The 144179-nt window shown below is 37.5% G+C and overlaps 2 protein-coding genes across 2 annotated transcripts; both read left to right on the top strand.

The window, feature by feature from the left end:
• Positions 1-16201: 16201 nt before the first annotated feature.
• ADAM28 (ADAM metallopeptidase domain 28) lies at positions 16202-81405 on the top strand (the record flags this gene model as incomplete). Its single annotated transcript, XM_082843710.1, has 23 exons — positions 16202-16253; positions 23446-23549; positions 27825-27901; positions 29403-29481; positions 31294-31370; positions 32998-33190; positions 34941-35012; positions 35913-35984; positions 40656-40825; positions 43391-43475; positions 50616-50746; positions 53830-54007; positions 55195-55284; positions 58012-58207; positions 60915-61017; positions 63046-63205; positions 63915-63995; positions 64317-64395; positions 77444-77552; positions 78474-78552; positions 79311-79367; positions 79842-79904; positions 81385-81405. 23 exons carry the CDS (start codon positions 16202-16204, stop codon positions 81403-81405), a joined length of 2328 nt encoding a protein of 775 aa, XP_082699836.1.
• A 25198-nt stretch (positions 81406-106603) lies between these two features.
• Positions 106604-125837, top strand: ADAMDEC1 (ADAM like decysin 1; the record flags this gene model as incomplete). The annotated part of the gene is made up of 13 exons (XM_082842621.1): positions 106604-106691; positions 106924-107042; positions 107593-107669; positions 115715-115793; positions 117210-117286; positions 118466-118652; positions 118830-118889; positions 119574-119645; positions 120109-120278; positions 120641-120722; positions 121437-121567; positions 122535-122712; positions 125757-125837. The coding sequence occupies 13 exons, from the start codon at positions 106604-106606 to the stop codon at positions 125835-125837; spliced, it is 1401 nt and encodes a 466-aa protein (XP_082698747.1).
• Between the last annotated feature and the right edge of the window lie 18342 nt (positions 125838-144179).

Below are 144179 nucleotides of genomic sequence, written 5' to 3' on the forward strand. Positions count from 1 at the left end.
ATGAAGCTAGAGTGACAGTAAGATCATAGAACCATGGTTAATATGCACGTAGGGCTTTTGGAGAAGACCTGAGAGCTACACCATTTACGCTGGGATCAAGCATTAATGAGATGTGATAAAGAGAAGCAGAAAGTAATCATGACTCACTTTGTCATCTGGTACAAACCACACCCTCTGGTGTGCAAACATGTCCCTCTTTCCCATCCAGAAATGGTGGGAACAGATGGCTTTGGAAAAACTTGTTTTGTAAGATGAACTTCTAAAGGGTCTAGTGTGTTTTTTACATGACCCTTATCTCCAAACACAAGGCCCTCAAATCCTGCATTTTTTCTCACTGTGTATGTAGGGGGCTGGGGGAGGGAATGCACATTCTCTCAGTCCATGCGAATAAATCTCTTGCCCTGGCCCTGGTCCATTTCTGCCTAAATGAACTCATAAGAAATACTATAATTGGAGCCAAGGTTTGCAGCAAAAAAAAAAAAAAAAAAAGAAAAAAAATTTTTTTGACTGAGAGAGAGAACTGACTTTATTTCTTCCTGGGACTTTTTAAAAAGATAACTTAGCCTTGTTGATTCCAGCTTTCTTATCAGGCAAATAAGTAGGTTTGGCTAGAAGGCTCACCTAACTAGTTATTCTGTAACTCAGATCCCTGATACATTCAGCATTTCTGTTGGGGTTAATAATGGTGTATTGTGCAAAGCAAGCTTGATTTTCACAGCTCAGTCTTTCCTTTGCTTGGTTCTGTCTTCTCCCTCTCCTCCAAATTATCTTCTCGCCACGCACATTATCAGTTCACTTTATAGCATACCCGGCCTTCCTGTCCCTTCAGCCTTTCATTAGTTCTAAATTCTAAATGTCCTCTCCTCATTTCCTCACTGGTAACTCTCTCAGCCTTCAATCTTGTACCCAAGTCATGAGCAATCATTACAACTGTTCCCTTTATGTCTTCAGCCTGCTTCTTCCTCTCTAAGTCTTGTTTATTCGTTTTTTTTTAATTGGGGTATAGTTGCTTTACAATATTGTGTTAGTTTATACTGTACAGCGAAGTGAATCAGCTATACATATACATTTATCCCCTCTTTTGTGGATTTCCTTTTCATTTAGGTCACCACAGAGCATTGAGTTTCCCTGTGCTATACAGTAGGTCCTCATTAGTTATCTATTTTATACATAGTATCAATAGTGTATGTATGTCAATCCCAATCTCCCAATTCATCCCACCCCCCCTTCCCCCTTTGTATCCATATATTTGTTCTCTACATCTGTGTCTATTTCTGTTTGTAAATAAGATTGTCTATACCAACTTTTTCAGATTCCACATGTATGTGTTAATATATGATATTTGTTTTGCTGTTTCTGACTTACTTCACCCTGTATGACAGTCTCTAGGTCCATTCATGTCTCTTCTCTACAAATGACCCAATTTTGTTCCTAAGCCTAGTTTATTCTTATAAGAAGTTTTCTTGCCTGGACAGAAAGAATCAATAAAACATGACCAATGAAAATATTGCCTCTCTCCTGCACCTTCTCCCATACATAGTGTGTTATTTAATCATTGATTTTATGATATTCAGGTCGCCGGTTCTTGATGATAAATTCTCAGAGAAGAAAAACGTTCTCTACTTGAGCAGTGGGCATGGGCGAACCAAATCCTCGTGCTTATTTTGTTACTTGCTTTGTGATCTTTGGCAAAGGACTGCTGTATGATGTATGCAGATTCTTGTTAGTACCTGTCGCATGATCTCAGAGTGTCATCATGGTGCAAATGAGTTGCTTTCTTCCCTTGCTCTATTTTTTTCAAAAATGCTCAGATTAGGAGCTTATGTGAGCCTCTTGAAGGTAGTTTCTTTACTGTCTGCTGTGTGTGTGTGTGTGTGTATGAGAGGGAGAGGGAGAGAGAGAGGGAATGTGAGAATATAAAGAAGGTAATGAGTAATCACTTATGGAGTGAATGAATGAGACTGGTTAAAATATATGAAAATCAATGGGGTGTCATTTTCTATTAATAATTAGAACAGAGAAACACATTCACCTACTAATTTATTTATACTTAAGAAAAGCCAAAGTTCTGAAAAATTCAATGAGATTTTTTTTGTAGCTCCCACTTTTCAGATTTATTTCAGAATTTTCCAAACCCCACATCTTCTTAGAAGGTGTATTTAAGGTTTTTAAATGTAAGTAAAATAAATCGTGCTTTCAGGAAAATGTCACCATGCTAAGAATTAGTTGATTTCAAATTTTCAGATGACCATGACTATTAACTCTCAGTTGATAGGGACTTCTACACTCAATAGCGTGAGATCTGCCAACAAAAGGTATATTTTTGTTTCCAGTGAAAGGTGTTGCCTATTTTGGCAAGAGTGGAACCAATTTCTAAATCACTAATTTACGCTGGTGTTGTGTTTATACACACACACACTTACACACATGTATATTTATATATGCATACACTCTCCCAGCAAACAGCCCAGCTATCCAAGACTGCATTCCAATTTGCCAGTGTCAGTAAAATTGGCTACAATACCAAAAGGTGTTCTAATAAAATTGTGTGTCTATCCCCAAATGGTGAGAGTGTTCACATGCTTCTAAATGAGTATTTTCTGTAACGCTGTGACAATGAAATGTTGGAAGCAATCCCAACAGAAGTGCATTAGTTAAATTGTTGTGCGTCCATCCAGTGGAGCACTGAGCAGCAATACAGATGCTTCAGAACTGTACCTATTCATTTAAGAGATTTTCACAATACATTTCTAAATGTAAAAGAAAGCTATAGAACTTAATATCATGGTCTCATTTTGGAGAAAGTAACACACATATAGATGTGTTGAAAATTTTCTAAATGAATATACCCTGGTGAGAACTTGTCTCTGATGTGGAGAAATTAGACCCTTTAAAAGCCTTTTTTTCTTTTTTTGCTTGTTGGTACTTTGTGTTCTTCTGTACTCAACAAGAGTTAATATGATAATAAGGAAAAACACTTTCAAGATGGCTATTTGGCCATATATGTTAAAGCCCAAGAATCATCATCCCCTCAGCATAAGAAAAATTTTACACTTTGGAATAAGACCCAAGAAAATGATTAGAATGTATACAACGTATCCAAAATATTGGACTAATTTCCCCTTCCTTCAGCAGTGATATCCTTGGCAGTATTAAGCACTATCATTTTAAAAATCTGTGCTAATTTGATGGGTGAAAAATCTGTTTATTTATATTTATATTTTATATATTAATCTTTAATTAATGTGGAATTAGTATATCAGACAGGAATTCTAAGTCGATGTTTCTCTTTTCTATATAGTTAATTAGCTAGACTTATTAATTAGTAAACCTACTAATTAATACCATTTATTGAGGACCATAAAGTGGTATGAAAATTTAACCTTATTATACACTAAATTTATAGATATATTATGGTCCATTTCTGTACTATCTAGTCGATCTCATGTGTCTGTCTGTTACTCTGCCTGGACAAGACTTTTATTTTTATTTATTTATTTATTTTTTCTTTTGCGGTACGCGGGCCCCTCACTGCTGTGGCCTCTCCCGTTCGTTGCAGAGCACAGGCTCCGGACGCGCAGGCTCAGCGGCCATGGCTCACGGGCCCAGCCGCTCCGCGGCATGTGGGATCTTCCCGGACCGGGGCAGGAACCCGTGTCCGCTGCATCGGCAGGCGGACTCTCAACCACCGCGCCACCAGGGAAGCCCTGGACAAGACTTTTAAATAGTGTAGCTTCATGATTTAACTCTGGTGAAGATTTGCCCCTTCCTGTCCTCACTTTAATGAAGGGGTGTTTACTGAAATGAATAGAGAATTATTAATCAAGGAACTCAAAAGCATGAACAGGACTGTTTGGGGACCCCTTACAAAATTTTGACAGGTAAACGTGTGATGTATTTCTCTAGGTATCTGGGTCAGAGATATCATTATGACTTGTCTGCACATGTAGACAGTGTTCACCTGCAGATCAGTATTTCTCCTAATCAGCTTTTCTACTATAAATGTTCTAACTCCTTGCCACCCAGCTTCTTTCCTAGGAACAAGAAATAACAATGTAGAAACTTCAGATAACTCCTTGGGTTCTGTGGGTCATGTTTCATTCTGTTCATCCTGACCCCATTCACGAGGTTGTTCCTGATAAATACCTTTCCTCTATATAGTAAGACACGTGCTGAGGTTTGCACCTAACAACTCTGGTAAGTCAAGCAACCCTGGCAGTGATTCATTAGAGAATTGCATACTGGAGACATCTGAGATTGCTTCTGCAACTCTCTGTGATCTATGAAGATAGTTCAAGACAATATTTGTACATGAAGCTCTCATCTCCCATTCTGCATTCTACTTATTCTTCCAAGTATGTTCTCCTAGAGCTGTACCTTTATCTTTTTTTAATTTAATTTTTATTTTATATTGGAGTACAGTTGATTTACAATGTTGTGTTAGTTTCAGGTATACAGCAAAGTGATTCAGTTTTATATATATATATATATCTCCATTCCTTTTCAGATTCTTTTCCCATATGGTTTATTACAGAGTATTGAATAGAGTTCCCTGTGCTATGTATTAGGTCCTTGTTGACTATCGAACTGTTCCTTTTTCTTTCAAGTCCTGCCATTCGTGGTCATCTTCCAGGTGAAAACGACTTTGGTCAGTTTTTTTCTATATTCTTGTCTCGAAATTTCTCTGTGCTTCTTGTGCCACCATGTCACTACACCACTGCTCTCTTTTCAGGCTTTCCATTGTGCCTTCCAGAAGGACTGTGGCATTGTTTACAAAACCTGTGTTACTTTTGACAGCACTTCACTTCATTCATCTCTAGCAAGGATAATGTACATCTGTAGCTTTTTAGTAGACAGTCCTCATTCTGTTACCTCCTAAGTATGCAGGAAGCAGTGTTCAGTTTTCCTAAGTTTCCCAGCTATTGGTATCTTTCCTCTTCTATATGTGTGCAAATCGTTTTTCCTCTGAAGCTGGGCAGCACTCTATATTTGCTTAGCCTCCCAGCTACTTCTGCATATTCATCTACAAGTTAGCACACTTTTCACAGATTTTCCTCTTTCAAACCCTAGTTTCTACCACCATCCAAGTGAGTACAATGTTCATGTAATCTGATAAAAAAAGCTGAGCTTATCGCTCAGTTCCTTGACATTCTGTTGCATTTATCTTCCCCTTATGTCATTCTCAGAAATAGCTTCATCCTCAACCTGTTCATCACTCTAAAATTCTCCAGTTTTGGAACATTAAAAAACGTTTTTGATTTCTAATTTATTATATAAAATTAATAATGTTCACTTTAGAAAAATTTTAAGAGAATTTAAGTATATAAAGAACATACAACTCACCAGTAAGCCCAGGATATTGATAATTTGTAAGTTATATATCAATCTACCTCTATATCGATCGATCTATCCATCTATCCATCCATCCATCCATCCATCCATTTATTGTCTATAATGTGCATGTTATCTAGCTAGCTAGCTAGCTATTTACCTATAATTCTCCCTCTCAAAACCCTCAGCCACACACTAACACACACGTACTAATATATAGGTATACATACATCACTTTTTCTATGTCTGCATGAAGTGGCAATTGAAACTCATTCTGGCCCAAATTGCTAGGCATAAACACGTGCCCTGGAACTAAGGCTGTGTAGGTGAATTCTCAAAGTTGTAATGTTGAGATCCAAGTAGATTTGAGCAAGAAACACACAGTTTCAGCCTTACTGACTCTCAGCGTCTAAACAGAACACCTCTTTAACTGCCTATTGCTCTTGAATAATCATGAATAGTGTGACCAACAGCAGTGCAGCAGCTATACTGCAAGACATCCAAGTTCCATCATGTTCTGTGTATCTCCAGGGGCCTTGTAGTGTCTGGAGCAGAAAGATTAACTCCCTAGGCTCACATGGCCATCTGACACAGGTGTTCTTTTCCATGTTTTTTTCATTACAGGTAGCTCTCTTTGCACATGTAAGTGTTTTTCCTTCTCATGGCTTTCTTCACCTGTTATACAGACATTTAAAATATATATACTTTTCAGGGGGCAACATATGACTCCTAAATTGTTTTATATATCTTTTAAAAAATTATTTTAACAAGCATGCTTTTTTTTTTTTGGTGGAAACTTGAGAGCAATACTTCATTGCCTCATTTCTGCATATATTTTTATAGACTTCAAGTTGGTTATTTTATCTATATTCAATTTGAACGGAAAGACATCATTCTAGTTCTGGTGTTTCCTAATATACACGCTGATGGAAACAGATTTATGAATCCCAATGTCCAGCATGCTCCCCCAGTCCCTCACCTAGCCCCTACCCCTTCCTTTTAACACATGACTCTGCTCTTATTTTATGGAGAAAGTACTTTTCATAGTGTGTATACTTCTTCACCAACCTTCAGTCATATTTTTTAGATGTTCCTTTAACAATTTATAATCCAGAACCTTAGTTTAATCAATTTTTAAACCCTCACATAAATGATCAATTAATATTTGACAAAGGAGCCAAGAGTACTCAGTGGAGAAAAGATAGCCTCTGCGATAAATGGTTTTGAGAAAACTGGATAATAACACACAGAAGAATGCAGTTGGACCCCTATCTTATACCGTACACAAAAAATAACTCAAAATGGATTAAAGACTTAACTATAAGACCTGAAATCACAAAACTCCTAGAATAAAACATAGGAAAGGGCTTCCCTGGTGGTGCAGTGGTTGAGAGTCCGCCTGCCGATGCAGGGGACACGGGTTCGTGCCCCGGTCCGGGAAGATCCCACGTGCCGCCGAGCGGCTGGTCCCGTGAGCCATGGCGCCTGAGCCTGCGCGTCCGGAGCCTGTGCTCCGCAACGGGGGAGGCCACAGCAGTGAGAGGCCCACATACCGCAAAAAAAAAAAAAAAAAAAAAATTCATAGAAGCAGAGAGTAGAATGGTGGTTATCAGGGGCTGGGGGGGAAGGGAAATGGGGAGTTTATGGTTAAAGGGTACAAAGTTTCAGTTTTGTGTGGTAAATAAGTTCTAGAAATCTACTGTACAGAACAGTGCCTAGATCTAACAGTACTGTATTGTATACTCAAAATTTACTAAGAGAGTAGATCTTATGTTAAGTGTTTTTACCACACAAAATAATAGTAGTAATAAACAATAATTTACAAAGGAGGTGGGAGGATACTTCAGGAGGACTTGGATATATCTATGGCCTTGATAGTGGCGATGGCTTCACAGGTGTATACTTATCCCCAGACACATCAACTTCTATACTTTGAATGTGTACAGCCTTTTACATGTCAATTATACCTCAATAAAGTGGTTTAAAAAAGAATCTGCTGATTTAAATGTTAATCTCATCAAAAAAACCTTCATAGAAACATCCAGAATAATATTTGAACAAATATCTGGGTATCATAGCTCAGCCAAGTTGCCACATAATATTAACCGTCACATATTTATAAGTTAAATTCTAAATCTTAATTTCTTCAAACTCTTCTCAGTTCCTTGGCATTCAGTTGCATTTATCTTTTCTCTTCTTAAGCCACTCTCAGAAATGGCTTTACTCTTGACCTATTAAGAAGATCTGTTCAACACAAAATTAATTTAATTTATGAATAATTGGATGGTTTTAATTCATACTTATAGTGCATAAATGATCACAGATTAATAAGTGCATGGGTTAGCAGCTTTGCTTGGTTAAGTCCAGAGAGAAATCAGAAAGGATCACCCAGTCCTATATTCTTATTCTATCAAGCTTACAGAGTACTTCTTCTCAACCCAGAAGCATGTGACACAGAAGGAGAGTTTGTAGAATGACTAAGTTACAAATAAATAAATTGGTTTAATGTGACTCCTGGGACAATGTTCTTCCATACAGTTTGTATAAAAGTAAGGACAATGCCGGCAGCCTCCACTTCCAGGTGTTTAAAGTTCATTTTAATTAACCTGTCACAGCTTTGGGCATTATTACTTGTGTGGCTATCCCTTCCTTTCTCCAGTGGGCCCAAGATTTGTAATACTGAGTTGATCCTCTTTGTCTGGCAAAGAATCTCTTGGAGGGCCCTCTCTGATATGCAAATGTAGGGCTAGCAGGAACACATTTTTCTAGGATTAGAGAATTAGTGTATAACCAGTTCTTTTTTGTCTTTTTTCAATGATGAAATAGCTGCAATGTGGAGTACATCTCTGTGGAGAGAGTGACAAATAAAAAGCCCTGGGCTTTCTGGAAGGAAAGAGTCAAATCCCAATCTGTATGCCTAGTGTATGATTAATTTTCTGTGTTAACTTGGCTAGGCCACAGTACTAAGATATTTGGTCAAACGATATCCTGTTCCTGTGAAGATATCTTTGCAGATGACATTAACATGTAAATCAGTAGACTTCAGCAAAGGAGATTACCCACCTTAATATGTACAGGCCTCATCCAATTACTTGAAGGCTTTAATAGAAAAAAGAATGACCTCCCCTGAGAAAGAGAGCATTCTGCCAGTAGCCGGCCCTCAGACTTGAGCTGCAATCCTAACTCTTCTGGGTTTGCAGCCTGCTAGCATACCCTGCAGATTTTGGACTCGCCAGCCTCCACAATTGTGTGGGGCAACTCAGGGAATACTTCAGGATATGAGGACCAAAGACAGAGACCTCTGAATTAAATAGCATGTGGGAAAAGGGACTTTAAGCTGGAGAACGGACTCTAGACAAGGTTTTAAGTTTGATTGAGAAGAGTTGATTTGAAGCAATATGAAGCTGCCACTTCCTTTAAATCTAGCTATCCTCCCATAACAAGCAATGTGAGCGATAGCTAACCAAGTCAATGTGAACTAAGAACCTTAGTGCCTTATTTGAAGCACCATCACTGTCCAGGGAGGGTTCAGAGCCTGTAAAAATACGTCTATATTATGGACCAGTTTTTCAATCCAGTGACAAAACAGTTGCAATAATAGACCAATCAGAATCCAGTTCTCAGTCTCTGCTTAATATCTTGAAAAGGCATGATGTACTTTCAGCTATGTAAATCTGTAAGAGTTTTGAATGATTTGGGGAATGGAAGGGTGTATACAGAGAAATATAATGGGTTTCCTGTTAAGTGTGTAATGGGGGCTCAAGTGGGTTACTAAAAACTTTTCTAAAGTTAAAATATACATCAGAATTTTATGTTAATAGATAAAAGAATTTTTGCTCCAATTTTTTAATTTAAATTCATCCATTTAAAAAACATTAACGAATATTTATTGAGCATTTTCTAAAACATGCACAGTTCTAAGTGTTAGAGCTAACTTATTGAACCATTACTTGCTTCATGGAATTTACATTCAAGGGGAAGAGAGAAAGGCTTTAAAAATGAATAAACACACAAATACATAATGTAGAGTGTTGGTGTGTAATAAGTGCAATGGAGAAAAATAAAACAGAAAGGGTATGAGTTGTGCTACAGAAAAGAAAAATGGAAATTTCTGATTAAGTTACACCTCATTGAGAAGGCAACCTTTTTTTTTTTTTTTTTTTTTTTTTTTTTTTTTGCGGTACGCGGGCCTCTCCCTGTTGTGGCCTCTCCCGCTGCGGAGCACAGGCTCCGGACACACAGGCTCAGCGGCCATGGCTCACGGGCCCAGCTGCTCCGTGGCGTGTGGGACCTTCCCGGATCGGGGCATGAACCCGCGTCCCCTGCATCGGCAGGCGGACTCTCAACCACTGCGCCACCAAGGAAGCCCGAGAACGCAATCTTTGACCAAGTACTTGAACTAATCATCCAGGTACATATCTGAGGGAAGAGTATTTCAGGCAGAAGGAAGAGTCAAAGCAAACGCTGCGGCAAGCCTGTGCCTGATTATTCAAGGAATATGGAGTCATCCAGTGTGGCTTGATTAGAGTGAGCAAGAAGATGAGCTCAGACCAGAAGGGACTGAGGGGTGAGTGCCGAGTGTCGGAGTACAGGTCCTGTACAGCCTTGAAAGTCATTGTAATGGATGGAGTTGAGTTTACTTAGGATGGTGAAGATTTTTCAGTCAGTCTGGATTTTCATGTGTAGAAAGACCATGAGGGGACGACCATAAGAAAACTTTCTCTACCTTTTTTTTTTTTTTTTTTTTTGCGGTACGCGGGCCTCTCACTGTTGTGGCCTCTCCCGTTGCGGAGCACAGGCTCCGGACGCGCAGACTCAGCGGCCATGGCGCACGGGCCCAGCCGTTCCCTGGCATGTGGGATCCTCCCGGACCGGGGCACGAACCTGTGTCCGCTGCATCGGCAGGCGGACTCTCAACCACTGCGCCACCAGGGAAGCCCTTTCTCTACCTTTGATTGTAAATAAGAGGAATGAGATTTCCCTATGGGAGTTTACATGTGAAATCAACACATAATGAATCCAAACAGATATAAGCAGAATGCCTCCCTTGTCCCTTTGGAAAGGATTACTATTTGACTAGGGGACCTTATCCATAAAAATAGAGTAGGGAGGGAAATTTGTAGTTAGGCCAATCCAGGCTCTCTCTCTTTTTTTTTTTTTTTTTTTGCCATATCAAAGCACACATATTATTGGATCTTAATTTTAGTTTTTATACCAGATGAAGGGTAGGGGAGAGTGTAGGTTAGCAATGGAGCACAGAAAAACTAGAAGAATCACAGATATAAAGATGGACAATGTCTATTCTCATTCCACCTGGAAGACAGAGTGTTCTGACAGCCCTATCTGCTTGTTAAGTACATCAGATTATGCAAATGGTGCATCAGTTTGATTGGACTCAATAAATCTCTGTGATTAGCTACTGCTTTTTAATTTAGATACTGTATGATGAGAGGAAGGGTCACTTCATGTTACAAAGAGCCTAATGCAATGTAGCAAGTCTTAAATAATAGCTAGTAATTCAGGGTGATTCAGGGTGAGAGGAGTTATTGGCTGATTATAACAGTAAAACTTAAGGTAAAATCTTATGTAAATATAGTACCTGAAAGGAGATAACAAAAACCTCTTGGCTTTCGTACATAAAAATGTATTTACAGAGCTTAAAAGCCAATAGCTTTCTTTCTTTGTGTTACACTATCTAGTTACCACAGGTGGGAACATAAGTTAGAAGAGGAAACCTTAAGGCTTTACCTTTGTTCTGGTTTTAAAAGACTAACAGCGCTTTTCTCTTTTTTCTTCTAAGACTCAGCTGCTCGTGGCTTGTAGTTCAGGGGCTCTGCTTGTTTTTTGAGTGATCCTCCTTCAAATCACTAAATCAATGTGCAAACATAGATTCATTAGCTCCTATTTTCTAAGCACTCTGTTGGGGTCTTGAGGGTGCAATGGTGACTAATATGTATCCTCAAGGAGAGCTCAGTTTAGGGGAGAATAGGTCTGTTCTGAAAAAATATTTTGATTTTTGTGTTTACTTTATGTAATTTTTAAATTATAAAAATAATAGTAACCACTACTTAAAAATTAAGAAATACAGGAAGAAAAGAGGTAAAAACATTCATCTTCCCAGCACATACAGAAACACCTCCCTAAATATTTGGGAATTTTTTTGCTTTTTTTTTTTTTTTACTCCAAATAGGTTTTTGAAATTTTTATGTAGTTGTGACCATTTTGTATATAAATTTGTGGCTTCAGTTTTGTTCCAATATTATAATGTTACAATTTCCCATAATATTAAATTTCATTGTAAGTGGTTTAATATTTTATTGAGTAGGTATGTAGTTGACTATATGCCCATCTTTTTATTTTTGGATATTTAGTTTTAGTTTTATTCCTTATAGATAATGTAATTAACATCTTGATGCATAAAACCCATTTTATATTTCAGACAATTTTCTTAGAGTGATTCTCAGTGGTTGAATTACTTGTTTAAAATAGAAAATATTTTAAAATCTTGAATTTGATGACCAGTCTGTCTTCCTTTAAACTCTAAGTTTGTATTTTTGTTTGTTCTGTTATAGGGATGTGATCCAATACATTTTCAACATGTGTACAGTATGTGTATAGAGCAGGCAGAAGGAATGTATTCAGCCGTGTTAACGCCTGAGTTCCTTATGCTCTACAACATATCCTTTAATAGCGTCTCTGGAAGCTATTTAATTTACTCAGTGCCAGCTCTGTGTAGTTCATTTCTGGACACAGGGAAAACAAAGGTGGTGCCTCAGTATTCACTGACCCTGTAGTGCGTCTTTGGGTTGAAGGAACGTTACCTCTCTGTCTGTTCCAGAAGCAATTTGTAAGAGCATAGCAGTGTAGGAATGTTTTAATTAAATAAAAACATATTGAAGAAAGATCCTACACCCAGTGGTCCCAAGATTTGTCACACATGCTCAGAAAAGATCAATACTGGGACTTCTCTGGGGGTCCAGTTGTTAAGACTCCGCACTAATGCTGCAGGGGGCGCAGGTTCGATCCCTGGTCAGGGAAGTAAGATCCCGCAAGCCGAGCGGCCAAAAAAAAAAAAAAAGAAAAGATCAATATCAAGTCTTTGATAATTCAATGACACTTCCTTCTCTAGGTTCTAGGTTGTGGTGAAGATGATTCATGTTAATACAAAGCAACTAGCACATTCTAATCACACAGTAAACATTTGCTCCTTTCTCTCTTCGTGCTAAGAAGACTTTGCATCCCCTTGGTCTGAGTAGAGTCAAGTAGGTGGTGACTGAATAATCCTTTTCTCCCAGTTCCAATACTAACATCATTTGGTCTTTTTTTCTACGTGATGTTCCTTGAACTAATCAGAATGGAAAGCAGAAAGAATAGTGAGAATTCTGGGCTGAAAAGAGATTTTTGTGAAGTTCTTTTGAGGAAAAATACAGTCTTCCATGTGTGCTATTTCTCTTCGCCCTTAGTGAATAGGGACAGAGCTATAATGGTCCTGGGAGGTGAAACAGTGACAGTAAGATCTTCCTGGAGCTTCAGTGAGAACCCATCTTGGGCAGAGTTCAAGACCTGATTTTTCATTCAAATGATTTGATGATTCTAAATAATTACTGTTGAAGAAATTTTGAAAGCCTTGAATGACATAAACATACAGAGAACACAGCAGAACGATTATATTTATTAAATCAGATACAATCTATGAGTCTTAGTAACCTACCCATAATTGGGTCCTTTTTTTCCCATGATCCCACTCTCTGTTTTAGATCCATCTCCTCCTAAGAGGTAAAGATAAGGTGTTTTAAACCTTGAACACCTCCCCTACCCATTTATCTATGTCTGTTTCTCCAGAAGTTTCTTTTTTGAGGTGTGCAGCAGGGAGGAAAACAAGAAGAGAGGGTGTCCTATTGTGGTACAGACACTGCTCCAAGAAACACTTCCCAAAGCATCAATGAAAAGGCAGAGCTCAAGACCAGATCCTCCCTGATACATTACACTGATCCTCATTGCCTATCTCCTGCTTGGTGCTGTGGGGTCCTTTCACTATCAGTCTTTCCCAGCCAGCATCCCTAAAGGATTTTCTTTTTCTGATAATCATCTCCCAGTGGACTGTGGCCCTGAAGGATGGAGTAGGATCTGAGTAACTCCAACGCTACCAAAAAACAATCCTTCATAAGCTACACACTGCTGAAGTCCCTGCAAAAACTCCCTTAATACATCTGGACCTCAGTTTCTGCATATGTAACTTGGAGTTGTTGATACATACATCGAAAAATTTTAATAGGAACTAGCGACACCACATACAATGAACTTCAAATGGCATCAGGCGTATATTAAAGGGAAGGGGCTTTACAAGTGTCTTATACATTACAATGCATAGGAACTACACAATCTGGAATACCAGTTCAAAGTAGTAATGTTCTTACCTGTAACCAGATCAGATTTCATTCCTCACTATTTTTAATCAAATGATTAAAATGGATCATCTTGTTAGAATCCTCTCTTTAGGTGACATTTAACTAAGAGAAATTTGTGTAGAACAGAGGATAAAGTAAACATTTTACAAGCGCTTTTCAAATATATATTATCATTTGATCCTTATAAAGTCCAGTGAAGTAGAATGCTGGAAGTTATTTGCTACATGACTTTGGAACTTAACTTTCTCCATAATCAAGATTTAAGAGAAAGTTATATTCCCAGTGTAATAAAGCAAGTGGCAGAGTAAGAACTTGAACCTGTATTTTCCCACTCAAGTTCCTGTGCTGATATCACAACAACATCTTCCCATTCCCCCAGACACTCTTTGCTCCAAAAACACCAAAACATTACCAGCCATAAACTAATGTGTTTATCCTCCTCACTACTTCTCACAGTTGGTTCTTCATTGATCTCATTGTTCTTGCCTCCAGGAAGCCTTCCTTGCCCTGATAGGATTTCGGCATAGAGGTCACCTCTGACTTCTGACTGCTATGCCTAAATCTATCATAGCACTAAACACAAGGTACTGTGATATACGGACAGTACTCACTTTGCACAACTTCATGGTAACTGTTCTTGCCTATCTGCCTCACCAGACTGTAAGCATCTCAAAGGAAATGATTGTGTTTTCAGCCATGACTTCAGTGTCCTACACGTAAGATATTAATGAATGTGTACAGAATTAATGGAGAAAAACCATGTAATCATTTAAAAGCAGATGTATTCTTTCTGTTCCCTGAAAAAAACAAACCAGTAGAACTTGGATGGAAGAGACAAGACACCTGTGAGATTCCCAGTCCTGATGGCTGAAATGTTCAATAACTAGATTAAAAAATTCCCTTATGCTTGTTGGCCAGAATGTGTATTATCATTTAGAGATCTCCCTTTTCATTGCAATCACTAGTATAAGAATGTACTCAGAATCCATAAAATGGTGCATAATTTTAGTGGACCAGGAATGGGTTTTGTAATAATACTTCAGGGTTTTTTAGTAGGAATTGTATATTTATTTCTCAACAGAAATATAACTGGGTGTATAAATCAGCTGCATAAGTAGGAAGCATTAGAGTCTGTGAGTAGGAGATCAGACAACACCAGGTCCAAATTCCACTCCTACCACTTGCTAGCTAGGTAACTGTGGGCGAGCTGCTTACTCTGTTTATTCTATAAAATGAGGAAAACTGAGTCTTAATCTTCTGAATTTTTTATCTTTTTAAACCCCAGTTTTTTTCATATACAAAATATGGGTAAGATGATATTTATCACACAGGAGTATCATAAGAATCAATATGATAATTAGTATAAAGGACCTGGAACTTGGTAAGCAGCTCTAATTAATATTAGCTATACTGTGTGATATCTGGGCATGCCAGCTTAGACTCACTACCACCTGTGACAACTCCTGAAATTATCCCGGAAATTACATTTTTTGAGTCTTAAAGGCTTCCCCCTACCCCCTTCTCTTGGTTGTTATTGATGATACGAATACCCTTGGAGAGCTGAAAAACCTTGAGCTTACAGAGTCCTACATTCTTATTCCATGAGAGTTCAAGCTCCCTGAGATCGCCATTGTGGAAGAACAGGCTAAGGATACAAAATAATTGGAAAAGAGAGTTTTATATAATAATGGGATTGGATCAGAAATTGCTTCACTGAACCACATGTATATGTGAGAGGATAACCTTCTCAATAAATTTTTGCCAACATAGCAAATACATATACATGTATTTATTTATTTTGCTTTTTTTTAAAATTTTTATTTATTCATTTTTTTATTGAAGTATAGTTGCTTTACAGTGTTGTGTTAGTTTCAGGGATCCGCAAATGATTCAGCTACCTATATATATATACTTTTATATATACATGTATATATGTGTATATATATATTTACAAATATGTATATACTTTTTCAGATTCTTTTCCCTTAGAGGTCATTACAAAACACTGAGTATAGTTCCCTGTGCTATACAGGAGGTCCTTGCTGGTTATCTATTTTATATATAGTACTGTGTACATACACATATATTTATTATACACATAATAAATACACACATTTGTCAAGCTGCATTGAAGCCATTATTGCAGTGGCTTACTGGAATATAGTATTTTACTGGAAATGTACTACTTCTGAGTGGGGAATATGGGGAAGAAAGAAAGAGAAACAATAGCGTAGGATCAAGGGATCTTAGAGCCAGACTGCGGCCAGAACTTCCTCCTGCTGTGCCATTGTCACAGGACCATAGCTCTGAGGTTGTGCAACACCTTTAGTAAACACTTCCTGAAGCAGAGACAAGAATGAACCCTGAGGTTTCATTCTGTCTCGCTTGAGAGGAAGGGACAGACCCAGTGCACGTCTGCTTGAGACAGAAGGACAGACACCAGGCTCCTGGGATCACCCAGCATGTGGCCAGTGCTTCTTTTGACAGCCACTTTCCTCCTTTCTCCACTTCCAGGTAGGTGTTTAACTCCTGTTCAGGTTCTGTTAAATACCCAGGGAACTGCTTGCTTTTCATCTTCTCCCAGTATTTTTTTTTAACCAATTTTACTAACCAGTTGAGCTGGTTTAATTTGTTGTTTTGGGGGGCCCTGACTGATTTAAACACTCAGTGTAAAGGAGAGGCAAGCAGACTTCCTGAATCAATATTTACACGTCTGATCTGAGAACATTTGGAAATCAGAGGGGAAATTTCATTCAGCATCATTTAAACAGTGAATGTGATCTTTGCATCAAAGAATGGAATGCACCCAGATCAACCTTGTCAGTTTTTAGAGCAGTTAAGATGAGGCAGGTTTGACTGGTTATTGTGGTACAGAAGGCTTCAGAAAGTATCTGTTATTATTATTGGGGCCAGTTCGATTCGTCCTATTCCTTTCAATCACATTTTTATATTTAGTCCTTTCATTATTGCTGATGATAAATATGATGAATTAGAAATAAGTAGTGGACCCATTTCATGTTTATAAAGCACTGTGATATTACTCGATCAAAACAATGTTGCCGTTGAACTTACGTTGATTGTTCACTTCCATTTTGCTGGTTAGATCAAACATCTGTCGACTGAAAAAAAAGAAAGCACAATGTGAGAGTTGTGAGTGAAGTTTTATTTGGGGCAAAATGAGGACTGTAGCCTGGGAGACAACTTCTCAGATAACTGTGAGGAACTGTGAGGAAGAAGTAGGGCAGGGAGATCAGTATTATGCGTTTTGGTGAAGGGGGTCCATGGAATCAAGCGTACATTTTGGCAGGAGGTTGCTGCTAGTCACGGTGAGCGGATGTCTCCATTAATAATTTTAGAGCTTTTCTAGATATGAGAAAATGCAAGAAATTGGGTTCATAACATCTTCTCCTAAAAGTATCTAATTATCTGAAGGTCTGTTCTGCCAGTTTTTCCCAGAGTACAGAGTGCCTCATTTCTGATCCTTGCCGGCCCTGAACTCCTGTTTCAGGCTGCGTATTGAAGGTCAACTACTGCAGTGGCTAGTGACTTCATTCTTTTTTTTTTTTTTTTTTTTTTTTCGGCGTACGCGGCTCCGGACGCGCAGGCTCGGTGGCCATGGCTCACGGGCCCAGACGCTCCGCGGCATGTGGGATCTTCCCGGACCGGGGCACGAACCCGTGTCCCCTGCATCGGCAGGCGGACTCCCAACCACTGCGCCACCAGGGAAGCCCCAAGTGACTTCATTCTTGTAGTGCCAGATGGTGAGCAGCAATTTTTAGTTTAAGAATTCAAAAGTAGAGTAATATTCCTTCCTAATAATCAATTATATCTAGCAGATCTCTCCATCTCTGATGAATTCTCCAGTTAGATTTTGGTTAAATTAGATTGGCTAACACATTTCCTTTGTTTATTTCTACTTCGAGAGCTTATTGAAATTCAGCACGTTAGCTTCAGTGCGTGAGACTCCTTCCCTGGTAAACTTTTTCCTGGGCTTTAGAATGTTTGCCGGGACCTAGAAATGGGAACACATTATCAACAAGAAGGATGCGGTTAGGTAGGGAAATATTCTCCTACCCCTTTTGCCCACACAGTACTTTGTCACTAAAAGCGACTTTCCTTTTACACTGGTTTGTGATTTGTTTTTCAGACTTGGGAAAGTTTTAACTTAACATCTTTTGGTATAGAACTGTGCTAGGAATTTAAATTATTGACTTAAAACTCCTATTTTTTGAGTCAAAGTTAATAGAAATCTTCTTTCCCTACATTCTCCAAAAGTAGGATCACTGAACACTCTCTGGGACACTTTGCTTGGTTGAAACATAAGAATTGTTTGTGTACTAGCCTTACCCAACAGCATAAAGATCAAGCGGGATCTGTTAACAGAATAACATAGCTACCAGTGCGGTCCACCCACATTATAGCCTTTTCGGTGAATTTGGGCATACCAATTGATTCTGTTCTCCTGTCTTTGCATTCACATCATTTGCCCCAAGAGACAAAACATTTTTAGAGGTCATGTCTCAAAGTGTGACATCTCTGAATACTTGGTGAGAAGGGGACAGAGGTTTTGAAGTGGCTTTTTTGAGGATGGGGGGATGAACAGAAAGCTGCCTTCCCTTATCTTCCATCTGGAACAGAAAGCTGCCCCCTCTTTTTTATTTTCCATTGTGTATTTTCAAGAATGTCTCCGTGAATCTGCCTGCCAATTCAGGGGACACAGGTTCGAGCCCTGGTCCGGTAGATCCCACATGCCGCAGAGCAACTAAGCCTGTGAGTCACAACTACTGAGCCCACGTGCCACAACTACTGAGCCGGTGTGCCGCTACTGAAGCCCATGAGCCTAGAGCCCATGCCCCACAACAAGAGAAGCCACGGCAATAAGAAGGCCATGCACCACAATGAAGAGTAGCCCCTGCTCACCACAACTAGAGAAAGCCCGTGTACAGCAACCAAGACCCAACACAGCCAAAAAAAAAAAGGAATGTCTCCATGGTCCCTGAAATAACCCTGAAATGAAATACCCACTGAAATGTAAGACGTAAAGCAATTTCCATTTTCCCATCTCCTCCTTTTTTTGTTTCTCTGCCCCCATCATCCAGAGAATAAGTATGTGCCCCTCCAACCATGACTCCTGCCCAGTTCTTACATATGCGAAATTAAAACATGAGGTCAAATCAGGCCAACTGTTTGTAACGAGCTTTACAATCCCCTGAGAAAAATAACTTATAAGATTTCATTGTAGGAAAGGGAAAAATATTTAAAGAATGTGACAGGTGCTTGGGGGTGAAGAAGTAAGGAGAAATTTCTTTACTTCAGCAGAATATCCAGGGGGTACAGTACTTTTTGAAATTATTTTATTTCAAATTGCAATTTCTTCCTATCTTCATAAGTTGACTGGAAGACCCCAAAGAGTATACGTAATTTGATCTTTAGAGCCAAAGTGATAGACATAATTAGGATGTCTTTTTTCCTTTAGTGTCTGTACTCACTTTTACTGCATGAAGTTTAAAATCACCAGATAGTTTGATGGGGTAGCTTGATGGGGTACAGAGAATCCCAGAACTTAAGTCCATGTCATTGTATAAACCCTGATTCAGGGCTTCGCATCATGTGTTTAGTTTGAAAAGACATTGCTTTCAACAGTTTTGAAAAGATTTGAAGAAAAATGGAAATATCAGTATTATGTACAAAGGGGCTAAACTCTAAAATGGCTCCAAACACATTAAAAAATAAAGTAGCCATCCAGACTACTGTCTGGTATATTAATCTTGTCAACAAGATTTAACTTTTCTAAAGACAGAGGGAGGGAGGCGGAGAGAGAAAGAGAGATAGAGGAAGGAAGAAAGAGAAAGAAAGAAAGAAAACGGTTGGAAGGAAGGATGAAGGGAGGGTGGAAGGAAGGTGAGAAGTTTCCAGATTAAAAGAGAGTAAAGAGGGCTCCCCTGGTGGCGCAGTGGTTGAGAGTCCGCCTGCCGATGCAGAGGACGCGGGTTCGTGCCCCGGTCCAGGAAGATCCCACATGCCGCGGAGCGGCTGGGCCCGTGAGCCATGGCCGCTGAGCCTGCACGTCCGGAGCCTGTGCTCCACAACGGGAGAGGCCACAAACATGAAATCTAGATAAAATACCTGACCCTAGAGTGGATCCTGCACTGGAATGGGGAAAATGCTATAAAGGATATTATTTGGTCAATTGACAAAACTGGAATACTGATGGTAGATTAGATAAAAGTACTGGCTCAGTGTTAAATTTCTTAAATTTGAGAGCTGTGCTACGGCTGTGTAAGAGAATATTCTTGTACTTAGGAAATACTCAAGTTTGTAGGGGTAAAGAACCATGATGTATGTAGTGTAACAAACTCAAATGGTTAGAAAAAATTGTGTGTATGTATATTTATATACATATGTATGTGTATATACACATATGTATATATGTGAGAGACTGAGAATATTCAAAATCTCAGTGACAACAACCTCAAAATATTGGTGGCTTACAAGAATACTTTGTCATTCATGAACATGTTGGCAAAAGGGTAAATCTGTGAATTAGGTAAATCCGGGTGAAGGATATAAAGACGTTATTTGTACTATTCCTATTCTTGCAATTCTTGTATACATTTGAAATTATTGCCAAATAAAAAGTGTTTAAAAGTACCCCCCCCAAAGATTTCACTTTTCTAAAACTAATAAACAGTGAAAATAATGATCTAACCCAAAGCCAAATAACAGTTTTCTTTTTCTTGATCCGGTTTTGCTCGTCAAAACTAATCCATCCTGTGAGTTCTGTGGGAGAGAGAAAAGCAAGTATTAAAGTGAATTAGTAGAAACATATTGTGTTTCATCTCAGATTTCTGTAATCCCTGGATGATAGTTAGTTGCGTTTGTTCCACAGGCCTCAAAATAATTAGTGTGCTGTTATACAGCGGGGAGGAGACGGCACCATCACACCTTAGGATGATGAGCCAAACAACACTTAGGTCTGTTGCCTCTCTTTAACTGCTGTATAATTTGTTGTATCCCAAATCTCATTCTTTCAGGGCCTTCTTGGTTTCAGAAAAAGAAGGGCCATTAAGGGAAATTCTATCTGTTTTCTTTAGAGAATGTACCCTGTTGTAAGAATGTGAAAAGCTGGAAATCTGTTCACTTCACACTGAAGAAAGTGAGAGGTTGCTGGAGGCGTTTTAAAAAATATCCTGGTTTAGTTTATTCATTGATTTGTTTTGGTTGCCATTTGGAAGTGCTTGGCCATCAAACAAAGAGTTGGAAAGAAATTTCTCCACTGATTTACATGCTTAGACTCCACATTTCATAGTCAGTTGGGAAACATTAGCATTTAGATACTAACTAGAGGCATGGAGACCAATGTGTATATCAGAGAAAACTTGTGTTGGTTGGATTGGCCTGTCCCCTTCTCACCACTTCTGAAGGGGAGCATGTGAGTGTTATCCCTTTCTGCTTTTATAAAAAGAATTAGTTGGGTAGTTATTATTTTATGAACTGAGGGCAGCTTAGACTAATATTTCCCATCAGAATAATGTGTGTTTCATACAGCATTTTTAGAAGAGTTACTCTTGTTGCAATGTTGGTGAATATATGGCTTCATGAGCTCCATATTAATGGGACTAATTGCATTGATTGAACACAGTCCACCAGACAGCATGCGGGTGCCTTATGGTGTACTTAGAGAGTAACAGGAGACTGTACGGAATTGCTACCATCAGTTAATTTCTGGCAAGAGTAATTTTCTTACTCTTGGCATCTTATTATTTTGAAATAATTATGATAATTAGGAAAATTTTCACTCGATGGAAAGAAAATGACTGATTTACTGTTCCTTTAGGCTTTTGAACCTCGCTTATTGTTTTAAAACTAACATTATTATTTTCCTCTACCAAAAATTAATTAAATAGAAATAAAAGATGCCCAGTGATTAGCTCTATAACAGCAAGAAGTAAGTGACTGAGGGAACTTGTGATGTAATTCTTGAAGTGTGACTATGTAATGAGACATTTTATCACAAGGTTCTGATTAGAACATTATTGAAATGACCGTCACCTATTCAAAGAGATCATTGGAGATTCTGTATTTATTTGCATAAAGTTGTAGACTACTTGAACTGTTCTTCAAGATCATTTAATCTGCCCCCTCTTTTCACAATTAAAAAACCCAAACTAAACCCAAAGTTAATGTAGTCTAGTGTTGACGCCACGGCTTTAAGTGTTTCTGAATTATTTTTAACAGTACATCTTGAGCCAGTGAAAGAAATGCCATTTCATCTCTTTAACACTCCATTTTTGACCCAGTGAGCTTTTAGCAAATTTAATCACTTTTTCTATTCTTCAAAGTTAGATATGCAAATGGCTCTTGAATGGTCAGAAGAATGAAAGCCATCCTAAAATGATAAAAGAAAATTGATATCCCTAGGAATTTTGAAAAGTTTCTACTTTAGTTTCTGAAGAAACTTTGAAAAAATAAGCATTTATTCTCTGGAACATCACTGGGATAAGTGTACATTCATGCAAAGTGACTAATGAAAAATACTGTTTTATTTGCTAAAAGATCAACCCCATCACATAAATTTATGTTATCATAGAATTTAGGTTTGCCTATTTTAATGAGCTAGAACTACCCTCTAGTCATTTAAAGCCTTTCCAGTTCTAGTTAGGACACTGCTGGGTTGGGGCCATCCTGTGGACCCCTGTTCCCTTGTACCTACATTCTCTGTGGATCTGCAGCCCCTTAACCTCTAAAGAGCTGGTCTGTTGACATTTCCTCAGGCACTTCTTTATACAGAGCAGGGACTGGACCATGTGGGCAAATAAAATAGAAAATTCAGCATCAGCTTTGGGAAAACTGAATTTCTCTAAAAAAAAATAACTTCTAGAAACAACATTGAAATGAGAATTCAAGATGCCAATAGTAGGTTGAATCTTTCCAATTCTCTTTCAATATAACTGCAGGTTCAGAAGTTTTCCTTCCAGGCCAGTCCTAGTGTTCTAATTGTCTGCTTCTCCAGGTTTCATATGTTTCATGTTTTGTATTCAAAAATGAAGGTATGTCTGTACTGCAAAAGTCAGCCCATTCTATGGAGCTGATATTGGAGCCTTTTCTTACTGATTTCGTTTCTTTCATTACTGTAAACTATTGCTGTTGGAAAACCCAAGAAAAATATATTAGAATCTGAAATGGCATCCATTAGTTATTTCATTTTTATGACACTGTGTGGTTTCAGAGCGCTTCAGTTTGATTATTCTGACACTGATTAGGTTCTTGGAGGATTACTTTGGCTTCTGTTCTCCTGTCCTGGCTTTTGCTTGAACTGTTCGCTACCTTCCCCTAGGGGACACAAAGTGGTAAAGAGAAGCGGGAATATTCTTAGTGAAGAAATATCTTCACTAAGTGTTTTTGAATTATTATCTTTTATCTTAGTGAAGATATTAAATATCTTCACTAAGCTGAGAAACACCGGTAAACTTTCAGTGGGAAGATATCTGAAGATATAGATTAAAGATCTGAGAGGAAGAGTGGGCTTCTGATTTTGTTGATCTTTTCTGGTATCTGCACTTTTATAACTCTCTCACATAACTCAGTTAAAGCCCCTGTGTGTGGCATCATTCATCAGAAATGCAGTCAACATGACCGCTACCGAACAGCATATGTTAGTTCTGCTTAGCTGAATCTTCTCTTTTTTTTTTTTTTTTTTGCTCAGTAAATTCCATAAAAGAACTCCCTGGAGTGAAAAACTATGAAGTGGTTTATCCCAGAAGACTTCATCCACTGCATAAAAGAGAGGTCAAGGATCCAGGTCAACAGGTACAGCTTTTGATTTAATAAAGAATTTTGAATACACGCACACACACACACACACACACATACGCATATATATAACTATATTTAATATGTAGATATATATACATACACACATTTGTGTTTTTTAACCTGTCTTACCTTTATTAATCTTCACGATAACCCAACATTCTATTATTAGCTTTATTTTGATTTTAAAGTTCTGGTAGTTGAGATAAACTAACTGTCCAAGGTCACACAGAGGGTGAACTTTATTTATGGTAATTTATAACTTATTCTGTTACTTCTAAAGAAATTGATGCAACTTCTTTTATCTATCTCTTTATATATCTCTATCTATCTATCATCTATACATACACACATACAAACAAAACCGTGAACACTAAAATTGAAGTAAAAAATAAAATATTGTGGGTGAATAAATGCATATATGTGTAGTAAATTAGGATTAATTCCTGTAATTGAACATAAAATTTACCTCTGTTTTTTCAAGAGTCGGCTATTAAAGTTTGTAGAATTCTTACCACTTGACAAAACACACATTCTCAGTCAGAAGAGGAAAGCTAAAACATGATGATTCATTCCACAGCAATTTTCTAATTACCTACACCTGGAAGTCTTCTGCTGGGAGCCAGGAAAATACAAATAAATGAGACATAAATGACAGCTTCTGCATCTACCTATTGTAAGATGAAACTCACTGGAAGCTCATATTCCCCAACTGGACAAAGTTCCTCACAAATTATTTTTTCTAAAGCAAACACATGTATAGCAACAGAACCCAGAGTAGACTCTGTTTCCCAAAATAATTGTCTCTCAACAAAATGTTTCTGCTAAATTTATATAGGACCCATATGCATTGGATTCCCTGTCAATATGGCTTTCTTCAAATGCTTTCTGGCAGTCTTTTAAAAATGCCAACTACATTTTCCACTGAATATTTTGAGGTGAAAGCCAAGTTGCTAGAAATTAACTTTGTGGTTTCTGTGTTGAGACTCTTGGTCTTCCTTGTGCAAATAATTGATTAGCAATTACTTGAAACATTTAGAATTCAGAGTGCATGGGACAGAGGGGATCCCTGTATCTACATAGATCTCAGTCTGGATTGATCACTTCTCAAGGCAATGAAGAGGAGGACTCTTGTACTTATTATTACACCACTGTGCCCTCTGCTGGACCAGAGAATTAAGGCACCAACATTACCTGTCAGGTATGCCAAGAGCACGGCCCATCTTTCTGACTGCCTCACACCTGGCCACATTACTTAAGATTTGAGCTAGAATGAAGTAATCCTCTGAAACATTTTCTGGAGGAGGCACTAACAGCCAAGACAGAATCTTAAAGATTTGATTCATGATTGTATTCTTGCCTGTATTTTACATACATGGCATAAGGAGACCTGAATAAGCGTTTGTTGAATAAGTGAGCAAATGAGTAAGTAAACAAATAGACAAATGAATGAGTGTAAGTGGAATACATTTCCTATAAACCTGCATAGATGTATAGTCAACACATTCTCAGTCAAGGTCCCTGATGTTGAAACTTACATTCCAAAGGTGGTCACTGTTCTTGCAGTCTTCAGATCACATGCTTCCTTAGAGGCCAAAATTATCATGCTGTTGGTCCATGCCTTAAAACAAAATATCTGGGGCTTCCCTGGTGGCGCAGTGGTTGAGAGTCCGCCTGCCGATGCAGGGGACGCGGGTTTGTGCCCTGGTCTGGGAGGATCCCACATGCCATGGAGTGGCTGGGCCCGTGAGCCATGGCCGTTGGGCCTGCGCGTCCGGAGCCTGTGCTCCGCAACGGGAGAGGCCACAACAGTGAGAGGCCCGCGTACCGCAAAAAAAAAAAAAAAAAATCTGGCATCACAATGCCTCCCCTATTGGGAACAACATCAGGCCTTAGCTAGGTCCACCAAGGCTTTCAGAGGCCTCGGATTACTGTATGTTATCACGATAGTTGGGCTACAGGGTTTCCTTTGTGTATTCACAGGCATCATGTTGACTTTACAGTCCTGTTTCCATCTCAGAACCATACAGGACTCTAACCGTCCCAATCCACCCACTAGACCTTACCCATGGTGTTTCCTGGAGGAAGTTTTTATTTATATGTCCCTGTGCCCAGTTAATCTTACTCAGTGAGCTCCAAATCATTTCCTTCTAGTGGAAGCTCTCCAAATCAAGGTGCCTATTTCCTCTCCCAACCCATAGCTCAGAACCTAGATAGAATACAAATAAGACACACTTCTTATTAGCAGGCATTGTTCTCCACCATGAGCTTCTACTTGAGAAGTACAGTTATAACATTACCCAGTGCACCCTCTTTCGTATAGTCTCTGGTTTTCTCCTTTGCTGTTTTCTTTCATCCGTACCCTCTATGATAGTATTGGCTAAAACTCCCATTACCCAATTATCTTTTCTGAAACAACCTCCAAATAATATTTTATCTGAAAATCTACTAAAATCCGTTGCTGACAGAAAACAGATATCTGGAAGGCTCTTCTGTATGGACGGTCATATCTGGTATCCTCCTAATATTTTCGTTTTATCTGGCCTTTCTTAAGCCTGAACAAGAAGTGGTGACAACAATTCTCCATGACGTTTGTTTTCAACCCTCAGGCTTTTTTCCAGCTCCTGTTATTCATGAAAGTGAACTCAATTAGAGCAGCTTCCCCTCCTCTAGACCCACAGTGTAGGATATTTATAGTCTGAGATTTTTGACACCAGAGACACACTTCAATAACTGAAAATTTAAAGGAAATTTTAGCTGAAATAACTGACCTTGGAGATGGCAAATCCCTGCACAATACTCTGACCAGATGGCTCTAACTTTTTTTTTTTTTTTTTTTTTTTTTTGCGGTACGCGGGCCTCTCACTGTTGTGGCCTCTCCCGTTGCGGAGCACAGGCTCTGGACACGCAGGCTCAGCGGCCGTGGCTCACGGGCCCAGCCGCTCCGCCACATGTGGGATCTTCCCGGACCGGGGCACGAACCCATGTCCCCTGCATCGGCAGGCGGACTCTCAACCACTGCACCACCATGGAAGCCCCTTTCTTTTTTATCAACAATTTTATTTTTAAAAATTTTTATTGGAGTATAGTTGCTTTATAATATTGTGTTTATACTGCGCAGCGAAATGAATCAGCTATATGTATACATACATCCCCTCTTATTTGGATTTCCTTCTCATTTGGCTCTAACTTTCTATTGTCCCTGGATGAGCTCAGGTCCTTTTCTCTCTCCTTCAGGAGAGGGAGGAGACAAGAAAGCTTGACCTTAGGTGTAACACAGCAGTGGAAGCATCACTGAGTCCATAATAACTGGTGCTTTATCACGTTTGCTCTGCCATATTGGATCTCTTTAATAACAACAATGTCCTAGTACTTCCCAGTGAATTGGTAGATATTACCTGTCACCATGGCTAATAACCCTGTTTTATAGGACAAAGTCAGAATTCAGTACCTGGTAACATCTTCTTTAAAATTCTTCTGTATAGACCTCTCTATCTCCTCCTGTATATATAAATCTAAACTTAAAATAGTTCTCCTTTTCCACACAGTTTACTAGAAGTGCCATTTTCTTCTCTTTCCGAACACCCGAGACTATGTTTTCTTCCTGATGACTTCTTCCTGCCTTAGGGTACAGATTCATGTTATTTTGCCCGTATTCTGCCCTCCATGTAGCAGTGAGAAGACCTCTAGACCAAATCATCAGTTGAGAGGCTTGCAGGTCTTTGGGTCTGTGTGCATAGTAGTACTTCTTCTCAAATAACTTCCCCACCCTGTGTCACCTGGCTAATTCATATCTCAGCTGACATGTTCCTTCCTCAGGAAAGTCTTTCCCTGCCCTTAAGACGTTAGACATCCTACCCCGCTTCCAGATTCATACCCCTTATCATATAACTCACTGTCTTTCCACAATATTATTGTCTGTCTTTCCACAATATTATAAGCTTTCTGACAGTCAGTACCAATTTCTCCTGCTCAGAGGCCAGTTTCCAGAACTTAGCAGTGCCTGGCATATAACCCACACTCACATCCTCTTTGTAGAATGTGAGGCTGCCTGGATGGATAGATGGGTTTGTATAAAGGTCTCAGATAATTTGTCTATTCAGTTGGCAGCTTGACTTGTTAAAAGAGGCAGAAGCAGACATTTGGAATTACAGAGACCACTGTTAAAGAAAAGCAGGCACTGCTCTCTAATGATGAGACAGATGGACATAGCCAAGTGAATCTGTGTGTGTATGTTTTTAATCACCAGTAAGTGTTTGTGCATTTTTGCAGGAAAAATTTGAAACTGAATTGAAGTATGAAATGACAGTTAATGGAAAAATCGCCGTGCTTTACTTGAAGAAAAACAAGTAAGAGTCTTTACTTCTGATACTATCCTCACCAACAGCCAGTTAGCATGTGGCAAGTGTGGTAACTGAGTCTGTTACTACTTATGACTCCCACAAACCTTGGCTAATCATCTTTTACTCTCAAGTGACCCAAGGGCTTCCGCGAGTATTTGTTTGTACTGAAGTAGTAGAGACACTGAGTAAGGTAACAGTTTACTAGTGTTCTGCCAGTTGAAGTCATAAAACACAATGAACGAGGTGCGAGCAGACGTATATTTTATCAACTTCTATGAAACAGCACATAGATTTTTAAGTGTCCTCCATGCATCACTGCATTTTGTTATTTTAACACTGAAAGATTAGATATTTAAAAAAATTGCAACTATTTTCATCAGAAAAACAAGACATACATAAGTTAAGTAAACTCTAGGGCCAAAAAACAAGTCAGTGGTAAAAACTGACTCAGGGTCCCCTGATTGCAACGCCAATGCTGTTTCTACCCAGCCAACCACTAACCCTCCATTTTCTCATACATTACATTTTCCTGTATTCCTTCATTCTCTTCATTCAGTTCATTGAAATTCAACATTCTTTTTCAAATTTCACTACCTCAGCTCTCACCCAGATCTTGATCATCCTATATCTAGACTATATCCAAAGTAGTTTCTTCCTAATTCTATGCTTTCAAGTTTTTTTAATCCCTCAATTGTTCAGTATAGGGCAACGAGATTTTTTTTTCCCCCTCAAATAGACTATCACCTTTTGCAAAAAAGCCACAACTGTCGAGAGTTTGGAAACAGTGTGGTACAATGGAAATAGTACAGGCTTTGAATTCAGGCAAATCTGGATAGGATTCTTTGCCACTTGAACTGTTTAATCTCGTCTGAAAAATAAGGAGAGTAATATTTATCTGGTAGGATTGTTGAAATGATTAAATGATATGTGTAATAGGTCTATCCCAGCAGCCAGGATAGAGATGGTATAGAATACATATTAGTTACTTCCTTTTCTCCTTGCCCTGCCTCTTTTAAAAATATATTCAGACTCCTATTTGCTGGTGGATAATTGAAAGAACTTTAGGAAGCTCAGTGAGAATGCTGAAAGAGCCCAAACTACCAAGTGCAAGTCAATTTTCAATACACTTTCCACTGCTGCAACTGTTAACAGTTACTGGTAACTGACAAGAACTGGGTGAAAAAGGCAGTCATCCTTAGCTGTGGGGAAGAACATTGCTCTTTTCAGTCATTTTTATCAACTTTGCCCTACTCAGTTCTATTTCTTCCTCAAATCTCTCCTCAGACAAACAGGCAGAGTCTGATGAGGAAACAGACATTGTTCCACACTACTCAGGAATGTCCCTGCCCTTCCCACTCTCTCCAGTTTAAGCATCCCTTTCACGCTTGGATTTGCCCTGAGGGGCTAAGAGGTAAAACTTTTCTCCACACCCAGGGAAAGCTCTCGCTTTGATCACTGGACTTTGCAATTAGCATGAGTAAACATGACATTTTCCTCCCACCCTCAGGGGTCTCCTTGCACCAGGCTACACGGAAACATATTATAATTCCACTGGAAAGGAGGTCACCACGAGCCCACAGATCATGGTAAGACAGAGTATCCTAAATTCATTGCTAATTGGCGTGTGACCCACACACTCAGAAGCAGTGTCATTGCCAATTAGTGAAAGTGAAATGATGTTATGGCCACGATGTTTTTTTCACAGTAGTAATTTCTTTTCTTTAATTTTTATTTTATATTGGAGTATAGTTGATTTACAATATTGTGTCAGTTTCAGGTGTACAGCAAAGTGATTCAGTTATACATGTATATATATCTGTTGTTTTCCAGATTCTTTTCCCATATAGCTTATTATGGAATACTGAGTAGAGTTCCCTGTGCTATACAGTAGGTCCTTGTTGATTGATTGTCTATTTTATATATAGTAGTGTATATAAGATGTGGTACCTATATACTATGGAATATTACTCAGTCATAAAAAAGAATGAAAAAATCCCATTTGCAGCAACATGGATGGACCTAGAGATTATCATACTAAGTGAAGTAAGTCAGACAGAGAAAGACAAATACCATATGATACCACTTACATGTGGAATCTAAAAAAAAAAAATGATACAAATGAACTTATTTACAAAACAGAAACAGTAGTAATTTCTTAATAGATCCTCTAACATTTTTACAGTTTGACAAGAATAAATGTATTCCTTGACCACCATGGTAACTGTTTCCAGCCTTTAAGGACTCCTTATAGGAGAGTGGGCAGAAAGAGCTTCTTATTTTCATTTGAAAAGTAGAGAATTAAATGTATCTGGTGTTCTTATTCAGTGCCAGTCACCTCTCAGGATCATGTAGTCTCTCAAACTCAAGACTATTTCCTCAATGGTAGAATTGTAGAATTCTGTGTTTTCCCTAAATAATTTCCACTCTGGACTCTTATTCAGAGAAGAAGACAGGATGAAGTGGTATGAGGAGTGTTTTATCCTTGCCATCTATTCTGAGGAAGTTTTTCAAGCATTTTCTTCCATAGCAATGCACAGAGGTTTATGTGGGCCAATACCTCACCTGTTCCAAAGTAGAAAGGTGAATTTGACTGAAGTACATCCATGTGAAAAAGTGCTAAGACTGAGCATTTGGCTTCGAGTGGATACAGGGATGTTAAACTAATCTAGTTAGTCTGGTGGCGCTCTTTGGAAAATCAAGAAATAACAGCACAAACTGAATAATCCATTCATTGGAAAGAGCTCATCAGTGTTAGGAAAATTTACTGAGCAGTTAGCCAAGGAAAAGAACGAGTGTCTGGTGTTTTGGGGGCTCAGGTTTTAAACTTATACCCGTGAGTTGTTTTTTTCCCAGACTGTATTCATCCCTGTTACCTTCTTCGGCAACAACAAAATTTACAACAGTGTTTAGTTAATGCCCCCTAAGCATTGGGGATCATTAGCTAAATAGTAAAGATTTTAACCACAAAAGGCTGCTTAAAAAAAAATTTTTAAGAGACTTCTCCGGTGGTCCAGTGGTAAAGAATCCACCTTCCAATGCAGGGGATGAGGGTTTGATCCCTGGTTGGGGGACTAAGATCCCACATGCCGTGTGGCAACTAAGCCTGCATGCCACAACTACTGAGCTCGCGTGCCTCAACTAGAGAGCCCACACACCACAACTAGAGAGAAGCCAGCACGCCGCAACGAAAGATCCTTCATGCCTCAACGATGATCCTGCGTGCTGCAACTAAGACCCGATGCAGCCAAAAAAGAAATTAAAAATTTTTTTGTTGTTCAGCATAAAATGATTTGAAAATATTATAGATCTTGTTTCAAGATTTCAAATTCAAATTTAGTAGCGGGTCTAAAGTACATGCACACTTTTCCTTTGTCAAACCCCTTTTCCCTTTTCTCTAGGATGACTGTTATTACCAAGGACACATCATTAATGAAAAAGTTTCTGATGCTAGTATCAGCACATGTAGGGGTCTAAGGTAAGGCTTCATAATGGTTTGTTTGTACCTGTGATGATGGGTGTGTGTGTGTGTGTTAATTACCTAAAGAATCTCAAATATAATAAATTATACTATAGTTGAGTATGAATTTTAAGGACTCAAAAAATTTGAAATTTGAAGGAAACATGGCTTTTCTTGGTAGTGGTTTGTAAATTACACCTCTGAATTGCTTGCAGAGTTGTCTTTGTTTGTTTGCTTGTTTTCAAAATATAGGTTTTTGAGTCCCAGTTTTAGAGTCAGAATCTTTAGGGAATGGGAACACCTCTCTTAACTCTAAACTCTCTCTAGTGTGTCCAATCCATGCCTATGACATCCATTTCTTTTGGGATGTTAATGACTTGTCATGTATTTGTCTCCAGTAAGATATCTCTTCTGATGCCCAGACTTCATTATCTCACTTCCTCTTCCATATCTCCATCTCTCTCCATATCTGGATATCTTAAGGAAATCTCAATCTTAATATACTCCAAATCAAACTAATGATATTCTCCCTCATGTGGCATTTTTCCAGTGCTTCCTATCTCAATAAAAGATATAGTCAACCAACCACCTAATACAGAAACCTAGGTTCCTTGATGACTTCTTGCCTTTCAAATACGCATTTTCTATCCATTTAACAAGCCCTATTGATTATATGTTCTAAATATTCCCTGAGACTATTCACTACATTCTCTCTCTACTGCCACATCCTAGTCCAAACTGCCATGATCCTTTAGGCAGACTATTGCAATAAATCACCTAACTTATTTCCCCAATCCACTCTTCTACTTCCAGGTATGCTTAGTCCAGTCTCCCTGCTATATATTCTCAGACTTTTTCTTCCTAGCAGTTATCTGCCATAATTGCATGTAGTACGTATACATCATATAATTGTATATATTTATGGATCAAATGTGATTATTCGATCCACATCCATCTTCCTTATTTGAATATAAGCTCCATGAGATGAGAGACCACGACTCTTTTCCTTTTACCTTCTGCCCTTGCTCCAGTGTCTAATGAATAATGGGTGCTCGCTCCCTAATTCATGGTTAAATGAATCTTAGCTTAGGGCTTTAGCAGAGAGAATCGAGAAGAAATTGATAATATTCATTGATTATGTGCCTTATGTATTATCTCCTTCAATCTTTACGACTATACTATTAGGTAGGTATTATTATTCCCATTTCAGAGGTGGAGAACTAAGGCTATGTGAATTTAAGTCTTTTTCCCATGGTATCATGGATTGTAAGTGATAGACTCAGAATTTTAACTCTATCTATAAGACTTCCAAGTCTCTTTTATTGTCGGTGTATCTTTAGAGCAGACCAGACATGAGAATCAGAAGGACACTTGACTGAGAGTCAGGAATTTTCCATTCTAGCACCAGTTCTGACACAGGTTGGCTATATGACTGCAGTAGTTACTTCTCCCCAACTAGTCCAGTTTCCTCATAGAGAAAATAAGTTTAGCTAATCTCTAAGCGTCTCTTCAGCTATAATGTTATACTATATTTTACTGCCATGAGCTTGGAATGCTTTGGCATTGGTCATTTTTTGAAGTCGACAAGTCTTTAGTGCTCAGAACTGGAATATTTTTAGGAAGCTTAGATTCTTGTGTTTTTCAGGGGTTACTTCAGTCAGGGAGATCAAAAGTACTTCATTGAACCTTTAAGCCCCACAAATCAGGATGAACAGGAACATGCACTCTTCAAGCACGATCCTGATGAACAGAAGACTAACAGCAACTGTGGGATGGATGACATGTTATGGGTACCTGAAATTCATCAGAATGCAGCCCCATCGGCCACCAGTCTTCTTGTATGCCTACTTTTATTTTTTATTTGCGGTACTCTCATGTATCTCATCCTGGCTGCTCTGGTTTCCAGTCTTAGTAGCTCCAACTGACTGAAACTTTACAGTCATTGTTGGAACTAGTAGGTTAAAGAGACATTAAAACCTTACTGTACATTGACGATTTATTTAATGAGTGTGTAAGGATCAACTATTATTAACAACATGTTGTGTGCAAGGGTTAAAAAGATGCATCGATATAATGCTGGCCTCCTAGAAGCAGACAGCTTTCGCGATGCTACAACATACAACAAAGGTGTAAAGTATTATTACTGCTTTGAGATAAAATACCCTGCCTTCTCCATGAATGAATTTATTCAATAAATCTTTCTTAAAGTACCGCCATAGGTGCTGGGGATATAGCAGTGGGCAAAATAAATATCAGATCTTCCCACAGGAACTTAGAATATTCTTTCATACCTGGAATTCAGCTTCTGGTCACAGAAGGAAAATGAATATTGCTTGTGTTTGAAACTATAAAATATATACACAGAAACTTTGTCATTATTACCTTCATTTTCTTTAGGATACGCTTCACATCCAATCATCTCTTCTACTGATACATGTTCTCAGAATGCATAAGCACTGGACAGAATAGGTTTGAATAAAATAGAATCTCTGTTGGATTCAATTTGCTATGGGTTTAAATTCTACCAGCGGTATGATATCTAAGAGTCCAGGAGAATCACTCTGAGCTATGTGTTCCTGTGAACGTTGATCTCCTGGTTTAGCTTGGTACAGGCCTCTAGTCTTTCTGTCTCAATTCCTTGGTAACTGTGTGCAAATAACCTCGCTCTCATGACATCTTATTGTTTGGTTTTGCTACTTCTCAGTTCCTCTCACTGTTATCCCGCCTCTGATGGACCACTAAATATTAGAGGCCTCATGTAACTCAATACTGGGTCCCATTCTTTACTTTATCTACACATTCTTCCTAGGTAATCTCATCCAGTGCTATGTCTTATTTAAATAGGAACTGTTCACTAATTACCATCAAATGTATATCTCCAGCCTTTGCCTGTAGAGGCCAGACCGTTACAAGTAGCTACCTACTTCATGCATCTAACCCTTGTCTGAATTTCTCATCTGGCCTCTTACCAATTTCTACTGATTAAAGAGTTCAAGAACCCAGATCAGTAAAAAATCTACTGTGAAACATGTTTTTTGTTTTTGTTTCATTTTGTGGAGAGAAAGAAACTGAAAATAGGGAGGCTTGGAATGTGGGAAGGAGATCAAGCACTGTCTGAGAAGAAAAGGACAGACTGGGTGCCGCGGTGGCTCTGGACTTTGCACCATTGGTAAAGGAGGGTGTATTCACTGGGATAGGAATAAAAGGCAACCAAAACAAAACAAAACCCTAGGAGGATGCTGAAGTTAACGTGCCTCTATTTCACAGCAGGCTAGTGGAGAAAGTCCACCGTTCAAAAAATATGAAGACTTTGGTTTTATTTTTAGCACTCAGTTGTGTAATTCTTTACACTCTTTGGTAAAAATGAAGGGTCCAGACTAGAATATCACCAACGTCTCTTCTACCTCTGACATTCTGAGCCTTGTCTATAGATGATTCTGGATGGTGAGTTAGAGTCAAAATGGTAATATTGTCTTCCTTCATTCCCAGACCAACCAACTCTTACAAAATTACTCATTTAAAATTTAAGAATGACTCTTGCAGAGAAAGATGTTGTCTTAGTAATCTTCTTTTTTATGTTTATTATAGAAATCCAAAGACCAGAAGGCTTGGGAACAAAATAAATACATAGAATATTTTTTGGTCCTGGATAATGGTGAGGTAAATTATATCAGATAAATGTGTCTTTTAAAATGCTATACTACATAAATTTATTATGCAAGATATTAAATAATGGATAAGTTTTTAAAAATAATGAGTATGAGCTATTCTTTTTTACAAATTGTTTTGAACCTAGGAAATATAACATATAATTAGACTGATATGATCTTACCTTTTAAGGAATGTACACCTAATATGATATGCATAAACTGATTTTTTTGCACTATAATGTGCCTTTCTCATTGTTTTAAGAGCCCCAAACTTATTTTCCAATTAAATTCCTTTGTCACTTTGTCTTCTGTTAAGTAGTTAAATCATTGGTAAATTAAAATTTATGCTCATCAGGGAGTGGTAAATAAAAAAAAAAAAAAAACTAATGGATAGAATTTTCTGAAAAAGATGATTTTTTGGTAATATTCATTGTTAATCTTCTTTTATAAGAATGCATTTTATAGATTGATTGTTCTAAACCTGAAGTCCACATGTGTGCTCTCAAAAGGAAAATTTTTGTGTTATGATAATGTAAGTTAGTTCAGACCCTAAAATTTTGACCTCTCTTATTATACTAAATTCACTTACTGCTCATATTTTTTGAAATAAGTAGACTATTCCTTGCACTAGTGCTCCTCAGCTTAGGAAACTATGGTATTTAACTGAAAATATGTCTGCAATAGCTCCTTAGAGCTTTACACTGAGCTAGTACTTCAGGGGACAAAACATCATCTCTTCTTCCAGACTGCTTTAATTTAGGTAGAGAAATAAGGAAGTGCTTTGTTTTTCATGTTTAAGTGTTAACTTTTATAACTGATCATTAGTTATAATAAGTAAAATAAAGTGAAATTGCTTTTTCTTACCTTCCAATTATATTCATTTCTATCAATGTCTATATTTTGTCTGTAGTTTAAAAAGTACAATCAAGACCAAGAGGAAATAAGAAAGAGGGTGTTTGAGATGGTCAATTACATCAACATGGTATGATATATTTTATTAAGTGTAATTTTAACAATTTGCTAGGTGATGCCATTGGGTGTTTCTATGAATGTTCATGAAGCAGGGAAGAAAAGCCAATAGTCCTAAGACTAATACTGCTTACTGGCTCTTGAAGGGTGACCACAACTTTGGCAACTTAATTGAATATTAATATTACATGATAGAGAAGTATCTCACATACTCACCACACTATTCTCAGGTCCATGAAGGTATAGGAGGTGGTTTTGTTTCATGGTTTTTATTTTTCTAAAACCCAGTAAGAAAATGCTGACACACAAATCCCAATAGAAAACCAATCTAAGGAAGAAAATGGAAAACCAACCCACCAACCAACCAAAAAACAAAATAAGCCAAGCTCTGGTACATAGCAGCTTTCAATACCTAATCTCATTTAATCCTTGAACAACGCTAACATATTATTAAACGTAATTTATAGCTAAGAAATTAGTTTCTAAGATGCAAAATAACTTGCCTAAAATCACAAAGTTAGGAAATGGTAGAGAGAAGATTTCAACTTAGATTGGTTAGATTTCCACGCCTATTTCCATTGTAAAACTGTTGATTTGGTTCTTTAAACGTGATTTTATTATCTAATTTCTAAAAACTTTTAAAAAATGATTTTTATATCATTTCTATTTAAATCTTGTTAGTTTCCTATTAGTTGAACATATGGTTACCTACTTAGTTGAAATGGCTGAGTCACTTGTGGTCCTGCAAATCCTCTGAGGATAGAAATAAAACGAAGGTGGATACAATGACCAAGGTCATATCTCATCTTCTCACCACAAAGAGTATGCTGACTCCTCTTAAAGAGCCCCAAGAACTGGCCATATTTATTGAGCACCTACTTTGTGTCGGTACTTTTCTAGATTACGGAAATAAAATGGGGGACAAAACTGACAAATATCCTTTTTTTCAAGGAGTTATCCTTCCCTTCAGGAAGTTAGCATCCTTGTTCAAGGAGGCGAACAAACAAGTCAAATAAAGAGTATGTAAGATGGTGATAAGTGCTATAAAGAAAAATAAAGCAGAGTTTTTAAAAAGAGAGAAAGGGAGAGAGAGAGAGAGAGAGAAAGAGGAGAAAGATTGAGATATCTCGGGTGCTGTGTTAGACAGGGAAGTCATTTCTAATAGGGTAACATTTGAGTAGAGACTTGAAGGAAGGGAGAGAAGTCTGACCCTAGGCAGAGCTAAGGACCTGAGGGCAGAACCTAGATTGCCTTGTTTGAGGAATAAGGGGAAGGCCATTGTGGCTGGTTGTAATAAGCCAGGGCTAGGGTGGGAGATGACATCTAAAGGTAGCAGTGGCCAGAACCTGAAGGCCCTGTGGGTCTGCGTAAGGACTTTGCTATTCTTTTTTTTATTGAAGTATAGTTGATTTACAATGTTATGTTAATTTATGCTGTACAGCAAAGTGATTCAGTTATACACACACACACACATATATATATATATATATATATATATATATATATATACATTCTTTTTCATATTCTTTTCCATTATGGTTTATCACAGGATACTGAGTGTAATTCCCTGTGCTATAAGTAGGACCTTGTTGTTTATCCATCCTATATATAATAGTTTTCATCTGCTACTCTCAAACTCCAAACCCTTCCCTCTCCCACCCCCCTCTCCTTTGGCAACCACAAGTCTGTTCTCTATGTGTGTGAGTCGGTTTCTGTTTCGTGGATAGGTTCATTTATGTCATATTTTAGATTCCACATAGAAGTGATATCATATGGTATTTAGCACTTTGTTATTCTTAATGAATGAGGAAGACATTGGAAAGCCTGAGCTGAGGTGTGACACGTTCAGATCTGTGTTCTTAAAAGATTTCGTTGGCCATTCTGTTGAAAATAAACTGAAGGAAAGCAAGGGCAGAAACAAGACCAGGTAGGGGAATCGTGTCATAATTCAGGGCAAGAGAAGATGGTGGCTTGAGAAAAGGCAGTGATGGGAGACCTATTGAGAAGATCTGATGTCTGGACAGAGTCAACTGGGTTTACGAGGTGGGTGGAAGACGAGAAGCATAAGAAAAAGAGTGGAGTCAGGTGACACCAAGGGTTTTGACCTGAGCAACTTCAAGAATGGGGAACAATGGTGGGGGATGATGGAAATCTATCAGAGGAAAGATTAGGATTTCCATTTTGGACACAGCAACTTTGAGATATCTCTTTGTATAAAAATTTCTAGGTGGAAATGCTGGAGATACAAGATTGAAGTTCAGGGCAAGAGATGGCAGGTCCAGGTCCATAGATATAAATCTATGGCTTTAGCACATATAGATGGCATAAGACACAGGTTAGCAAACTGTAGCCTGTGGGCGAACTCTGGCCTATTGCCTTTTTATAAAATAAAGTTTTATTCAAACACAGTCATGCCCATTTGTTTACATTGTTTATGGTTGCTTTCCTGCTACAATAACAAAGGTGGTGAGTAATTGCAACCAAGACCACATGGCCTCAAAGCCTAAAATATTTTCTACTTGGACCTTTGCAGAAAATGTTTGTAAAATCACCAAGGGAATGGGTGTAGATAAGTAGGAAGAGGACACAAAGATACATACTCAAAGTACTTCTCTAAGGAGGAGTAAGAGGGGAAGAGGTGAGAGAGGAGGTGAGACCAAGGAGTAGACAGTGAGATAGGAGGAAATCCAGGAGAGGTTGTTATTCTAGAAGCTACTTGAAACAAAAATCTATCAAAGGAAGACATGATCAATGATGTGAAATGTTCTGAGGACCAGGAACTGGCCACTGGATTTAACAAAGTAGAAGTTATTGGTCTCCTGGATGAAGCAAGTTCCTGTGGAGTGTAAAAGCATGATTCCAGGGAGTCCAGGAGACAATGAAAGAAGTGGAATTAGAGACAGCAAATACAGAAATTTTGTTATAAATGGAAGCAGAGAAATGGAGCATAAGTCACTGGAGGAAGAATCATAAAGAGAAATTCCGGTCCCGCCACGATGAGGCATCCTTTATATGCTAATGAGAACCACTGCACAAAAGGCTAAACACTGACAGTGAAAAAAAGATGGAATAATTTTTGGAGGCATCTCTTTGATCTGGGGAGAGATGGCAGGTCCAGCGCATGCATGGAGAAGTTGGCGTTGGGCTCACAGTTCATTCATATAGTGAGGAAGGGGAAGCACAGGTTGTTTGAACAGGTGTAGACCAGTGGGTGGACGGGGTGGGAGCTTGGAGATTCTCTTCTGGTTGCATCTATGCTCTTCGATGAATTTGGCAGCAGGCACATCTGCTCAAAGTGAGGATTTAAAAGAGAGTGGCAGAATTTTTGAGAAAGAAGAGCAAGCATGAAAAAATGTATAGAAGGTTGTGAGAGTGAATGGGTTTCGGAAATGCAGCAGGTTTGCTGGAGGGTGGTTCAGACCACTTGAGGTTAGTGGTCATGGCTTCTAAGTGAAAGCAGCCAACATCATTTGTTTTCCCCTGTCTGTGTTCGGGGCTTGATGGAGGAGAGACAGAAGGGAGAGTTTGTTTTAACCGGGATTGGAGTTTTGTCAGGTGAGTAAGATAAAGAAGAGAGGAATAAGGAAGTTGGAAAAAAATCAAAGGCAAGATTTTAATCTGATTAGATTTTTACTTTGCTTTTGATGATAATTGCATTCATCAACACTTTTCTTGTTTTCTTGTTTTTTTTTTGAAAAATATCTCCTCAGGTTTCTCAGCAGAAAGTTGCCCCAGGAGAAGGCCTGTAACTGTGTAGTTTTTTTCCCCAGCTTTATTGAGATACAATTGGCATATTACATTGGGCAAATTTAAGGTGTTGTGTTGATCTGATATACTTATATATTGCAAAATGATTAGGTTCGCTCACCTAATAGGTTGGCTAACACCTCCATCACGTCACATGATTCCACCATTTCTCTTTTGCGATGAGAACATTAAAGATCTTCTCTTTTAGCAATTTTGAAGCATAGAATACAGTATTATTAACTTTAGTCACCACGTTGTACATTAGATCCCCAGAACTTACTCATCTTATAACTGGAAGCTTGTACTCTTTGACCAACACTGTGCAGTTTTATAAACTATAGTAGTAATTTAAGTTTTCATCTTTAGAGTAAGTGTATTGTCTCATAAGCTTAACTAGTTATTTCTAAAGGTTATTCTGTATGCATTGTAGATTATTTGGTTCAGTCCAGTTTCAAGTATTAGAGGTCCCTTACTTTATTGTAACTCACATATGCAGGACTTTTTCATATAGCCTGTTCCTTTTCTGATGTCCAAATCAGCACCGAGTCAGGTTTGCTAATTCTGAAAAATTATGACTCTGAGGAAGTTACATAGCATTTGAGGAAATATATTTATAGTAAAGTCATAGTCATGAACTACTAGCAGGAAATTATAATATTTTTTGAGGTTGCAAACAGGAAAAGTTTGTTTCAATAGACCCTTTGTCCCAAAAAAGGGAGTTTATAGACCTGAAATATCTAAGGGTGTCTGTCTTGCCTACAAAGGGGGATGCTAGTGTCTGCCAAAAGAGATGGTAACTTCCATTTCACAAGTATGTCTGGAAAGAAGGTTTTTACAGTGCTGTTGTAAATAAGTTTCAAAATCTAAAGTACATTGAAAATATTAAAAGATAACACCATTATGAGTTGTTACTTTGCCATTTATTCTCTTTCAACAGCTTTACAAAAAGCTCAATACTCATGTTGCCTTAATTGGGATGGAAATCTGGAATGACAAGGATAAGATAAAGATGTCCCCCAATGCAAGCCTCACCTTGGAAAATTTTGCTAAATGGAGGGGGGGTGTCCTCCTAAGAAGAAAGCGTCATGATGTTGCTCAGTTAATCACGTATGTAGAGATTTTCCCCTTTGTATGTTCTGTGGTATTTGCCATAGACATTTTTCAAAGCCTTGGCAAAGCAAATGGTATCTCAGGTTACAGGTTTACACATAGAGCGTTAAAAGTTTAAAAAGTGTTCATTTGGATCTTATGTTGTATGTGCTCTTACTCTTGTTCCAACGATTTCTTTTTCTTTTTTTTTAAGAGGGAGGCTAGTAAGTGAGCAATGATTCATAACAAGCTTGTTTGTTTTGATTGTGTATAACAGAAAGGAAAGGGGGGTTTAGATAATGGCAAGAGGGATTTAGATTCAATGTTTTAAAAGAATGGATTAGCTGTACGCACCAATCAGGACAAACTTCTAGGACTGAAGGAAAATTGAACATGATATTCTAATCCCATGCTTCTACCATCCTGACAAAATGACTAATTAGTGACTAATTTAAAAAATAGGGGAAATAAATCCAACAGCTATAAATGACACAAGACTGCTAAGCATATGCCTCAGGACAGTTCTGCCGGATGGTTGCAGCTGGAATCAGATTGCAACAAAGAGTGACTTAAAAATTACTTGAGTTTCACTACCTAAGAAAACAGTGGGTGTCATGGGAAATAAGTGGACTAGGTCCTGTCAGAATTAATTAATATTCTGTGCTGGTTATCTATGACTGCATGATGCATCAGCCCGCAACTTCCAGACTTAAAATAAGTCTTCTTCATTTATATGTCTAGTGCCTTGCCTGGGGTGCCGGTTGGTGATCTCTTTGCATATACAGCTTTTCATGTGGCTAACTTGGACTTCCTCCAATATGGCAGTCTCAGGTTTCTGGATATCTTAACAAGGTGACTAGCTTTCCCCAGAAGAAGCATTCTAAGAGGCCCAGGAGAAAACTTCAAGGCTTGTTATGACTCAGTCTTAGAAATCACACATCACTTCTGGTATATTCTGTTGGTCAAGAACAAGTCATAGACCTATCCAGTTTTAGGGAAGGTGCTACACAGGTTATGAATACCACAAGGCTGGCTCATTGGGTTATCTCTGAAGGCTAGCTGCCACAGTTCCTTAATTTGGAAAGATGAGTTCCAGACTCAGGGGCCCACCACAAGACATAGCTCATTTTGGGGAGTGGTTTGGTGATTTTCCAGGGTCTCGAAGGTAGTGAGTAGTAAGGGAATTCAACTCTTACCAGACTGGTCCCAGGACAAAGCTAAAATGGTAGTTGAATCCAGTATTGTGAAGTAATAGGGTAGAGAAATATAAATTATAGACAAGATGACAGATGTATAGATAAAAAATAGTAATCTAATATCAAGAGTAGATTTCCTGAATAGACCAGAATAAACAAGATAAAAGAACTAAAAAGATAAGGATGGAAGGAAATAATTGCCCTTTCATGTGTAAATTGAAAGCCTTACCATTTACCTGACAAATTAACAAAATATACCTATACCTGGGCATAACCGGGTATGAATCTTAGTGTCCAACTATACTCTATCCACTGAAAAGAGAAACCAAAATAGGTAATCCCATAATGGAGGAAGATTTTATTTTTTATAAATGAGCTAGTAGTAAGAATTAAATCCACAAAAATGTAGACTTAAGTATAAATAATTTCACAATATAATTTTAAAAGAGAATATAAATGCCATAAATCTTTAAAATATCATGTATGATACAAAATATCATTACAGAGTAACAGATATTGAAATCTCCATAGGGAATGGAAAGTGGCAGGAAGTTCTCTAATTTCCTCATTTTTCATGGCAAAATGTGTACTTGCCATTCTTTATGTTGATAAGTGGAAAAATATAGGTTCAACTTTTTATGTAAATGCACCTACTATGGGAATTTTTTAAATGATGCATACTTGCAAATTTCTAGATGCAAACCAGGGTCAGATTCTTAACAGACAATAATAACAATAATAATAACAAAAAAAGCACATGGAATTATTAAAAATTGAAAGAAAAAATGAAACAGAACCAAAATAGAAATTAAAATTACTAAAGACCAAATATATCATCTACGTAAATAAATGCAGGTGGTTCAAATGTCACTCCAATAGGACAAATATTGCAAATGCTTCAATAACACAAATACTTATAGAATGAGCCCAAACTTAAATCAAGCTACAGCTAAAACAGTGCTAAAATAAAAGTAAACATATATAAAAATACATGAGGAGAATATAAATTAAGGTGAAACATGTTTCATCTTAATTTATATATTTATATAAATTTATACATACGTATGTATATTATAAAGCAAAACATTTGTTAGAAAAAAAAATGCCCCTTTATTTCCTGACAAGAAATGAATTCCACAATGAAAAATATAAGAATCATGAATAAGAGATATAAAATATTAAAGTGATTACTCCCAGATACTTGGATTTAGGTGGTATGAAAACCATTGTATTTAAAAAAATGCCTTCTGCAAACTCGCTGAAGGAAATATTTGAGTGATGATTCGCAATGTGAGTTTCTCTGTTAATTAGTAAGGGTTCTGGATGAATTGTCTATAGAATATATACTTAGAGTCATAAGCTTTATCAATTTCTCTCTTTTTCGCAGGGCAAGTGAATTTTCTGGAACAACTGTGGGCCTTGCTTTCATGTCTACAATGTGCTCTCCGTATCATTCTGTTGGCATTGTTCAGGTTTGTTTAAACTGTTGGTTCTACAGCTCAAGCCTGTCAAATGCTGTTCTGCTGCATCTGTTGAGAAGGTCATGTAGTTTTTCTCCTTTGGTCCTTTGGCATGGTAAAAAGCAGTGACTGAATTTCAAATGTTGAATCAATCTTGCATATCCAGTATAAACCCAACATGGTCATAATGTATTATTTGTATATATTGCTGGAGTCAACATGGTAACATATGTTGAGGATTTTTGCATCCATATTCATGAGGGATATTAGTCTGTAGTTATCTTATCCTGTAATGTGTTTTTCAGGTTTTGTTATTAGAGCAAGTATCAGGGTGAAGGATGTGCTCCCAACTCTTTGATTTTCTGGAATATTTGAGTAAAGTTAGTATTATTCCTTCCTGAAATGTTTGGTATAATTCACTAGTAAAACCATATGGGTCTGGCATGTTTTTGTGGAAAAGTTTTAAACTACATTTTCAATTTCCTCAATAGATATTGGACTTCTCAGGTTATTTATCTCTTCTTGAGTGAGCGTTGGTAGTTTGTGTCTTCAAGGAAAGTTGTCCATTTAAGTTGGCATATATTTGTCGATGATATTCCATTACTATCCTTTTAATATCTGTAGAATTTGTAGTGATTTTCCCTCTATCATTCATGATATTAGAAATTTGTAGGGTTTTTTTCCCCCATTATCAGTCTGGCCAAAGGTATATCAATTTTATTGATCTCAAGGAAACAGTTTTTGCTTTACTGAGGCTTTCCTAGTTTCAATTTCATTGATTTCCGCTCTTGTCTTGATTATTGATTTTTTTCTGCATTCTCTGCATTTAAATTTGTTACTCTTTTTCTAGTTACTTAAGGAAGAATTTTAGATTGTGAATTTGAGGGTTTTCTTCTTTTCACATATAATCATTTAATGCTATAAATTTCCCACTATGCACTGCTTTAGCTGCATCCAAGTTTTTTGGATACGTGCGGTTTCATTTTCATTAAGTTAAAAATATTTGCTAATCTTTTTAATAAATTTATTTATTCATTTATTTATTTATTTTTGGCTGCGTTGGGTCTTTGTTGCTGCGTGCAGCCTTTCTGTAGTTGCAGCGAGCAGGGGCTACTCTTCATTGTGGTGCGCAGGCTTCTCATTGCAGTGGCTTATCTTTGTTGTGGAGCACAGGCCCTAGGCTCACGGGCTTCAGTAGTTATGACACTCAGGCTCAGTAGTTGCGGCACACGGGCTTAGTTGCTCCGCCGTATGTGGGATCTTCCTGGACCAGGGATTGAACCCGTGTCCCCTGCATTGGCAGGCGGATTCTTAACCACTGTACCACCAGGGAAGTCCCCTTAATTTCTTTTTGACTCATGTATTATTTAGATGTGTATTGTAATAATTTTCATTATTGACTTTTTAGTTTAATTCTGTTATTCTGTCATGGTCTGTGTATTCATTTGTTAGGGCTGCCATAACAAAATACTATCGCCTGTGTGGTTTAAACAACAGAAATTTATTTTCTCACAGTTCTGGAGGCTGGAAATCCAAGATCAAGGTGTCAGTAGCTTTAGGTGACAAGGTACCTGAGGCCTGTCTCCTTGGCTTGATGATGACCACCTTTTTGCTGTGCCCTCATGTGGCCGTTTTTCTGTGCACACTTATCCCTGGTGTCTCTTCCTCTTCTCATAAGGACATCAGTCTTATTGTATTAGGGCCCCACCCTTATGACCTCATCTAACCTAATTATCCCTTTGACGATTCTATCTCCAAATACAGACATGTTAGGAGTTAGGGCTTCAACATATGAATTAGTGGGCAGGACACAATTTAGTTCATAATAGTCTGGGAATATACTTTGTAGAATTTTGATATTTTAAATTTTTTTGAGGTTTGTTCTTGGTCATTGCCCCATATGAACTTCAAAAAGAATGTGTCCTACTGTTGTTGGAGTGTTCTGTAATTGTCAATTATGTCAGGTTGACTTATAGTGTTCAGTTCTTTTGAATCGTTTATGGAGAGAGTGTTTAAGTATCCAAGCAGAACTGTAGATGTGTCTGTTTCTTCTTTCAGTTCTGTAAGTTTCACTTCATGTATTTTGAAGCTCTGTTGTAAAGTGAATACACAGAGTTGTCATGTCTTGTTGGAGAACTGATCCATTTATCATATTATGTCCCTCTATTTCCCTGAGATATTCCTATTCTGAAGTCTACTTTGTCCAAATTCAGTATAATCACTCCAATACTTTGTGGCTATAGTGTACTTGATACAACCTCTTCCTTACTTTTATTTTTAGCATATGTATTTCTTTACATTTAAAGAAGGTTTCTGCTAGACAGTAGATACATGGATTTTATTTTTTATCTAATCTGACAATCTCTGTCTTTTATTTGGTATGTTTAAATAATTTATATGTAATATCATTATTCATATTGTTGGATTAAAATCTTTCATTTTGCTAGATGTTTCCTATGCCATCTCTTCTATTTTTTTCTGCCTTTTTAGGATTGAGTATATAAAAAAAATTTCATTTATCTCCATTATTAGCTTTTTATTGATTTGTTTCTTTTTAATGGTTACCCTGGGGTTTATTATACATCTCTGCTTGTATGTTTTACCTTGAAATGGTATTAACTGGTTCACATATAGTATAAGGACTTTACAAGGGAACACCTCTAATTACTCCCTTCCATCCTTTGTGCTATTTTTATCAAATGTTTAACTTCGCATATACTATAAATACAATATACATTGTTACTAATTTTTCTTTAAAAGTCATCTTGCTGTGCAATTTAAAATGAGAAAAAATTAGTTTTCCATTTATCTTATCTTTACTGGTGCTTATTTTGGTTACATTCCCAACATTCTTCCTTTCTTTGCAGAGAGAAAATTTCTGTCTGGCATAATATCTTTTTTCTTCCATAAGAATTTTTAAAAAATATTTCTTATAAGACAAGTCTCCTGTCCATGAATTCTTTCCATTTTTTTAAGAAGATGACCTTATCTCTCTTTCATTCTTGTATATATATTTCACTGGTTGACAATTCTGGGTGGGTAGTGTTTTCTTTCAGCACTTTTAGTGATCTCACTGTCTGCTGGAGTTCCTAACGAGAAATCTGCTGTAAACTTTATCCTTGTTCCTCTCTAATGTGTGTGGGTGGGTTTTTTTTTTCTGATTTTAAGATTTTTCCTTTGTCCTTAATTTCTTCAATTTGATTATAATTATAATTATGTTATAACTAAGGGGTTTTTGTGGGGAGAGGTGATTTATCCTACTTAGTGTTCCTTTGTCCTGGGGCTTGGTATTTGTGATTAATTTTGGAAAATTTTAGGCCATTATGTCTTCAAATATTTCTTCTCTTCCATTCTCATCCTTTTTACTTTCTGGGATTTCAGTTACATATAAGTAATTGAACATATATGTATGATCATTCTATATTACCCCACAAAACTTGTATCTCCATGTTTGTTTCATTTTGTTTGGTTTTTCCTTTTTATCATTTTTTTCAATTCGTGTTACCATTTGGGTAATTTCTGTTGAAACATTAAATCCACTGATTCTTTCCTCAGCTATTCCAGATCTACTGTTAAGCCTATGGAAGGCATTATTCATCTCTGTTACTGTCTTTTTCAATTCTAGTGTTTCCATTTGATTCTCTCTTATGGTGTCCAACTCTCTTCTGAAATTTTCCATCCAGTCTTATATGATATTCATCTTTTCCACTGAAGCTTTTAACATATTAATCGTAGTTATTTTAAAGTGCCTCTCCGATAGCACTAATAATCTGAGTCTGGTTCTGTTGATCGGCAAGGTATTGTTTTTTCTTGTTTTTTGGCGGGGGGCGGGGGGGATGCCTTATTACTTTTTGTTGAAAGTTAGGCATCTCGTGAAAGGCAATAGTCTGAGGTAAATAATTTTTTTTTTTGGCCTGGAAATGATCCCTTCTTTCCTTCTTCTAGGACTTCAGTGTGAAGATTTGAATCAATCTAGCAGGAGTTGAGCTGGGTTCGGGATTTTTTGATTGGTATGGACATCCTCAGTGCATCACAGATGTTAAATTCCTTTCACATTATTTTGTGTTTAGAATGAAGGATGGTTTGCCAGAGTTTTTCTCACCGTGTGTTCCACACTCATCTTTAGGGCTTTACTGCACCTCACAGGGAGTCTCTTTAAGCTGTTATCCATCTCCCATCAATAGGTTGTTGTTACTTGTTACTGGATGATTGTTGGACGTTTGGTGGGAGGAGGGCATTTCCTTTTGTTCTCATTAAGCTCAGTCTTAGGCAAGTCCTGCATCTCTGAGTTTCTGGCATGGGTCCTTCTAGTGACTCTGCTCCACTGCCAGATGGTAGAGACCTCTAGTGACGTAAACCCAGCAGGCATTCCTGCCCCTTCTGCCCCTCCCCTCTGGTGGTAGAGGTGTTTTGCTTTTGGGTTTTTTATTTCCCTTTCTTTTTCTTTTTCTTTTTCACAGTTGCACTGAGACTTCACCAGTGCGTTAAGGGTGGCAAGATTTGTTGCCCTTCTCTTAGAAGTTTAAGACCTTAGTTAGGGCTAGGACTAGAGTAAGCCAAGTGAGGCACTTAGCTCACCCTGGTGCTGGTCACGTTTGCTCCATTACAGGGATAAGGGAGAAGGATTGTGAAGGGGTTTCATGCCTTTGCTACTGCTGTTCTGCTCCCCCAGGTCAACACCATGATGGAGGATTTCCCAGAACTCTGACTTAGTGACGTCATGTGGAGAAAAATCTGTGAATAGGTGGGAATTTCTCTAATTTCTGAATTCCTCACATTTTGCATATTCTCTTGCTATTCCACAATCAACATTTATCAGTTTTTTGGGGGTTTTTTTTGGGTGTTTCCACCACACTTTTTTTTAATAGATCTTTATTGGAGTATAACTGCTTCACAATACTGTTTTAGTTTCTGTTGTACATCAAAGTGTACAACAGAATCAGCCACATACATACATATGTCCCCATATCCCCTCCCTCTTGAGCCTCCCTCCCACCCTCCCTATCCCACCCCTCTAGGTCATCGCAAAGCACCGAGCTGATCTCCCTGTGCTCTATGCTGCTGCTTCCCGCTAGGTGACAGTTTTACATTTGGTAGTGTATATATGTCGATGCTACTCTCACTTCACATCAGTTTTTAATGTTTTGTGTGAGTTATTACGGCATCTGGTAGTGTCTGCCCCAGGTAAACAGAAGTTCACGTCCAGCTCTCACACTAGGTGCCAGCCTGTCTTTCCTTAGATTTCAGCTTTGTTGCCTTGTGACCTCAGCTCTAGGATTGGTTCTAGAAAATTGTGAATCTGACTACAGTAAGTTTGGGTGGGATGCTCTGTCCAGCTTTCTATTATCTGGTGATGAGAAACAGGGGTCAGGGAATTCTCATCTGACTTTGTCTAATTTCAGTTTTCATCAGGCCCTGGGTCTCAGCAGCTAGGCTTTCTCAGTGATCCTGCATCCTTTCAATGGCAGCAAAACTCTGCTTTCTGACTTTTGCATATCATTCCTGGAAGAGAGTTTCCTGGCCCTCCTGCACTGGCAGAAAACCTCACTTGATATCAATATAGGATCCTAGGCTCAGGATTTTTGTCTGCCCCTCTCTCAGGAGTAGAGGTTTTTGTAGTTTTGTGTGTGTGTGTGTGTGTGTGTGTGTGTGTGTGTGTTAAACTCATGCCCTATCTGTAACAGGTCGGCAGTTCTGCTATAGGTTGTTGCTACTTCTCCCGTCAGTGAATATGTATATATCTCTCCAATATATCTTATAAGTCTGGCTTCCTATCATAAACGGAGGAAGTAAAATATGTATTTTAAAACTTGAAAGTGCCTACCATAAAATTGGAAGAGAAACTAGCCCACTTAAAGCAATAGTTAATAATATATGATAGTAACATCCATAAGATGTTATGGAAAAAACCTGAACAAACTTTCTGGCCAACCCAACAGACTTAAAACTGCAGTAGGAATCCAGAGGAGAGGATTGCAGATGAAGAGTAATGTGGTCAGGAAAAGTTGCATTAAAATGAACCTCAGAGCTTGGATTGGATTTAAGGGGAAGAGAGGATGGAGGTAATCCCAGTAGAAAATAATTATTTAAAGGAAGGTACCCTAAATTTGAAGGAACCTCAAATAAGGCAATCTGGAAAGTGTCTATTTAAACACATTTCTTTTTTTCTTAAATTGTTTGGTTTGTTTTTGTCCCCACTGAAGACTCTCCATCTTAATAGATAGTAAGGTTACCAGGTTCACCTCAACAGGATGAAACAATATTGTGAGTGGTAGGTCTTAACTTCCTGTCTCACATACGTGTTCCTTGTTTGCCAGCCTTGTACTGTGCCTGATGGACTTCTCTATTTTGTTCTTTGAAATGAAGTACATAAGGGAATCGGTTTTCTGTGGGTGGGTGTTATTGGCATATTCCTGTATCCCTACTGGGAAATTACAACCAGCAATAATTCTTTAGTGTTGTTTTATTGCTTCTGGATAACTTGGATGTCCTGGTCCAACACCTTTAATCAGAAACAATCTGGTAATGAAGTTGGCTACTCGCTGAACTTCATGCAATAAGGGAAGTCTGGAGTTGACTGATGTCTAGTCTTGGCAGTAGTAGATTTGAAAAAGGTACCAGTGGTTCTAAAGTTCTAGGTTCATGAGCACTTCTAGATCCCTATGAACTAAATACATTAAAGACCTCCAATTATTGATAAATTGGAAAGAATTTGAAAAACAATCCAAATGTGAGGGGGGAGGTAAATCAGTTTTTAAAAATTCTAATTTCTTATTATTGTTGAAAAAAAGGTTGTCATTATCCGTCATGGCAGGAAATAACAAAAATTTTCATTATAGGGACCCATTGACAAGAACAGAGAGTAGGCTGTATGCCTTGTGATGGGGATTCAGTACCAAAGGGGTGTGTGTTTTGGGGGGAGAGAGAGCAAGAGATACAGAGACAGAGAGACAAAAGGGCAGAGAAAGTCAGGGTGAGAGACAGGAGAGAAGGGAAGAGAAGGAGAGAGGGGAAGAGATGGGTAAGGTGAGGAAACTGAAGCTAAAATCAGACTCTCTACTCCACTTGACTACAGTGAAAATACTTAATTATGTCCTGAGTGATAATTCAGTTTGCAAACCAGAGTATCTGTCTCCCTATTCTCATCCTCAGGACCACAGTCACAACATGCTTAGTACTGCAGGGACCATGGCCCATGAAATGGGCCATAACTTCGGAATGTTTCATGACACCTATGCTTGCAAGTGCCCTACTACAGTATGTGTGATGGACAGAGCACTAAGGTGAGCCTTTCTGGGAAGATGCTATTTATCTGTGTTTTGGATTCACTCTGGGCTGTCATCTTCAATGACATGTTCAAACTTTCAAATTATTAAATAGCAGTATCAGGACAAAATCATGGATGTGTATCTATACCAAACTACCTTGTACCTCATCTATGTGTAATGTGTTTCATTAACTGAGACATAGTTTAAACATACTATCTCTTTGCTGTTGGGGTGATGTGTCACTTTATCCTCATCTTAGCTACACAAGATCTGGGTTCATAAAATCATTAGCATTTATCACATTTTCAGTGAATTCAGATTGGGTGGTGGTAATGGAGAAGTTTTAGAAGAAAACTGTAATTAAAGAAGAATGGGGCTTCCCTGGTGGCGCAGTGGTTGACAGTCCGCCTGCTGATGCAGGGGACATGGGTTCGTGACCCGGTCTGGGAAGGTCCCACATGCCGTGGAGCGGCTGGGCCCGTGAGCCATGGCCGCTGAGCCTGCGCGTCCGAAGCCTGTGCTCTGCAACGGGAGAGGCCCAACAGTGAGAGGCCCATGTACCGCAAAAAAAAAAAAAAAAAAAAGAAGTAAACTCAAAATGGATTAAAGACCTAAAGGTAAGGCTGGATACTATAAAACTCTGAGAGGAAAACATAGGCAGAACACTCTTTGACATAAACCACAGCAAGATCTTTTTCAATCCTCCTCCTAGAGTAATGAAAAAATAACAAAAATAACAACAAAAAAAAATAATAACAATAATAATGAAAATTTAAAAAAAATAATAACAAAAATAATAACAAATATTATGAAAATAATAACAAAAATAAACAAATGGGACCTAATTAAACTTAAAAGGTTTTGCACAGCAAAGGAAACCATAAACAAAACAAAAAGACAACCCTCAGAATGGGAGAAAATATTTGCAAACAAAGCAACTAACAAGGGATTAATCTCCAAAAATATACAAACAGCTCATGTAGCTCAGTATCAAAAAAACAAACAAACCAATCAAAAAATGAGAAGATCTAAATAGACATTTTTCCAAAGAAGACATACAGATGACTAAAAAGCACATGAGAAGATGCTCAACATCATTAATTATTAGAGAAATGTAAATCAAAACTACAATGAGGTATCAACTCACATGGGTCAGAATGGCCATCATCAAAAAATCTACAAACAATAAATGCTGGAGAGGATGTGGAGAAAAGGGAACCCACCTATACTGTTGGTGGGAATGTAAATTGGTGCAGCCACAATGGAGAACAGTATGGAGGTTCCTTAAAAAACTAAAAATAGAGTTACCATATAATCCCACTCCTGGGCATATATCCAGAGAAAACCGTAATTCGAAAAGATACATGCAACCCCAATGTTTACTGCAGCATTATTTACAATAGCCAGGACATGGAAGCAACCTAAATGTCCATCAACAGAGGAATGGATAAAGAAGATGTGGTACATATATACAAAGGAATATTACTCAGCCATAAGAAAGGATGAAATAATGGCATTTGCAGCAACATGGATGGACCTAGAGATTGTCATACAGAGTGAACTGTCAGACAAAGACAAATATATGATACCACTTATATGTGGAATCTAAAAAAAGGGTACAAATGAACTTAGCTACAAAACAGAAATAGATACAGATGTAGAAAACAAACTAATGGTTACCAGGGTGTAAAGGGGGGGGCAGATAAATTGGGAGACTGGGATTGACATATACACACTACTAGATATAAAATAGATAATAAGGACCTACTGTATCACACAAGGAGCTCTATTAAATACTCTGTAACGGCCTATATGGGAAAATAATCTAAAAAAGAGTGGATTTATGTATATGTATAACTGATTCACTTTGCTGTATATGCGAAACTAATACAACATTGTAAAGCAAATATACTCTAATAAATTTTTTTTTCAAAAAAGAAGAATGTTCTCATAGGAAGATGACGAGAGTCTTTCAAAAGAGATTACACATTCCTGCCACACCTTAGGCAAAACTGCCCTGGAATTTTATTTTTAAGAACCCCACAATCCCTTTTATGTGTTCATTTCCTCTTTTTGTATTTCCCTCTCCCAGCTCATTCAAGCTAGTGTTAGTCTCCCATGCCCTTCCACAAAGTAGCATATGGCTGCATGCCAGTTACATATCTTATGCTATCTCTCACATATATTACTGTAGTTTAAAATTTTTTTTTAATTTTAAGTATAGTTGATTTACAATGTGTTAATTTCTTCTGTACAGCAAAGTGACTCAGATAGGTAGGCATATATATATTCTTTTTCATATTCTTTTCCATTATGGTTTGTCACAGGGTATTGAATATAGTTCCCTGTGCTGTACAGTAGGACCTTGTTGTTTATCCATCTTATGTATAATAGTTTGCCTCTGCTAATCCCAAACTCCCATTCCTTCCCTCCCCCGCAACCCCCTTGGCTACTGCTTTTTTTTTTTTTTTTCTTTACGCGGGCCTCTCACTGTTGTGGCCTCTCCCGTTGCGGAGCACAGGCTCCAGACGCACAGGCTCAGCAGCCATGGCTCACGGGCCCAGCCGCTCCGCGGCATGTGGGATCTTCCCGAACCGGGGCACGAACCCGTGTCCCCTGCATCGGCAGGTGGACTGTCAACCACTGCGCCACCAGGGAAGCCCGGCTACTGCTTTTTTAATTCATTGTTATTTGTGGAATGAAGACAGGCTGTCAATAGAAATCCCTCTGAAGGAAAATGAATTCTTAAACATGTAAATAAATATAATTTTAGTGCCTTTAAGACTTCAAAACCAAGACGACCGAAGGCTGAATTAGATTATCTGGATAAATTAGAACGATTTTTAGTTTATTAAATAGCAGCCTGGATGTTCTAAGATGTGACCATACTTGCTTTGTTCATTAAGCTGGAGGTGTTTATACCTGCCCGGGTGGGCTACTTCAGGAGCAAAAATAAGAGCTCATGATTTAGCAGTTGGTGAGTGTCTTCCCTTTGATCTTTTGGGTCACGTTTTGAGTGTATCACACCCAATGTCTGATATTTCCCCCTATCTGCTCAGCGTGACTGTATTCCATTTTCTTTTTCCTTACCTTTACAGCTTCTATATACCTACAGACTTCAGTTCTTGCAGCCGTGTCAGCTATGAAAAATTCTTGGAAGATAAATTATCCAATTGCCTCTTTAACGTTCCGCTGCCTACAGATATCATATCCACCCCAATCTGTGGGAACCAGTTGTTAGAAATGGGAGAAGACTGTGACTGTGGGACCCCCGAGGTACCACCAAGTTCTTTCTAAAATGATCTACTTTGTTTTTCAATTGCTGAGAGATAAACTATCAACGTGCGGTTCACTAAAAAAATCACACTTCTTGTAATTTTGTAAATGTTTGTTAGTAGACATTTGTTAGGCCAACTTTGGGACTCAGGACATTTTACCATTCGAAGTGCCTGGCTTGGTCCCATCCTCTTGACAGGGCAGCCAGGATTCTGAATGGGACCTTTGCCCCCATCTTATTAATACCTAATGCGAGTACCAGGCCAAGCTCTCAGGGGGTTGGCCTTTCAGTACTTCAAAATAGGATTACACATTTATCCCTTCTGTGAGAAAAAGGAATCTTTCCCAGGTGATGTTTGTTTGAATAAGGGCAAGAGTTTTTTGGGGTTTTTTTGCGGTACGCGGGCCTCTCACTGTTGTGGCCTCTCCCGCTGCGGAGCACAGGCTCCGGACACGCAGGCTCAGCGGCCATGGCTCACGGGCCCAGCCGCTCCGCGGCATGTGGGATCTTCCCGGACCCGGGCACGAACCCGCGTCCCCTGCATTGGCAGGCGGACTCTCAACAACTGCGCCACCAGGGAAGCCCAGGGCAAGAGTTTTAACCCTAAAAATTGGTAACTGTAAATATCTCACTCTGAGGTTCCCAAAGTAGGAGTTTCCCCAAAGCCTTGTGCAGACGCCTAATTTCTCAGAAGCAAGGTGGGGAGAACAAGACAAAGTATACTGCTTTACAGAGAGCTGAATTAAATGCCAAACTTGAATAAAAAACTATATTTTTAGATTTTCAGTACATGCTCTAGAGATTAAGTTTACTGCTGGATAGATACAAAATTGATGAGCTGAACTAATTATGTTCTGTAACAATTTAGAGGAATTTGATTTTCAAAAACTGTCCCTTTCTTTTGTTTTCTCTCCTATTTCACCAAAAATAGACCATGTTCAGTATTACTATGGGAGATTGGGGGAACTAGAAAAGATATTCAAATAAAAAAATGATGTAAGTAGAATTCAGATGAACTCAGTATTTCTAACGTTAAACATTTTTTTTTTTTTTTTAGTTTTCCCCCAAATCATTTTCAGACTGTATCAAAGAAAGGTCTGTGTGATGAATAAATTGTATTATGAATTGTGCCAAAATGAGACCAAAAGGTAATCTTGCATTTGCGTTTGTTTCTGGTATTTCTTAGGAATGTACCAGCGTTTGCTGTGATGCAGAAACATGTAAAATCAAAGCAAATTTTCAGTGTGTGGCAGGGGAATGCTGTGAAAAAGGCCGGGTAAGATTATTATTTTATTCTATCTTAATAATTATGATGACTTTGTTTTTTCTGTACTAAAATCTTAGGGATTACGTTAAATGAAATAGGCAAAGTAATATTTTTCTGTCTATAAAGTAATGTTACCTACCATCTATCAAGTCCTCACTGAGTACTTTGCAAAGATGGGCTCTTTAATCCTCCAACAGCCCTTTGAAGTATATATTACTATTGAATTTTGTTTTCGAGCAGAGTCTCAGAACAGATAATGTACAAAATAATACAGCCACTAAATGGCAAAATCCAAGTATGATCAGTTCCAAAACCAATGCTTTGTTATTCCCACCTGCTATTTCTTCTGATGCCGTGTGACCCTCTTGGACCAAATCCAGTAATTGCTTGCATATCCCTTTTGTTGGCAAAAAATTAATCAGCCGATCTAAGAAAGAAATGGAAAATTTTATTCTAGCCAAATTGAGGATTATAACCGGGGAAGAGCATCTCAGAAAGCTCTGAAAACTGTTGAGCCAGTTAGAAGTCAAAGCACAGTTGTGTAAGTTTTTTGAGACAGAGGGCTGTACATTAAACGGCATATTGATAATTTACACAGTCCATATCTAAGCATCACCATGGCCCCTTACAAGATCAAGAAGGAACGTTATCTTTTAAGGAGTTATCTTGTTGGTGCTGGGAGTATGTTGGTCTTTATGGTTGAACAGGTATTTCTGCTGATGGGGGAGGTCTGGTCAATGCCTAATGCAGATACACAGTGCACGGTATGGGGAGAGAGGTCAGAGGGAGTGACAATTTCTTATGTTTAAATTTTCCTTGTCTTGCCATAAAATATGAATTTTATTTCACACTTTAATATGGTGTAGTGGAAAAGCTTTTAATTTTAATAATATAGGGGCTCCTCTATCTTCAACCTTTGAAGTCACTTCCGGGTGAAATTCTTAGAAAAAAGACATAAGATGAGGATGCCGTGTCATTTTCTCTGTGGGGCTTTTTTGACTTCCTCTTCCAGTTTGAGTTCAGCATGTTACATTCTACTGTTGCAGAGAATTCTCTATTATGATTATTTGTTTATGTGTCTTCTTAGTTAAACTGATTCTTAATGTCTGGAGTCTGATTCATGCTCACCTAACACAAAATTGCGTTCATTTTAAAAGCCCAATAACCATCTGTAAAAGGAATGTGCAGATGGCATGCCAGGTTATAGGCAGTGTTTGAGATAGGTTTTTTTTGTTTCTTTTTTTTTTTTTTAAATGTTGGAGGGAGAGGAAAGAAAGAAAGGAGGCCAAAATGAAGAAAATTTGAGAACTTAAGTAGTATTCAACAAGTATTTATTAAGTCTTGTTTGTTAGAGATTATGAGTGATAAAGAAAACTAGTATTTGACTTCAAAAAACTTGCTATTTCTTTAGGGTGATGACATACATAACTAAAACAGACGAAAATATGATACATGATTAAATGCTCAGATAGATATTATAATGACAGATGGCCATTATATGGGTAATAGTTTCCACATATATTCTCACTTAATGTTCATAATGACCTTAGAAAGTTAATATTGGATCGGGAAACGGATCTTCAGAGAGATTAAATCCATTTGCTAAGGGTACACATCTAGCCACTGGCAGAGCCAAGATTCAAACCTGTATCTTTCAAATCCAAATTCAGGGCTCTTTTCCTACCACATGTAGAAAAGAGGAACAGTGATTTGCATTGAAGAGGTCAGAGGAGATTTTAGATAAATAGAAAGAAAAAATCCAAGTGAGCAGGCAGGGAGAAGGAAGAAAGAAAAGAAGATATAAAGATGGTTTGTGTGACATCTGGTAAGAAAGCTAGTCTGACTGGAGTAGGGGGGGCTTGAATTTGGAGGGTCTCATATGCTCTGATGAAAATTTGAATTCTTTTAAAAATATTTATTTATTTATTTGGCTGTGCCGGATCTTAGTTTTGGCACATTCTGTCACCAGCGTAAAGATATGGAAAGTCTTTTGATGATACGAGAGCATGCCTTCTCACTTCAACTAGAGAAGGGTATGCTTCCAATATCCACACAGGCCTCTTAGATTTGTATGAATGGCAGAATTTCTTTTCCTAAGGTTTCTCTGAGCTCACAAGAGCAAGACTCGCAGTAATAGATTGCAATGGAATTAACACATGAAATGAATATTTGGTTGTTTCCTCCTTCTGATAAATCATTCCATAGAAAGACGTGAGTTGAAAAGAAATATCTGAACATACAATAAAAGGAATTAAGGATTAGGAAACTCTATGCCTGGGGAAGTCTCAGAGCACGCTGATCTGGGTTTATAAACTTATCTTCCTTACTATGGAAGATTTACTTCACCAATAAATCTCTAAAGCTGCAGATTTAAATCTCCTTGAAAAGCTTGTCAAAGATGCATTCAACAAAGGGAGAAATAACTTCCTTCTTTCCATCTAAGATATTGCTCAGTTTTCTCCTGTGTTTTTTCATTGTTATTTCTATAACGTTTGCTCTACAAATTCAGAAACATTGATTGCTTAAAGACTCAGGGCTTGGCCAAAGTCAACAGAAGAGAGATTATAGGAGATGGCTTCAGCGTATACAATGAAAACGTGAACTAAAACAGAACGATGCCTCTAACTACGTTGCCAAAAAAAGGCCACAGGGAAAATGTTATTTGAATCAATTTGAGATATTAGGGTTAAGTCAGGTGGAAAAAAAAGCCTTCTCTCCAATTTTATTTCCCTATAGTTTAAAAAGGCTGGTGAGGTGTGCAGACCAGCAAAAGATGAGTGTGACCTGCCCGAAACGTGTGATGGTAAATCTGGTCTCTGCCCGGATGATCGATTCCAAGTCAATGGCTTCCCTTGCCAAAATGGGAAGGGCTACTGCTTGATGGGGATGTGCCCCACCCTGGAGGAGCAGTGCACCAAGCTATGGGGACCAGGTAGGAGGACAAACCCCAGTGATGCTGGCACTACCTTTGTACATACAAAGGAAAATCGTATCACTCCAAGTGACAGTGTTTAATCATGGCCAAAGTAGCATTCTGTCCCTTTCTTCCATCTTAGAGACTGTGCCACTGCTCAAAATCCTGGATAAGTGGAGAATTTTGGTGTTGCTAGATGTAGCAAATAAAAATAAGGACAGTCCAGTTAAATTTGAATTTCAGATTAACAATTTTTTTTTAAGTGTCAGTATGTCTCATGCAATATTTGGGTGAGACTTAGGCTGAAAAAAAGTCTTTATCTGGAATTTAAATTTAACTGGATGTCCTGTACTTTATCTGGCAGCTCTAACCAAAATCCTTCCCAGTTAAGCAGACCCTTGGAATTGTGTGTGTGTGTGTGTGTGTGTGTGTGTGTGTGTGTGTGTGTGTGTGTGTATGTATAGGGGTGGAATGCAAAGGAGCAGTGAGGAAAATTGAAAGTTTTTAAAATGTTTATTTTGTCCATAATACCGGAATTTTAAAGGTCATATTCTCTGATTACACCATAAAAAAGAAGTTAAAAATAAAAGCATAACTTAAGAATCTTCAAAAACTTTAAACCCAAATTTAAATTATGCTAAATAACTTGATTAGAAGAGCAATTTTTAAAATATCAATTCGTTGGACTTCCTGGATATGATGTATATTGTGTAGATATATTTAATTTTCATACCATTTTCTGCTACATTTCCAGATTCCTACTTAAATGGCTGAAGGACTATTTTTAACAGGGAAAATACATATTCCTAAAAATATTTGAGGAAGGTTATCATATGCTGGAAACTTTCCATAATTCCTGAAAATATACATAAGACAAGATGAAGGAAAGCAACAAAAATCACTGATTGACAATATACCCAGAAAAAAAGACACCTGGGAAATAAATGGACAGGAACCTAGAAAAACCCCTGAATGAAAGCCTCTGTATCAGGCTAGGGTGAGCTGAGACACAATTTGAGGAGAAAGCTTGATACCATTGGTGCATCAGGAAGTGCTCTGATGGTCTGGAATTCGGTTCTGGCTCTCCTCCAGTTTATAGGTAATGCAGATGGACGTGCTAAGTTACAGCTGCAAGCAAAGATGGCTTTGCTGGTTAAAGACCTTGTACTTCCTTGGCTAACTTCAGTATATGGCAGAAACCTGGGGAAAGGAAATCTTCAGCACAGAGATGAAGCTCTGAACATCTCCTTTGTTACTTGGCTATAAATCACTGCGATAAAAACTATTACTTTCTTCTTTTTGCCTGACCCTTCAATATCGCCTCCCTTACAAATCTGTAAATTTTCTAGTACCTAGACACTGTTTTGTTCATAGTTGTTATTCCCAGTGTATCCTAGCACAGTGCCTGACTTTAGTAAATGTTCCAAGTGATCTATTGAATTAATGTTGAATATATTTATCCAATATTGGAATAGAGAAGAACTTTTAAATCATATATTTAAAGGTGGCCTTTATAAAAGACCAGAAAAATAGATTTGCCTAAATAAAATTTCAAATTTTACAATTCACAAGGATCACACATTTATTTTAAATTAGTCTTCAAAGTTTGAAAAGTCTTATAACACATATAAGGGGGGGGAAATCACTGTCTTTAACCTCCTATAAATCATTTGGAATTCCAAATATTGAAAATGTGACCAAGGAATAAACAGGCAATTCATCATAAAGAAGTACACGTGTTTAATAAACATTAAAATCATTTTAACTCACTAGCAAGAAGTATGAAACACTATTAATACATCAGCACATGCAATATATGGTAAGAAATATAAATGAAGACAAGTTAATCTTCTACACTTGTTAAATTGCAAAGCTTTGTTACAGTTAATGCTTAGTGTTGGTGAGGATGTGACAAAACACCTAGTTTAATATGCTCTGGTAAGAGTATGAATTAGTACAATCTTTTCACAGACAATTTGGAAAAATGTGGTGCAACCTAAAAAGAAAGTGTGCTCCTTTCCTTAGCAGTGGTACCCAGGTATATTTATTTACAAAGGATTTTCAGCCAGCATTTTCTTTCTGAACCATGTACTACAGACCAGGCAGTCTCCTCAGTGGCTCACATATATTAACTCATTTAATTCTCATAATAACGCTGTGGGGGAGGTACTATTATAGAATCCCCATTTTTACACAGAGCAAACCAAGAGATTAAGGCACTTGCCAAAGATCACACAGCTCTTACTTAACACCTGAGCTCTTAACCACTGTGTTCTGTTGCCCCAGTTGATGGGGATCTGAGGAAGATTATCTGAAAAATTAAGCATGCAATGCTCATCTCTGTGCCTGGCAGAGTAGAAGTTTGACTAAGCACAGCATGTACCTGTCACAGCTGCACCCTACAGCAGGATAACATTCCAGTATCTGCCTGTGGGCTGCTACTACGATAACTACGGCTCTTCCAGCTAAGTCTTCAATCATCCAGATGTTTCCAAATATTTAGATAGCCATTATTCAAAAATAGGCTATCTAAAAGATTGTTTTAACTCTAGCCATCTCTCTTGATATCAAATTAGTGCAACCTATATTTCCAAGAAGGGTCAAGGGGATGATGCTAAAATCGTATTCCTCATGCTGGTTTTCTGTTTCATGAATCCTTTATGGCACTGAACTATTTATCTCTTTTCTTTTCAACTGTGTGCCTACTGACTATGCCTGGTCCCAGGAACCCAGGTTGCAGATAAGTCATGTTTTAGCAGGAATGAAGGTGGGTCAAGTTACGGGTACTGCCGAAAAGTGGATGACACACGCATTCCCTGTAAAGCAAAGTAAGTGGCCTTGTTATTTGAACCTTCCTGCTCATTTTGACACATTCTGATTTATCCCATTTAAAGAGAAAGTGAATTTGGACATCATTCATTTGATAAACATTCATTGAGTGACTATTATATGCTATATTTTAGGCTAGGCACTGAGTTAAAAAGACAAATAGGGAATGATCCACTTTTTCCAGTCTCTCATAATGGATGCTTCAAAGGTCACCAAGTACAGCTGTTGTTAAATAGAATGAATGTTTGAGACCGAGCATGCAATAGTTAAATGGGCCTGGTTGGAAATTTGCACACTGATTCTCCAGTATACTTTAGATGCTTTTCCATCTAGTGTCTTTCATTTTGATTCTAGGGTATAAATATGTATCTACTCAGAGAAATAAGCAATATGATGATTGTACAGTTTTATTTAAACTTGCCATGGCATTCCATAAAGAAAAAATACAGTAAGGGAAAGATTGACAATTTACCTAAAGAATTTGTTGTCCTTTTTATATTGATAGTCTGAAAAAAATGATAGAACACCATAAGCAATGAACTTGAGATTTTTCTATATATTTTCCTTTGATTCTGCAATTTTAAGATGACTTTTAAAATTCAAATGATAATAGATTAAACTTTATACCTGCTCCAAATTTTACACATACAAACTAATGTGTAACCAGAGATTGAATGAAAAAAATCAGCATTTCTCAAAGATTTTCTATTAAAATAACACTGATTTTTCTCAATGATAGATATTACCAAACAAACTATATTTTGGACAGAAGGTCATCTCTTGGGGAGTCTAAGCCTCAAAGATAATCATACCCTGTGGGTTCTTCTTTACAGGAAATCATGAAAATTATGTAAAAGGCAATATGTGTGGGAGAGTGGGGTGGGAGTGTGGCAATATTTAGTCTGAGAGGGTGTGACAGGGAAAAGAGACTAGGGTAATTCCATCTTTCCTCTGTAGAGTGTATACACCCTTGTCCTGTAAAACTTTGTGTGAACACTGGATAATTTCTGCAACCAGAGGCACAAGCATTTCATTTCTTCCCACAGGCTGACCTCCTGGTCACTTCTTGATAGTCTTTGGCTGTAGTGGGAAGTAAGCCTGAAAGTCCCTGTGTCCTAGAGCCTTCCTCATAAAGCTCTACCTAAATGATTCAAGAAAAACACCCTCTCAAGTCTGGAGAGAATGCATGCCTTTCTCCACTCCTCAATGGTATTTTCTAAAAGCCTCAGAGACATCAGAAGAATCTGATTCTACCACTCTCCGAAGAGTTTTTCACAGCATTCCTCTAAATTCTGCATAAAGCAATTGATTCCAATTTTGTTGGCAATGACTTTCTTCCCCTTGCTAGTGAAGGCAAGGCTTTAGTGAGCACTGAGCAGTTTCATCTGAATTTGCAGGGGTTCTTCCAGTAACACACGATGCCTTGGAGTGACCACCGAGGCTCAGCCTTATACCGATACAACTACAGTCGAGAGAATTATTCTGCTGCCCTTCATGGCAATAAATAACTTAGCTGAAACAAGACAGAAACTGATTTCCTAGGTGCCCTCCATGATGTTAGACATCCATCCTCCTTATAGCTTCTTGCTCCATCATACGTATGACCTCCTTTCCCAAATGTTTCTCTCAGTCTGTGATGGCTTCTCCAACTCCAACCGTCATATTCCAATAAGCAAAAAGGAGAAAATATTGAGAAGAAGACATATACCCTCACGTAAGGGCACCCTCAAGAATCTGCACTTAAGATTCTGCTTCCTTCCCATTGGCTAGAATTTAGGCAACTGGCCAAAATTTGGGAATATGAGAGCCATGGGATTTTTCTTTTGAGCAACATTGTGCCTTGCTAATACTCAATGGTTCTATTACTGAAGAATAAGGGGGAAATTGGTATAAAGGAGAACTAGAAGTCTCTGCCGTAGGGGAAAATACCATTAGTTAAATATCGATAGGGAGCTGATTTACATTTGTATAAAACTGCATTCTGGATCCTGCTATTTCAAAGGCAACACATTTCGGCTTTTCTTCAGTGATGCCCTGTGTGGGAAGTTGTTCTGTAATGGTGGGTCAGATTATCTGCTCTGGAAAGGACATATAATAACGTTCCTGACATGTAAAACATTTGAACCTGAAGACAGCAGTCAAGAAATCAGCATAGTAGCCAATGGAACCAAGTGTGGAGAGAATAAGGTACATTGATTAATGGTGGCTTTTACTCAAAATGTTCTGGTTGTTTGTTCATTTTGTTTGCTTGCTTCGCAAGGCCTCCTTGTGTTTCATGGAGCACAGTTTTTCAAAGTAATGTTTATGCCATTCACGTATACATGACTGCATTCTTGCCTTCAATGTTATTTAATAAGTACCTATTATGTGCTTAGCACTAGGTTGTTAAATTTAGGTAAACTTTATTTCCCCCAAATTGGTATGGTCTCAATAAATGATAGCCATTCTGATGATAATAACGAAAAAAATCGTAACAATACTATTTATTTTTACATAAATGATAATTATCTTAATATTAGAGATGATGTGATATTACCATGTTTTCCATAGTATTTTTGTTTAGGATGCGTACCTTGTACCATGTACAATGCTTAGCTCAGTGCTCTCAGTCTTCAGAGTTGGACTAAAGAGGTGCATTAAAGATGACCCATGAGATATGACGTGAAGTAAGGAAATCTTCTTTAAAGAGGACTTCCTAAATACTTTATTATAAAAATGATCTAGATTCCATATTCCTATTTTCAAAAGGATTCGGTGATTTCCCTAATGAAAAGGCAAGTTTGATAACAATAATAGTAACTAAAAATACAAGGCTAAATACTAAAGAGTTAACAGTTTGCAGAACTGAAACCACTGGACATTCATGTCTACTTTGTGTTTTTCATATCACTTTCAGGTTTGCATTAATGCAGAATGTGTGGATGTCGAAAGAACTTACAGATCGGCCAATTGCTCCTCTAAATGCAAAGGACATGCTGTAAGTCTTGACAATGTTTCCCCAAGCTTGCTGAATCTTGTGTCATTTTAGGTCAGACAGTTTGGATGATGTTAAAATAATGTTTCAGCGTTGAATGATTAAAATTATTATCTAACTCCTCACTAGTTTTATTCAATGAAAAGGTCCTTCAAAGAACCTGGTACTGAAATTACTATTACTGATTCATACATTACGTAGACAGTTGAAAGGCTACAGAGCAGAGGTTATCCTTTTTTTGGAATGGACTTAATTATGGATGAATCAACCCTCGGGTTGGGGATTAGTCCAGTGAGAAAGCTAACAGGATCACTGCTCCTCTAGGTGTGTGACCACGAGCTCCAATGTCAGTGTAAAGAAGGATGGGCCCCTCCTGATTGCGGTGGTTCTTCCATGGTCTTCAGTAAGTAACATTGCACATCTAATGTGAGAAAATTACTCTCCTCTTCCAAGCTTTTATTTCCTGTTATGTAAGATTTCATTGTCTTTTTTCCACTCCTCTTGGAATTCCTATTCTGTAGATATCGAATCCACGATATTAATCCCCAAAGTTTCTACAGCAACTTTTTAATCGTATTTTCCACATTCTTATGTTTTTGTGCTACATACAAAAAGATTTCTTGACATGTTATATTTGTCATTTTATTTTAATTTTCCAAATTTTCTTGCTTTATGGTTGTTCCATTTTCATAGCAGCCTTGACTGAATGTATACTAGATATCATATCCTCATAAAACTCTAAGAATATGACATGATTTTTGTAGGTTCACTTTGTTCTCTAGATTATCTCAATTTCTTTTGAGTCGAGTTGTTTTTTCATCCTGTCTCTTTTATTTCCCTGGGCTGTTTTTCTTCAGTATGTATGATCCTTCTTTCAATGTGGGATTAGGTTGACTTGCTCTTCATAACTAATAATAATAATAATAAAATCTTTTCTTATTTTTTGGCCATTTGGATTTTGTTTTTTGCAAAGCATCTGTTCAAGCCATTTTGTTTATTCTTCTATTGGGTGTCTCCCCTGACCCCTTAATAACTTGTGTAAGTTTTAATATATTCTTGATATAAACTATTTTTTCAGTTATATATGCTGCAAATAACTCCCTTCATTCTGTGTTTTCTCACTCTCTTCGTGATGTCATGTGATTAAAGAAGCTTTTTTTAATTATTATTATTTTTAAAATCTATTTTTGGCTGCGTTGGCTGCGTTGGGTCATTGTTGCTGCGTGCGGGCTTTCTCTAGTTGCGGCGAGCAGGGGCTACTCTTCGTTGCTGTGCGTGGGCTTCTCATTGCGGTGGCTTCTCTTGTTGCGGAGCATGGGCTCTAGGCGCGCGGGCTTCAGCAGTTGTGGCTCACGGGCTCTGGAGCACAGGCTCAGTAGTTGTGGTGCACAGGCTTAGTTGCTCCGTGGCATGTGGAATCTTCCCGGACCAGGGCTTCAACCCATGTCCCCTGCATTGGCAGGAGGATTCTTAACCACTGCACCACCAGGGAAGCCCTAAAGAAGCTTTTAATTGTAATGTAGTCAATTTGTTAATCATTTCCTTGATGATTAGTTTTTTTTCTTTTTGTGTCCTTTTTAAGGACAATTTTCCTATCCTGAGGTTATGAATGTATACCCATATATTATCTTCTAAAAAGGATTTTTGTATTGCCTTTTCAAATTTAAGTCTATAATGTATCTGGAATTATTTTGTGTGTGATGCACACAAAGTGTGCAATTTCATAATAACAAAAGTGTTAATTCACTGGGAAGACATACAATTCTAAACTTTACTGTAGATAACAGCATGGTCTCAAAATATATAGGTATTGATAGAACCAGAAGTAATAGCCAAATTCAGAGTTATAGTGGGCGATTTTAACACTCTTGGCTCAGTCATTGGTACAACAAACAAACGAGGTATCAGTAAGGGTTAATATATTACACACAGTTAACAAACATGGCATTAAAAACATATGGAAAACACTGCACATAAGTGCAGAACACATATTTTTGTGTTCATAGACAGAACACTTACAATATGGGCTTATGCTGGGTCATAGAGCAAGTGTCAACAAAGTGTTCAATTTCGTTTTTATCTCAGATAGATGCCCAGTTGTCACACCATTATTCATATCATAAATGACTTTCTAATAAAGCACGTATGTCCATGCACGTGTGTTGTTCTGGGATATCTGTTCTTTGTTGGTGGCCCTATTTGGCTATCCTTATGCCAGTATAACACTCTTTTATTATTGTATCTTTAAAATAATTTTGTTATCTCATAGGAGATCCTTTAACATTGTTCTTCAAGAATGTCTTGGCTATTAGCTTTTGTATTTCTACATATATTTTATAATCAGATTCTCAAGTTACACACACAATTCCTGTTGGGATTTTAATTTAGTGTAAACTACAGCTATAGATTTACTTGCAGAAAATGAGCATATATAAAATATTGAATTCCAAACCTATTGACATGAAATATCTATCCATTTACTTAGTCTTCTTTAATTTTGCCCAATAATAGTTAATGGTTTTCACCACAGAAATTTTACATATATTTTGATTTGTTTTATGAGAAATTAATTTTTATTGTATTTTTAAATGGTATTTTTTGAAAAAATATTTTTCAACTATTACTAGAATATAGAAGGTCAACTAATTTTTGTATATTTATTTTTATATCAAGCATGTCTGCTAACCTCTCTTAATAATTTTAGTAATTTATTTGTAGATTCCATTAGATTTTCTACATAGTCAATCATTCTGTTTCAGAAAAATGACAGTTTTGCTTCTTCTCTAATCTTCACCATTTTAATTTCTCATACTTGTTTTCCTTCACTGAGTAGTACTCTTGTGCAATGCTGAATAGAAATAGAGATAGCAAGCCTCTTTGTTTCTTTCCCAATCTTAGGAAAGACTTTCAGTATTTTGCCCTGTTATCCGAAGGTATTCCGTACATATTGGATCCTCTTCACTAGATCAAGAAAATTCACTTCTATTTCTAGTTTGCTAAGAATTTTACCAAATACTTTTTATTTATTGGTTAAGATTTTTACCTCTTTACTGTGTTGGTATTGCAAAATAAATTGATTGATATTTGAACATTTATCTAACTGTGCATACTTTGGATAAACCCAACATGGAAATAGCTCTCACGGATACTGATGGATGATGTTTGCTATTATTTCATGTTCATGAGTGATGCCTGTACTTGCTAAATTTGAGTATCATGGTTATGCTAGACATATTAAATGAAGTGGAACATTTTCATTCATTTAAATTCTCTGGAAGAGTTTGTATAAGAATGGAAGACTCTTTCCTTAAATATCTGGTAGAACTTGTCAGTAAGCCATGTAGGCCTAGAATTCTGGACAATATTTTAGTTAAAGATTCAGTGTCTTTAGTAGCCATCAGACCCTTGAGGTATTTAATTTCTTCTTATGCAAGTTTTACTATGTTATATTTTTCTTAGACATTTACCTACTTCACCTAAATGTCAATGTTTTGGTTTAAGATTGCTCATAATACTCACTTATCTTTTCAATATCAATAGTATCTGTAGCATTGTTTTTTCTCTTTTTTTATATTATCCTAACAAAATTTTAAAACTTATTATTCTTTATGATTTGTCTTTTTAACATTTTTTTTGCTATTTCAATTTCTACTTTATACAATTCCATTTCCTTAAGTTTAAGAAAAATCTTGAAAGGAATCTTTGGCTCATTAATTTTCAGTTTGTAGACCATATCGTAATTGGTGTTTTCATTATCATTTGTTTCAGATTATTTTCTATTTTCTATTTGCTTTCTTCTTTGGCCCTTGAACTGTTTAGACATCTATTTCTTAACATACATGCATATGGAGATTTTCTAGCTTCTGTTAAATTAATACTTAGCATAATTCCATAGGGATCAGAAAACCTACTGTGTTGAGAATACGCTGAAATTTGTTGACACTTGCTCTATGACCCAGCATAAGCCCATATTGTAAGTGTTCTGTCTGTGAACACAAAAATATGTGTTCTGCACTTATGTGCAGTGTTTTCCATATGTTTTTAATGCCATGTTTGTTAACTGTGTGTAATATATTAACCCTTACTGATACCTTGTTTGTTTGTTGTACCAATGACTGAGTCAAGAGTGTTAAAATCCCCACTGTAACTGAATTTGTCTATTACTTCTGGTTCTATCAGTACCTATATATTTTGAGACCATGCTGTTATCTACAGTAAAGTTTAGAATTGTATGTCTTCCCAGTGAATTAAAACTTTTGTTATTATGAAATGCTTTTGTGTATCTCTAGTCTTCTTGCCTTTTAAAGTCCACAGTTCCTGGAGAAAAATATAGCTGTACCATATTTCTCTTGGTCTCTTTTGCTTTGGTATAACATTTTCTTCATACTTTTACTTTCATTCTTTCTGAATCCTCATGTTTTATATCTGTCTCTCATTTTAAAAAATAGATATATTTTAAAATTTTAGTCTCAATCGTTTTTTAAAAACTTAGTCCATTCAAATTAAATGTAATTACTGATATATTTGGGTGTAATCTACAATCTTATTATATGCTTTTTATTTGTCCTGCCTGGTTCCTGTTCCTTTTTCTCTCCTTTCTTGTTTTCTTATGGACTTACTGAGGATTTTAATCACTTCATTTTTATTTTTATTAATTTGGAGATTATACATTTATGTTATATTATTTCCGTGGCCAGCATAAAAATTTCCATTTTATTATTTTTAATAGAGACTTTACTTTTTAGAGCAGTCTTAGGTTCACAGTAAAACTGAGCAGAAAGTACAGAGATTTCCCCTATATCCCTGCCCCACACATGCACAATCTCCCACCGCTAACATCCCCCAACCAGAGTGGAACATTTGTTCCAATTAATGAACCTACATTGACATGTGATTATCATCCAAAGTCCACAGTTTACATTAAGGTTCATTCTTGATTTTTTTTTTTTTTTTACATCTTTATTGGAGTATAATTGCTTTACAATGGTATGTTAGTTTCAGCTTCACAACAAAATGAATCAGTTATATATATACATATGTTCCCATATCTCTTCCCGCTTGCGTCTCCCTCCCTCCCACCCTCCCTATCCCACCCCTCCAGGAGGTCACAAAGCACCGAGCTGATCTCCCTGTGCTATGTGGCTGCTTCCCACTAGCTATCTACTTTACGTTTGGTAGTGTATATATGTCCATGCCTCTCTCTCGCTTTGTCACCGTTTACCCTTCCCCCTCCCCATAGCCTCAAGTCCATTCTCTAGTAAGTCTGTGTCTTTATTCCTGTTTCACCCCTAGGTTTTTAATAACATTTTTTTTTCTTAAATTCCATATATATGTGTTAGCATACGGTATTTGTCTCTCTCTTTCTGACTTACTTCACTCTGTATGACAGACTCTAGATCTATCCACCTCATTACAAATAGCTCAATTTCGTTTCTTTTTATGGCTGAGTAATATTCCATTGTATATATGTGCCACATCTTCTTTATCCATTCATCCGATGATGGACCCTTAGGTTGTTTCCATCTCTGGGCTATTGTAAATAGAGCTGCAATGAACATTTTGGTACATGACTCTTTTTGAATTATGGTTTTCTCAGGGTATATGCCCAGTAGTGGGATTGCTGGGTCATATGGTAGTTCTATTTGTAGTTTTTTAAGGAACCTCCATACTGTTCTCCACAGTGGCTGTATCAATTTACATTCCCACCAACAGTGTAAGAGGGTTCCCTTTTCTCCACACCCTCTCCAGCATTTATTGTTTCTAGATTTTTTGATGATGGCCATTCTGACTGCTGTGAGATGATATCTCATTGTAGTTTTGATTTGCATTTCTCTAATGATTAGTGATGTTGAGCATTCTTTCATGTGTTTGTTGGCAGTCTGTATATCTTCTTTGGAGAAATGTCTATTTAGGTCTTCTGCCCATTTTTGGATTGGGTTGTTTGTTTTTTTGTTAGTAAGCTGCATGAGCTGCTTATAAATTTTGGAGATTAATCCTTTGTCAGTTGCTTCATTTGCAAATATTTTCTCCCATTCTGAGGGTTGTTTTTGGTCTTCTTTATGGTTTCCTTTGCTGCGCAAAAGCTTTTAAGTTTCATTAGGTCCCATTTGTTTACTTTTGTTTTTATTTCCATTTCTCTAGGAGGTGGGTCAAAAAGGACCTTGCTGTGATTTATCTCATAGAGTGTCCTGCCTGTGTTTTCCTCTAAGAGTTTGATAGTTTCTGGCCTTATATTTAGGTCTTTAATCCATTTTGAGCTTATTTTTGTGTATGGTGTTAGGGAGTGATCTAATCTCATACTTTTACATGTAGCTGTCCAGTTTTCCCAGCACCACTTATTGAATAGGCTGTCCTTTCTCCACTGTACATTCCTGCCTCCTTTGTCAAAGATAAGGTGACTATATGTGCGTGGGTTTATCTCTGGGCTTTCTATCCTGTTCCATTGATCTTTATTTCTGTTTTTGTGCCAGTACCATACTGTCTTGATTACTGTAGCTTTGTAGTATAGTCTGATGTCAGGAAGCCTGATTCCTCCAGCTCCGTTTTTCGTTCTCAAGATTGCTTTGGCTATTCGGGGTCTTTTGTGTTTCCATACAAATTGTGAAAGTTTTTGTTCTAGTTCTGTGAGAAATGCCAGTGGTAGTTTGATAGGGATTGCATTGAATCTGTAGATTGCTTTGGGTAGTAGAGTCATTTTCACAATGTCGATTCTTCCAATCCAAGAACATGGTATATCTCTCCATCTATTTGTATCATCTTTAATTTCTTTCATCAGTGTCTTATAATTTTCTGCATACAGGTCTTTTGTCTCCTTAGGTAGGTTTATTCCTAGATATTTTATTCTTTTTGTTGCAATGGTAAATGGGAGTGTTTTCTTGATTTCACTTTCAGATTTTTCGTCCTTAGTGTATAGGAATGCCAGAGATTTCTGTGCATTAATTTTGTATCCTGCTACTTTACCAAATTCATTGATTAGCTCTAGTAGTTTTCTGGTAGCATCTTTAGGATTCTCTATGTATAGTATCATGTCATCTGCAAAGAGTGACAGCTTTACTTCTTCTTTTCCGATTTGGATTCCTTTTATTTCCTTTTCTTCTCTGATTGCTGTGGCTAAAACTTCCAAAACTATGTTGAATAAGAGTGGTGAGAGTGGGCAACCTTGTCTTGTTCCTGATCTTAGTGGAAATGCTTTCAGTTTTTCACCATTGAGGACGATGTTGGCTGTGGGTTTGTCATATATGGCCTTTATTATGTTGAGGAAAGTTCCCTCTATGCCTACTTTCTGCAGGGTTTTTATCATAAATGGGTGTTGAATTTTGTCAAAAGCTTTCTCTGCATCTATTGAGATGATCATATGGTTTTTCTCCTTCAATTTGTTAATATGGTGTATCACGTTGATTGATTTGCGTATATTGAAGAATCCTTGCATTCCTGGAATAAACCCCACTTGATCATGGTGTATGATCCTTTTAATGTGCTGTTGGATTCTGTTTGCTAGTATTTTGTTGAGGATTTTTGCATCTATGTTCATCAGTGATATTGGCATGTAGTTTTCTTTGTCACATCCTTGTCTGGTTTTGGTATCAGGGTGATGGTGGCCTCGTAGAATGAGTTGGGGAGTGTTCCTCCCTCTGCTATATTTTGGAAGAGTTTGAGAAGGATAGGTGATAGCTCTTCTCTAAATGTTTGATAGAATTCGCCTGTGAAGCCATCTGGTCCTGGGCTTTTGCTTGTTGGAAGATTTTTAATCACAGTTTCAATTTCAGTGCTTGTGATTGGTCTGTTCATATTTTCTATTTCTTCCTGATTCAGTCTTGGCAGGTTGTGCCTTTCTAAGAATTTGTCCATTTCTTCCAGGTTGTCCATTTTATTGGCATAGAGTTGCTTGTAGTAATCTCTCATGATCTTTGTATTTCTGCAGTGTCAGTTGTTACTTCTCCTTTTTCATTTCTAATTCTATTGATTTGAGTCTTCTCCCTTTTTTTCTTGATGAGTCTGGCTAATGGTTTATCAGTTTTGTTTATCCTTTCAAAGAACCAGCTTTTAGTTTTATTGATCTTTGCTATCGTTTCCTTCATTTCTTTTTCATTTATTTCTGATCTGATTTTTATGATTTCTTTCCTTCTGCTAACTTTGGGGTTTTTTTGTTCTTCTTTCTCTAATTGCTTTAGGTGCAAGGTTAGGTTGTTTATTCGAGATGTTTCCTGTTTCTTAAGGTAGGATTGTATTGCTATAAACTTCCCTCTTAGAACTGCTTTTGCTGCATCCCATAGATTTTGAGTCGTCGTGTCTCCATTGTCATTTATTTCTAGGTATTTTTTGATTTCCTCTTTGATTTCTTCAGTGATCACTTCGTTATTAAGTAGTGTATTGTTTAGCCTCCATGTGTTTGTATTTTTTACAGATCTTTTCCTGTAATTGATATCTAGTCTCATAGCATTGTGGTCGGAAAAGATACTTGATACAATTTCAATTTTCTTAAATTTACCAAGGCTTGATTTGTGACCCAAGATATGATCTATCCTGGAGAATGTTCCGTGAGCACTTGAGAAAAGTGTGTATTCTGTTGTTTTTGGATGGAATGTCCTATAAATATCAATTAAGTCCATCTCGTTTAATGTATCATTTAAAGCTTGTGTTTCCTTATTTATTTTCATTTTGGATGATCTGTCCATTGGTGAAAGTGGGGTGTTAAAGTCCCCTACTATGAATGTGTTACTGTCGATTTCCCCTTTTATGGCTGTCAGTATTTGCCTTATGTATTCAGGTGCTCCTATGTTGGGTGCATAAATATTTACAATTGTTATATCTTCTTCTTGGATCGATCCCTTGATCATTATGTAGTGTCCTTCTTTGTCTCTTCCAATAGTGTTTGTTTTAAAGTCTATTTTGTCTGATATGAGAATTGCTACTCCAGCTTTCTTTTGGTTGCCATTTGCATGAAATACCTTTTTCCATCCCCTTACTTTCAGTCTGTATGTGTCTCTGGGTCTGAAGTGGGTCTCTTGTAGACAGCAAATATTTGCATCTTGTTTTTGTATCCATTCAGCCAATCTGTGTCTTCTGGTGGGAGCATTTAGTCCATTTACATTTAAGGTAATTATCGATACGTGTGTTCCCCTTCCCATTTTCTTAATTGTTTTGGGTTCGTTGTTGTAGGTCTTTTCCTTCTTTTGTGTTTCTTGCCTAGAGAAGTTCCTTTAGCAGTTGTTCTACAGCTGGTTTGGTGGTGCTGAACTCTCTCAGCTTTTGCTTGTCTGTAAAGGTTTTAATTTCTCCATCAAATCTGAATGAGATCCTTGCTGGGTAGAGTAATCTTGGTTGCAGGTTTTTCTCCTTCAACACTTTCAATATGTCCTGCCACTCCCTTCTGGCTTGCAGAGTTTCTGCTGAAAGATCAGCTGTTAACCTTATGGGGATTCCCTTGTGTGTTATTTGTTGTCTTTCCCTTGCTGCTTTTAATATGTCTTCTTTGTATTTAATTTTTGACAGTTTGATTAATATGTGTCTTGGCGTATTTCTCCTTGGATTTATCCTGTATAGGACTCTCTGTGCTTCCTGGACTTAACTATTTCCTTTGCCATATTAGGGAAGTTTTCAACTATAATCTCTTCAAATATTTTCTCAGTCCCTTTCTTTTTCTCTTCTTCTTCTGGAACCCCTATAATTCGAATGTTGGTGCGTTTAATGTTGTCCCAGAGGTCTCTGAGACTGTCCTCAGTTCTTTTCATTCTTTTTTCTTTATTCTGCTCTGCAGTAGTTATTTCCACTATTTTATCTTCCAGGTCACTTATCCGTTCTTCTGCCTCAGTTATTCTGCTATTGATCCCATCTAGATCATTTCATTTATTGTGTTGTTCATCATTGTTTGTTTCATCTTTAGTTCTTCTAGGTCCTTGTTAACTGATTCTTGCATTTTGTCTATTCTATTTGCAAGATTTTGGATCATCTTTACTATCATTATTCTGAATTCTTTGTCACGTAGACTGCCTATTTCCTCTTCATTTGTTAGGTCTGGTGGGTTTTTATCTTGCTCCTTCATCTGCTGTGTGTTTTTCTGTCTTTTCATTTTGCTTATCTTACTGTGTTTGGGGTCTCCTTTTTGCAAGCTGAAGGTTCGTAGTTCCTGTTGTTTTTTGTGTCTGTCCCCAGTGGCTAAGGTTGGTTCAGTGGGTTGTGTAGGCTTCCTGGTGGAGGGTACTAGTGCCTGTGTTCTGGTGGATGAGGCTGGATCTTGTCTTTCTGGTGGGCAGGTCCACGTCTGGTGGTGTGTTTTGGGGTGTCTGTAGACTTATTATGATTTTGGGCAGCCTCTCTGCTAATGGGTGGGGTTGTGTTCCTGTGTTGCTAGTTGTTTGGCATAGGATGTCCAGCACTGTAGCTTGCTGGTCGTTGAGTGAAGCTGGGTGCTGGCGTTGAGATGGAGATCTCTGGGAGATTTTCGCTGTTTGATATTATGTGCAGCTGGGAGGCCTCTTGTGGACCAGTGTCCTGAAGTTGGCTCTCCCACCTCAGACGCACAGCACTGACTCCTGGCTGCAGCACCAAGAGCCTTTCATCCACAGGGCTCCTTAATTTGGGATGATTCGTTGTCTATTCATGTATTCCACAGATGCAGGGTACATCAAGTTGATTGTGGAGCTTTAATCCGCTGCTCCTGAGGCTGCTGGGAGAGATTTCCCTTTCTCTTCTTTGTTCTCACAGCTCCCGGGGCTCAGCTTTGGATTTGGCCCTGCCTGTGCGTGTATGTCGCGGGAGGGCGTCTGTTCTTTGCTCAGACAGGACGGGGTTAAAGGAGCCGCTGATTCGGAGGCTCTGGCTCACTCAGGCCGGGGGGGTAGGGAGGGTCACGGAGTGTGGAGCGAACCTGCGGCCGGCAGAGGCCGGCGTGACGTTGCACAGCCTGAGGCGCGCCGTGCGTTCTCCCGGGGGAGTTGTCCCTGGATCCCGGGACCCTGGCAGTGGCGGGCTGCACAGGCTCCCGGGAAGGGGGTGTGGATAGTGACCTGTGTTCGCACACAGGCTTCTTGGTGGCGGCAGCAGCGGCCTTAGCGTCTCATGTCTGTCTCTGGGCTCCGCACTTTTAGCCGCGGCTCGCGCCGTCTCTGGAGCTCTCTTAAGCAGCGCTCCTAATCCCCTCTCCTCGTGCACCAGGAAACAAAGAGGGAAGAAAAAGTCTCTTGCCTCTTCGGCAGGTCCAGACTTCCCCCCGGACTCCCTCCCAGCTAGCCGCGGTGCACTAACGAACGCCCTTCAGGCTGTGTTCACGCCGCCAACCCCAGTCCTCTCCCGGCGCTCCGACAGAAGCCGGAGCCTCAGCTCCCAGCCCCGCCTGCCCCGGCGGGCGAGCAGACAAGCCTCTCGGCTGGTGAGTGCCGGTCGGCCCGATCCTCTGCGCTGGAATCTCTCTGCTTTGCCCTCCGCACCCCTGTTGCTGTGCTCTCCTCCTAGGCTCCCAAGCTCCCCCACTCTGCCACCCGAAGTCTCCGCCCGCGAAGGGGCTTCCTAGTGTGTGGACACTTTTCCTCCTTCACAGCTCCCTCCCGCTGGTGCAGGACCCGTCCCTATCCTTTTGTCTCTGTTTATTTTTTTCTTTTGCCCTAACCAGGTACGTGGGGGGTTCCTTGCCTTTTGGGAGGTCTGAAGTCTTCTGCCAGCGTTCAGTAGGTACACCGTAGGAGTTGTTCCACGCGTAGATGTATTTCTGGTGTATCTGTGGGGAGGAAGGTGATCTCCGCGTCTTACTCTTCCGCCATCTTCCCGGAAGTCTCCATTCTTGGTTTATTTACTTTTCATTCCTTTCCGCATTTCTGAGCTTCCTTTTATGATGGTTTTCCTTCCTGTGTTTCTGAGTTCCTGCTTTCTCACTCCAAAGTAATTTTCTCTCACTCCAAAATATTTTCCCCCCATTTCTTCAGCACTTCTGTGCTTTTAGGAAGATTTTTTTTTAATTCATTAGTTGTTTTTAGTGAGAGAGCTAGTCCAAATTTCCTAGACCACCATTTCCAGAAACAGAATGGGCTGTATTTTTTGTTCAATCACTGACATCTTCAACTGTAAACCTGCTTCCTTTTATAGTACTCTCCATCTGCCTGATGCCCCGGGGTTACCTCTAGACCACATCCTTTCAAACTATGGATGTCTGTGAAGTACTGCCGAGTTCCTCTTTATTTCCTCTGGACCGTGTCACTCTTTTGAAAATAGCTACGATTCTGTTGTTAGTGCAAGTACAGTTTTAAAATTCTGAACGCATCTATACTGTTTCTAACACAGATGCTTCAGAACTTTATTCCCTTTGACTTTTTGGGTAGGAATTTTTATGGAGGGTAGAGAGTATTAGGTATTTGAACTGTTATTATTTTACCTAGAATTCTACTTCTGAGGTCTCTATCTCTCTGCACGCATGTGTGCTCACACTTGTGAACTTTTCTTGCATTTATGCAAAAATCATTCTTATTATTCATTTACTGATCTCCGCCATCTCTGTAATAAGAGAGCAGTAGCTGTTTGCATTGCTCTTCAAACGTGTACCTCCTGGTCTTTGTGCTTTCAGATTATTATAAGAGAAATGAATACATGAGATAGCAAAAGATTGAAGTTGCGTTCATTAATTAGATTAGTAGGTAGAAAACGCCCTATAAATCAAAAAACTTTGTTAGAACCATTCCCCAGTTCACAAGGTCACAATTTTTTTGTCCATAATAATTCCACTATAGAGCAAACGTCAGCAGGACACTCACTTATGTCCTGTCTATCACTTATCAGTTATCCATCAATTCTCTTTTTCACGTCTCAGCTTCTTACTTGCTACTACGAGGAATATGATTTCAAGTCTTCAGATTCTTTTCACTGGTTTTATTCCAAGGCTGAATTTTAACAATGTTTCCCTCCTCTTCCGCATCCTCCTTACTTCATATTCTTTCAGCCCTTTGTTTTCAATTTATTACAAACATCATCCCTTCTAAGAATTCCCAGTAGTATGATGCTTTACCTATCTCATGTAAAATGTTCTCCCTAGACATCCTCTTAATTTCTTCTATCTAAATAATATTATAATAATCATTATCAAAATATATTTTCATTTTACTGGCTATGAGAGATGTTCCAGGGACTGCATGTCCTTTGGGGAAAAGGTAGGCGGAGTTTGTGATCAATAAATAAGGGGGTTTCCCTGGTGGCGCAGTGGTTGAGAGTCCGCCTGCCGATGCAGGGGACACGGGTTCGTGCCCCGGTCCGGGAAGATCCCACATGCCGTGGAGCGGCTGGGCCCGTGAGCCGTGGCCGCTGAGCCTGCGTGTCCAGAGCCTGTGCTCCACAGCGGGAGAGGCCACAGCAGTGAGAGGCCCGCATGCCGCAAAAAAAATAAAATAAAATAAAGAAATAAGGACCAGTGTGATGTATACTTGTGAATTTCCCCTATTCTCACGAGGCCCTCGTTCTCCTGGCTGCAGATTTCTCCATTGTGGTTGGGGTGCTGTTCCCTGTGGCCGTCATATTTGTGGTGGTTGCTATAGTAACCCGATACCAAAGCACCAGAGGAAAGCGGAAGGAAGTCCGGAGGTAGGCATTATCTTGCCTTGGGGACGTTTTTGGCCTCTAATTCACTTTAAATGTAAGGACCCAAATTATCCAATTTAATTTTAGTTTACTTCAAATACTCAGAAATAAGTACAGATACATTTTTCTTGGACCAGAGGCTAGTTATTCTTTTTATTGGGAAATTCTTCACAGTAAGATCTCCTTTTTCTCTTCTATTAATCACCGTTTATAATTAATAATAACTCTCATTATTAAAGATGTTTATGCTCATTATCCAAATACAGTATCTAAAATGTATCGCTCATAGCTTTATGACAAGCACTCTGCTTAGCCCTTTTACATATATTATGTCATTTAATCTTCATAAGGAAATAATAGTTACTATTATTCCCATTTTATAGATGAAAAGGTGTTATAGATTGATCTTCACAACAGTCCTGCAAGGTCAGGCACTTCACTTTTTTACTGATGTGGAAACAGAAGCTCAGGGAGATAAACTAACATGTTCAGAGTCTTACAAAGTAAGTAATGGAGTCTAGGTTTGCACATAGATCAGTCAGTCTTTCAAAGATAATCTTGACACTACAGTCCCTTTCTAGCATTTTTTAAAAATTGATTTATTCACCCAGAATGGGCTTTTAATAAATACTGAATGAATAAGACAAATCTTTAAGTAAATGGCATAATTTAGATAAAAGTTGGATTCAGCATCTTCATTATTAGGTTTCAGGGATTGGTAGAAAATGGAAAAGAAAATTAGTGGTAATGATTATTAATTACAAGACAAGGAACCCTGCAGGATGCCCTAGGGAGCAGATGAAAACCCAGTCAATTACCAAGTATGAAACAATGGGCAGAGGACACTAGCAGACTTCTCTTGAATCTCCCTCTCACAGGGAAAGAATTTCTAAGTCAGTTTATATGATATGCTTTCACATACAGGCCACTGTCTACCACTGACACTGGGCCACACAAGCAGAAGAGGAAACCACAGACGGCGAAGGCTGTTCAACCCCAAGAGGTGAACCATAGTCTGTACTGTGTTTGCCCTGGGTCCCAGTTTGTGATTCTCTCACTCTTGTCCTGACCAGCTAGCTGTCATTTCTACTCAGCAGTGTTTTACAAATCCATCTCACTAGTTAGTATGCAGCAAGGACTGTGGGCTCTGAACTACACATTCAGAAAGTTCACCTTTGCCTTTTGTTCAATGCAAAAGAGTCTCTCTACAATTCAGAGGCTGCTTTGCTGGGGTTCACAAAATGCAAAGAGAATAAAGAGAAAGGGGAGGGCAGATGACAGCTCTCTCTCCTTTTCTCTCTGTGGGATTCTAGGTTGATTCCTTATTCCTTTTGCAATATCCCAATAATGACAATAATATGTATACTTGTATGACAACACCTGTAATATGTATAATCCTTAATGCCCTAGTTGTGTCCTGCAAGTTTAAAAATTTAAGTGGCAATTGCCTAATGACAATGACATTGGTAATAATGTTTTTGATGGAAACTTACCCATCTCTGATAGCTCTGTACACAGCAGAATGCAGCAGCTGGGCCACTGTGATTTTCCATCCAATCTCTCAGTGTCATCTTAGTTCTGAGCTCACATCAGAAAGGGGTGCTTATTTGGAAGCTGAAATTAGGACACCGATCATTTTTTAAAATTTATTTTTATTGAATGAAGCATTCTTTAAATTCTATAGTGCTTTACAATTTTCAGAGTTTTCACACACATGATTTCATATAAACCCATTTTAAAATTTTATTTTTTTCTTTTTAGATGAAGCTTGACACACCTGACCTTCTGGCAGAGGAGGATGCGCCTCCAGCTTCTGTTGTGAGTTGGTAACGTCTCTTAAAAATCCCTTCCAATCTAACCTCAGGGGAATACTAGTGAAAGACATAACCCACAATGCCCAATTATTTCTTCAGGAGAATGTTCAGATCTGTGTGAATATTCATAGAAAATACGGATTCTTCTGCAAAACGTTTTGAAAAGACGAAATACGAGCTTGCCTTTCCATTATACTACTAAGTTTAACCCTTCAACCTGAGTTACTGGGTCTGAAAAGCTAATTCATTAAAGAAGAGAACCGATCTGCTTCACAGAATGCCATCTTCATCGTATGTCTGTTGGCATTGAGCTTGTTTCTGAACTGCATGTGCGCACCTTAGTGAAAGCAATTAAATGTACAGGTTTAGAAGATTCCTAGTTCTCCGTTTCTGAAAGTGATTTAAGCCTTTCCGTTAAGCACACCTGTTTTCGAGGCCCCATTTTAAAATTTTTTTTTTTTTTTTACCTTCTTACTAGCTAATTACGAAGCCAGATTTTTCTCCACCGCTGATTCCTACATCTGTGTCATTCTCTTTCCTTGTAAGTATCAGATGGTCACTGGTGGTGTTTTAAATGTCTCTGGTGCCCAATGTGAAGGGTGTCTTCAGATCTCTGGGTTCCCTTTCAGGATACGCTAAGCTGACCTGAGATATCATAGCCCATAGGAATATCTGAGAAAGAAGGCCTACTCACTATCTACAAATTAGAATGGCTATTAATTTTTTTACTGTTAAAAATAGTTCTACTGTTACATAATTGTTAAGAAATGATAAATGGTTCTGCTGCAGAAGTTGAACTGTCTCCTTCACAGGTTAGTTTCTAGATGCTCATTTTGGAGGATACAAAATTGTATTATAAATTAGACTGTACTTGCTAATTCTAGACAGAATAAGGTCTATATTATTCACAGTTTTCTAGAGGAGGAAGGGTATGAAAAACGGAGCACATGAAGGCACACCCAGAATAAAAGCCAAGCACTCATGAAGTAACAGGTAGAGTCACTCGCTCAAGTGGATCCTGAACATACTCCCCTCATACTTGGTACTTTGTTGTGAGTACATGAGAAGGAATTAAAACTTAAGGTCATTTTTTTCAATAATTTTTATATTTTTGGTAGGAAAACAAATCATATGCATATGGAGCACTTAACTCCTCATATATTACGTGTGCCAAAGCAGGCAATACTACTGGGAGAAGTATGGTGAGGGGACAATGAATGGGGTAGGAATGGGAAAGTAAGAGGAAGGTCCATTGACTAAGTGGTTGGAATTTGTAGTGGACCCTGAGAGTTGGGTGGAATTTAAAATAAGTGACAAGGAGGTAGGAAGGATTTAAATAAGGAAATAAGTATAGCAAAGATGGGAACTGCACAACATTTCTAACGCCCTCCCATTATTTTTGTCCCTAATATAGCATAAAGACATAAAAGGACTTTCCTCTGCTGTTTTCAAGGATAAGCCAATGTCTACACTTAAAGTAAGAGATCTATAACCAAACTATTCTAATCTTGTAGCCCTCCTAGAATCAAGGACAGAAGTGCTAACCATGTCTTCCTAGAAGATGCTCACTAAGGACCGTGTCTATATGAGTATATTTTGGGTTCTAGTATATGTCTTCCTTCTGAGCTTGGACAAAAACCAAGAGAAAGAAGACGTAAGGGTCTTTGCTAGAAAGTGATGATGACCCCAATAGTCTTTGTTTTCTCAGAAAAATTACCCAGGGATAGTGAGAGGGAGAAAATTCTCCACAGAAAAATTACTCAGCATGGCATAATTCTTCTCCTGATGCCCCACCCTCTACAACTGATAAGTGGCCAGGTGGATAGTTGAATCCCAGTTGTGATGTTTTTCTCTCCTTTCTCTACCCTCTTATGTTTCCACTCCTTCACTGTGAAGTATCAAGCTACAGAATAGGAAGAGTGACTACAGAGAAATCATTTTAATTTCTTAATAGTTCAAAGTTATGTAATATCTAAATTTTTAGGAAAAGTTCATTATTTAAGAGTTCTCTCTTTTTTTAGGGCTCCAATCCAAAAGTCTGAAGTAACAGCTAAGCAAGGATTGGTGGGTAAATGATCAACTTAGAAGACTGGACCATCTGGATGGAAGAGAAATGTACTAATATTGCTCTTGACACTCAAGGACGTTACTATTTCTTGATTATACTTTGAAGACATAAAACTTTCAAGAGAGACATACTCTTGATAATCTTTGTATGAATTAAAATTTTCTGTTCTCTATACTCACGGGAAAGAGGATGGCTCTAAAGAAAGAGTTATAAAGCTGAAATCTCTAATTAGGTGAATTTCCTAACCTTTCCCACCCCCCCCCACCCCCGCTTTTTTACTGTGATGTTGACTAATATTTGTTAAAGGGTTTTGAGCACCTTGATTTCCTCATTCAGTAGGAATTAATTCACCCTCTAATGAAAACAAAAAACAAGAGATCACAGGAAACTGGGAAGGACGGGAGAAAATTGTATACTCCTCATTGGATGACTAGCAATAGCTTAACTGTTTTAACCCTGAAACTGTCAAATTAGAACCCTCAGTTACAAAGAAAATTATACAAACATTCTCTGGTTTATATCATGTCTTTTTCCTACCCTACATTATCTTCTGGAATTCTTATTAGCTGTGTCATGGGAAGTTCACTACAACTGATTAAGACTTTATTAATTAAATTGTTTTTTCATAGAAATTTGTATAATTCAGTTACTGGTAAGCTTAAAGTGAACATTACTTTCTAAGTAGTTTTAGTAGAAACTTAGTAGTACTTTCTAACTAAGTTTTAGTTAAATAAATTAATAACGTAAACCAGAAGTTGTAAACTGCTGACCAGCAGGATGTGTCTGGACTGCAGATTTATTTTATTTGGCCTCAATGATTTTGGCCAAAAAGAAGTATTTTTTAATGTTTTGAATGTATTGCCAATATTTAAAACTTGGGAGATCTTGCATAAACATCCAGATCTCCAGCATTTTAAAAGTAATCAAATGGTTTGTCAACACTGGAATCACATTGCCCACAGCAACCATCAGCTTAGCTGACTGGTGATGGAACAAACATTGTAGGTTGCCTTACCAAAAACTCCTTTCTTGCTTTTCAGAAGCCAAATTTTGTTCAGTTTTCCATATGCATTTCCATTTTCATGCATGCATGAAGAGATAATCTCTGTAATAACCTATATGGGAAAAGAATCTGAAAAAGAATAGATAAATGAATATGTATAACTAAACACTTTGCTGTACACCTGAAACTAACACAACACTGTAAATCAACTATACTCCAATATAAAATAAAAAATTAAACAAAAAAGATAATCCCAACTCCATCTCCTGGATACATTTCTATCATCACTCTAAGTCAATCAATCATAATAATCTCATTTCCTTTACCAGTGGTTGATTGATTTAGAGGTAAGTGTATTAACCCACCCTACCCCCATCCCCCCCCCCCCCTTTTTTGCCAATGGGCAAGACAGGAGATATGCTGGGGAATTTCTAGGAAAGATATCCTTGTCCCTTCTGGCTATTTGGATATCCTATCTGGTACTGTTGCAGCCATGTTGTTGTGATTATGAGGGCATGGCTGATATACTGAATAAGATAGAGCAGAAAAATGAAAAGAATAAAACCTGGTCTTTTAATGATGTCATGAACTGGTAGATTAGTAACTGCCTGCGTCACCGTGTACTTTCTTGGGACTTCTGTTGCATGACCAATAAAATCTTCTTATTGTTTAAGCCATTTCAAGTTAAATGTGCTCTTATTTGTGACGGAAGCCATCCTGACTAATAAAGTAGCTGCTCCTATTATTAGGGCACATGTTCCACTTCATCATCACCGCTATAGATTGCTTCCAGAAAAAGACCTTCCCTTGCCAATGACCACTTTAGACATTGCTTAGCAATTAGCCCTGGACAGTCTGCTATTCTGCTCAACACTAATACAATATTACTATCCTTAATCTGCTAAATAAGTAATATTGTTATGGAAACTAAGTCCCTAAGCAGAAGAAAATTATGGTATGCTGTTTACTATGAAAGTATCTCCTTGTTAAAATTTAACTCTTTTCTCTCTCACACCTGGTGTTGAAGTCCATACTCTTTTTTATAAATTTTAAAAAAATGTATTGTGGTAAGAACATTTGACATGACATCTGTCCTCTTAACAGATACTTAAATGTACATCAAAGTATTGTTACCTGTAAGTACAATATTAGGCAGCAGCTCTCCAGTTCTTATTCATCTTGCATAATTGAAATTTTATACCCATTGGTTGGCAACTCCCCATTTTCCCCTCCCAGCCTCTGGCAACCACAATTCTGTTCTTTGCTTCCGAGAGTTTGCCTATTTCAGACATCTCATATAAATGGAATCATGCAATATTTGTCCTTCTATAAGTCACTTATTTCATTTAGCATGATGTCCTACAGGTTCACCCATGTTGTTGCATATGACAGGATTTCCTTCCTTTTTAAAGGCCAAATAATATTCCTTTTTACCTGTATACCACATTTTAAAAACTCATTCATTCATTGATGTTACATTGTTTCCACATTTGGGGTATTATGAAGAGTGCTGCAATGAACATGGGATTGCAGATAACTCTCTGAGACCCTAATTTTAATTTTTTTATATAAACACCCAGAGGTGGAACTGTTGAATCATATGGTGGTTCCATTTTAAATTTTTTGGAGGAATCTTCATACTGTTTTCCATAGCCGCTGTACCAATTAACACTCCCACGAACAGTGCACAAAGTTTCCCTTTTCTCCACACCTTCGCCAACTCTTCTGATCTCTGGCCTTTTTGACACTAGCCATCCTAACAAGTGTGAGGTGATATTTCACTGTGGTTTTGATTTGCATTTCCCTGATGATCAATGAGGTTGAGCACTTTTTTACATACCTGTTGTCTGTCTTCTTTGGAAAAATGTCTGTTAGGCTCCTTTGCCCATTTTCTTAAACCTGGCTGTTTTTCTGAAAATACACATAAAAATTTTACCATTTTAACCAATTTTAAGTTTACAATTCAGTGGCATAAGTACATTCACAATGCTGTGTACCCATCACCATTATCCATTTTCAAAACTTGGTCATCATCCCAAACAGAAATTCTGTACCCATTAAATACTTCCCATTACTACTTCCCCCAGGCCTGATAAGCTTTCTTCACCTTCTGTCCATGTGAATTTGCCAGTTCTAGGTACCCTAATAAGTGGGATTATACAGTATTTTTTTTCTTTCATGTAACTGGTTTATTTCACTTAGCACAATGTTTTCAAGGTTCATCCATGTTGTAGAATATATCAGAATGTCATTCCTTTAAAAGGCTTAAGAGCCTAGTATCATGCTAGTATATTTATTTGCTCCTTAAAACAGCTGGAGGCAATGTCTGGGGCTCCACTTCCTCATGCACATTATCACTGTTTTCAGACTTGCTCATTTCCTAACCCACTAATTCTTTTTACACGTGGCTTCTTGGTGAACACACTTTTGAATTGACCATGTTACTCACTGTATTCTTAGTATTTTAGAACGTTGTTTTAAAGCAAGGGTCTTGCTAGCCTCTTCTTAGCAAGAACCATGTCTTAGGTTGCTTTCCTAGCCTTACCAAGCATCTGCATGAGCTGAGTGGTGAAATCCTTAGTGTACAACCCTGATGGGGACCTAAAGGAAGCTGGTAAGTTTGTCTAAGTGAAAAACAGGGTGATAACAACCTGACTATAGATAATGGTCTCCTCCTGATGTCCCAGTAACTTCTGATGAAGGTGACTGCAGCCTCTAACTGCAAAAATTGTTGCATTTTTCATAGAGAAAGCCCCTGATTCAGAGGCCAAGTACATAATGACTCAGTATATCATGTTTTCCCTTCTAAGTCAATGTGTGTCACCTGTTTGGCTTTCTAAACTCCAACTGCTGTGAAGTAGCCCCCTGAGGTTTGTGTGTCTTTGGGGACACGTTATAACTATAATTAGAATAGAGTCCACAGCAGCCAGTTCTAGGCAGACTCCTTTAGTCCTACTTGTCAATGGCAGGCCGAGCAGACCCAGTGAAAAGCTGAAGTGTCAGATGGGGACCCGGAGAAAGTCAAGAGCAAATTTAATGGAAATGTTCAGAAAAGAATAAGGAAAAGTTTTAAAAAATACGTTATGTGGGGGAAATATACAATACACAGGGATAAAAGCAGAGACAGTTCCCCCAGCTCTTCCATTAACTAGCCTTTTAGACTTAGTAAATAATTTGAACTCTGTGGGCATCTTTAAATTTCCTATGAAATGCAATTAACAATTCACGAATTGCCAATATCTAAAGAGGGTTTTCTAAGAAATGTGTAAAGGTAGTATGAAAAACATAAAAAGAAGAAGAGAAAAGAAGAGAGATGTCCATAGTCTAGAAGGGCAGATAATGTCCATCTGTTATGGATCCACCCATAAGATGCTTCCATTCTTGGATTTGTCAAAGGTGGAGCCCTTCTCTGTACAGGCTACTGTTTCATGCATCTTTGAGCAGGAAGTAGGGCAAAGTTACTTATTATGTGTAGATATTTCATTGGTGAGCCTCTATTTTTCTTAGTGTTTTGTTGTGTCTATGAAGTGCTTTTAGAATTCGTCTCCATACCTTTATTCCTCCCCTTCCATTAAGTCTAAATCTCAGCCAGAACTTCTGGGTCAAATCAAACACTGTTCTAGGTTTGGGGCTGCCATGTAAAATGACCTGGAATTGATATTTGAGGGAAATCAACAAGCACTGAATCCACAAAACTATTAGAAAAAAATGAAATCACAACTGATTGTAAATTTGGTGATTTTTTTTAAAAGTTAGAATATCATAGGGTAATGATAAAAGTTTACAACTGTAGAGTACCATATGATTTATGCAAGCCTGTGTGTATGTGTGTGCATGTATGTCTTCGCTTAATCCTTACAACAGTGTCCTCATTTGACAGATGAGAAAACAGAGATAAAAATGAGAGTAGGTTATTTTCTCTAGATTATTCAGCTAGGATGTGTTGAAATAGGGTCTCAAACCCAACTATTCTGACTCCAAGTTTTTAGTTCCTTCTACACAACCACACTGTCTGCAGCAAAACTGTTTTGAACAGAAAGGCACATTAAACATTATAGTACTAAGTAGAGAAATTCTCCTTTATCTCCAGCTATAATTTCCTTTCTACGGTGTTACCAGTAAAAATTTATCTGATGTTGGTGTCAAACTTTATGCCCCTTGGCTGTCCACTCCTTCTGAAAATAACTTTTAATTTTTCTCCCCATTCTTGCTGCTATTGATAGCACAGAGCCTGGAAAATGGTAAGTACTCAAAAAGTCCTTAACAAAAGTCTTTGGTCAAGACTCTGGATTTAGCATTATGCAACTTACACTTACCTGGTTGTTTTCTTTTGTTCTTTAATGCAAACATTTGCAAAAATGGCGAGAGAGAGGCATGGACATATATACACTAACAAACGTAAGGTAGATAGCTAGTGGGAAGCAGCCGCATGGCACAGGGATATCGGGCTCGGTGCTTTGTGACCACCTAGAGGGGTGGGATAGGGAGGGTGGGAGGGAGGGAGACACAAGAGGGAAGAGATGTGGGAGCATATGTATATGTATAACTGATTCACTTTGTTATAAAGGAGAAACTAACACACCATTGTAAAGCAATTATACCCCAATAAAGATGTTAAAAAAATGTTAATTTACTATGTTGACCTTTGGGATAGAAAGATTAACCTCTTTCCCTGATGTCCTGGGACACACAGCCTCGTTCTAAAGACTGACGTAAATAAATACAGAAATAAATTTATTGATAAAATAACAGCACAAGGGAGCATGGGGGAAATATTTATCAAAGGAGGGCATGAGAAATCTCTCAGGGAGGTGCCACTTAAACCTTAAAATAGCAGGTTTGTCAGGCCTATAAAGGAAACAAGAAGAAGGGGGCATTCTAGGGAGATAATGAGATTCAGCAATAGCATGTATGAAGTCATGGTTCATCAGGTTTATCGAGGTTAGCCTGAAATGAAGCGTTTTATTTATTTTTTTAAGGAGTCTCTATATATTTACATACACCACCCTTCATTAAACATACACACACACTGTGCACACACAAATTGTGGAGGTTTCAAAAAGTATAACAAAAGGAAGAGAAACAGTTAAGAGAATTAGAAAACAAGAAAGCAAGAAAGTTCCAGAAACCATAAAGCCATGGGTAAGATGAGACCAGTGAAATATAAAACATACAGCCCTACAAGTTTGATAAGTATGAGCTCTAAGTTTTACTCCAAACTATCTGAAGACAAAATAGTAAACAAACGAGAAGTAAACAGGATTGATAGAAGATGGATAGCACCCATAAAATAAAAACAAACATACTAGCAACAAGGATAATAAAACTACATAAACAGGGAAAGCCAACCAAACAAATACATAAAAATCAGAAGGAGCACAGCTCTTCCTGTTTCTGAGAGTTTTCATGGTGGTGTCGTTATTGGATCAAACTTGAGAACCTGACTTTGCCTTTTTCCTGGGCTCTCACACTGGTATCCCCCAGGTATTTCACAGATACAGATTCTCGACTACTTGCCCTAACCCACGCTATACTCACCCCCAGTAGGAAAAGAACCCCAAAAGGGAGGAATGTGTAGGCTTAATTCAGCTCATTGACCCTTTTCACCAGTGACTTTAATCCATTACTTGTCACAGTAATGGAGTAATTATTTCAAACTAAGCTGTAAACCATGAATTGAGAAATCAGATAATTGATCTTTCTCATGCTAATATCTCATATCATCACTGAACAAGTGAAATAGATATTTTAACCTGTTTTAAGAGTATTTGCAGCAATATGGATGGACCTAGAGATTATCATATTAGGTGAAGTAAGTCAGACAAAGACAAATATCATATGATATCACTTATATGTGGAATCTAAAAAAATGATACAACTGAATTTATTTACAAAATAAAAACAGACTCACAGACCTAGAAAACAAAGGGTTTTCCAAAGTGGAAAAGCAGGGAGAGGGATAAATTAGGAGTTAGGGATTAAAATATACATATTATCTTATCTTATATTATATTATATTATATATATATATATATATATATATATATATATATATACACACACACACATATTGTTACATATAAAATAGATAACCAACAAGGTCCTGTGATTGCTGGATTGTAGGGTTACTCCAAACTGTCTTCCAAAGTGGCTGAAACATTTTGCTTTCCCACCAGCAAAGAATGAGTGTTCCTGTTGCTCTGCATCCTGCCCAGCATTTGATACTGTCAGTGCTCTGGATTTTGGCCTTTCTAGTAGGTGTGTAGTGGTATCTTATTGTTGCCTTAATTTGCAGTTCCTCATGATATATGATGTTGAGTGTTTTCATATGCTTATTTGCCAAACATACCCTTTGGAACTGATCCAGGAACCTTTTGTTGCAACTGAAGATAATGTCATGATAAAACTTATATTTGAGTCCTTCTAATATCTCTTGAGATGGTAAATCTTCCATGCAGTGACTCAGATGACATCAAATAATACCTCCATTAGCAATAGGTGGGTCTCACAACTAAAGATACACGAGCTGTTTGGTTTAGACTTCTGCTTTCTTCTTAAAACACAAAATGGAGAAGTAAAGAGGGAAAAAGGAAGCTAGGCTGATAGAAATAGGTTTTGTAATTAGAAAGGGGTTTTAAAGGACCCACTCAGCTGAATGATCTAATTCTAGGTAAATTTAGTGAGGAAAGAAAACATGCATATCTTGTTTACATTTAAAAATCATCCAGTCATTTCAAGGAAATGAGCTGATGTGGCATATCTGGCTATTTCTTTAGTCCCAGGAGAACTTAAGGAAGCTGGAAGACCTCCCCAGATAAGTGGGAGTGGGGGTGGATTTGTTTTTAGATTTCTGTGTGCTGCTTTGGCTTGGAACAGGAGGCAGCTTGGAAATCTGTGAGAGGGTAAAAGAGGAACAGAAGGTATTGAGCTTCTCTGGCTGTTTGCCAGATTTGCCTTGAATACACAGTGTTGTGTATTATATCTGCTCCAACTGGGATTAGTCCTGGTGGACTCAGGAATAAAATCAGGGCAATAGAGAAACCCTGAGCAGTATGATTCCAGAGGAAATGAGACTAACTAATCCTTAACAGTTGCTTTCTCACCTCACCCGCTCTAAACTGACAAAGGAAGTAACATCTAAAGAGTTTATCTTACTAATGCTATTTCTCTAGGGGCAAACGGTGAAGGTCTGAGAGCTGTCTGTGGGTGGGGAGTAATTGACTTGTTTCCTTGTATTTGAGGTTTTCCACCTCGTGAGAGATGCATCAACTTCCCACTTTCTCGCTTTTCTAGCTAACAATATCTGAGGCTGTCCTTCTCTATATGCATGTCTTAGTAGACTAAGCAATAGTGCTGTGTAAAAATGAGGTAGCTGACCCAAAAATAACACATTAGGGAAACAAACATTTCCAAAGACAAGCAATATGTTGGATTACAGATTCCAACCTAGGCAGAAATTTTAGAAGAGAGGAGACAAAAATAATAATAAACATACTAATAGGAGTAAAGGAAGATAGTTCAAATATGAAACTAAAACAAGAAAACATAAAGAATGGAACCAAGGGAAAATATGAGACATAAGAAAACTTAATAGTTGAAATATACAGAATAAAATAGAATAAATAATAGAATAGATAGAATTGAGGAACAAATCAGTAAACTGCAGAGACCAAATAAAAAGATTTTTCCAGAAATAACCAAAAAAATTACGAAGAATTTTTTTTAAAAAAAGGAGAGCCAAAAATTATGGAGGGTAGAAGTAAAAATGCTAAAGTCCAAATAATAGAAATTCCAGAAAAATGATATCTCAAAAAGGGGGAGATAAGTAAATATTTGAATAATGGAGATGAATTTTCCAGACTTAAGAAAGAGAAAAGAGCACCATATGAGAAAAGCCATGGAGAGTCAAAGGGGGAAGGGAAACAAAACATTTAAAAAAAAAAATCTTGCCCTTAGCAAATTTATGAGAAATTTAGGAATATCAAAACAAAGAAAAAATCCAGTGATTCCAAGAGAAATAGCATATCACACAGAAAAAAAATAAAAAGATTTTCATTGACCTCACATTTTCCAACAGCTGTAATAGATTCATGAAGGAAATACAATTTTAAAGTTTTGAAGGAAAAAACTTAGAACTAGGATTTTATACCCAACCAAACTCTATTTAATTATAAGGAGTTGATTCAACAATATTCTCAAGCATCAGGGGTTACAGAAATTGGCTACACAAAGACCCACTTGAAAAGCCTTTTGGATAAATTAATAAATGAGACAAAAAAAAATCCAGAGTACACCACAAGAAATATATGAAGCAGAGATGATTAAACATCTTGATAAAATGTATGTATCCTAAAACAAAATAGTTATAGCCCCCCGCCCCCAAAGTATATCCATAATTGCCCTGATTTGAAAGTCTGGATCAATTCTATTCAAGAAAACTTTCTGTTATGATGGAAGTATTCTACATCTTCACCCTGTAAATGGTAGCCACTAGCCACATGGCTATTGAATGTTTGAGATATGGCTTCTGTGACTTAGGGACTGAATGTTTAAATTGTATTTAATTTTAATTAATGTTAATCTTAATAGACACATGTGGCTAGTGACTACTTTTTGGACAGTATAAGTCTAGATGATATCAATAAAATGTAAGACTTGGGAAAGAGCAAGGAATAAGAAAGCGAGGTGAATTCTTGTCTTATTTGGGGGGAGAAATAGTTATCAACTATTTAAAAAGTAAGAAATAATTTGAAAAGATGAAAACAAGGACAAAAAATACCAATAGTAACAATAAATATAATTAAACTAAACTTACAAGTTAAGAGACAAAGATTGATGAACTGAATAAAAATAAAATGCAGATATGCATAGTTTACAAGTGACACATCTAAAATATAATTTCATGTAAAGTGAAAAGATAGGAATAGAAATATCAGGCAAATATAAGTAAAAAGAAACCTGGGGTATCTAATTATCAGAGAATATATACTTTATGGCAAAAAAGCATTATTAGGGATGGAGAGGGTAGGGAACAAAGAGAGTTATTGTATAATTTTAAAAGGTACAAAGTAAAATGTAGTATTTTATGCATCTGAACACCTAATAAATTTCTAGAACCACAAGGGGAAAGTGATAAACTTGCCTTAATTGTAAGAGATCTCAACATCTTCCTTTTGATTATGAATAGTTCAAACAGACAAAAAATTAGGAAGAATATATAGGTGATGTGGACAATATAATTAACAAGCTAAGACTAATGTAATTATATAAAGGTCTGCATCAAACAAGAAAAAAATCTAAAAAACTATTACAAAGAGATATAGCCAAAAATCCAAATACAGGGACTAAAATGTGACACTAAAAAAATTTGAATACCCAAAAGAAGGCAAGAAAGGAAAAACAAGAGAATAAAAAGCAAATGCATGCAGACTCTGGAGGGGCTTATGCCAGGGAGTGCTTCCTGGGGCTTCTGCTGCCGGTGTCCTTGTCCTCACGGTGGGACAGGGCCAACCCCCGCCTCTGGAGGAGGCCCTCCAACACTAGCAGGCTTTTAAAAGGCTACTGCCAAAAGTTGTTTACATAAAAACTCAAAAGAGAAGAGGAACCAAGATGGTGGAGTAGAAGGACATGCTCTCACTCCCTCCTGTGAGAACACCAGAATCACAACTAGCTGCTGGACAATCATCGACAGGAAGACACTGTATCTCACCAAAAAAGATACCCCACATCCAAAGACAAAGGAGAAGCCACAATGAGATGGTAGGAGGGGCACAATCATAGTAAAACCAAATCTCTTAACTGCTGGGTGGGTGACTCAAAGACTGGAGAACACTTATACCACAGAAGTCCACCCACTGTAGTGAAGGTTCTGAGCCCCATGTCAGGCTTCCCAACCTGGGGGTCCGGCAATGGGAGGAGGAATTCCTAGAGAATCAGACTTACAGAGACTCCACTCTTGGAGGGCACACACAAAGTAGTGTGCGCATCAGGACCCAGGGGAAGGAGCAGTGACCCCAGGGGAGACTGTACCAGACCCACCTGCTGGTGTTGGAGGGTCTCCTGCGGAGGCGGGGGGCGGCTGTGGCTCGCCGTGGGGATGGGGGCACTGGCGGCAGAGGTTCTGGGAAGGGCTTCTAGGCGTGAGCCCTCCCAGAGTCTGTCATTAGCCCCACCAAAGAGCCCAGGTAGGATCCAGTGTTGGGTTACCTCAGGCCAAACCACCAACAGGGAGGGAACCCAGCCTCACCCATCAGCAGTCAAGTGGATTAAAGTTTTACTGAGCTCTGCCCACCAGAGCAACACACAGCTCTACCCACCACCAGTCCCTCCCATCAGGAAACTTGCAAAAGGCTCTTAGATAGCCTCATCCACCAGAGGGTAGAGAGCAGAACCAAGAACTACAATCCTGCAGCCTGAGGAACAAAAAGCACATTCACAGAAAGTTAGACAAGATGAAAAGGCAGAGGACTATGTACCAGATGAGTGAACAAGATATAACCCCAGAAGAACAACTAAATGAAGTGGAGATAGGCAACAGTCCAGAGAAAGAATTCAGAAAAATGATAGTGAAGAGGATCCAGGACCTCAGAAAAATAATGGAGGCAAAGATCAAGAAGATGCAAGAAACGTTTAACAAAGACATAGAAGAATTAAAGAACAAACAAACAGAGATGAACAATACAATAACGGAAATGAAAAATACACTAGAAGGAATCAATAACAGAATAACTGAGGCAGAAGAACGGATAAGGGAACTGGAAGACAGAATGGTGGAATTCACTGTTGTGGGACAGAATAAAGAAAAAAGAATGAATAGAAATGAAGACAACATTCATTTCTGGGACATTAAACGCAGCAACATTCACATTATAGGGGTCCCAGAAGGAGAAGAGAGAGAGAAAGGACCAGAGAAACTATTTGAAGACATTATAGTAGAAAACTTCCCTAACATGGGAAAGGAAATAGCCACCAAAGTCCAGGAAGCGCAGTGAGTCCCATACAGGATAAACCCAAGGAGAAACATGCCGAGATGTATAGTAATCAAATTGGCAAAAATTAAACACAAAGAAAAATTAGTGAAAGCAGCAAGGGAAAAAAGACAAATAACATACAAGGGAACTCACATAAGGTTAACAGCTGATTTCTCAGCAGAAACTCTACAAGCAAGAAGGGAGTGGCATGATATACTTAAAGTGATGAAAGGGAAGATCCTACAGCCAAGATTACTCTACCAGCAAGGATCTCATTCAGATTCCATGGAGAAATCAAAAGCTTTACAGACAATCAAAAGCTAAGAGAATTCAGCACCACCAAACCAGCTCTACAACAAATGCTAAAGGAAATTCTCTAAGTGGGAAACACAAGAGAAGAAAAGGACCTATGAAAACAAACCCAAAACAATTAAGAAAATGGTCATAGGAACATACATATCGATAACTACCTTAAACGTGAATGGATTAAATGCTCCAACCAAAAGACAGAGGCTTGCTGAATGGATACAAAAACAAGACCCATCTATATGTTGTCTACAAGAGACCCACTTCAGATCTAGGGACACATACAGACTGAAAGTGAGGGGATGGAAAAAGATATTCCATGCAAATGGAAATCAAAAGAAAGCTGGAGTAGCAATACTCAAATCAGATAAAACAGACTTTAAAATAAAGAATGTTACAAGAGACAAGGAAGGACACTACATTATGATCAAGGGTTCAGTCCAAGAAGAAGATATAATAATTGAAAATATATATGCACCCAACAAGGAGCACCTCAATACATGAGACAACTGCTAACAGCTATAAAAGAGGAAATGGACAGTAACACAGTAATAGTAGGGGACTTTAACACCTCACTTACACCAATGGACAGATCATGCAAAATGAAAATAAGTAAGGAAACAGAAGCTTTAAATGACACAATAGACAGATTTAATTGATATTTATAGGACATTCCATCCAAAAACAGCAGATTACACTTTCTTCTCAAGTGTGCATGGAACATTCTCCAGGAGAGATCACACCTTGGTTCACAAATCTAGCCTCAGTAAATTTAAGAAAACTGAAATCATATCAAGCATCTTTTCTGACAACACTATGAGATCAGAAATGAATTAAAGGGAAAAAAACGTAAAAAACACAAACACATGGAGGCTAAACAATATGTTACTAAATAACCAAGAGATCACTGAAGAAATCAAAGAGGAAATCAAAAAATACCTAGAGACAAATGACAATGAAAAGACGACGATCCAAAACCTATGGGATGCAGCAAAAACAGTTCTAAGAGGTGTTTATAGCTATACAAGCCTACCTAAAGAAACAAGAAAAATCTCAAATAAACAATCTAACCTTACACTTAAAGTAACTAGAGAAAGAAAAACAAACAAAACCCAAAGTTACTGGAAGGAAAGAAATCATAAAGATCAGAGCAGAAATAAATGAAGTAGAAACAAAGAAAACAATAGCAAAGATCAATAAAACTAAAAGCTGGTTCTTTGAGAAGATAAACAAAGTTGATGAAGCATTAGCTAGACTCATCAGGAAAAAGAGAGAGAGGACTCAAATCAATAAAATTAGAATTGAAAAAGGAAAAGTTACAACAGACACCACAGAAATACAAAGCATCCTAAGAGACTACTACAAGCAACTCTATGCCAATAAAATAGACAACCTGGAAGAAACAGACAAATTCTTAGAAAGTTATAACCTTCCAAGGCTGAACCAGGAAGAAATAGAAAATATGAACAGACCAATCACAAGCACTGAAATTGAAACTGTGATTAAAAATCTTCCAACAAACAAAAGTCCAGGACCAGATGGCTTCACAGGTGAATTCTATCAAACATTTAGAGAAGAGCTAACACCCATCCTTCTCAAATGCTTCCAAAAAATTGCAGAGGAAGGAAAACTCCCAAACTCGTTCTATGAGGCCACCAACACGCTGATACCAAAACCAGACGAAGATACTACAAAAACAGAAAATTACAGACCAATATCACTGATGAATATAGATGCAAAAATCCTCAACAAAATACTAGCAAACAGAATCCAGCAACAAATTAAAAGGATCATACTCCATGATCAAGTGGGATTTATCCCAGGGATGCAAGGATTCTTCAACATACACAAATCAATCGATGTGATACACCATATTAATAAATTGAAGAATAAAAACCATATGATGACCTCAATAGATGCAGAAAAAGCTTCGACAAAATTCAACACGCATTTACGATAAAAACTCTCCAGCAAGTGGGCATAGAGGGAATCTACCTCAACATAATAAAGGCCGTATGTGACAAACCAACAGCAAACATCATTCTCAATGGTGAAAAACTGAAAGCATTTCCTCTAAGATCAGGAACAAGAAAAGGATGTCCACTCTCATCACTATTATTCAAAATAGTTTTGGAAGTCCTAGCCATGGCAATCAGAGAAGAAAAAGAAATAAAAGGAATACAAATTGGAAAAGAAGAAGTAAAACTGTCACTGTTTGCAGATGACATGGTACTATACATAGAGACTCCTAAAAATGCCACCAGAAAACTACTAGAGCTAATCAATGAATCTGGTAAAGTTTCAGGATACAAAATTAATGCACAGAAATCTCTTGCATTCCTATATACTAATGATGAAAAATCTGAAAGAGAAATTAAGGAAACACTCCCATTTACCATAGCAACAGAAAGAATAAAATACCTAGGAATAAACCTACCTAGGGAGACAAAAGACCTGTATGCAGAAAACTATAAGACTGATGAAAGAAATTAAAAGATGATACCAACAGATGGAGAGATATACCATGTTCTTGGATTGGAAGAATCAATATTGTGAAAAATGATTATACTACCCAAAGCAATCTACAGATTCAATGCAATCTCTATCAAGTTACCAATGGCATTTTTGACAGAACTAGAGCAAAAACTCTTAAAATTTGTATGGAGACATAAAAGACCCCAAATAGCCAAAGCCGTTTTGAGGGAAAAAAAAGGAGCTGGAGGAATCAGACTCCCTGATTTCAGACTATAATACAAAGCTACAGTAATCAAGACAATATGCTACTGGCACAAAAACAGAAACATACATCAATGGAACAAGATAGAAAGCCCAGAGATAAACCCATGCACCTATGGTCAACTAATGTGACAAAGGAGTCAAGGATATACAATGGAGAAAATACAGTCTCTTCAATAAGTGGTGCTGGGAAAACTGGACAGCTACATATAAAAGAATGAAATTAGAACCCTCCCTAACCCCATACACAAAAATAAACTCAAAATGGATTCGAGACCTAAATTTTATACTGGGCACTATAAAACTCTTAGAGGAAAACATAGGAAGAACATTATTTGACATAAATCACAGCAAGATCTTTTTTGATCCACCTCCTAGAGTAATGGAAATAAAAACAAAAATAAGCAAATGGGACCTAATGAAACTTAAAAGCTTTTGCACAGCAAAGGAAAGCATAAACAAGATGAAAAGACAACCCTCAGAATGGGAGAAAATGTTTGCAAATGAATCAACGGACAAAAGATTAATCTCCAAATATATAAACAGCTCATGCAGCTCAATATTAAAGAAACAAACAATCCAATCCAAAAATGGGCAGAAGACCCAAATAGACATTTCTCCAAAGAAGACTTACAGATGTCCAAGAAGCACATGAAAAGCTGCTCAACATCACTAATTATTAGAGAAATGCAAATCAAAACCACAATGAGGTATCACCTCACACCAGTTAGAATGGGCATCATAAGAAAATGTACGAACAACAAATGCTGGAGAGGGTGTGGAGAAAAGGGGACCCTCCTGCACTGTTGGTGGGAGTGTAAATTGATACAGCCACTGTGGAGAACAGAATGGAGGTTCTTTAAAAAACTAAAAATAGAATTTCCATATGATCCAGCAATCCCACTACTGGGCATATACCCACAGAAAACCATAATTCAAAAAGACACATGAACCCCAATGTTCATTGCAGCACTATTTACAATAGCCAGGTCCTGGTAGCAACCTCAATGCCCATCGACAGATGAATGGATAAAGAAGATGTGGTACATATATACAATGGAATATTACTCAGCCATAAAAAGGAACGAAATTGGGTCATATGTTGAGATGTGGATGGATCTAGAGACTGTCATACAGAGTGAAGTATGTCAGAAAGAGAAAAACAAATATCGTATATTAACGCATGTATGTGGAACCTAGAAAAATGGTACAGATGATATGCTTTGCAGGGCAGAAGTTGAGACACAGACATAGAGAACAAACGTATGGACACCAAGAAGGGAAAGCCGCGGGGGGATGGGGATAGTGGTGTGATGAACTGGGCGATTAGGATTGACATAGATACACTGATGTGTATAAAATTGATGACTAATAAACTGCTGTATAAAGAAATAAATAAAATTAAATTAAAAAATTTAAAAAAAAGAGAAAGGAAACAGGAAAATACCATATTCTCCCCCAAAAAATAAAAATACCTAAAATGAAAATGGGCAAAACACCTAAAATAAAGTAGCCTAAGCAGATATATTAGAAGAGAGGGTCCAAAAATAACAATAAACATATTAATAGGCATAAGAGAAGTTACTCCAAATATAAAACAAGAAAAGATTTTTAAAAAATAAGGAAAAATATTAGGCATGAAAAACTTCATACTTGAAATACAGAATAAAATAGAATAGATTGTGGAATGTATGGAATTGAAGAACAAATCAGTAAATTAAAGAAAGGAAGTAGAGAAAATATTTCCAGAAAAAGTTTAAAATTTGATTTACATCCAGAGAGACATATACTCAATAGTACTGTAAAGTAGAATTGACTGTAAAAACACATATCATGTAAACACTCTTTAAGAAAGGTAATGTGGCTATATAAATATCAGAAAAAATAGATTTTATACAAGAAATACAGCTGGAAATAAAAAGGGACATTCATCACGAACATAAAATAATCTCAAATGTTGTGCACCAAGTAATAAAGCTTAAAAATACACGAAACATGGGGCTTCCCTGGTGGCACAGTGGTTGAGAATCTGCCTGCCGATGCAGGGGACATGGGTTCGTGCCCCGGTCTGGGAAGATCTCACATGCCGCGGAGTGGCTAGGCGCATGAGCCATGGCCGCCGAGCCTGCATGTCCGGAGCCTGTGCTCTGCAACGGGAGAGGCCACAACAGTGAGAGGCCCGCGTACCACAAAACAAACAAACAAACAAAAATACACAAAACACAAACTAAAAAGCATTAAAGTAGAAATAGGTAAATCCACAATTATGGTAGGTGATTTAAAATACCTCTTTCAGGCATTGATGGAACAACCTGGAAAATTTTAACAGTACAGTTATAGAAGACTTGAACAACATTACCAACTAGACAACTAGTATGACCTAATTAATAATGAGTACAGTATTATATTCATAACCACAGAAAATACATGATTTTTAAGAGAACATGGATTTTTCACTAATATGTTGATGAATGTCTCATATATTTCAAAAGACTGTAATGTTACAAAAATTTTCTCAGAACACAACAGTAACATATTAGAATTTCATTAAAATGAGATATACTGGAAAGCTCCAAATATTTTTCAATTAGGCAGCATGTTTCAAAATCTCATAAATTAATAACAAAAATAAAATTAGGAGATATTTTTAACTGATGTTTTTATCTCTTTCAAATAAAAGAAATAGTGGATAGTGCTGAGAAATGTATAGCTTCCCAATGCTTATGTTAGAAATTTAAAATCAATGATTCAAATAATAAAAAATTAAAAAGAAAATAAATTAATTAAAATTAAACTTATAAAAATTAAGAAAAAATGAGGGACTTCCCTGGTGGTCCAATGGTTAAGACTTTGCCTTCCAATGTAGGCAGTGCAGGTTCAATCCCTGGCCGGGGAGCTAAGATCCCACATGCCTCATGGCCAAAAAATCAAAACATAGAACAGAAGCAATATTGTAACAAATTCAATAAAGACTTTAAAAATAGTCCACGTCAAAAAAATTTTTAAAAAAATAAGAAAAAACGAAATGGCACACAAAAAATAATAAAGAAATGAACAAAGGAATAATTTGATTTGAAAAGAGAAATTTGGTAAAGGTTTGATAAACTTTTACCAAACATATCAAGTATAAAGAGAAAGCAGAAATTACTAATATCAAGAATCAGAGTGATTCCATCACAACAGACCCTTTAGATGTTAAAAGGATAATAACAAAGTAGTATGAAAACTTTACAGTAAAAATTCAGCAGCTTAGATAAAACAGAAAAATTACTTTAAAAACAATTTAATTTGGAAGACAGAGTAGGTGTACTTTTCCCTATTTCTCACATGAAGTACAACTAAAAACCGTATGTGGAATATATATAAAATAAACATAATAAGACTCAAAGGTGGAGAGAAGACAGAACATCTAGGACCTTGGGCTGCAAGTAAGGACATAATGGTGAGTTCCCTGGGTTTTCTTTCACCCAGACTGTATCTGAAGAAGCCACAACTTGGAAATGTCAATGGACACAGACAAGAAAATCCTCAACAGAAGTCTGTGCATTTTAGTCAAACAACCAGGAATAAGACAGGTTAGCAACACAGAAAATTTTAAATGCTCTACTCCGGCCAAACACTACACAAATATTTATGGCTACACTCCAACTACATCAGCAAAAGCTGAATGAACCCTTTGACCACCATACTGGGGTGATGTCAGACAAGGCTAAGTGGAGGCCTGCGCTTTTTTCATTCTCACCAGGCGGTAATGATCATGACAGCCCACTCCCCTTGGTCTCAGTGGAAATGAGGTAGAGAGCCTTGATTTCTACCCCTACCTGGGGAAAATGAAGGGCTCCCTCCCCACTCACTGCTGCAGGGTTGTCAGAGGAAGCTTAGTGGAGAGTCAAGATTTTCATCACCTCCCGGGTGTAACAAGGCCACCTTCCCTAACCGAGGTGTCAATGGAGACCATGTGGGGAGCAGTAACAAGGTGCTCCTACCTCTCCAGAGAGGGTAGTGTCAGTGGAAACCTAGTGGGGAGCCAGAACCCCCTCTCCTACCCAGGAATGATAAGAAGCAATCCCACCTTTAGGTGTCAGTTGAGTTAGAGTGGAGAATGTGGATTTCTACCTGCAGTAGGTAGTAATGAGGCAGTGTCCCCCTTCTCCTGCCAGAGAGGTGTTAGAAGAAGTCAGCTAAAACAGAAAGTTTAAGTAATATTTAGAGTTTCAAAGCATAATATCTCCAAAGCCCAAGTTTTAATAAGAAATTACTCATTATACCAAGAACAGTGGGTATCTCAAATTAAGTGATTAAAAAACAAAAACAAAAATCAGCCAGTATAGATGAAAACACTGAGATGACAGAGATTATAGAATCATCTGACAAAGATTTTAAACCAGTCGTTAAAAAGATGCATGAAAGAGCAACTATTAACATGCTGGAAACAAAAGCCAGTATTTAAAAATCACATTAATAGACTAAATAAGAAACATCAAATGATGATATCAATCAATGAAGGAAAAATTTAACAAAATTCAACTGTAGTGCATGATTAAACCCTCAGTAAAAAGGAACAGAAGGTAATTTCCTTAATTTGTTAAAGAACGTCTAACAATTTTTAATATTTAATTATATAATATTATATTTAATTATATTTAATGATGAAAAACTCAGTGTTTTCTCCTAAAACTGGGAACAAGGTGAGGCTATCTGCTCTTGTCACTCTTATTCATCAGTGTAATAGAAGTGCCAGCCAGTGCTACAAGGCAAGTAAGGGGGAAAGAATCAGATCAGAAAAGATAAAATAAAACTTTATTTGCAGATGACATGATGGTCTATATAGAAAATCTCAAGGAATCTACAAAACAATCCTAGAATAAGTAAGTTCCACGAGGTTGCAGGATACGAGATAAAAATAAGTTTTATTTCTCTATATTACTAATGAAAACAAGGAAGCTTAAACTAAAACTACAATCCATTTGCAGTTTCTTAAAAAATTAAACATGTGTGTAAGTCTAACAAACATATATAGGATTTATATGCTGATGAAGTACATCAAAGAAGATTTAAATAAATGGGGAGACCTCCCATATTCATGGTTAGGGAGGCTTAGTATAGTAACATGTCAATTCTTTGCAAACTGATACATGGGTTCAACACAATTCCTATCAAAATCTCATGAGGATTTTTTCTATATACAGACAAGATAACTCTAAAATTTATAGGGAAAGGCATAGAAATTAGTATAGCTAAAACAATACTGAAAAGGAAGAAGTGAAAAGATCAATTTACCTAATTCCAAGACTTATTATTTGGCTATTCTCAAACTCGTTTTAATAGGTTTTATACATTTTTTTCTCTAGCTCATGAACATATTGCTAGTGGAGGACTGGTCTGATACAACCTAGTCTGCAACAGTTGGCAATTTTCTTTGGTTGATACCCAAAATACTCTTCCTCTTACCTAATTCTGTATTTTCTTTTCCCTCCTGCACCATTCCACTTACTGTTCAGTGTAATTTTCCTCACAATTATACTGTTGAATCTCACCTCCCAAAACCCTTATACAAAGCCTGGAACATAAGCAATTCTAAATATTTGTTGAATGAATGAGCAAACCCAACTGAACCCTCTCTCATTCCTTTTACATTATTCACCTGAAAATATACATACCCCTTATCTTCAATCTCTTTACCATCTGTCATAACTGAAATCCCACTCTCCATTCAATGACCTCGTTACCTTGCATGCATTTTAGGGATATTTCCAACATATTTCCCACATTAATTGGGAAAACTGCTAGTTCACCAAAGATGGCTTTTAAACGATTGCATTTTCACTTTTACTTCCATTAAGTTTCATGTTGCTCAGCTGTCACCTTCTATTTTTACTTATCTTTGACATCTAACAACTTGATGATAGCTAACAAATACACATTAAAGCTGTGTGATGTAGCTGTTCACCAAACCCATTTCCCTTTCCTCTGGAATTGTGTAGCTGGACTATTGTCCCAGCCTCCCTTACAATTAAATGTGACCCTGTAAGTTCTGGCCAATGGAGTTCCAAAGATGCGATGTTATTTCCAAGCCTAGCTCCATAAATGCTCCACTCTTTCTCTTCCTCCATCTTTCAGATGGATGTTGATGTCCATGGTAACACTGAAAGTTACGTGTTGAAAATGGCGGGGCCTCCATCATCCAGTGTCTCCAAATGACTGTGTGGAGCAGAGCCCCTTGCTGCTGATTGGATTTTAAGTGAACTATATGTTGTGTATAGCCACTGAGATTTAAGATTTACATGTTACTACCCTTAGAATGACCTTTAGTAGTGCACGTGGTACTTCTCTGTATCAATAAAGTCTGCTATAACTTTAGAACTTTTAATATTTAAAGACCCAGAAGCATACTAACATTATAGTTCTTGGATCTTACTGCAAGGCAAAACTTTAACTCTAGTGGTATCAAGCCTTACTATCATTTCGGATAACTTAGGTACCTAATCTATTGTCTAATATGAAACTCTTGTACATCTAACTCTTTCTGTGATTTATAACCTTAGTTGTTTCATTAATACTAACTAAACAATCTTTTTACCTTTCCTTAGTCAGCTCCCCTTCCATTGTTTTGAATAATTATTCTGAGTACTTATTTATTCTTATTAAAGTATAGTTGATTTACAATGTTGTGTTAATTTCTGCTGTACAGCAAAGTGATTCCTTTATACATATATATACATTTAATTATTCTAAACCCTCTCTTTTCACCTCAAACCTCTCACCCAACCCACTAATTCCTATCCTCTCATATTCTTAGAATAGGCTTCTTCCTTGAAGCGATTGAAGCCATCATGGATCCCGCCCACAATAAGATATTTGAAATACTTTAGTTCTCATATCAAGCAACTCTTCTCCTATGTCAGTGACTTAGGAGACATATATTACAGACCTTCTGGATGATTTGAAGTAAGTCTCTTTGAGTCATCTATAAAGTGGCAATCACAATCTTTGAACTGACTACTTAGATCTATTACGATTACCAAATAAAAGAATGTATGTAAAATATTCACATTTTAAGGGATTATTGTAATTTTTATCCATGTTGCTGTTCTATTTTCATTTCTAGTTAGACACTGTTTAAACATCTTCCCCAGTCATCAAGTATACTTTATTATGAAACATTTCAGAATGTTGTTAACTTTTATTGGAACAAAATTCTCTGTGGTCAAGACGTTGGTCATGATTTCTTAGTTTTGTGATCATAAATTAAGTCCTATGTTTAGTAAATCCTTGGATATTGTGTTCATAAGGGTACATGATATGTCATTCCTCATTCCCTCCAGATGCATCAAGTAAACAATCTCTTCACTATTATTTCCACAGTTTTAATTTATAGACTGATATTCAACTATTTAACAAACAGCATTAGTATCTCAGGCAGACAGTTCAGTTTACAAACTTCTTTTCATTGAATGTGAATATTTTTGAACATCTATTATCTTCAAGGTGCTGTGCTCTTGAAAGATACACCAGGAGATATATATCCTGCCTTTAATGGTTGTAACTAAACAGTCTGATCAACTGACCAAATGGGAAGATGTCATCTATAAGATTCATACAGTTGCTCAAGCTGCCCCTTAGAACTCATTCCAGATTTTTCTATCTTCCTTAGTTGTTACATCCGATCAATTAGCAAGTGTGACAATTTCATGAGCTAAATATTTCTCAGATAGGTATCATTTTCTTTAAGCCCTTTAACATTTGTCTCTCCATAACTTGGCCCCCTGAATATCTCAAAAGCTTTATGCCATATACCTATTACTTTTTATGTTATGTTCAAGTCATGGAGAACATATTGTAGTTCTACACACATATTATGATTTTCTACATATCCATGGCTTTTCTCACATAGTTTTCTCTCACAGAATGCTCATTCCCCTATTTCTTTTCCAGCTAATATTATCTGACTCTCTCTGTGCACCAAATGATATATTCTAAAATCTACCTGAATGTAGTGCACAAGCCTCAATCATAATGTTTACCATTTGTATAAACTGACCTATTTGTAAATTAATCTCTATTATTAGACTTTGTTACGGGACTATCACAATACTAAGGATAGTATCAGGGTCATCTTGAAATGCCCAGAATAGTAGCATTAATTTAATATAAACTCAAATTTAACATGATCTCAATAAATATTTAACTTATCTTGAAATACTAGATGTATAAGTAACCAAAAATTAATGTGGTGTTTAATAGTCTGAAAGCAGACTTTTCAACAGCAACACTAGTTGTCAAAAAAAAAAAAAAAAAAACCCAGTAAAATAGCTTACAAATGCTGAGACATTAATTGTCATTCTAAAACTGTATTCCCAGCTAAACCACCATTAAAGAATAGGGTGAAATAAATACTCTCAGAAAAAAAATTTAAAAAAAACAGTAGTGTTTACTCTAAGAAATGATTTGTCAGAGAATATGTTTTATAAAGACATTTAAAAAAATACTAATGCTAAAAGGATCTATAAGCAAAGAAGGTGGTATGATTGTGAGTAATTTCAAGTAGTATTATCTGTATAAAACACAAACTAATGATAATGACTAACTTAGGGGTGGAAATCCCGGTAGAGCTAAAATACCTGACAACAACATGTAAGATGGCAAGGGGTGAGATGTTGATAAGAGTTACACCATTCCAAAGTCTTGTACTATTTGACAGTAGAGATGTTAAGATTATATTTTGTGAAATTTTAATGGTAACTACTATAGGATATATGTAGACTGTTGATCTTCTGCACCAGCAAATATATATATATATATAAAGTTATAGAGAAAGCTTAAATGACACAACAGAACGTAGAACAAAAAGAAGCATGAACATGAAGAGGTAACTATAAAACTTACAGTCCAATGCTAGCAAACTCCCAAATGTATCAGTGAAAACTGAACTCAGTAGTTAAAAAGCATAGATTTTTAGATTGGGAAAACTCTGCAAATGGGGGTGTAATTTGGAGCTAATTATCTGAGAATTACCAGATCAATGTGTACCAAGAAGCTCAAATTGTTCTACCTTTTTAACTAAATAATACCATTTCTAGTAAGTTATCCAAAAGAATCAGAAAATCAATCATAGAAATATACACAAATAACGACATATAAAACATTACACGCAAGGCAATATTCTAAAGTCATTAATATACAATAGGATGACAATGTTTATGCTATAATGCTATACAAAAAATAACAGGTTCCCCAAACCTTTTCTACAGTAAGAACTATAGTTTAAAAAGTTTAATTTTCTTTTCTTTTCTTTTCCTTTCTTTTACTAGTGCATGGAAGAGAGATGAAAATAAGTTGTCAAAATGTTAACAGAAGTCACTTCTTGATGTTGGGCTGTTGGGTGACCAACTTCTTTCCCTCAGTATACTGATTTGATGCTTATGACCATGAAAATGTATTATTTTTGTAATCAGAAAAAGTTATTTTCCTTCAGTAGAACTCATAGTGCGTTTCAAAAATACTTTATATGCAGTATAATTTGAGGCTAGCACTGTCGTCAAGAGAATTTACATTTGCACATTTCCTTATAGTTTTATGTGTGTGCGTGCATGTGTGTGTGTTACCTTGTATGAACTTTAAAAGAAACTTAGAGTAGGTATCATTATCATCATCCCCTTTTCACAGATAAGGAAAGTGAGGGTCAGAGAAATTATAATATCCTAGCTTATAAAACTTTGCCTGGTGCTTGTTTTACAGATTGTTTTCTCTGTGCCAATTTTTCAAAATATGTACAGACTACTGAAATATTTTCTAAAAGTATGGATCAATTTCTATAACATTACCGAATGGCATGAGCAATGGCTGAATTTAATGAATATGTAAACATATGCACACATATCTGTCTCAGTTGGTACTTTCCCACTACTATAGGAGCATCAGGGCCAAGCAGCTGTCCAGATGTGACTCCTTAAGCTGTAACCACAGACATAAACACCTCTCATAAATGAGGAACATTCTCACGATCTTGACACTGCAATTTCTTAGCAACTTCCCAGTGTCATTAGGAAACATTCCTCAATCTCCCGAAGAAGGTTTTAGGTTTTTATTATTTTTTTTCAATTTGTAAAGAGAAGTAGGGGCAGATAAAACTGGACAGCTGGGGAGACCAAATCTTCATGTTGTGTGGGACGTCTCAGCTACCTACAGTAGCCAGCATGTCTTTGGTCCTGCTTTCCACCCTCTGGCTCATCGTTCAAGCTCAAGGTAAGTACTAATATATTGACAGTTCCAAAGAATTGTTTCATCATTGTCACATCTTTCCAGAATAGGGAGAGAAAACTAAAGAAAAATTCTTTGTTATCAAAGCTGAACTGGAGGAGTAACTCGTTCTTCTCAATGTTTCCCTTCTCAATGGAAATTGTCTTCCACTCAGTTTCAAAAAACCAACCAACAAAAACTTTTAAATATTTTGTCAGTATTACCTCTCTTTTTCTAGCAATAGCTATAAAGCAGACTCCTGAACTAGAGCCCTATGAAGTAGTTCATCCTAAAAAACTACACATTTTACACAAAAGAGAGATACAGAACAACCAGACAGAGAAGCATGGCAAAGAGGTAAGCAATGGGATGACCGTGGGATTTTGCTGTCATCTAAAGAGACAGTAAAGGACCTTTTCACTAGTAGAAGTGATGTCACAGTCAACATCTAGTAGTTCAGTCTTGAAGCCCATTTACACGAATGCTCCCCTTTGCCCAGGAGAGGGCATAGGATTTTTCTAAATGCTTTTACAGTTAAGCAGCAGGAAGGGAGTTAACTCCCACACTGGATCAGAAAAAATAAAAGAGTTTGGGTGTTTCTCCAAGTCTGTGGGGGGAACAACAACAAAAAGAGGACAGAACGGCAGTATTTCTAGGAGAAGACATTCCTTGCCAAGCCCACCAAACCCATGTCTTCTCCCTACCCTTACCCCCTGACCCCCCGAATTGCCTTCTGTCTATAATAGAGAAATCATATTATCTCATTAACATTTTAAAAATGTATTATAGATATTAACTTTCTGACTATTACATTTGTAATTATTATTCTATACAGCTACCTATATCATTATAATTATTTTAGATACTCATAAATATAAATTATCATTATATTATTACATATTTTTAGGAAAGATATGAACATGAACTTCAGTATCAGATGATATTAAATGGAGAAGAAGTCATTCTTTGCCTACAAAAAGCCGAGTAAGTTGTATTTTCTGACAGTCTAATCACTGGATTATGCCTAAGAGAATGTGGAAAAATAAATCTTCTTTAGACTCTATATACTGTAACTTGACATAGAAGACATGAAGCATATTGAACATTAGATGCTAATAGTTGGTGTTAATATTATCTAAGAAGTTTGATGTTTCCCTAGGAAATTATATGCAAAGAGTAAAACAAAGAGCTGCACGAATGACTTGATTCCCTGCTGCTTTTGGAATTTACTGAAAATATTTTTCACCCAGATAAACTGAAACCTTTGATGTGACTTTCCATTACTTTTTGTTGCTGTTGTTCTGTAAAGCATTTTAATTTTTTTTAACATCTTTATTGGAGTATAATTGCCTTACAATGGTGTGATAGTTTCAGCTGTATAACAAAGTGAATCAGCTATATGTATACATATATCCCCATATACCCTCCCTCTTGTGTCTGCCTCCCAACCTCCCTATCCCATTCATCTAGGTGGTCAAAAGCACCGAGCTGATCTCCCTGTGCTATGCGGCTGCTTCCCACTAGCTATCTATTTTACATTTGGTAGAGTATATATGGCCATACCACTCTCTCACTTCGTCCCAGCTTACCCTTCCCCCTCCCCATGTCCTCAAGTCCATTCTCTATGTCTGCATCTTTATTCTTGTCCTGCCCCTAGGATCTTCAGAACCATTATTTATTTATTTATTTTTAGATTCCATATATATGTGTTAGCATATGGTATTTATTTTTCTCTTTCTGACTTACTTCACTCTGTATGACAGACTCTATGTCCATCCACCTCACTACAAATAACTCAATTTCATTTCTTTTCATGGCTGAGTAATATTCCATTGTATATATGTGCCACATCTTCTTTATCCATTCATCTGTTGATGGACACTTAGGTTGCTTCCATGTCCTGGTTATTACAAATACTGCTGCAATGAGTATTGTGGTACATGACACTTTTGAATTATGATTTTCTAGGGTGTATGCCCAGTAGTGGGATTGTGGGGTCATATAGTAGTACTACTTTTAGTTTTTTAAGGAAACTCCATACTGCTCTCCATAGTGGCTGTATCAATTTACATTCCCATCAACAGTGCAAGAGGGTTCCCTTTTCTCCACACCCTCTCCAGAATTTATTGTTTGTAGATTTTTTGATGATGGCCATTCTGACCAGCGTGAGGTGATATCTCATTGTAGTTTTGATTTGCATTTCTCTAATCATTAGTGATGTTGAGCATCCTTTCATATGCTGTTGGAAATCTGTATATCTTCATTGGACAAATATCTATTTAGGTCTTCTGCCCATTTTTGGACTGTGTTGTCTGTTTTTTTGATATTGAGTTGCATGAGCTGCTTGTATATTTTGGAGATTAACTCTTTGTCAGTTGCTTCGTTTCTAAATATTTTCTCCCATTCTGAGCGTTGTCTTTTCATCTTGTTTATGGTTTCCCTTGCTGTGCAAAAGCTTTTAAGTTTCATTAGGTCTCATTTGTTTCTTTTTGTTTTTATTTCCGTTTCTCTAGGAGGTGGGTCAAAAGGATCTTGCTCTGATTTATGTCATAGAGTGTTCTGCCTATGTTTTCCTCTAAGAGTTTGATGGTGTCTGGCCTTACATTTAGGTCTTTAATCCAATTTGAGTTTATTTTTGTGTGTGGTGTTAGGGAGTGTTCTAATTTCATTCTTTTACATGTAGCTGTCCAGTTTTCCCAGCACCACTTATTGAAGGGGCTGTCTTTTCTCCATTGTATATTCTTGCCTCCTTTACCAAAGATAAGGTGACCATATGTGCATGAGTTTACCTCTGGGTTTTCTCTCCTGTTACATTGACCTATATTTCTTTTTTGTGCCAGTCCCATACTGTCTTGATTATTGTAGCTTTGTAGTATAGTCTGAAGTTAGGGAGCCTGATTCCTCCAGCTCCATTTTTCTTTCTTAAGATTGCTTTGGCTACTCAGGGACTTTTGTGTTTCAACACTAATTGTGAAATTTTTTGGTCTTGTTCTGTGAAAAATGCCATTGGTAATTTGATAGGGATTGCATTGAATCTGTAGATTGCTTTGGGTAGTAGAGTCATTTTCACAATGTTGATTCTTCCAATCCAAGAACATGGTATATCTCTCCATCTGTTTGTAACATCTTTAATATGTTTTATCAGTGTCTTATAGTTTTCTGCATACAGGTCTCCTTAGATAGTTTTATTCCTAGGTATTTTATTCTTTTTGTTGCAATGGTAAATGGGCGTGTTTCCTTAATTTCTCTTTCAGATTTTTCATAACTAGTGTATAGGAAAGCAAGAGATTTCTATGCATTAATTTTGGATCCTGCAACTTTACCAAATTCATTGATTAGCTCTAGCAGTTTTCTGGTGGCATCTTTACAATTCTCATTGTATAGTATCATGTCATCTGCAAACAGTGACAGTATTACTTCTTTTCCGATTTGGATTCCTTTTATTTCTTTTTCTTCTCTGATTGCTGTGGCTAAAACTTCCAAAACTATGTTGAATAATAGCGGTGGGAGTGGGCAACCTTGTCTTGTTCCTGATCTTAGTGGAAATGGCTTCAGTTTTTCACCATTGAGAATGACATTGGCTGTGGGTTTGTCATATATGGCCTTCACTTTGTTGAGGTAAGTTCCCTCTATGCCTACTTTCTGGAGGGTTCTTACCATAAACAGGTGTTGAATTTTGTCAAAAGCTGTTTCTACATCTATTAAGAAAATCATATGGTTTTTATTCTTCAATTTTTTAATATGGTGTATCACATTGATTGATTTGCATATATTGAATCCTTGCATTCCTGGGACAAACCACACTTGATCATGGTGTATGATCCTTTTAATGTGCTGTTGGATTGTTTGCTAGTATTTTGTTGAGGATTTTTGCATCTATGTTCATCAGTGATATTGGCCTCTAGTTTTCTTTTTTTGTGATATCTTTGTCTGGTTTGGGTATCAGGGTGATGGTGGCCTCGTAGAATGAGTTTGGGATTGTTAGTTCCTCTGCAGTTTTTTGGAAGAGTTTGAGAAGGATGGGAGTTAGCTCTTCTCTAAATGTTTGATAGAATTCACCTGTGAAGCCATCTGGTCCTGGGCTTTTGTTTGTTGGAAGATTTTTCATCACAGTTTCAATTTCTATGCTTGTGATTGGTGTTTATATTTTCTATTTCTTCCTGGTTCAGTCTCAGAAGGTTGTGCTTTTCTAAGAATTTGTCCATTTCTTCCAGGTTGCCCATTTTACTGGCATACAGTTGCTTATAGTAATCCTTCATGATTCATTGTATTTCTGCAGGATCAGTTGTTACTTCTCCTTTTTCATTTCTAATTCTGTTGATTTGAGTCTTCTCCCTTTTTTTCTTGATGAGTCTGGCTAGTGTTTTATCAAATTTGTTTATCTTCTCAAAGAACCAGCTTCTAATTTTATTGAAGTTTGCTGTTGTTTCCTTCTTTCTTTTTCATTTATTTCTCATCTGATCTTTATGATTTCTTTCCTTCTGCGAACTTTGGGGGGATTTTGTTCTTCTTTCTCTAATTGCTTTAGGTGTAACGTTAGGTTGTTTGAGATTTTTCTTATTTCTTGAAGTAGGATTGTATTGCTATAAATTTCCCTCTTAGAACTGCTTTTGCTGCATCCCATAGGTTTTGGGTGGTCGTGTCTTCATTGTCATTTGTTTCTAGGTGTTCTTTGATTTCCTTTTGATTTCTTCAGTGATCTGTTGGATATTTAGTAGTGCATTGCTTAGCCTCCATGTGTTTGTACTTTTTACAGTTTTTTTCCTGTAATTGGTATCTGGTCTCATAGCATGTGGTTGGAAAACATACTTGATACGATTTCAATTTTCTTAAATTTATCAAGGCTTGATTTGTGGCCCAAGATACGATCTATCCTGGAGAATGTTCCATGAGAACTTGAGAAAAATGTGTATTCTGTTGTTTTTGGATAGAATGTCCTATAAATATCAGTTAAGTCCATCTTGCTTAATGTATCATTTAAAGCTTGGTTTCCTTATTTATTTTCATTTTGGATGATCTGTCCATTGGTGAAAGTGGGGTGTTAAAGTCCCCTACTATGATTGTGTTACTGTCGATTTCCTCTTTTCTGGCTGTTAGCATTTGCCTTATGTTGAGGTGCTCCTATGTTGGGTGCAAAAATATGTACAATTTTTATGTCTTCTTTCTTGGATTGATCCCTTGATTGTTATGTAGTGTCCTTCTTTGTCTCTTCTAATAGTCTTTATTTTAAAGTCTATTTTGTCTGATATGAGAATTGCTACTCCAGCTTTCTTTTGATTTCCATTTACATGGAATATCTTTTTCCATCCCTTCACTTTCAGTCAGTATGTGTCCCTAGGTCTGAAGTGGGTCTCCTGCAGACAGCATATATACAAATCTTGTTTTTGTATCGATTCAGCCAGTCGATGTCTTTTGGTGGGAGCATTTAATCCATTTACATTTAAGGTAATTATAGATATGTATATTCCATTTACCATTTTCTTAATTGTTTTGGGTTTGTTTTTGTAGGTCTTTTCATTCTCTTGTGTTTCCTGCCTAGAGAATTCCTTTAGCATTTGTTGTAAAGCTGGTTTGGTGGTGCTGAATTCTCTTAGCTTTTGCTTGCCTGTAAAGATTTTAATTTCTCCATCGAATGTGAATGAGATCCTTTCTGGGTAGAGTAATCTTGGTTATAGGTTTTTCCCTTTCATCACTTCAAATATCTCCTGCCATTCCCTTCTGGCTTGCAGAGTTTCTGTTGAAAGATCAGCTGTTAACCTTATGGGTATTCTCGCTTATGGTATTTGTTGCTTCTCCCTTGCTGCTTTTAACATTTTTTCTTTGTATTTTTTTTTTTTTTTTTTTTTTTTTTTTTTTTTTTTTTTTTTTGCAGTACACGGGCCTCTCACAGTTGTGGCCTCTCCCGTTGCGGAGCACAGGCTCCAGACACATAGGCTCAGCGGCCATGGCTCATGGGCCCAGCTGCTCCACAGCATGTGGGATCTTCCTGGACCAGGGCACGAACCTGTGTCCCCTGCATCGGCAGGTGAACCCTCAACCACTGCGCCACCAGTGAAGCCCTGTATTTAATTTTTAATAGTTTAATATGTGTCTTGGCATGTTTCTCATTGCATTTATCCTGTAATGAGTCTCTGCACTTCCTGGACTTGATTAACTATTTCCTTTCCCATATTAGGGAAATTTTCAACTATAATCTCTTCAAATATTTTCTCAGTCTCTTTCTTTTTCTCTTTTTCTTCTGGCACCCCTATAATTTGAATGTTGTGTTTAATGCTGTCCCAGAGTTCTCTGAGACTGTCCTCAATTCTTTTCATTCTTTTTTTTTTTATTCTGCTCTGTAGCAGTTATTTCCACTATTTTACTTCCAGCTCACTTATTCGTTCTTCTGCTTTAGTTATTCTGCTATTGATTCCCTCTAGAGAATTTTTAATTCCATTTATTCTGTTGTGCATCATTGTTTGTTTGCTCTTTAGTTCTTTTAGGCCCTTGTTAAACGTTTCTTGTATTTCTCCATTCTATTTCCAATATTTTGGATCATCTTTACTGTCATTACTCTGAATTCTTTTTCAGGTAGACTGCCTATTTCCTCTTCATTTGTTAGGTCTGGTGGGTTTTTACCTTGCTCCTTCAACTGCTGTGTATTTCTCTGTCTTCTCATTTTGCTTAACTTACTGTGTTTGGGGTCTCCTTTTCACAGTCTTCAGGTTCGTAGTTCCCATTGTTTTTGGTGTCTTCCCCCAGTGGGTAAGGTTGTTTCAGTGGTTTGTGTAGGCTCCTGGTGGAGGGGACTGATGCCTGTGCTCTCTGGTCGATAAGCTGGATCTTTTCTTTCTGGTGGGCAGGACCGCATCCAGTGTTGTGTTTGGGGGTGTCTGTGAATTTATTATTATTTTAGGCAGCCTCTCTGCTAATGGGTGGTGTTGTGTTCCTGTCTTGCCAGTTGTTTGGCATGGGGTGTCCAGTGCTGGACCTTGTTGGTCATTGAGTGGAGCCGGGTCTTAGTGTTGAGATGGAGATCTCTGGGGGAGCTCTCACCAATTGATATGAGGGGCCAGGAGGTCTCTGGTGAACTTGTGTCTCCCCCCTCAGGTCTGAGACCCGGCTGGAGCACCAAGACCCTCTCAGCCACATGGCTCAGAAGAAAAGGGAGAAAAGAAAGAAAGAAAAGAATAAGTAAAATAAAGTTATTTAAAAAAATTAAAAGATAGTATTAAATTTAAAAATTTTCTAATTAAGAAAGAAAAAGACGAGAGCAACCAAACCAATAAACAAATCCACCAATGATAAGAAGCACTAAAAACTATACTAAGATAAACATAAAAATCAGAAACTAGTCAGTCGCATACAGCAAACCCCAAGTCTACAGTTGCTCTTAAAGACCACCACCTCAATTTTGGAATGATTAGTTGTGTATTCAGGTATTCCACAGATGCAGGATACATCAAGTTGATTGCGGAGATTTAATACGCTACCCCTGAGGCTGCACAGAGAAATTTCCCTTTCTCTTCTTTGTTCGCACAGCTCCTGGGGTTCAGCTTTGGATTTGTTCCCGCCTCTGCATGTAGGTCGCCCTCTGGCAACTCTTCTTCGTCCAGACAGGAGGGGGTTAAAGAGCAGCTGATTTGGGGGCTCTGGATCACTTAGGTCAGGGGGAGGGAGAGGTATGGAATGCAGGGCAAGCTTGCAGTGGTAGAGTCTAGTGTGATCTTGTACCAGCCTGAGGTGAGTCATATGTTCTCTCGGGGAAATTGTCTCTGGATCATGGGACCCTGGCAGTGGCGGGTTGCACAGGCTCCGAGGAGTGGAGGTGTGGATAGTGACCTGTGCTTGCACACAGGCTTCTTGGTGGCAGCAGCAGCAGCCTTAGCATCTCATGCCCATCTCTGGGGTCTGCGCTGATAGCTGTGGCTTGCGCCCATCTCTGAAGGTCATTTAGGTGGTGTTCTGAATTTCCTCTCCTCGTGCACCCCGAAACAGTGGTCTCTTGACTCTTAGGCAGCTCCAGACTTTTTCCCGGACAGCTGTGGCACACTAGCCCCCTTCAGGCTGTGTTCACGCAGCCAACCCCAGTCCTCTCCCTTGGGTCTGAACTCTGAAGCTGGAGCCTCAGCTCCCAGCCCTCACCCACCCCAGCGGGTGAGCAGAGAAGCCTCTCAGGCTGGTGAGTGCTGGTCGGTGCCGATCCTCTGTGGGGGAATCTCTCCACTTTGCCCTCTGCACCCTTGTTCCTGCACTCTCCTCTGTGGCTCTGAAGCTTCCCCCCTCTGCCACCCACAGTCTCTGCCTGCAAAGGGACTTCCTAGTATGTGGAAATTTTTCCTCCTTCACAGCTCCCTCCCAAAAGTGCAGGTCCTGTCCCTATTCTTTTGTGTCAGTTTTTTCTTTTGCCCTACCCAGGTACGTGGGGAGTTTCTTGCCTTTTGGGGAGTCTGTGGTCTTCTGCCAGCGTTCAGTAGGTGTTCTGTAGTTGTTCCACATGTAGATGTATTTTTGATGTATTTTGGGGGAGGAAGGTGATCTCCCCGTCTTGCTCCTCTGCCATCTTGAAGGTCCTCTCCTCCATTACTTTTATAATAACATATATCTAATTTTCATTCAGGGCACACAAGTTTGAGATAGATCCCAGGGTATGGGGCTCCACCAAGTTCTATAATAGTCAGTAAACTTCTCCCTGAAAGCAATGGTCCTTCATGTGTATTTACGACCCAACACCCTACAGAGATCCTTTGGAGGCTATATCCTTGGTTCAAAGAATCCCAAAATAATTCATTTGAAGGTAGAAAAATTCCTATGTGATTTTTCTATCAGAAAAGTATTTCAGGGTATTTCTTTCCTCAGATCTAAGAGGTATAACTAATGCTTTGGTTTGCTTCAGGAGCAGACTTCTGATGTTGGAAAAGGACCAGTGGTCAGAATGCCAGCTCTTTCTCACTGTAGACATTATCATTCCTTTAGTACTGATGATCTTACAGGAATATTAGCCTTTACTACCACCATGAGAGTATCATGCAGCTTTCTGCTCTCTACAGGCATCTCCTGGGGCCAGACTACCTTGAAACATATTACTCACCCAGAGGAGAGAAAATCACAACAAGCCCTCAGAACATGGTAGGTTCCGAATGCTTTCTGGGACTCTTACTTGGATCTGCTGCTTACATCATAAGATTCATAGGTTCAAGGTCAACTTAAAAAAAATTAAAGGACTTGAAAACAGGATGCTCATCTAAGACCAGTGAGATAACAGATGAAAAAAATTGTATCTTTTTTAAAAGATAGGAGTAGTAGGAGGCTTCCAAGTGTTGCATTTTTAGAAGCAACCAAAAGTCTGCTTTCCCTTAAACCATCTTATCAATAGGTTAGAAATATTGTTCCCTAGGTACTTGAAAGGTCATGTCGCTGTTTACTGTTTTCTAATGATATATGCATTTATCCTGAGATCAGAAAAGGTATATTACTTAATTAATATAATTTTTTATCTGGTTAAACTACCATCATATGAATAATGCCAAGGTATAGATATCAGACATAGAGAATCAAGGCCAAGGGAAAAACAGGAAGAGAATATAAAAAGACTCATTCATAGAGTATTACCAAGCTAAGCGAGTTTCTCAGAGCCACCCTCCATGGTGCCCCAAATATCTATGTTTCTATAAAAAAAAACAGACAAGACTTATGCCACAGAATGACTCTCCGTTCCCTTCTCAAGTCAAGACTCTCATTTCATGGATGTCTGGATTGTTGCTAACATTGACCTCTGGGGAAAATATCTGATAAATTTATTCATGCTCAAGTGTGAATGGCCAGTGATATCTTAACGTGGTACCTTTTCCAAGTCGTCTATAAGAAAATGTTTATGATGACAAGGTTTCTTACAAAGGAAAGAAAGACACAGAGGGATTTTCAGACCCTGAGGCAAGTCAGTTTATTTTGAGCAAGAGTTTATCCATTAGCTTTCTTGGATCATTCTACATAAGTGACCCATTACTTTGCTTCTACGAAGCGCCAACCATGTGTGAATCTCTAGTTGTAGATAAATTCTCTGGGCTTCGGATGCTGGTAAAGGGATGCCACTAACACACTAGTTAAAATAATGAGTTGGACCAGCTAGTCTGAGGGGCTCAGGAGTGGTGATGTGGCCCCCTGAGGACTCTAGAATCTGGAAAAATGAATACCTCATTTTATTGATATGTGATGCACAGTGGAGCTTGCATAAGGGAACTATATTCTCAAAAGTTGACACTCAAGCCTGAGAGCTCTTGGGGAGTGCTATAGATCCCATGGGGGAACTGGCTACTTCTCAAATGCAGCATCCACTCTTGCCATGAGTCCACTTAAATTCAAATTCCCCACGGAGTAGTTCATGAAACCGCTGAGGTTCTCAATGTTTTTGTTTCTGGGAGCTGGTCTGGCCACAGCCACTACTTGAAGAACTTTCCTACATATTCAAGATAAGAGCTTTCAACACAACTGTGATATGTTTACTTTTGTAGTTAAAAAAACCAAACACATTTTTTTCAACCTTAGGAACACTGCTACTATAAAGGACACGTCCTAAATGAAAAGGATTCTGTTGCCAGCATTTGTACTTGTGATGGGCTGAGGTGAGTGCCACTTGCAAAAATGTTAAACATCAAGCACCATTTTGTTACACAAGGTTGAGTCTTTCTGAACACCATATCTTCTTACTATCCTGGTAAAATTGTCTCCATTGATAAAATGTTGAATATATGTGGTTAAAGTGAAGAATAATGTATCATCCTTGCACTCATTATCTGCGGTTCTAGTAAAAGTTAAAGTTAGCAATTTTTAAACAAGTACTACATTCTGGAGCTTGATGATATCTGGATCCATTTTCATGTTTATCACCCACTCTACCACTCACTCCCCAAAACCACCTGTTTCATTTTCTTAAAGATTCTACCCTGCAATTGTCATGGTTGAACATAATTTTTAGAAGTTTGTGTGTATGGGTATGTGTGTGTGTCTGTCTGTGTGGTATTTCTGTTTACTAAAATAATTCTTGCCAATTAGGGAAAATTTTTAACGTGTGAGAAAGCACAAATACAAAACTATCCACCATAAAATTTTACCTCTGTGTATCGCTATTATTAATATTTTGTCATGGTTGCTGCCTTTTATGCATATAGACAAATATATCTTTTACATGATTGAAATATGAAATAAAATATACATGATTCTTCTGCCAACCTGGGACATACCACATGACATCATAAGCCTTTTCCCAGATCATAAAATACCTTCATAGATGTAATTTTTAACAGCTGTGTTGGCTTTCTAATATTCCATCATATGGATTTACTTTGTATTTCTGAACTAATTTTCCTTCTAAGAGGAGAAAATCTTTTAAGTTAATACTAATTATAAACTGTTCCTCTGGCTGATCTGCTCATCATTCTTTCTCTCTTCTGGGGTTCTTGGTATCTAAACATGCCTTTACTGCATTTTCCATTATATGTCTGGGAACTGCCAAGAAATATTTGCTAAATGTGAAAATAAACTATGGTGTACATTCCAAATTCTTTGGGATAGCTTCACCTTAGTACTACTTGTTCAGAATTCTCTAGGTAATTAAAATAGGCTCTATTTTAGTACTGACAAATACTGAGTACAACTTAAGTTAGCAAAAGTTAGCTGCAAGGCCTACAAATGAAAACTCTATGTGTGAGTTTGGGATTGAGGGAGAGGTAATCCTCCACACTCTGGTCAGTGGATGTGACTCTGGAAGACAATCTTGAAATATGAGCCTCTGTATCTCGCAGGGGATACTTCACACATCACAATCAGAGATACATGATAAAGCCTTTGAAAAGCACAGACCAAGAAGAACATGCTGTCCTCATATACAACCAGGAGGAGCTAGACCCAGCTAATCACACCTGTGGTGTAAGAAATGTTGGCAGGAAACAGGGCCTTATTCGAACCTCAAGGTCACTCAAAAGGCCAAAGGTGAGTGCAGCTTTCCGACCAACATTCATTTCAGCAATGATGTATGAAATACTGGTGCACCCAGCAATGACTCGTATGAGTAAAGCCCAACCCTTCTTTACTTATTTAAATCTCTTTGTAAGCTTTTTAATCTCTTAGGTTGAAGATATTAACAATGTTCTTTCACTCTTTGTAAAGAAAGACTTTCTTCAGGCTACGAAATACATCGATCTCTTTTTGGTGCTGGATAATGCCTTTGTGAGTATGAAATATAAGTACTTTTTGGCCAGTTAAGTCAACTTTTAAGTTTTTTTATCAAGTGGACACAAGCAATAAACTATTCTAGCTGAAAATACAAAGCCTGTCCACCTGATTGTCTTGTCTGTTCTACCTGCTTTGTCAAAAATAGTTTTCATTCATCCCCCCCTTTAAAATCTTCTGCCAAAATATTCAGATATTGGAAATATACTTAATGCCAGATAGCAACAGTAAAACAACCACAATAACTAGAAACATAAAAGAATGGGTTATTAATATCTTTTTAAAGTTCTCACTATAATACATATAGACATAAAACTATATGTACTTTACAAATTATGTTCATATGCTCAAAAATACTAGAATCTGTGCTTCTCTCAAATACTGCTTTATAACCAAATTTTAATAATATTAAATTGGTTTAAAAACACTGAAATTAATTTGATTTAACTTAGTTTGAATTGAAATTTTATATGAATGCCAAATTGTTCTCCTGCCAAAAACGTCTTACATTTGAATTAGAATTTGTTGAAATAGATTCTTATATAAGATAGACGTGGAATGAACAGACATTTATTTACACTGAAACGTGTAATTTTTCTTAGAATGTAAAATCCTGTACCCCATCAGCTTTCTCATTTTAATTTGTGGTTTTAATTAATCTTTGCATTTTCTGTTTTACAGTATAACATGTATGATAGGAATGTAACTTTGATAAGAAGCTTTCTGTTTGATGTGATAAACCTACTCAATGTGGTAAGATATTTGTTCTCTAAACATATATTTCCACACAGAAGCTTAGGGCTTCCATATGTGTTCAACAAATAAGGAGCTGGGAGAGTCACAATGGCTTAAGGCCAGCAGTTTGGGGAAATTTAGCAGATATGATCAACATCAAGGTAAAATCACATATACTGTAGCAAAGGCAACTTCTAGGTTTTCTATTTTCAAAATTCGGATACATTTATGCATCACTTGTGGTCAGTAAAATATCTAAAATACTAAAGAAATCTCTCCTACTATATAGCACAGGAAACTATATTAATATCCTGGGACAAACCATAATGGAAAAGCATATGAAAAAGAATATATATATATAACTGAGTCACTTTGCTGTACAACAGAAATTAACACATTGTAAATCAACTATATTTCAATCAAAACTTTAAAAAAAAAGAAATCTCAAACATTTTCATGAAGAAAAATGTTCTTTCCACAGATGTATAATACCATAGATGTTCAAGTGGTCTTGATAGGTATGGAAGTCTGGTCTGATGGTGATAAGATAAACGTGGTACCCAACACAGCTGTCACCTTTGAAAACTTTCTGAATTGGCATCGTTCTAACCTGGGGAAGATGAAGATCCATGACCACGCTCAGCTACTCAGGTGAGCACATGCTGGACAGGGCCAGGCCTATTTTGGCAGAGAAGATAGTTATCCCAAATGTTTCTTGGCAGACATTCCTGTTCAATTCTACCTCCCTGATCAGTTGTCAGAGAGCCTAAAGTTCTACTAATAGCAGTTCACCTGTGAGATTATTGGAGACCTATGTCAGAACACTAAAATCGACTCTTGGATGTGGGATAGCCATCTGTGGTCATTATAATGCTATAGAACAGCAGAAGCTTTTTGGGGGCCTCATGAATATGAAAAGGATAGGGGAACTAGGGAAATCTCAAACAGAGTTGAAAAAAGCTGATGGTTCCAAAGATTCAAATTGTGACAATGTACCTGTAACTTTCACACAGTGGAGTTGGCTTCAAAAATCGAATTACAGCACTGGCAGCCTTGAATTCCTTGTGTTCCCCATCGTCTGTTGCCGTTATTGAGGTTTGTAAAAATATAGCTCCATGAGGTTCTATAACCTCCAGGAAGACAAGCACAATGTCTTATTCAGAGTTAGCACAATGTACATTTTCTGAGTCAGTAAATAAAAGTAGAAATGAACCTCCTGCTAGATCACTACACTGAAGATTCCTTGGATTATGAAACAGAATATTTCTTTACATTGACTATCCCAGAGGTTTCATTCTTTAGTTTGTGTTAGGGAATGAGAACAGGAAGACTGGGACATAAAGGGAATCCAGGTGCCCTCTGGGGCCCAAGGCAACTTCAAATTAATCATCCCTAGTATCTATGGCCAGGAAGGTCAGACAAAGTGCATGCTGGTGTCATATGGCCAAACACTACCAATGTCATGGGCATCACGGCAATAGTTTTTGGAGGTCTTTGAGTACATACTATGGTGTATTTTAGTACTTCTTATAAAGAATGGAATTACCATAATTTAACCATGGTTTATCAAGAATTCATCATTAATTCAGCAAATATTGATTGAGCACTGGCTCAATGGTTAGATTCCCAGGAGGCAATCATTTCAAATGTTTATGCAACAATTTTCAATAACCAATGACAGGGCAAGAAGCTCAATGATTCAATAATTTTCATCTGTCAAACTATTTTTTTGTAACACTGAACATTGGCAAAAATTAACAAATAACTGAATAAAATCAGAAGTAATAGATATTTCTATTCTTTTTCCAGGGTAAGAGAAAGAATAGTGTCTCTCTTGCAGGAGTGATGGCACATGAGTTGGGTCATGCCCTCGGTATGCCTGATGTTCCATATAACACCAAGTGTCTCTCTGGGAGTTGTGTGATGAATGAATATCTGAGGTGAGCCCTTGTCACCCTAGAGAAAAAATATTTCTTAAATCTTAAAGAATTCAGATGCAGCCTATATAGTTGGATGGAAATTTTTTTTTTTTATGTAGGGCTGTTTCCTGCTAATTCACCCTCCAGCTTCTTTTTTCTTTTCTTTTTCTTTTTTTTTTTTTTTTTTGGCCACACCGCACAGCATGTGGGATCTTAGCTCCCCAACCAGGGATCAAACCCGTGCCCCCTGCATTGGAAGTGCAGAGCCTTAACCACTGGACTGCCAGGGAAATCCCCACCCTCCAGCTTCTTGATGTATAGGATTTACCAGCTAGCAGAGTTCATTATTTAAGATCTCCAAATATGCCAAGATAGAGTTTATAAGTATAGTGATCATGTTATTTTAACTTAAAATAATTTTAGCTTAAAATAATATATTTTCTAAAAATATTTATCTAATTAAGATGATGACAACATCCTTATAAATCCCCATCACCAATCAATTCATTTTTATGTTATTAATAGTTGCCTTTTAATTCCAGGCACTTTGCAAGGACCTGGGATAGAAAAATGAAAAAACATACCTTGCTTTTGAAGTGTTCATAAATAGAAAGATAAATATGTCCATAGAACCTCTAATTCTGCAGTTATTTCCTTTCACTATTCATTGTTATTATCGCCTACCTCTTAGCCCTCGGCGAGATGAGTGAATGGTAACAAATGGCGAGGCTCATCACTGCCGCCCTTTAGGACAGAAGTGAATCCACACGGGAATTTAAATTCTTCCAACTCTACAACTGGGTGTCTAGGAAAAGAATTTTTCAACCAGCAGAGTATGCCTGCTCTATGAAGCTCCACATATAACATGGTCCATTTATACTAAATTTGGAATTTTCATTGAACTATGTAATATCGTTAGACAAGTCAGATTCTCATGTTCACTTATCACTGTGTGTCATGATATGTCTCATTTTCTTTCTGGTTACAGTTCAAAATTCCCAAAGGATTTCAGTACAGTCAGTCGCTCACATTTTAAAAAATATATTTTATCTCAAAAACCAAGCTGCTTGCTGAAAACACTGGTTCCTAAAAATATGATGATAAAACCAGTGTGTGGGAACCAACTTCTGGAAGTAGGAGAAGTCTGTGATTGTGGCTCTCCTGAGGTATGAAAATATCCACGGTTTAAAAAATTTACTAAAGAGTTATTGTTGCATAAGAATTATACTGTTTTCTTTTTCTTTTTTTTCCTTTAAAATGTTTTTTTGGAAATTCTTTTTAAAGACAAACTTGACATCTTAGTAAAACGTAGGCTTGCACTTGTTTTCAGTACTGCTTTTAGTAATCTTTTGAAAAGCATTTCAAAGCCAGGATACACTTATGACATGATTGTATGAAGTTCAGTGTAAAGAAGTAAATCATTAACTATAACATGTCACTTATGATCTTTCCTAAATATATTAGTCAGAAATTCCTAAATCACATAAAGTCACAGCTGATCATTTGTTGAGCAATAACAATTAAAAGTCTAGAAGTAAGTTCTCTCCATAGAAAAAGTGCTGGCCTTCTCTCATCAAACCAGTGTGTAAACGAGGAGAAATTAAAACAGAAGGAGAAAAAAGAAAAATCACACAAACCTGTAGAAAATGGGTTAACATAGAACATCTAAGATAATTACTATACTTCTGCTAATCTTCATAAAAATCTGACCCCTTCAAGGCATCAGTGTACTCTAAAGAATGTCTCTGATAGAATGTTTACTAGCAATCCCAGATTAGGTTTCTAAAAGAAAGCATTCTATTTTCTTAGCAATCTTCTTTTACTTTTAAGATTGAGAAAATGAGTTACTATTTGAAGAGAATTTTTATGTGTCAATCTGCAAAATGCTTTTATAATCACAATCTCCTTATTACTCACAACAAATCTACAAAATAGGTTTGTTATTTTCCCAATTTAGAAAAGAAGTGAGACGCAGAAAATTTAAGTAACTAGATCCAAGGATACAAAGCTAGTAATTGGTGAAGCCTACTGCAACCCAAGACTTATCCATTACTTTAAGAGGCTCTATGACAAGGGGGAAGGCATGTAATCTCTCTATGCCTGAGTTTATTTATTCAGAAATTTTAAGCTATTGAATTATATTAAAAGTTTACATCGTGCAACAATCATTTGTAAAGAATATTGCAAATATTCTCTTAATTATAATGAGATATGAAATTTTACAAATGACGTGATACCCTACAATAAGTTAGACTTATGTTTATCTCATTCTTACTTCCTTACATTCCCATGTGGTTTCTTGGGTGGAAGATCATTGAAGTTGTTCACAATCCTTACTATTTCTAATTTCAGCAGGTAAATAACGTGTATTCAGTACATACAGACACACCTACAAAAAAAAGAGGGAGAGAAGGGAGGAGGAGAGGAGAGAGAGAAAATACTATATATGATGTATAATATCTAATATTCTTTAAGTATATCATCCAACTGCTATACTTTTTCCATATCTTGTTGATTTTCTTCTCCTGCAGTTGAATAAAATCAGAGAGAGAGTTCACGCTTACAAACAACTGAATTTTTAAACAACTGTTTTCTTATCCAGAAAGTAGTGTATATATACTTTATATAGTATCCTTTAGTGAAAAATCCAGTTTTCCATGATCTTATATGCTATTTTATTATTTTTATGTACATATGCAGGTATTTTTCTAGATTTAAAAAATAATCATTCTATCTATCTGTCTAGATGTTATCACACAACTGAAATGCTATTTTAATGACTATAACTATGTAACACACTTTAATATCTTTAATAGAAAATTTCTTCACTGGCTTTTTTTTTTTTGCAGTGTTTACATAGCAATTATCTAGTGTTCATTCTTCTATAAAACTCCCAGTATTTTTTTTTTGTCAACTTGCCCACAAATACAATTGAGATTCTGGTTGAAACGTGTTAAATTCATAATTCACTCTGAAGGCCACTGGCATTTTCACAATATTAAGTATTGTCTTAAAAGACAAGTTGCCTTTGAAGTTTTTCAGGGAAGTTATATAAAATGTTCTTCATGCAGTTCTTGCACATTTTGAAAGTTTATTTTGAAGTATTTTCAATTTTTTCTTTTTGCTATTAATATGTGTAATGTTTTCTTTTTTATTTAGGTTCTAATTTATTAGTGTTCTTGATGTTATTTTATTGTTATCTTAAACAGCTATCTTAGTGACTCATTCAAAGTTTTTAGAGTTGATCCTCTCTTTTTTTCCTAGGTCAAGAATTGTACCACATATGAATAATGAAAGTGTGATTTTATGTTCCAATTATTATACTTTCATGTATTTTTTCACTCATAGCATTTGTCAGAATTTACATTAAGATATAGCCTATGAGTAACTTTTTTAAATTACTTTTTATTGGAGTATAGTTGCCTTACATAGCTTATAAATAATTCTTGTCTTATAGTTTATATTATTGAATATATTTTTGCTATTAATCAGATAGATTTTATCATAATGATGCATAATTCTGTTCATAGTTTACTAATATACGCTTAAATAAGTAAATAATGGCTACCTAATTTGTACTAATTTTTGCCATCTATCACTATAATATTAGTTGTTTTCTCCCCTCAGCCTTTTAATATGATGGATTATATTACTTTATTCTGTAGAGCTGAGTCACTCTTGCATTTTTGGTGACAAAAAAAACCCTGCATAGTTTGTAATAGAGAGTTGTTATATTAATAAGCTAGTGTTTTACTAATATTTTATTCAAGTTTTTGCATTTATATTCATAAATGAGAATAGTATGTATGTGTACATTCATTACCAAATCTCATTATCAAAATTATGCAGGCTTGGTAAAATGAATTGAGGATTAAGAAAAATTTTTTCTCTATCTTCAAGCTGTTTGAATAGTATAGAAATATTGTCCTTTGAGCTTTTAAATTAACTTACATGTAATACCACGTGGGCAAATTTATTTGGGATAATTCTTGGATAATTCTATTTTTGTCCTTTTAGGAGGTAGATTTCACTACTCAGCATTTTTTCTATTATTAAATTTTCTTGGTCATTTCCATTGGAATTTGTATAGCAGAGTAATTTAGTTTAGAAAGTGAAATTTCACTGTCATCTTGTACCAGAATTCTGTGCACCTAGTCTACAGGAAAAAAAATACTTGAACCCACTTTCGCATTGTGTGTGTGCTTTAAAGGAATGTGCCAATCCTTGCTGTGACGCCATGACCTGTATGTTAAAACCTGAAGCTGACTGTGGAAAAAACAGTAAACCATAACACGTAAGACTTTTTCTTCTTTCTTTGTTTCCAAATATTTTCATACTTCTATGTGATTTAAGAAAGATGTGACACTGAGTTCTACAATACACTAAAACACAATTTATTTTACATTTTTTAAATGACTCAGTTTCGGAAATGAAAAAAGCCATCAATATGAACATAAATAACTCAGAGTTGTGTGTATACTAATATAGTAATGAGAAAAGTGGCTACTTTATCATCTACTAGATCAGGACTGCTGTAATCTGTGCTAAAATTTGTATAAGTTTCTATTAGATAGTTATAAGTTTAATATAAAGTAATATGACAGAAAATTTTATTTAAAAAGGTCTCAATTGAAGAGCAAATTTTGTTCTTAAGTGCTGATCATTGAAACTTGCAGCGTAGTCAGAAAATAACATTTAAGAACACACTACAAGATTTAGCAATTTTATTCCTTTCAAAATGCCTCAATAATTCACTTATTATTTTTGTGTTTTACACACTCCTACATAAGTTATACTAGGAAACCTAATTGTTCTGAATATATTCCTTTCAGTGAAAAACAGTCTCCAAATCTAAAAATGGCAACAAGAACAAAAAGTTATAAATAGGGGAAAGGTTCAGGATAAATTATATTAAAGGAGTTATTCTTACAAATCCCCACCCTTTCCTGAATTTCCTGAATCTTTTCAGGGACGGAAACTGCAGAGAGATTATAAAGTGAATAATCGACTCAAAAACCATTGACTATAACTTCCTCAAGGAAAGGATCAGAGGGGTCATAAGATGAGGAACATCATTAATTCTCTCACCAAGCATCATTGCACTCAGCTGAACCCCTGGTGTGATCCACTCTGCAGGGAATTCTAGACATTAGGCCCATGTTCTTCCTCTGTCACAGTGACCAGAAGCATAGCATCACAGAAAACATCCATTCAACTCTTTAGGGGCTTGGAATGATAGGTGGGCATGCCCCATTACTGGGCAAGATTGGCAATTTAGTATCATGGAAAGAAAATTGGACTTGGACTCAGGAAACTTCAATTCTTTTCTTAGTTCTTCCCCAAACTAGGGACTTTAAGCCAAGTTATTTAATTAGTTTTCTCACCTGTAAAATGAAGCTAATGATATTGCCTTTCAGTCGGGTTGTTAGCATTTTTAAAATTCTATAAATATTTATTATTATTACATAGTATTTTATAATTTATAATAACCATGGCTTCCAAACTTTTTTCTTTTGATCAGAGAATGAATCCAAAAATCGACTTCATTGAGATGCTACTTGCCAGGACAAGAATCAAGAAATCTAAACATGCCAGGAATCTTGCATATTCTCACGGGTGCCCTGAGATATATTTTGCTTTTCACTTGTCATTATGCTTCCTATAGTTTTACCACTCCAGCCAACAGGTCAATAAATGTATTTAGAGAAGCTGCATGTTTTCTAAGCCTGATCTTTAGTGTATTTTTAAGGACCCTGAAGCTGTTGTTTAGCTCTGTTCTTTGGAGAACAAAAGAAATTAGCCTTTGACTAAAACACCTCAAAATGTTCTGCTGAATTATGCAGGCTCAATTCAGAATTGTAAAATGTTAAGTGACATGTGTTTTAACCCCACTTTTTTTTTTTTTTTTTTTTTTTGCGGTACGCGGGCCTCTCACTGTTGCAGCCCCTCCCGTTGCGGAGCACAGGCTCCGGACGCGCAGGCTCAGCGGCCATGGCTCACGGGCCCAGCCGCTCCGCGGCATGTGGGATCTTCCCGGACCGAGGCACGAACCCGTGTCCCCTGCATCGGCAGGCGGACTCTCAACCACTGCGCCACCAGGGAAGCCCCTTATTAAGCATTTTTAATTTTGTCATGTGTAATCCTTTCACCATCACATTTAATATTAATTTGAAGAAGTCTGCATTGCTTACACTGGAATTTAGCCACCAAGGAATGCTTCATTCATCTGTTGGCTTAATGAACCACAATGTCAATGAATAAAAGCGCAACTTTTTGAGGATTTTCTGTGTGGTCATTTTCAAAAATGAATATTTTCCAGCTTTGCCGTAGGTCTGTGTTAGACGTCAAAGCCTCACATAATTAGACAGTTTTCCCTCTGGTCATTTGACGGCATTGCCACAGAGAGCTGGGCATCGTGATGGAGATGGAAAAGGTCACATCATATTTTAATGCCCAAAATGAAATGACTTGAGGCCAGTCACACAAGACTAGACTTCTTTTTGAAGTTTCTCTAAACCCTTTTTAACAATTAAAATAATTGCCCACATTTCCACTGATGCCTGGGCCGGGAGAACAGGAACTTAAACATACTTCTAAAGATTAGCTTTTGAAACAAGCAACCTTCCAGAAAACCCTGCTTGCTGGTGGCGGCTGTCTTCCCCTTCCTTGCTTCCATATTATTGGTGGGTTTGTAACTACAAGTGTTACAGTGAAGCTGCACATCTGATGTTGCTGGTAGCCCTGCTGCAGCCAGGACTTGTCAATATCCCCAACTGTCCACTGGTCTGATACAAACTCCCACCCAAATCTTCCAAGGAAAAAGGGTTTCTTTAGGTTTATTTCTCCCCTACCTCATGCTCAGATAGAGGCTTCTTATAGTAAAACTGCTTGACCTACAAGGATTATAACCAGTGGCATGCTGGAGACAGCTAGCATTGGTTGTAAAACACAGCCATTACTAAAAAAGCAACCCATAAAAAATGTATAATTAAATACATTCTATTAAAACCTATATTAGAGCTCCCCAGAGAAACACCATACATACTATATTTACATTTATTCACTCTTTATGATAGATATATATCATATACATGATATCTATTTATCATATACATATGATAAATACATATCTACATCTATATTTATAGATGTCTGTCTGTCTATCTATCTACCTACCTATGTAAGAGAGAGAGAAACTGAATTTTGTTGTGAGGAATTCGCTCACACAATTATGAAGGCTGAGAAGTCCCCAGAGCTACCATCTGAAGAACCAGGAGAGCTGGTGCTGTAATTCAGTCCAAGGGCAGGAGAAGTTGGGCTGAGGTGTCCCAGCTCGAGCAGGCAGGCAGGAAGAAAAAACAGGACAATTCTTTTTTCTCCACCTTTTGTTCTGTTCAGATCCTCCACAGATTGGATGATGCCCACCAACCTTGAGGAGGAATCTGCTTCACTGAGCCTTACGACACCCCATGGTGCAGTCACAGAAGCAAAGGACACACTGAAAACTTATCACTTCCTATTATACTACATTTTCCTACCCTGTGCTCTTCTTGTTGTCTAGGTCTACCATAATCATGTGATGGAAATCTCATACAGATCTTCCTTGATTTATGATGGGATTATGTCCCAACAAAGCCATCGTTAAGTTGAAAATGCAGTTAATACACCTAACATCGTAGCTTAGCCTCGCCTACCTTAAACGTGCTCAGAACACTTCCATTAGCATACAGTTGGGCAAAATCATCTAATAAAAAGTCTGTTTTACACCAAAGTGTTCAATTTTGCAAGTAGTTTATTGAATACTGTACTGAAAGTGAAAAACAAAATGACTGTCTGGGTACAGAATGGTAATAAGTGTATGGGTTGTTTCCCATCATGACTGCATGGCTTGCCGGGGGCTTTGCTTCCCTGCCACTGCCCAGCATCTTGAGAGAGGATCATACCGCATATCACTAGCCCAGGAAAAGATCAAATTTCAAAATTCGAAGGACAGTTTCTACTGAATGGGTATCGCTTTTGCACCATCATAAAGTCAAAAAATTGTAAGTTGAACCGTCATAAGTCTGGGACTGTCTGTATACCCGTGTGCTATTCTGTGCAGTGTGTACACCTCTACTCTGTGTTCAGTGATGTCACATTAGTAGCTTTGAAATGGACCCTGGTGGGAGAATTTTATTACAGAAATAGGCAAGTGCTATAAATCACTGATTGTTTTGTGCATTGTCTATATTTCAGAAAGTGATGGAGAAGTTTTTTATAATGCAGATTCAACTTAAAAATGAGTCTTTAGGGCTTCCCTGGTGGCGCAGTGGTTGAGGGTCCGCCTGCCGATGCAGGGGACACGGGTTCGTGCCCCAGTCCAGGGGGATCCCGCGTGCCGCAGAGCGGCTGGGCCCGTTGGCCATGGCCGCTGGGCCTGCGCGTCTGGAGCCTGTGCTCCGCGGCGGGAGAAGCCACAGCAGCGAGAGGCCCGCGTACCGCAAAAAGAAAAAAGAAAAACAGAGTCTTTATAGCAATTACAATGTGAATAGCACAAAAAAAATTGAGAGACTATTCTTTCAGTATTGGAAAACTATTATCCACTTAAAGTCACTCACATCTTTGACAAATGAGAGAAATTCCAATATATATTTTTGTTGTTTCATTTCTGTTCATTTGCATAAACAAAGATACAAGTTCTGATCTTCATATCAGAACTACCCTCATTCATCATTTGCAGCAGCTAGTTTGGCTACAGACACAATTGTTCAACAGAAATCAAAGAAAGCATCCTGTGAGAATCCAAAGGCTGTATGAAATTTACAATAAAGAATATTGTATGCTTTATTATTATTTAAAAATTATATGACACACATCCTTTATACCAGTAAAATTTATAATAAGCATATGTACTTATGTGCAAACATGCCTTTTTTTCCCCGAGAGCCAGTTGTTAAAAATTTACCAAGGTACCACTGATTAGAGCATTTTATATCTAAAATTTTTAAGTCATACTCATGTGACTTAAAATCACTTTGTCCAGGGTATATCAGTGTTATCAGAATGCCCAGGTCATGGGAATGGATTCTAATAGCCCAGAAATACGATCTCCATCCCTTTTCCACTCTCTTCTCACCTACTAAGTCCATATACATAGTCTAGTCCTTTCCTCTTCCTTTCAGTGTTGTTTTTTTTTTTTTTCCCTAAAAGATCCCTAGTGTTTTTCTGAAATTTGCCTTGATTAGGGCTGCTCCAGTCTATTGAACATGGGTTTATATCTATAAACCTCAAAGGCAAGAGTCGGGATTTTGATTTTTTTTTTCCACCTTAAAAGATTATTCTCCCTCAGTTATTGAGACAGTATATAAATACATGGACTAGAGTTGAAATAGGGAGGACCCCTTCCAATTCTACTTAATAGCGTCTAAGCTCCAAAAGCTGATGTATATTGAGGGGGAGGGGCAACACCTAACTCCAAGTGGCTTCAGGCTGTAAGTCCCAAGCCCTTGCCTAGCTAAAATGTCCTATTACATAATTTAAAATTTCTAAACAACTCCTCATTTTGTAACCAAAAGTGGGGTCTAGTGCTCGCTGCTCAAAAGCCAATAAAGAGGCAAGGTTGGTGGAAAGGAAAGTTTGCTTTATTTTGGATGCCAGATACCAGGGTGGACACCTGTCCAAAGGCTGACTCCCCGACACTGACAGAGCTTTTATAGGCTGAAGGAGGAGACTACATGCAGAAACAGCACAGTCAGCTCTGACCGTCATCTTGAAATTGGTCATGAGGTAGTCTGACCACTGCCATCTTGATTGTTTTAAGAACAGTTAATCTTCAGTTCTAGGGTTGGTTTGTTCCCATTTCCTTGAGGCCAATTCTTGGAATTGTGGCAGCTTATGTCATGGCTACAGTCTGATCATCATGTAGTTACCTTCTTCCACCTGGTGAGCGTTTCAGTACCTATAAGACAGCTCACAGGATATGGCTCATAATATTACCTATAGCCCTTGAGTAGGAACTAAGGGTCCTTGACTAATGTTTAATGACTAAACTATTATTATTTGGTCTCCTTTGACCATTTTCCTTTGTTTCTGCATTTTCTCACTTCTCTGATTAAACTTATTCTTTGGCTAAAGTTTTTCCACAGATGAAAGACAGGCAGAGGACTTGGGGGACAAGGACCATAGGGTCCTGCTCTGTTTCTATTTGTCATGAAAACATAGCATCTTCAGAAAAGTGGCTTAGAGATTTGGACAATTCTTAAAGGCTGGGTATAATTGGCATATTACCAAATAACCAATTTAAATAAAAGTTTTCCCACTGAGTTTATCAGGAGTCATCAAACTATTTGGGAAAAAAATTGCTGTGATAAAGACTTAAATACTGTTTTTGGAAACCTTCAGATGATTGGCATGTTTGTAGACCAAACATCTGGATAGTCTGCTTTTGACATTTGGTAATATGCAGACAGTCCAACAGTTAAATGTGATGTGTTTTTAATATCCAGAAATTACTTTTCAAAGGCATAATTTTGTTTCCAACCAAAGCAAAATCAAAACACCACCATACATCTGTTCGACGCTGTAAGTTTTTCAAAGTATTTTTGTATCTTTTACTTAGTTTGATTCTTAATGAAATCAATAAGAGATATGCATGAAAAATATTATTATTTTTATTTCATAAGGAAATAATCTGTGGCCAAAGAGGTTGTTTAGTGATTTATCTAGACTTCTGTAGGAAAGTTTGACAGAACTCAAACTCAAGTGCCCTGAGTCCCAATGTCAGAACACTTACAAATAATTTAGATGTTTACCATTTTATCCTCCTTTCTGATGGGATTATCTCTGGAATGGATGAACCTCACATCCTAAAGCATTCAGATGGCATTTATATATTAAACTTTAGAGTGTGTCATAAATCCTAAGAGAAGCTAGGATGTTGGAAAATTAATTTGAGCTTAAAGGCCTAACTAATGTCTACAGATAGTGCTCAGTAATCTGCTTTCTACAGACACTGCAGATGTTACTTCTGTTTCCTCCAAAGAGCTTCCTTTTCAAATACATGTTTCAGGAAGTCTTGAAATATTGGAATCAGTTTTTACATTGCCTTTCTCTGTCTTCCTTGTGATCACGTAGTCAACAAATTCTAAGAGGAAATTGAAGGCATAGAAACAGAGGATCCGTAAAAGCTCACCAGGGACTTCCTGGGTGGTCCAGTGGTTAAAACCCCATGCTCCCAATGCAAGGGGCCCGGGTTCGATCCCTGGTCAGGGAACTAGATCCTGCATGCCGCAATAAAGGTCCCACGTACCGCAACTAAGACCCGGCGCAGCCAAATAAATAAATTTTTAAAAAATAGAAGCAGCTCACCAGAAGAGAAAAGGTAAGAGACAGGGAGTAGAAGGAAAAGAAATCTACTCTCCTCAATGGATATATTAGAAAATACCCTTTCTAGGTGGCTACCACTCGGTACCAGGTGACTGGAAAAATCATTCTTCATCTTGACCATCAAATATCAATACATCACAACATTAGATAGTTACTCACAGCTATTCAGCTTTGCCTATCCCCAAGTCTACCACCACCTAGGGACAGCCCAAAATTGACAGAGCTTTTAATTTCTGAAATCAAATTAATCGGGATTTTTGGCATCTTCATAGACAAATGACAATCATCAAGAAAAGGTAAACCTGTAAGAGGGAGAGAGTGCCCCTACATATCTTAGGGGTAAAAAGAGAAGTGCTGTTTTCTCAGGTATAATAAGGTCCATGGGATACAAGAAAGCAGTGAGAAATCAGGGTCAAGGGTAGGTAATAATGTTTCTGTGGACAGACAGGAAGAAGCTGAGAGGGAGAATCAAGGTTTGAAAGGTCAGTGCTGTGGAATCAAATGAGAACTACACAGTGAGATCAGCTATATAGAGATTGCTTATAAGGAAACTAATCCATCATACAGGAAACATGTCTAACTCTTCAAATATTCTGGAGCCCCTGACTGTCCTCCTGGACTGGGCTCACTCATTTTCCTTCTGCTGATGCACCACGAAAATTCCTGATATAGCTCTTCCTCAACTGTTACCGACACAAGCCAATCTTAAATAATGAAAAATAATGACTTCTTTCTTGTTTCTCTTAGCAGATCTAACTAAAGTGCTTTTTGAAAAAACTAACTTTACTATAGACTTAATAATAGGAAGAAATAAATAGCAGCATAAAAAGGAAACATAAAAGATAGCTGTCTTCCCACAGTGTGGCTTTTCTGACAAGTGCCAGTCCAAAGGACTGTACATCTTCATGGACTTTGCCCAGGGCCCTTCCTCCCCCTCTTTATTTCCACGGGAGGGATTCCATTTTATTATCTATTAACTTTTCGCCCTGAATTTCTGATCCTTATTCATCCCTAAAAATCCCACTTAAGAACCATCTGCAACGCCCTCCCTGTAAGTTTCCAGGAAAGCCGCTTACTTCCCCGCAGGAGACTCTCTTCCAGGAAGGCTTTGGACAAGGAGCCAAGTTCCGGTGACAGGGAACAGACAGCAGATTTGCTCATCCCAGCGGCCTCAGCGACACAGAGCAGGGTGGGAGGGGCTCTCCGAGGCCGGCTGATCTTCAGGACCTCCCAGGAGCAAGGACTTCTTGCCTTTCCCCGTCTTTGCATCTCAGTCTAGTCCCCTTTTCTCCCGCATCAGAGGGGCTGTGACCAGTGCGCGTTGTTGAACAGAGTAGAGGACTCCAGGATCAGGGCAGGTGGACTTTAGTCTGAAGTCTGGAAGCTTAGAGAGGGGCTCAGGCAGGGCCAGGATTTGTGGACTCAACGCCGGCTTTCGCAGTTGTGGACACTATTTAGGGTTTTACGCGCCCTCGTGTGGCCACAATATATATAGCAGCAGAGCCCACCTTTACTACCCGTCCAATCTGCATTTCCTTCAAGTCATCTTAACAAAGTTGATCCACTGGGGTTGAAACCTGCACCCCTGGCCAAGCTTTATCCATTCAGTTCAATACAACAAACTGCTCTCTGGTTAACTGCTGAATGAGGAAGTCGGTATCTTGGTTCTACTTGCGGTTTAAGAGTTTCTAAGGACACTCTTCCTTATTCCTTTCAGATTTGACCAGTTTCCCACCTAAGAAGACTCTTTGAAGCTCAGAAGACAGCTGGGCATGCATGCTCTGGAAGTGGTCTCCTCCCAGCACTGCTAATGTACTGCACATACACACATATTCACACACCAAGCTGACTGCACTGATTACCTGGGATAATTACCCACGGGGTTTACAGATTCCACACAGCTGTCACTCAGAGCCTGGGCAGGGGGTATAAACCACAGGGTTATTGTCCCTAGTCAGAAACACAAAAGGAAAGGTCAAATACTGAGGACACTCTGGTTTATTTCCCAGGGATAAAAGGGAAAAAAAAATTGGATCAGAGGAACTCAGAGGTCTGAAGATTGTTCTGGCACATTGCTTCTGCTCCGGCAGAGTGACGTATGTCAGAGACTTCAAGCATTTGGGTTTCATTCCCAGACTCGCAGGCCCTAGAGGTTACCTGGTTCATTCAGCCAAGAGGAACCCTGCTAAGCCCTGTTGGGTGGATGTTCCATTTAGTGGGCTTTCAGAAAGATCAGGGCCAAGAGTAAACACTGAATCACTAGGATACATCCTCTATTCTGCCTAAGAATTAAAATTAGTCCAACCATGCTATCTCCTGTCCAAGGGTTCATCAAACTTTTCCTTTCCCCTTCTACTCAAAAGGAACGCTATCTTCTCATTAAATCCTACACAAGCTCCCTCCTTTCTCCTTAACCTTAGCCTGGAGACACAAGATGCAGGATGACCTGCTCCCTTGTTTTTCCTTGTTAATTCTACCTGGGACTTGAGCCTTACCCCTCATTTCTTGCCTGTGGACCACAAATCTCTTGGATTATGGCTATCCATCTACTACCATTTTTGAGTGCTAATATTCTGGACACGAGTCCTTGTCAGATATATGTATTAAAAACGTTCAGATAAGTCAGAATATGAATATATATATATATATATATATACACCCATTGGGTATAGTGGAACTTGCCTTTTCATTATCTTAATGCTATCTTTCCAAGATTCAAAGTTTTTAATTTTAATGAAGGCTAATTTATGATTTTTTTAAATGTTTGTTGTTTACTCTATATTCGCACATCCTTCTTCCCTTAGGGTTGTTAAGATTTTCTCTTATGTTTTCTACCGGAATTTTTATTATTGTATTGATGCTTTTTACATTTAGCTCTATGATGAATTTCAAGTTAATTTTCATGCGTGGTGTTAGGTAAGGTCCAAAGTTCACTTTTTCCATATATGGCCTGTGGTTCCAGCACCATTTGTTGAAAAAAAGTATCAGTTCCTCATTGAGTTTCCTTGAGGCATTTGTAAAAACAAAAAAATCAATCGTTTATATGTGAGAGCTCGTTTCTGGACTCTTTATTCTGTTTCATTGATCTTTGTATCTAATCTATGACCTTGCTCAACTAACTTATTCATTCTAACAGCTTTTTCTCCCCCGTAATTTAAATACTGCCTTTTCTTGTTGTATGTCGTCTAGAGGACTACAAATCCCAAAGCTCTTCATTGATGTGTCACATTATTTAGGATCTAGCGGCTATTCCTAAATCAGTTTGTGCAGCCAGTTCAGTGACAGCCATTCAGTCTGGATGTGGCATGTGTGTTCTGTTCCACATCCTGGTGCCTCACTCTTTCCTAATGCTACTATGTGATGACTTCCTGTCCCGTACACATGCCCTCCCACCAAGAACCAGGCTGATATGACCATCACTCTGTCTTCCCCATCCTCCAAGTCAGTGGCATCATCTATATTTTGCTTTAGGCAACATTGCTAGCCCAGTAAGTCAATTTAGAGACTGGAGATTCCAGCTTTTACCCTGGAGAGGGCTGTCTCCATGGGGGGAAAAAAATCTCATATTCCATAATTGATAATTTAGGATTTGTATTTTTTTTTGCTTTATTTTTTTGTCTATTTATTTGAATGTTTATGGCAATATTTCTTCCTTTTATAGAATAAATAGAAGTACAGAAGAAATTGTAAATTTGAGGAAGATGGACTCATGTTTGGAACATGCCAGGGTATTCTGCACAACTCAGCTACAAGAGGACATCTTTTTTGACCGCAGTGCGTGTCGACCTCTTGTCTTACATAGGGATATCCACCCAAAAGGGTGTGATGGTCTTCGCTGAAATGAGGGGCCTGGGATTGAGTGCAGAGATGTATTATATGAAAAACTAGGGGTTAATTTACTTTTTTTAAAAGAGGGAAATACAAACAATATTCAACAATAAAGTCTCCTCTAAGAATGTGAGCAAAGAAAGATAGAAGCTTGCGCTGAAAACTGCGAGATAACGTTTCTCATGGTCTGCTGCCAGGGTTGGGATGGTCATTGTGTGGAGATTGTTACCTGGTTTATTTTTCTTGTATTTATTGAACTCCTGCTGTGGGCCAAGGGGGAAAAAAAGCACGCTCCTATTTCAGGCAGCAGAGAGAATTCTTTATCTCCAAAAATGCAAATGGAAAAGAGGGCACCACCTCCTGTGTCCATCAGCAAATACCAGGGCCCACCACCATCCTTCATCACCCCAGGCCCTGTGGCCTCAAAATTCTGATGATGTACAGCATCATGTTGTTTTCTTAAAGCATCAGCCAGCAGGTGTATTGACACTCGGTTGGCACCCTCCAGAATTAGGCTCTGTGTAAGGGAAACTGAACAGGGCAGATGTCTGGGAAACTGGGAAGCAGTGGCAGGGCTGTGAAACTTACCAGCCACTTGCAAACAGCATGTGGTTAGTGACCATATTTCCTTGGTGCTAAGGGTAACATCCTTTCACATTTTAACATTTATGAAGTTGGGATATTGCTTGTAGTATATATGGATGTATATTTTTACACACACACACACACACACACACATTTGATGAGGTAGTGTTCTGTTTTTCTCTTCAATAACTATAATTAAATCAATGCTGTAGTTTATCAGCATGTTACTTGCCAATGCAGGAAGGCACTCATTACCATGTCAATTCTCACAATGTGCTAATGATACTAGTTGCCTGTTTTTTAAAGCCATATGTCAAAGTGATTAGTGCCTTTCTCTTTTTCATTAAGAAAACTTACAGCATGCTTCTCTTTTATTAGGCAATTGTGACACCTGCTGTCAGAAACAAAGAACTTACTTTCCAATTCCTTGCTGGTCTTTCCTATGGAAAAGAGATAAATATTGCTAGAACATGAAAACTTCTAGGAGAAAATGAGCAAATAACAGTTAATTTTTCCTGACCGTTGAAATTCCAGTATTAAGTAGGTAGCATTATGTGTTGAAATATTGTAAGCAGCCCAAAGCATGTCTCTGTGTCTCCCCCTTGTTTTTACTTGAGGATTTGGTGATGAGTGATTTAGTGACCACAGATGGACAAATATTTGCAGACATCTACCCATTCTTTGAGCAGGTAGATAGCACCCTTCTATAGTTTCTAGTTCCTTTTGTATGTTTGTTCCTATGTTTTGTTTTGAGCATTTTCTTTTCTTTTCTTTTAATTTTTATTGGAGTTTAGTTTGCCCATGGGCTCTGTGGGTTAGGATTTCAACAGGGCACGGTGGGGACAGCCCTTTACTGTCTGGGGTCTCAGCTGGAAGTACTAGGAGTGAATAAATGCCTGGATGTCAGAGCAATTGAGGCGATGTCACCCATGCATCTAGCGGTTGATGCTATGGGCAGAGACCTCTGTGCTCTATAGACTGGGACACTTATCTGCTGCTTCCCCACAGCATGGTGAGTGAGCATTAGCATGCGGCAGGTCCTGGATCCAAAGGCGTCCAGAGCCAGGCAGAAGCTGCATGGCCTTTTCTGACACAGTCCCGGAGGTTGTATAGCATCACGTGTGCTGTACTATATTGCTTGCAAATGCACCCCTGTGGTCAGTCTAGATTCAAGAGGAGAGGTCCATGTTCAGAGAATCTGTGAACATGTTTTAAAACGACCGCATCTATTTAATTGTGTACCCTGGCAGTCCATTTCTTACAATCAATTAGCAGAGCACCATTGTATGGCTGTGCCATGCTTAGTGTAATTGATTTAACTTTTCATGGCTATTTAGGTGGTTTCTAGTTTGTGGCTATCATGACTATAACTGCAATAAATATTTGTGTACAAGTCTTTCTATGGACATATATTTTTATTTCTCAGGAAAATACCAAGGATAAGATTACTAGGCCATATGGCAGTATATATTTAACATGAGAAAGTAACACAATGTTTTCTAGAATATTATGACTTTGTATCCCCATCAGTTTATATGTGAGAATTCAAGTTACTCCACATCTTCACCAACAGTTAGTATCATTCATCTTTTTAAATTTTAGCCATTCTGCTACGTATGCAGCATTATCTCCATGTGATTTTAATTTGCGTGTCCTTATTGACAAATGTTATGAACACACTTTTGTATGCTTATTGGCTATATCTATTTCCTTGTGCAACGTGTGCGTTCAGATCACTTGTACATTTTTATTGTGTTGTGTATCCTATTATTGAGTGATAGCAATTGCTTATGTATCTGGACACAAGTTCTTTGTCAGATATACCTATTACAAATATTTCCTCCTAGGCTATCTATCTCTTGCCTTTTCATTTTCTTAAAGATTTCTTTCCAAGATTAAAAGATTGTTGTTTTAGCATATATGTGGAACCTAGAAAAATGGTACAGATGAACTGGTTTGCAGGGCAAAAATAGAGACACAGATGTAGAGAACAAACATATGGACACCAAGGGGGGAAAGTGGCGGGGTAGGGGTGGTGGTGGGATGAATTGGGAGATTGGGATTGACATATACACACTAATATGTGTAAAATGGATAACTAATAAGAACCTGTATAAAAAAATAAATTAAATAAAATTCAAAAATTCCAAAAAAAAAAAAAAAGGATTGTTGTTTTTAGATTTGTGGTTGCCAAAGGGGACAGAGAGGCAGGGGAGGGCTGGACTGGGAGTTTGGGATTAGCAGATGCAAATTATATATAGGATAGATAAACAACAAGGCCCTACTGTAGAGCATAGGGAACTTTATTCACTATCCTGTAATAAACCATAATGGAAAAGAATATGAAAAAGAATAGATATATATGTATAACTGAATCACTCTGCTGTATACCAGAAACCAACACAACATGCTTAATCAACTACACTTCAATAAAAAAAGGGTTTTACTTCTTTTTGTTTTTTTAAGTATTTATTTTTTTAGAGCAGTTTTAAGTTCTCAGCAAAATTGAGAAAAAGGGAGATTTCCCATATAGCCCCTGCCCTGACATGCATATGCACATAGTCTCCCCAAAGTCCTAAACCAGAGTGGCATATCTGTTACAGCCGAGGAACCTACGCTGACATGTCATTATCAACCAAAATCTACAGTTTACATTAGGGTTCAGTCTTGGTGCTGTACATTCTAAGGGTTCGGACAAATGCATAACGACATGTATGCGTCATTATAGTATCTAACAGAGCATTTTCATTGCCTTAAAAATCCTCTGTGCTCTGCAGATCTTTTTCCTCCTTGCCCCAACCCTTGATAACTACTCATCCTTTTAATTGTCTCCATAATTTTGCCTTGTTCCAAATATTGTATATAGAGTTAGAATCATAGAGTAAGCACCCCTTTCAGGTTGGCTTCTTCACTTATTAATATTCATTTAAGGTATTTTCATGTCTTGTCATGCTTGAGATCGCATTTCTTTTTGGCACTGAATAATATTCCATTGTCTGGATGTACCATAGTGTATTTATCCATTTACCTACTAAAGAATAACTTGGTTGTTTCCAAGTTTTGGCAATTATGAATAAAAGAGCTGTAAACACTCATGCATATAGGTTTTCGTGTGAACCTAAGTCTTCATCAACTTTGGGAAAGTAGTACAGAGGGCAAATGCTGTATTACATGGAAAGAGTATATTTAGTTTAGCAAGAAACCACCAAATCATCTTCTAAAGTGCTGGTACAATTTTGCATTCCCACCAACAATGAGTAATGGTTCCTGGCACTCCACACCCTCATCAGCACTTGGTATTCTCAGTGTTCTGGATTCTGGCCATTCTAATAGTTGTGCAGTGTTATCTCATTGTTGTTTTAACCTGTGTTTCCCTGATATATGGTATGGAGCATCTTTTCATATGCTTTTCTCCCGTCTGTAGATAGTATTTGCTGAAGTGTCTGTTAAGGACTTTGGCCAATTTTTTAATGTGGTCATTTGTTTTCTTACTATTGAATTTTGAGTTCTTTGTATATTTTGGATAGCAGTCCTTTATCAGATGTGTCTTTTGCAAATATTTTTTCCCAGTCTGTGTCTTGTCTTCTCATTCTCTTTACATTGTCTTTTTGCAAAACAGAAGTAAAGTTTGAGGTCCAGCCTTATCTTAATACCTAAATGTTTAATCTCCACGTATTTGGGGATTTTCTGGTTATCCTTCTGTTATTGATTTCTAGTTTGTGGTCCATGAGCAGATGTATGATATCTATTCTGTTAAATTTGTTAAGGTGTGGTTTATGGCCCAGAATGCGGTCTATCTTGCTGAATGTTAGGCATGAGCTTGAGAAGAATGTATATTCTGCTGATGTTGGATGCAGTAGTCTATAGATGCCAACTTTATTGTTGATTGATAGTGCTGTTTATTTCAGCTATGTCTTAACTGGTTCTCAACTGCTGGATCTGTCCATTTCTGAGAGAGGAGTGTTGTGCCTCCAACTATCAACTATCAAGTGGATTTATCTATTTCTTCTTGCAGTTCTATCAGCCTTTGCAACACGCTGTTGTTAGGTGCCTACACAGTAGGAATTGGTATACCTTCTTGGAGAATTGACCCCTTCATCATAATGTATACTCTTTAACTGTGATAACGTTCATTGCTTTGAAGTCTGTTCTGTCTGAAATTAATATGGCTACTCCTGCTTTCTTTTGATTAGTGTTAACATGGTATTTTTTTCTCCATCCATTTACTTTTAAGCTATATATATCTTGTAGATGACAAGTGGATTTCTTGTAAATGACGTATGCTTGGGTTTTTTTTTTTTTTTGCAGTACATGGGCCTCTCACTGTTGTGGCCTCTCCCGTTGCGGAGCACAGGCTCCGGACGCGCAGGCTCAGCGGCCATGGCTCACGGGTCTAGCCTCTCCGCGGCATGTGGGATCTTCCCGGACCGGGGCACGAACCCTGTGTCCCCTGCATCGGCAGGCGGACTCTCAACCACTGCACCACCAGGGAAGCCCCAGGTAGTGTATTTTATAACAACAAAATAATTCTAATTTCTCACCAGTCCCATCCTGATTACTACCATTCAATTCACACACACACACACACACACACACACCCTATATATATATATCACAACCATTATATGATATATACATAAGCATAACATAATTGAATACATTGTTGATAATATTTTGAACAAGTTGTTATCCACTACATCAATTAAGAATAAGAACAATAAAACTTTTTATTTACCTTCAATTACTCCTCCTTCAATGCTCTTTCCTTATGTATATCTGAGTTTCTGACTTGATCATTTTCCTTCTTTCTGAAGAATTTCTTTTAACACGTTTTGGAAGGCAGGTGTACCAGCAAAAAAGTCCTTCAGTGTTTTTCGTCTTTATTTCTTCTTCACTTTTAAAAAGTAATTATTCTGGGTACGGAATTCTAGGATAGTTGGTGTTTTCTCTCAATACTTTGAATATTTTACTCTACTCTTTTCTTTCTTGTATAGTTTCTGAGGAGAAGTTAGATGTAATCTTATCTTTGCTCCTCTGTAGGTAAAGGTTTTTTTCCTTTGGCTTCTTGAATTTTTTTTTTTTTTTTTTATCATTTCCACTTGCTTCAAGGTATTTTTAAATTTTGTTTGTGATTTCTTATTTGATCATTGGTTGTTTAAGATTGTGTTGTTTACTTTTACTTTCCCTCTCTTTATGGGACTAAAATTATATACATATTAGAAATCTTGACTTTTTCCCATAAGCTGTTGAAATTTTGTTTATTTTTTTCAGTATTTTTACACTCTACGCTCCATTATAGACATTTCCTATTGTTATATCTTCAGGTTCACTGATCTTTCCTTTTGCATGCCTAATCTACTGTAAATCATAAACAGAAATTTAAATTTTGAGACCAATTTTTTTATTTCTAATAATTCCTTTTTTGTATTCTTTGTATCATTTATCACTTTATTAACTTCGTTTTCTTTTAAATATTTGAATATATTTCATATCAATGTTTTACTATTCTAGTGGGCTAATTACATTATTTCTGTGATTTCTAGTTCTTTTTTTATTGGTTGATCTTCTGGGTAAGATTTTTCTTTATCATGTTTAGTAATTTTTATTGGAGGTCAGGCATTGTAGATGTATACTGTTGAATCCTGGGCTTTGTTGTGTTCCTTTAAAGTGTACTGGGATTTGTTTCTGATTTAATTTCTCTTTCTGATTGTTCGTTATTAGTGTATAGGAGTGCCAGAGATTTCTGTGCATTAGTTTTGTATCCTGCAACCTTACCAAATTCATTGATTAGTTCTAGTAGTTTTCTAGTGACATCCTTAGGATTTTCTATGTATAGTATCATGTCATCTGCAAATAGTGAGTTTTACTTCTTCTTTTCCAATTCCTTTTATTCCTTTTTCTTCTATGATTGCCGAGGTTAGGACTTCCAAAACTATGTTGAATAAGAGTGACAAGAGTGGACATTCTTGTCTTGTTCCTGATCTTAGTGGAAATACTTTCAGTTTTTCACCATTGAGAATGTTTGCTGTGGGTTTGTCATATATGAACTTTATTATGTTGACGTAGGTTCCCTCCATATGCATTTTCTGGAAAGTTTTTATCATAAATGGGTGTTGAATTTTGTCAAAAGCTTTTTGTGCACCTATTCAGATGATCATATGGTTTTTATTCCTTAATTGGTTAATGTAGTGTATCACATTAATTGATCTGCATATATTGAAGAATACTTGCATTCCTGGAATAAACCCCACTTGATCATGGTGTATGATCCTTTTAATGTGTTGTTGGATTCTGTTTGCTAGTATTCTGTTCAGGATTTTTGCATCTATGTTCATCAGTGGTATAATACCTAGGAATAAACCTACCTAAGGAGGCAAAAGACTTGTATTCAGAAAACTAAAAACACTGATGAAAGAAATCAAAGATGACATAAACAAAAGAGAAATATACCACGTTCTTGGATTGGAAGAATCAATATTGTGAAAATGACTATACTACCCAGAGCAATCTACAGATTCAATGCAATCCTTATCAAATTACCAATGGCATTCTTCACAGAATTAGAACAAAAAATTTTACAATTTGTATGGAAACACAAAAGACCCCGAATAGACAAAGCAATCTTGAGAAAGAAAAAAGGAGCTGCAGCAATCAGGCTCCCTGACTTCAAACTGTATTACAAAGCTACAATAATCAAGACAGTATGGTACTGGCACAAAAACAGAAATATAGATCAATGGTGCAGGATAGAAAGCCCAGAGATAAACCCACACACATATGGTCACCTAATTTATGACAAAGGAAGCAAGAACATACAATGGAGAAAAGACAGCCTCTTCAATAAGTGGTGTTGGGA

Source organism: Leucopleurus acutus (assembly GCF_964270905.1).
Source record: "Leucopleurus acutus genome assembly, chromosome: 7".
In the NCBI taxonomy this organism is placed as follows: Eukaryota; Metazoa; Chordata; class Mammalia; order Artiodactyla; family Delphinidae; genus Leucopleurus; species Leucopleurus acutus.